Source organism: Sorex fumeus, unplaced genomic scaffold, assembly GCF_029834395.1.
Source record: "Sorex fumeus unplaced genomic scaffold, SorFum_2.1 ptg000128l, whole genome shotgun sequence".
NCBI lineage: Eukaryota > Metazoa > Chordata > Mammalia > Eulipotyphla > Soricidae > Sorex > Sorex fumeus.
Genome location: NW_026606185.1, coordinates 12,848,814 through 12,992,992, shown reverse-complemented (window position 1 = coordinate 12,992,992; position 144,179 = coordinate 12,848,814). Strand labels below are relative to the sequence as shown.

Sequence of the window (144,179 nt, the reverse complement as noted above, 5' to 3'; positions counted from 1 at the left end):
GTATTCATAATCTGCTCTCTGCTCAAAAGCTGTTGTTCTCATTGTAATTCTTCCTGGAGATTGAGAGGAAAAAGGCTTTGGGTTGCTGCCTGGGTATCCACATTCATGAGTACTTAGAAATGCAAAGGGACCAAATACCATGTGTGACCTAGACAGATCCAGGTCAGCCAGTCATTGCTTTCCTGTCTCTCCCTTTTGTTCCCTATGCCTCCAGCCTTCTGGCTGCTGTGTTTGTGCTACAGATGTTTTACACTAATTTTAATAATGCTAATGTGCCCCCAAAGAAGCGCAGGTCCCATCTGGTAGATAAGAACTATGCAGTACCAAACTTCAAAGTATCTTTTCAGTAACAGTTGGACCAAGTACATGAATATCTTTCACATTGTTCCTTTCACATTCTTTTTGAAATTATCTAAACAGAAGCTGAAAGTGACCATAGTTTAGAGACACTAACCTTTCATTTTATGGACTAAAATGAATTACAAGATTGCAAAGATATTTGTGCTTAAGTTACAAGTGTACAATGTTCCAGTGCCAATCTGAATGTAGTTTTTAAAAAAGCTACCTTTAGAGATGATAAAGCTCGGGTCAGATTAATATTTTCATGCCTCCTATTTTAACAGAGCTCTTTCTCATGTAAATATATTTTGTCTTTTTGTATTGAAAAGCTTTGCCACTGATCCAACTTTCAATCCTATGGCCCTTCCACTTCCTGACTATGATATGGGAGGTGTTATTTAACTCTGTACTACTTTCTTATCCTTAAAATAATCCTAATAATAGTACATGCTTTATCTTTTTTTACTAGTATTATCTGAGGCAATAATTGTAAAGCACTCAGCAGATTCTGGCACATAACACTTGCTCACTAAATGTTGGCTATCATTATTAGAATAGGGAAGTTAAAATAAACCTAAATATCCATAATTTTATGTGATTTAATTTATAGACCTGTCCTTGAAATGTTTGTTTCTAATTCTCTTTCAGTTTTAATCTGTTTTGTGAAAGCAAAGACCTCTACTTACTTACCTTATCACTCAGTCTCTCAAATTTTTTGTGAATAGTAGATGCTAATATTTAGTGAGTTAATAAATTCTCCTAGGGAAATGTCCTCTGAATCACACCCAGTTTTAGACATTTCAGTGACTTAAATCCTTTTTTTATTTGCGTTGTGAATTTGCACTTGTCTTTGTAGTCTTTATGTTGTGTGCTCATCTCCTTGGATGTCTTTGCTTCCATCTATGTTGTAAATCTTCAAGAGTGGGAGATTGTAAACTCTGGGAATTTCCCTACAACTGAACATAAAAATTACATGTATTCCACATTAATTTCTTGAGGAAAATCCAGCATGTACTGTGGAACCATTGCTAACTTTGAGAAATTATGAATTCATAGGCAGTTTCAGTGCATCTTAGTAACCTTATTGTGTGTGTAGATTTTTTTCCTTGTAATTTATTTATCTCTATCAGATAAACTATGAGTTACAAAATTGCAAAGATATTTGTGCTTGAGTTTCAAGTGCACAATGTTCCAATACCAATCTGAATGTCGTTCTTAACCCTACATGTGCTCTTCTCCTTCTTCCTTGTCTGGCAGATGTCTTTCTTTTCAGGGCTCATTCTTTTCTGTCAAGTTGATTTTCTTCCCTTCCCTTGTGATTAACTCCTCTGTATGTAAATGTTCAAGGAGGAAGATGGTGAGTTTTATAAAAGGGGGGACTTTGAGAAAGGATATTTCATACTGAGGGGACAGTTGATGCAAGACAAAGAGAGGACAGGGTCAGGTGTTACAGGAATCTAATAGTAATATTATTTTATCCTTAGCGCAGATTAGTTTATTGGCGAGGGTTCTTATTAATATAATCATGCAACAGAATCTACTTTAGACAATTCAAGGATAAAGGATTTACCAAAGGGTACAAGATTAAAAAGTTGTTGGGAAAGTAAGAAATGGAAGTGTGGTTAAGATTTCAGAAACAGACTCCCCAAACTAAGTGAAGAGTTGCACTCTCAATCTCCCAGTCCAGATGCTGGGAATTTGAAGCTGGTGCTTCAAGTGCTAGATCTAGAATGGTGCTGCCTAGCCTGCTGCCTGGGAAAATGGGGTCATCTGGGTATGTTTCCTCACTTCCCTTTCAAATCATTGTCTAGTATGAGAGAACCTATACCACATTTGGATATATTGGGAAATAATTGCTTTGCTTTTTTTTTTTTTTGCCTTACAATCTCTGCTAGCAGTGTGTTGGAACTGATATTTAAAGATTCCGCCATCAGAACTGTTAACATGGCTTGTGCCCTTTCTTAGTCTCAAATTCTATTTCTTGAAACTCTGTAAGCAGAACTTCTTACTCTATCCTGAATTACATTTAAATGATTATCAAATTTGTGGTACTTTTGTCCTTAACCCAGTAGCTTCAACATCATAATAGATTTGTTGGTATGAGTAGATAATTTTTTAGGGGGAGGAGAATGGAAAAAGACAGAAGAGAAAAAGAGAGAAAGATTGATACTGATTTCATCTCCTAAAATGAAATAAAAACAATCTCTTTAGCTCAGTTGGATCAGTGAAACCATTTTTCTATCTCTGAACTACAACAGTTTTTAGAGAAAATGCCAATTGGGAGGGACCAGCCTGGGTAAGTACAGTATGTACGTCATTTGATTCTGAGCACCATATATGGTCTCCTGTGCCCAGCCAGGAGTGATCTCTGAGCACAGAGGCAGGAATAAGCCCTAAGCACCATTCAAAAACAAAACAAAATGAAAAAGAAATAAAAATGTGCTAATTGTCTAAGATTGAAGTCTTGAACTGATGACAGGTGAGGCTAATCAAACCACCATATTTGGTTTGAATATATATAATTAAGACCTAGGACTGGGCTAGATTTTTACCATCAGCTTTCCTTTAGGGCAGTGGTTTTCAGAAGATGGTCTCTTGGGAACTTGTTAAAAAATCCAGATTCCCACGGCATGTCCCAGACCAAAATCTCTGAATACAGGTGTTAGAATCTGTTTTAACAATTTCTCCAGGTGATGATGACTTGAGAGCATGCTACAATTTGAGAATTGCTTTAGTAACTTATGCTATTGAAAGATGAATATTGAATAAAAACTTATTATAAGTAGGAAGAGGCGATGGGTATTGGATGGACAGTCAACAGTATTCATTTCAGAACTTTTTTTTTTATTAGTGAGACACCATGAGGTACAGTTGTAGACTTACAAATTTTGTGCTTGGATTTTACTTAAACAATGATCAAATACCCGTTTCTCCACCAGTGCTCATTTCCCACCACCACGGATCCCAGTATCCTTCCCACCCCCGTTCCCCCATCCCACCCTGCCTCTGTGGCAGGGCATTCCCCTCTGTTCTCTCTCTCCTTTTGGGTGTTGTGGTTTGCAAAAGAGGCATTGAGTGTCAATCATGTTTGGTCTATAGTCTACTTTCAGCATGCATCTCCCATCCTGGGAGGATCCTCCCATCACCCTTTATTTGGTGCTCCCTTCTCTATCTGAGCTGCCTTGAGTGTTCACCTCATGAGGGGCTGGAGTGATAGCACAGCGGGTAGGGCGTTTGCCTTACAAGCAGCCACATGGCCAACCCGAGTTCGATTCCTTTGCCCCTCTCGGAGAGCCCGGCAAGCTACGGAGAGTATCTTGCCCGAAAGGTAAAGCCTGCCAAGCTCCCCGTGGTGTATTTGATATGCTGAACACAGTAACAATTGTCACAATGGAGACGTTACTGGGCCCGCTTGAGCAAATCGATGAACAACCGGAGGACAGTGACAGTGACAGTGACACCTCATGAGACTGTGAGATGTAAAAATGTATAGGTGGGAGACCTGTGTAATAAAGTGTGTAGTTTGTAATAGGGTTGAGGTAGAGCATGTACTGTTCCTGGAGTCAGAAATTGGGTTTTCTCTTTTTTTTGAAGGATAGTTTTTATTGGATGAAACTTATTTAGAAAGATGTGAAGAGAGAGAAAGAGAGAACTTGAGCTTCTCTGAAGTGCAAGCAGGGAAAGATACATAGAGACAATCAAGAAGGAGAACATTGGCTTGAAGAGCAAGATGGAGGACACCAGGTTCTTATCCTATTTTCTCTCTCTGAAATTCATCCTCTTCAACAAAATAGGTACCATAGCTTTTAGAGTGTTGGAAGAATTAAATGACTAAATGTATATGGATGTACTTAATTTATCCTTAAGCATATTAATTATATATGCTGAAATTATGGTGCTTGACTAAAGTAGTGTTGATTTGATTTGGAGGATGAGGGAAGGCAGAGTCACTTCGGGTTCTTTCTTCTTAAGATAATTACCTGACTTTTAGTAATGTTTTTGAGTCGCAGGTCCTTGATCATGTTCAGATTAGCTTTGGTTTGATTGCATGAATAATCTCTTTTTGTTTTAAATTACTTTTTCACCTTTTCTTTTTTTATCACTTTAATTTTTTCAGTACTTTAAACACTATGGTTTACAAAGTTATTCATAACACAATTGTTATGGGCTTTTGATGTTCCAGCACCAATCCTACCAATCTCTGAGTGTTCTGCCTATATTTTCTTTGATGTGTTACAGACTCTGGTCTGATTTCAAGGTCTTTGATCCACTTTGAATTGACTTTTGTGTAAACTATGAGATACGGTTCCAGCTTTAAATTTTTACACGTTGTTATTAATTTTTTTTACACGTCCTTATCCAGTTTTGCAAGCACCATTTGTTGAAGAGTCTGTCTATACCCCGTTTCATGCTTTCAGCTCCTTTGTCAAAGATAGATGTGAGAGTTTGTCCTTGGATATTCTATTCTGACTCTTTGGTCAGAGAGCCTATCCTTATTCCAATACCGTGCTGTTTGGTCACTGTGGTTTTATAGTATAGTTTTAAGTTTTAAGTTAGGTAATGCATTACTACCCCCCCCCCCCCCCAGTTTCTTATTTTTCAGTATGATTTTGGCTATTTGGTGTCTTTTATGATTCCACTTTATTATGGGCTGTTCTAAGTCCTTGAAGAATGGCATCTGAATTTGTATAAGTATTGCATTAAATCTATATCGTAGATTAGATGGTCAGTTTATTTTTTTAATTGAATCACCATGAGGTATACAGTTACAAAGTTGTTCATGATTAAGTTTCAGTCATACAATGTTCCAACATCTAAACCTATACCAGGGCACATTTCCTGACACCAATGTTCCTAGTTTCCGTCCTGCCTGCCCCCACCCCACTCTGGCAGCCTACCTCTATGGCAGATACTTTGCTTCTCTCTCTCTTTCTTTCTTTTATTTTAGGGCGATTGTTTTGGCAGTTTGATTCTTCCAGTCCAAGAGCATGGTAAATTTTTCCATTTCTAAGGTCTTTGTTTCTGAAGTGTTTTGAAGTTTTCATTGTACACATATTCTACCCCCTTTGTTAATTTGATTTTTAGGTACTTGATGTTCTTGGACATTATTTTGAATGGGGTAGATGCTTTGATTTCTTTCTCCTCTGATTCGTTACTTGCAGCGACTGTGATTTTTGTGTATTGGCTTTGTAGTCAGCCACTTTGTTAGATTGTTTTTTCATTGATGGGATTTAAAGTTAAAAGTCTGGTCTGCTGTCAAAGAGAAATTACTTAGTGAATTGTGAACATGGAAGCATCCTGAACCTGAAGTCTGGACTCTGTTTCTTTAGATGTTTAGACTCTGTTTCTTTAGATCTTCAATGCCAGTTTTTAGCGTTGTCTTATTAGCTGGCTTGAGGCCTTTTCCATCTAGGGTATTTCAGATAGGAAGGAATGAATGAAATTGAATCAGTCAATTCTCTGCTGCTTGTCATTTTCAGCCTTACTTGTACTGTAAACAGCAATTCTTCCCCTCCCCCCCACCACACACACTTGATTTAAACACTGTGGTTTAAAACGTTATTCATGATGATTTGTTATAGACATTCAATATTCTGACACTAATCTCAACCCCATTGTCTCCATTTCCCAACTACCCTCAAGCCTGCCCCCATAGCAAGCCCACAATAATTTATTTTATATTGCTTGTCACCACTAAATGGCTAAGGGAATGATGAAAAATATATTCGTAGAGGAAAATTTATGAAAATTGTTGTATCTCGCCATAGTTAAATTAAGCCCTTGTCTGAGAATTTACTAAGCTGCTGTTGCAAGCTAAGCCTTCTGTGTTAATGTTTTTGATAGTTGCTAGTGATTGGATTCTGCGTTACATCTCATCCAATCTGGTGTGCTACTACTGGGATGCCAGTGTTGTAGACTCTGGAGGTGTTGCTCCAGAAAATCCAGAAAATTGAAATGGGCAGTCTGGAAGGAGGCATGGCAGCAGCTTTGGGATGCGGGAGTGGCTTCCAGGGCTTGCTTTGAGCAGGAGCTGACTGGTCCCTCTTGGAGATGGCCCCAGAGGTTTCAGCCAAGAAGTGCTGGTGTCTGAGAAAGTTTTGTGGCTGCTTGATCTCTTTTGAGATTCATTCATGAGTCTCTGGAATAATGCCGATAGATGAGCTTACATGGCAGTGGTGGTGGGATGTGGGCCAATTCATTGATTTTTAATTTTTTTGGTTTTTAGAGAGTTAGTGTTAGATGACAGAGATTCTGGAGAAACTGTTACTCATAGACATGTTGCAATAATTAAAACTTGTACTGCCAGCTGAAGGGCAACCTAGTTTTGCCCAATTTACCATCCTTTATAGTTATTTATTATTTTTTTGTAATAATAAATTATTACTATTTGTGTGCTGAATCACTGTGAATTACCAAGTTATTTATGATTGAATTTCAGTAATACAGTATTCCAGCACAATCTCTTTCACCAGTGTCCATTTCTGTCTACCAATGTCTTCAGTTTTCTTCCTGGCCTCCAGCCTGCTTCTGTGACAGGCACTGTTTTCTTTAGGAACTGTGGTTACAATATCATTGCTGATACAGTATCTTGCTGTCTTGCATATCACTTTGCCTCCTTTCAGCACTCATCTTCTCCAGAGTGTCCATTTCCTTCCATAATTGTCATAATGCTTCCTTCTCTGACATAACTCCCCTCCCCCACACCCCGCCTGCCAACCTCAGTGGCAAGCTTCCTACTAGTTCTCATGCTCTTTTGCCTTTGGACGTTTGTTATTTTCTTATTATGTTTCTTTATATTCTGGGTAAGAGAGATCATTCTGCGTCTGTCCTCTCCCTTTGACTAACTTCACTCAGTATGACACTCTCCAGATCTATCCATGTAGCACTTGGCTTGTTTCTAGATTTTGGCTCTTGTGAACAGTGCTAAAATGAAACATTGGACTGCACATATTTTTTCTGTGTGTGATTCTGGGGATTTATTCCCATGAGTGGAATTGCTGGGTCATATAGAAGCTCAATTCCAAGTTTTTTAATGAATGTCTATGTTGTTTTCCAAAAAGGCTGGACCAGTCATCATTCCCAGCAACAGTGAATGAGGGTCGCTTTCCTCCTGCATCCATGCCAGCACTGGTTGTTGTTCTTGGTTTTTTTTCCCCCAAATGTGTGACAGTTTCTCTGGTGTGAGGTGATCTCATTGTTAGTGGTATAGAGCATTTTTAAAAAATATTCCTTTCAGTTATTTGTATTTCTTCTGTGAGGAAGTTTCTGTTCATCTCCTCCCCTTTATCAAGTAAGTCACGACCCTTATTTTGCAAGGGAGGACAGTAAGTACAGTTTATTTACAGAAGCAGGACTCCATCTCTGCATTTATGACAATGTTCTAATGGATTATCATGTCTGTTTCTGCTACCAAGATGGACAGTCATTGATGCAGAGTTCCTGTCTCATTCTATCTGTGCTTTCTATTCTGAACACAGAACTGAAAGAGAGGGATATTTTTTTAAGTGAGGTAAATTAATTTTCACTGAACAAAACTTAGAAAAATATGAGGAGAAAGAAAAGAACTACATATTCAAGAGAGAACATGCTTCTCCAGTGTGGAAAAAGCCTCAAGCAATGAGACATAGAGATAAACATGAGATATGTGTTCAAGGAAGAACACGGGCTTGAAGAGACAACACAGGGCTTTGTTGTTGTTGCTGTTGTTTGGTTTGGGGCTGTTTTCGGCTGTGCTTAGGGGTTACTCTGGGCTCTGCACTTAGGAATTGCTCCTGATGGTGCTCAGGGGACCATAGGGGACATTGAAGATCAAACCTGGGTCAGCCGTGTTGAAGACAAACATCCTACCTGCTGTGCCCCTACTGAGGGCCTGGAAAAAAAAAATGCATGGAAAAGTGATAGCTGTGGAGAGTAGGAAAGTTGAAAGATGTTAAGAATTTGTTTTCTACAAGGCAAAATTTATATTCATTGCAAAAATTTCATAGAGAGCGATTAACACAAACATTAAAATTTTAATGCTTTATATATTATAATTCTCATTGGGAAAAATAGTTCTTCATTTCCTGTGTTAAATAGTGGGAAATTAAGGTTACACAATTAAAACATCCCAGACTATAAAATGTATATTAACATGTTGGTGCCAGTACTATAATTTATGCTAATTAAACCACATTTTAAGTGTGAGCCAATGGTGGTATGTGCCAGCACCAATGGTTTGAGTTATTTTTAGATCTAGATCTTCCTGCTTCTTGCCTGCTCTGGGCTTCATTTTCTTTTCTTTTTTTTTAAAGAACTTCAAACATCATTCACTATTCTAACACCAATCCCCCCACCAGAATGACCTTCCTTCCACCATCATCCCTGGTTTCTCCTCCTCCTGCGCCCCCCAAGCCTGCCTCCTTGGCATGCACAAAATAACTTATTTTATATTGCTTGTTACAACAAAATGGTAAGTGGAATTATCAAAAAATAGTTCAGTAAAAGAAAGTTTGTGAAAATTGTTATATCTTACATCAGGGTTATTAAAGTCATTGTCTGAGGATATGCTGAGCTGTTTGTTGCTAGTGAAGTGTTCTGTGGTATTGTTTTTTGCTTATTGAACTTAGTTGGCTTCTACTTTACCGTTTAGTTTGCTGTGCTCTTACTGGACTGTTAGTTTGGTGGTCTTTGGAGGTTGGTGGCCTCATACTCCAGGAGATAAGGATCATTAGAACTGGAATGGTTCTAGGTCCATCCTGCTCCCAAGAGTCCACACCCCTCCCAGTCTTTAGCCCAGAGACTGGTGTAGCTATACGTTTTATCATTTTGGCTTGACATCCCTTCTGAGATTAGTTGTGAAGCTGTGCGCTGGGCCATTTACATGGCAGAAGCTGTGGGTTGTGGGTTTGGCTGTGGAACTTCAGGCAGTATGAGGTACGGTGGGCTGATAGGGAACGGCCCATCCCCACTCTGAGAAGATGCCCAGTGTTTTCATCCAGAAAACCGGTGTACCTGGGAGTTTCTTCAACTGGAGTTTCTTCAGAAATTCATCATGAAGCAATGAAGCTGGACTGTTTGGGTGGCGGCAGCTGTGGGGTGTGAGTGTGGCTGCTGTGGTTCTGCGGGGGGGTGGGGGGACGGGACTCAGCCAACCCACCCTCCCGAGGGCACTTCCGAGTTTTTATGGACTTCAGATTTTTTTGTCTGCACAGGTGTTAGACTAGGTAAACTTCAACATCATTTACGTAATGATCTTGTAGCTGTTCCGTTGCTTCTTTCCAACATTGATGTGCTATAGATAATTGATAGTTGATCACTCTGTGGTCCTATTGTGTCTTTCTCTTTTGACCACTGCTTAGTTTCCTTTCATGACTGTCAGTTGCTTCAGGAATGCCCAGGGTTTACTTCTAGTCTGTGCTCAGGAATCACCCCTGATGGGCTTGGGAAACCGTATGTAGTTCTGGGATCCAGTCGAGGTTCCCTGTGTGTAAGCCAAGCACTCTCCCTGCTGTACCATTGCTCTGGCTCCCTTTTATTTTTTATTTTTTTAAATGCTAAGGCAGTTTCTGTGTGGGCTAGTGTCTCCCTTTTGAGGCTGAAATGAATTATGTAAGATCTTGGGAAGTGAAAACGTCTTCCTCAGCCTGGTCGTACAAACCCTATCAAGTCAAACTGAACCCCCAAAGAGGAAGAGAAAACTTGGGCTCCTTAGCCAGTATATGAGAGTATATTCCCTGAGCTCTCTGATGTCTCCCTTACCTGCTTATACTTTCTCTGGTATAAGATGTTTTCTTTGCTTGCTGTGTTTCTGCTCAACAGCCTTCAAAGTCCAGTTCAAATAGCTCAGTCCCTGATGCCTTCTGTGACATTCTCCTGATCTGGACAGAATCAGTATTTCCCTTTTCAGATTTCTTGATACTTTATTTCAATGGCTATCACAGCATTTATTGTATTTTTTATAATTGTTCATCTACCGTTTCTCCCTAAACACTTCCTAATCTATTAGCCCTTCTAATATGGGAGATAGCAGGTGATTGATAAAAGAGAAAACTAATATTTATTGAGTTCACTATGACTCTACCCTTTACTCTTAACCCTTGTAACAGGCTTCTCATTTATGCATTATTTCTGATTTACATACTAAGTCATCAAAACCAGAATGTTATCATATCTGGTGTTCCCCCTTTTTTCCTTATAGGCACAGTGGTTTGCAGTACTGTTACTGAAAGGGTATCATGCATATCACTTTTCCTCCTTTCATCACTCAGTTCTTGTCCAGAGGGATCATTTCCAACTATCATTTCATTGTGACAGTGATCCCTTCTCTGATTTAACTGCATTTTCCACACCTCCTTGCCACAAGCTTCTTGCTGTGGACCTTCTCACCTTCGTTTCTGTAGTCTTTGGGTATTATTCTCATATTATTATTATTATTATTATTATTATTGTTACATCCCCAAAATGAGAGCAGTCATTCTATAACTGTTTGTCTCCCTCTTGACTCATTTCACTCACCATGATATTCTTCATGTCTATCCATTTATAAGCCAATTTCATGACTTCATTTTTCCTATTAGCTGTGTAGTGTTCCATGGTGTAGATGTACCATAGTTTCTTTTTTAGTTTAATTTTATTTTTTGAACTTTTAAAAAAAACATCACTGTGAGATACACAGTTACAAACTTGTTCATACATACATACATATGTTCATACATATGTTCATACATACATACATACATACGTACTAGTCACTTCACTATTGTACGTTTCCCACCACTAACATCCCCACAGTTCCTACCATCAATGTCCCCAGTTTTCCTCCTACCAACTCTCTCTCTCTCTCCCTCCCTCTCTCTCCATAGTTTCTTTATCCATACATCTATTCTTGGGCACTTGGACTGTGTACTGATTCTGATTCTGGCTATTGTGATCAGTGCTGAACAGAACTTGGGAGTGCAGATGGCTTTTCTGCATCGCATTTTTTGGTCACTAAGGTATGTTCCCAGGAGCAGTATTGCTGGGAATCTCATATGGAAGCTCAATTTCTAGTTTTCTGAGGAATGTCCATATTGATTTCCAAAGAGGCTGTACCAGTCAGCATTCCCGCTGGCAATGATTCAGAGTACTTTTTTCTCCACCTCTGCGCCCAGTACTGAGTGTTCTTGGATTCTTTCTTTTTTTAATTTTTTTCTTTTCCTTTTTTTTGTACCAATGTCCATGGCATGAGATCACATTTCATTATTGTTTTGATTTGTATCTCCCTGATGATTAGTGATGTAGAGCCTTTCATGTGCTATTAGTTATTTGTATTTCTTCTTTGAAGAAGTTTTTATTCATCTCTTCTCCCATATTCGACGAGGTTGGATGTTTTTTCTTGTAAAGTTATACCCAGTGTCTTACTTAGCACCTTACCAGGTGAATGTTGGGTCAATAATTTTTACCATTTTCATCTATGGGCTATCTTTGTATCCTGGTCATTGTTTCCTTTGAGGTGCAGAAGGTTCTTAGTTTGATGTAGTCTTGTTTATCTTTGCTCCCACTTTCTTGATCAGTGGTGTTTCATCTTTAGCTTTAGTGCCTCGGCAAGTTCTACCTAAGTTTTCTTCCTTGTAACTTATGTATTTAGATCTTTAAAATCTTTTTTGATTTGACTTCTGTGTGTGATGTTAGAAAGAGATCTGAGTTCTGATGATAAGTGATGGTGAGCATTTTTCCATGTGCCTACTGGCCGTCCAGCTGTCTTCCTGTGAGGTGTGTCAGTTCATTTTCTCTCCTATTTTTTGATAGGGTTTTTGAATTTTTGGGGTTGTTGTTGATCTTTGTGACTACTTTATATATTCTGGGTATCAAATCTTTATCTGATGTTTGAATGCAAATATTTTTTTCTCATTTATTTTAGTTTTATTTTATTTTTGAAATTTGATTTTTTAAAATTTTTTTTAATTTATTTTTTTATTAGTGAAACACCACGAGGTACAGTTATAGACTTACAATTTTTTTTTTTTTTGCTTTTTGGGTCACACCCGGCGATGCACAGGGGTTGCTCCTGGCTCATGCACTCAGGAATTACTCCTGGCGGTGCTCAGGGAACCATATGGGATGCTGGGAATCGAACCTGGGTTGGCTGCATGCAAGGCAAACGCCCTACCCACTGTGCTATCGCTCCAGCCTGACTTACAAATTTTTGTGCTTGGGTTTCAGTTATACAATGATCAAGTACCCATTCCTCCACCAGTGCCCATCCTCCGGTATTTCTTTTCTTCTTCTTCTTTTTTTTTTTTTTGCTTTTTGGGTTACACGCAGTGATACACAGGGGTTACTCCTGGCTCTTCACTCAGAAATTACCCCTGACAGTGCTCAGGGGACCACATGGAATGCTGGGAATCATACCCGGGTTGGCCACGTGCAAGGCAAATGCCCTTCCTGCTGTGCTATCACTCCAGCCCTAACCTGTGTTTCTTTTGTCATACAGAAGATCTTTAATTTTATTAGTCCTGTTTATTTTTTATTGTGGTGCCTTTGCCAGTGGTGTCAAATCATTGAAGACATGTTTGAAGATTTATTTGGTTGTTGATCTTTGTGAATATACATTCTGGATATCAAACCTTTATCTGATGTATCGAGTGCAATTTTTTTCTCATTTATTTTAGTTTTAGCATATATTTCTTTGGCCATACGGAAGATCTTTAATTTTATGTAGTTTTGTTTGTTTATTTTTTATTGTGTTGCCTTTGCCAGTGGTATCAGATCATTGAAGACATGGTGAGGTCTAAATCTTGAAGTGTTATGCCTATATTTTCCTTGGTGTACTTTATACTTTCAGGTCAAATCTCAAGGTCTTTGATTCACTTTGAATTGACTTTTGTATGAAGTGTAATATATAGATCCAGGTTTAATTTCTTACATGCAGTTAATTAGTTAATCCAGTTTCCCAGCATCATTTGTTGAAAGGCTGTCTTTACTGCATTTCGTATTCTCAGCTTCCTTATCGAAAACTTAACTGTACATATATCTATATATTATCAAATACCCTATGACAAAACCCTATATCTTCTTTTTTAATATAGGCCTGCATTGCTATGAATTTACCCATAGTGCAGCTTTTGCTGTATCCCATAGATCTGGTAGCTTGTGTCTTCATTCTCATAAATTTTAGGAATCTTTTGATTTATTCCTTGATTTCCTTTTTGATCCAGTTTTAGGTTAGCAGTGCTCTGTTCAGCTTTCAAATATTGAAAAATTTCCTATTTTCTTCCTGTGATTAATTTCTAACTTCATGGCATTGTGATCTGAGAAGGTAGTTTGTCCAATTTTTATTTTTGTAAATGTATGTACAAGTTGTGCCTTAATATGTGCTCTATCCTGGAGAATATTCCATGAGCATTCGTGAAGAATGTTCTTGATTTTGATGATGCAGAGCCCTGTGTACATCCAGTGTACATCCATCAGTCCCAGTTCTTTCAGTTCCTCATTTAGGTTCTTTATTTCTTCACAGATATTCTTTCTTTCTTTAAAAAAATTTTTTTTTATTGAATCACTGTGAGATAGACCCATACAAAGCTGTTCATGCAGTGTTCCAGTACCCATCCCTCCATAAGTGTATACTTTACTGATACTGTGTCTAATTGATCTGTTTAGTGGGGAAAGTGGTGTGCTGAAGTCTCCCACTCCCACTGCGCAGAAGCTTTGTGAACTTTGCTGAGTCTTCATTTGGTGCATAAATGCTAATGATAATACTTCTTGATTTATTGCTCCCTTGGACAATAAGTAATGTCCATCATTGTCTCTGATTACTTTTTTTCATATTCAGTGGAATTTGGTCTGAGATAAGTATAGCTGTCCTTTTTTTTGTTTCACTCTAAGTCTGTCTGTATGTATCCTGATAGCTGTTTATTTCCTGTAGGCAGCATGTAGATGGATTTTCTTTCCTCATCCCAGCACTCAGCCTTTTATAGGGGAGTGTAGTCCATTTACATTCAGAGAAATTATTGACACAAAGTGCTGTGTTGCCGTGTGTGTGTGTGTGTGTGTGTGTGTGTGTGTGTATGATCCTTTTGTTTTTGCAAGAGTCTATCGCCATGCAATAATTCTACTCCCAGTGCGGGGTTCCCCAAGGACTACTGGGGAACCATATATGGCCCATATATTCCCTCCTATCTCCCAAAAACCTAAAAGTCAAAATATGCCAGAGAAAAAATACATTTCTTGTATATTATTATATGTAATATATTTCCTATGCATTGTGTATTGTGATATATAATATATAGGAAAAAGCAAGAATTGTTTTGTGATACATTTTTTTATAGTCCAGGAGTCTTTATTTTTAAGCAAACACTTCTCATGCCATGAATTCATAGTGAATGGGCTCCAGCAGCTCAGGCTCCTTTCCATTGGTTCTTACAAAATGTGCTTCTCTGGGTGGAGCAGGCTGGCGCTTCAGTTGAACCCAAGTTCCTTTCTCTTTGGTTTCCTTTTTTTTTTAATTTTTATTAGTGAAACACCATGAGGTACAGTTGTAGACTTACAAATTTTTGTGCTTGGGTTTCAGTTATACAATGATCAAGTACCCATCCCTCCACCAGTGCCCATCCTCCACCACCGCGGGTCCCAGTATCCCTCCCACCCCCATCCCCCATCCCACCCTCCCTCTGTGGAAGGGCATTCCCTTTTGTTCTCTCTCTCCTTTTGGGTGTTGTGGTCTGCAAAAGAGGCATTGAGTGGCTTCCTTCTTTTTTTGATCGTTTTCTTTCACTCATTTCAGGAAGCTGTCTCGACTTTTAGAGTGCTTAATATGCTCAATGCGGACATTAATTCTCTTGGCAAGAATCTTGCCCTTGACTTGTTTCTTAACAACAATGCCAACAGCATGCTGGGTAACATTGTAAACCCTTCCAGTTTTGCCATGATAATATTTGTGGGGCATTCCATTTTTGGACAGTGCCCATTCCCTTTATGTCTATGATATCACCTTTCTTGTATATACACATGTATGTGGCCAAAGGAACAACTCCATGTTTTCTGAAAAGTCTGGAGAACATACAGCGGGTGTCCCTCCGCTTTAATTTGTGTTGGTCATTTTTGCGATTTACTGGGCGCTGGCGGTTCCGGCCGAAAGGCGTGATACTTTTCTTGGAGTTTTACATTTATGTGTTCTTGTGTATACACTTACATCTGCGTGGTCTCTGTATGAAGTGTGTTCTTACTGTAGCTTTAGGCAAAACAGTTTGAGAAATGCCTCTTTAGGGAAGAGACTACTTGCTGTTTGTGTACTTATTCGTAGGAGCCAGCACAGGACCTGGAACCAGTATTCTGGTGCATATGTAATGAAGACAAATCACTTTAAAATGAGTTGTGTATGATACAGAAATTTAATATAGGTTTAAAGAAGGGGAGGGAATAATCTTGAGAAACAAACTGATGAATGCTTAGTTGTCTGCTGTCTAAACAATCTGAGACTAAATTATAACTTATTGGCTGTGGCAGTGAGGCAAGTTCCTTTTGCCCTCATTTTCTTTATCTCAAAATGGTAATAATCTCAGGTTGTGAAGATTAAGTGAAACAAATTTACTGCTGAGGTTGGCTCATAAAGAACACTGCTTAGTATTTTCCTACGTTGACAGGTATTTAAGAGGAGACAAGCATTGGGTATCCAAGCAGTAAGAATTAGCTTTGGAAATGTTTGAGATGTACTGAATAAGGACGAGCACTCTCTTCAAGCTCTCTGTCTTCTCATAGGTATCTTGTCTCTGTGTTTTTTTTTCATAAGTATGCAAAGTCTTTCTTTCCCTCTGCAAAACCACCTCCTGGGGAGAAAGTCCAATCTAAGTTGTTACAATTTGCCTTTGACCCCTCCAAGAGGCTAGTTTATTTCCATAGATAGGGAAAGTGAAGTACATTCTGATTGTCTACCTTTTAGGCAGAGGCTCCTGCTTCAAGTTCAAACTGTGTAGCGGAAAAGGCTCCAAGCAGAAGCAGCTCAGATTGCCCCCCCCCCAAAAAAAACAACCTTGGGTAAGGTTAAGAGAAGGTTAGTGACTTTTTATCATAGCCTGTATGCAGCTCAGGCCTGTATGGGCAGATCCTTAGTGAAGGTCGACAACTGGACGGTAGAGCAGAAAGTATGGCCTTGACTTTGACATCTCATGATTGGGGGGGAGGTAATTAAAAGAGGGAGGGGAATATAAGAGAGGGAGAAGTTAAAGGAACTAGGAAGGGCAAGAAATATGCTTGTAAGGACGCTCAGGAAAGGAGTCAGGTGACCCAGTTGCAGTCCTGGAGTTCCCACAAAATAGCTGTATTTTGTAGACTACTTGCCCATTTTAGCTCTTCACAAAGTAAGACCTCCCTTAAGCCCATTCAAGTTTAAAATTTTCTGCTTCTTAATTGAATCAAGAGGTGAGATCCAAATCAAAGACTAACAAATTCAGAAGAGGAGGAAGATTGATTTGTTTAGTCCATGGTAGTATTGTTTAACCTTGAAACTTAGTATTTATAAAATATGGAACAGTTTATAAATTTGAGTGTCATTCTTGCCCAGAAGACTGAGATATGGCTCAAAGGGTTAGAGCACATGCTTTGCACGCTGTAGCCCTAGGTTTGATCCTTGGCACTACATGTTCCCCTGAGCACCTCTGGGGGAAAGCCTGTGAGCACTGAACCAGGAGTAGAACCACTGAGTACCACAGGGTGTGACCCCCAAACCAAAGAAATTATGATAATAATAGCACATCCTAATTGCATAGTACTTACTGTGTACCTCTAAAATACATTAACTGCATCTAGAAGTATTAACTCATTTAGTCCTCTTCATAATCCTGTAAGTCCCTGTTTCACAGATGGGGTGGGTGGCAGGGGATGATAACTGAACAATAGCCGCTTATGTTTTATGCATTGCTAGATGTCAAGAGACTTTCTTCGTATATATATTATTAATTTCATTCTTACAGTCCCTCTGTGAAGTGGGAGTAGTAGTTATTGCTGTTTTGCAGATGGGGACTGTGTAGTGACCCTTTACTGAGCATTGGAGCATGCTGGAATAGCTTTGTTTGTATAATACTTGATCCTATCTTTAGAGTAGAGCTGTCCAAGGTAGTTTTACCCCCTTTTTGGAGCTTACTACACTCACTACACTCACTGGGCTGGAGCGATAGCACAGTGGTAGGGCGTTCGCCTTACAAGCGGCCAACGTGGCCGACCCGAGTTCGATTCCTCCGCCCCTCTCGGAGAGCCCGGCAAGCTACTGAGAGTATTCAATATGCCAAACACAGTAACAACAAAGTCTCCAATGGAGACGTTACTGGGCCCGCTCGAGCAAATCGACGATCAACGGGGGGGCCTTTACCTTACCTTACCTTACTACACTCACAGAAAGGGGCTGAAACTAGTGGAACTGCCTGGCGTTTATTGTATGTATTTCATGTATTTTTGTAGTTAATCATGTTGCTTCTACCACATAAATCAGCAGTTAACCAGTTGATAGCATTTGCCAAAGGAATACTGGGCCCCTGTTTGTGAGGGAGAGCTAAGAGGAGCTTTGCTTTGTAATCAAAGTTTATCAGTGAGGTTTTCTGCTTATGTGCTCTCTCCACCTCATTTCCGATAAGCATTGGCTATGTGTCACAAGGTGTGATTATGTGATGACTCGCTTGCTTTAAAAAAAGATCTTGAGGTGGGAGAAATAATATAGGGGTTAAGGCACTTGTCTTGCATCCAGCTGACCCTGGTTCAAGCCCTGGCACCACCTCTGATCCCTGAGCTGACCAGGAGTGATGTCTGAGGTTAGAGCGGTGGTGAGAGTTTTGTGGAGACCTGGTGCGTGGTCAAGGTGCATGTCCAGCATGTACCTGATTCAGGTTTGATTTCCAGCCCCACATGGTCTATGAGCTTCTCCAGGACCAGGCTCGGAGGACCCTGGCTTGCTGGGTTTGCCTTGGAGGTCCCCGTTACTGCACAGGTAATTCCCAGCACTTCAGGGACTGAGCATGCTGCATCCTAGAGCTGTGCACTGACCCTTTGCCAGAGTCACCAGTGGGACTTCCCAGACCCCCTTTCTGCCACTTGGGACCCCACTCCCAACCCCACCCAGAGATCTGACTTTTGCAGCATTTTATCTTGTAACTTCCACAAGTGTACACTTAGGTTTAAACAGACATTTTTTTTCACAATATCTCAGATCAGTGTCTAGTGTCTATTAGCTTCCTTTATTTGTAAAATTTCTGAACCTATAGGCATATGGAAAGGAAAGTGGTAGCCACTCAGTAGCAATATGGTAGCAATTTTGGGACTAGATATGACTTTTCTTGTCCTCAGGTCCAGAATTCTTTGTATAATATATTGCTTCTTATCATATATCATATATCTGTTACATTTATTGATGTATGTGATTTTGCTATGTGACTTTGAATAAATCTGTTTCCATTTTTGTAAATGGGAGTACTAAATGGTGGGTCTTTCCATCTTTGGATGCCCAGTGACATAATGGTCTGCCCCCTAGCCACAAGTGCCTGCTGAGAAACAGGGAGAGCTGCTTCTTGACAGTCCAGAAGTGCATATAATATCCAATCTCCTGAACAGCATCATTTTGTTTCAGAGGTGAGAGGTTGGTCATGGTTTACCTACCAAAACCGAAAATAAATTTGGATTTTAGGAGAAGGCAACACTTGTACCTCTTTTTAATTCAAGATTGCATTCTGGTTCCTGTATATATAGACGTGAAACATTTGTTCAATATTTATATATTTTCACAGCTGACACATTTTTCTTTTAGTTAGTGGAAAAAACACATAAATTGTTACTTAAAAGTTACTCAAATTACCTAAAACAATTGTTTATATTGTTATTTAATTTAAAATTATTTAAAAAGTTACTTAAGGGGCCTGAGCAGTAAGTAGTCCAGTGGGTAGGGCATTTGTCTTGCATACAGCTCACTCGGGTTTGATCCCTGGCATCCCATATGGTCTCCCAAGCACCACCAGGAGTAATTCCTGAGTGCAGAACCAGGAGTAACCCGTGAGCACTGCTGGGTGTGAATCCCCTCTTTCCTTAAAAAAATTTGTTTAAAAAGCTACTTAAATTGTATGAGAAAAACTTCTTTCCTTGTTTTAATTATTTTAGTCAGTAAGATTAGAGGAAGTAAGTGTTCTATCAAGAACAAATAAGTGTCTTAGGAAATCAGTTGTAGGCAAAGTACTTTTATGGCAATTTTCTTACCTTACTTTCCAGCCATCTTGCAAAAATGGTACTGCACTGTACTGCACTATCCTCCCGTTGTTCATTGATTTGCTTGAGCGGGCCCAGTAACATCTCCATTGTGAGACTTGTTGTTACTGTGTTTGGCATATTGAATACGTCATGGGTAGCTTGCCAGACTTTGCCGTGCGGGTGAGATACTTTTGGTAGCTTGCTGGGCTCTCTGAGAGGGGCAAAGGAATCGAGCCCAGCTTGGCCGGGTCAGCTGCGCGCAAGGCAAACACCCTACTGCTGTGGCTATTGCTGTTATCCTAGATTTACAAAAGGAAAATAAGGTTCAGTGAGAGGTCACTCTAAGTACTATCAAAGGTCACTGGCAGTGTGTAATACAGAGATTTGAACCCAGATCATATGCTTAAAAGCACTTAACCTCTGTGTGTATATGTAGAAGGAATGCTTTTTGGGGCTTTTTTTTTTTTTTTTTACCACACTCAGAAGTACTCAGGCCTTGCTCGTAGTTCTGTGCTCAGGGATCACTCATGGTAATCCACATGAGGGGCTAGGGATTGAACCTGCGTTTGCCACGTGCAAGGCAAGAACCCTACCTGATGTTCTATTTCTCCAGCTCCTATATAAGGAATTTTCTTATTGCGATATAATTCACATACTGGAGCGATAGCACAGCAGGTAGGGCGTTTGCCTTACAAGCGGCCAACATGGCCGACCCGAGTTCGATTCCTCCGCCCCTTTCAGAGAGCCTGGCAAGCTACCGAGAGTATTCGATATGCCAAACACAGTAACAACAAAGTCTCCAATGGAGACGTTACTGGGCCCGCTCGAGCAAATCGACGATCAACGGGAGGGCCTTTACCTTTACCTTTACCTTAAGATGTGCGATTCAGTGTTTTTCAGTTTATTCTTAGAATCACCAACTTTTACCATGGTCTTAGTTTTAGGACATTTGTTCTAAAAGAAAGCCTGTTCCCATTAGCAGGGCTCAACATTCTCCATCCCTCCCTTACTCTAGATCTAAGAAACTATTTATTTACTTTTGGTTTTTATATATTTGATTTATCTGTTTTGGACATTGATATAAGTAGAGTCATACAAGTGTGGTCACTTAGATCTTGTTTCTTTTACAAAGTATGTTTATAAGATTCTTTCAAATAGTAACATAATTAAATTTTATTGATGAGTAATATCTGATGTTTTTGCTGAATAAACAGCATTGTATATAGTTAAATTTGTTCTATTTATATAATTGTACTCTTGCTGAGACCCATTATTGTTACTGTTTTTGACATATCGAATACACCACGGGGAGCTTGCCGGGCTCTCTGAGAGACACACACACACACACACACACACACACACATATATATATACATATATATATATATATAATTTCCCTCTATGATATGTTGTCTACTGTCTGAACCCCATAAAATATGGTGTGATAATTATGGAAAATGGGTAGGGAGTGTCTTATGATGTGTCCTTTAAAATCAGTCCTGTAAAATTCTTTTTAAATAGTTTTTGGGAATAGTAATTTTATATAATAAAGAATAAACAAATTATTTAAAAATTAGATAGCACGAAGGTATTTTGTTACCTAAACAGATAAAATGCTAATTGACCCTACAGGAAATTTTAGAGTTTATTCTGGAATAGACTTTTAAATTTTTAAAAGGGTTTTTATTCTGGATGGGTGGAAGTGGGGAATTCTCACTATTAGCTCAGAAGTAAAATTACTTATTTTGTAGGTATTAGGCACTGAATTTGATACCTGGCGATTAAAAATGTTTGCTTTTTGGTTTTTGCTCTAAGGACAGTTGAAAATAAGCAGGTTTGAAATATGCTGTGAGGTAGTGGTTGAGCTGATTCATGAAAATTGTGACCTACAAAGTGAAGAGAGTTGAACTGATTTGCTTTGACAGATTCACAGTGAAAGTTATTAAAGCAGAGAGTAATTCCACAAATATCTTACCTAAGAGGAGAATTAAAACTCTTTAAGGTCTAACGTTGCATCTCTGGGCTGGAGCGATAGCACAGCAGGTAGGGTGTTTGCCTTGCACGTAGCCTACCCAGGTTTGATTCCTCCGCCCCTCTCGGGGAGTCCGACAAGCTACCGAGAGTATCTCGCCTGCATGGCAAAGCCTGGCAAGCTACCTGTGACTTCATTTGATATGCCAAAAACAGTAACAACAAGTCTCACAATTTGTTGTGACACATTACTGGTGCCCGCTCGAGCAAATCGATGAACAACGTGAGGAGAGTGCTACAGTGCTACTCTTGCTGAATAATATTCTATTATAGACCACATTTTACTTATAGATCACGAGTTGTTTTCCCTTTTTTTTTGTGCTATTAAGAACACTGCTGTGAACATTTGTATACAATTTTTGTGTGAACGTATAGATTACTTTATTTTGGGTATCTATGTAATAGTGGAATTGCTGGATCATAGGTTGTTTAATTTTGCCAGGACATGCCAGACTTCCTTTTCAAATGTTGTGTTCTTTCAAATGCTGTGTACTGTTTCCCCCACAGTATTATAAGAGGGATCCAATTTCTCCATATTCTTACCAACACTTGTTATTATCTCTTTTTCTATCATAATCATTTCGTGATGTGAAATGTTACATATCTCATTGTGATTATGATTGAAATTTTATAAGTAATGATGTTGAGTATCTTTTCATGCCCTTTGTATATAAAGACCATTTGTATCACTTTGGACAAATGTCTGTTCAGAACTTTTGTTCATTTTAAAATTGCATTATTTGTTTTTTTACTATTATGAGAACTATATGCTAGGAATATGCCATTTTTCAGATTATGATTGACAGATCTTTTCTCCTATTTGTTGGATTGATTTTCATTTTCTTGATTTTATGGGCAGGAAATGTTTGGGCTACTCTTATCAGAAGTGTCTATTAGGAGCAGTCTCGGGGGCTACCTTTGCTTCAGTGCATGGGGATCTGCCCCAGTGGCATTCAGGGGACCATGTTATGCCAGGGATGGAACCCAGATTAGCCACATGCAGGGCAAGAGCTTCTAACACTGTAATATCTCTCTGACCTTGACCCAACTTTCTTGCTACTTTCACTTGCCACACATTTTTTAAATTTTATTTTTTTTAGTCACCATGAGATACGCAGTTACAAAGCTGTTCATTGATTGGGTTTCAGTCATACAATGATCTAATACGCATACTTCTACCAGTGTCCATTTCCCACCACCAGTGATCCCAGTTTCCCTTCCCCAGGCACCCCTCCTCCCCCAGCCTGTATCTATGTCTTTATGGCAGCAACTTCCTCTTTCTATTTGTCTGTCTGTTTTACTCTCTCTCTGTCTCTCTGTCTCTCTCTCTCTTTCCCCTTTTGGGCATTATGGTTTGCACTACAAGATACTGAGAGGTTATTGTGTTTGTTCCTTTACTTTCATTCTTATCCAGAATGATGATTTGCAACTATCTTTGTCATAATGGGCCCTTCTCTATCCCAGTTGCCTTCTTTCCCAGCACTTGAGGAAGGCTTTCAACCATGGGCCAATCCTCCTTACCCTTTTTTTCTACTGTCCTTGAGTATTAGTCTCATATTATGTTTTTTCATATTCCACTAAATGATTGAAGTCATTCTGTGTCTGTTCTTCCTCTTCTGATTTATCTCACTTAGTATGATACTCTCTATGTCCGTCCATTAAAAGTGAATTTCATGACTTCATTTTTCCTAACTGCTGCGTAGTATTCCACTTTGTAATTGTACAATAGTTTCTTTAACCAGTGGTCTATTCTCTGGCATATAGATTATTTCCAGATCCTGGCTATTGTGAATAGTACTGTGATAAACCTAGAAGTGCAGATGGCATTTCTGCAGTGTGTATTTGGGCCCTTGAGGTATATTCCCAGAAGTGGTATTGAGGAATTGTATGGAAGCTCAACTTCTAGCTTTTTGAGGGATGCCCATATTATTTTTCAGAAAGGTTGGACCAATTGGCATTCCCACCAACAATGGAAGAGACTCCCTGTCTCCCCACATCCATGCCAGTACTGGATGCTCATGTTTTTTTTTATGGCCACACAACATTTTAAAGTTTAATTGTAGTTAAATTCATTTGTAGTTTTCCTTTTGTTCTTTGTCCTTTTTGTGCGATTCTTACAAAACAATTGTCTTGTTCAGAGTCATGATTACTTATACCTATTATTTTCTTCTAAAGTTTTGTAGTTTTAACTCTAGATTTAACATTTTGATCCATGATTTGCGTTACTTTCTTATATAGACTGTAAAAGATACCCAACTTCATACTTTTACATGTAGATATTCAGTTATTTTGGCACTACTGGTTGATGAGATTACTAATACTACTAGTACAGCTACTATTATCATTATTTTGGTGGTCCTGGACCTCACACATGCAAAGCAATTGATCTACCTGACCTTGAAAAGGTTATTCTTTTTCCACTGGATGGCCTTGGCACTTTTGTCAAAATAATTTGATAGTAAATATGAGTTAATTATCTGATTCATTTCATTAATTTGTCTCTTTATGCTGTACTTCTTTAATAACTGCAGCTTTATAATATTGCAATAGGAAACTGTGTCTTCCAAAGAAGTTCTTCCTTTTCAAAACTGTAGACACCTCTCACACACAGTTGCCCATCTTTTCTTAGGGATACAGCTTACCTGTCCTCCACAGTGATGTGTGACCCAACCTGAGGGCAGGTATCAGACCCACAGTTTAATACATAGTAAATACTTGGTAACTCTTTGCTGAATAGACTCAATACACTTGAGAATAAATACACTCAAGCAAAGGAGGTAGAACTAGCAGCATTTTTTGTTAAATAAATTTAAATCTAAAATAACGTTCCATAATTCTCCTGGATGAGACTATTCTCAGGGTATTTTCCACATTGTCCTCTCCTGTGACTGAGTACAGAGGAGTTCTGGAGTAGGACTCAGAAGTCCCACATCCCGCCTGGGAACAACAGCTTTATTTCTTGGAGGTCAATGTCCTCCTATGCAAATGTAAAGTCACTCTATTTTTCCCTCTCTGAGAACACTGAAGATTGCAAAAGATCATGTGAATTAAAAGGACTCGAGAAATGGGAAATGAAATGCTCTACCAGAGACTTAGATTTTAGTGACTTTTTCTGTGATAAAGTCAACATAACAGTCTTCCAAGGAAATTATATTTATATTGAGAGCTCTAAAAATAACTTTATTATCTCCAGTTTTTCAGTTGAGAAAAATAAGGCACAGAGAGATCCACACTGGCTGACACTTGTTAACCTTGTAAATATTAAACCTACAGTTTGAATTCAGATCCATTATTTCCTAAACATTTTCTCATACTTCACCATATAAAAAAAGAAAGTTTCATTGTTCATTGATTGCTGTCACCACTATGTATATGGAACATATAATCTTGAGTTGAAAACATCTCAAAGTCTTTTTGACCAAATTAAGAGTTAGTCTGACAAGTGAGTATGAATTCATTGCAATCCTGAGCAAATCACCTCAAGATGATGAGCTGAAATTTACACATACATATTAGAAAGTGTTCTGACTTCAACTTTGAAATTATAACAAAACTGAAAATCTCATAGGTAAAACAAAAGTGAACAATATTTTTAAAGACTTATTCATTGTGATAATTATAAAACATGGAAGAGAGTCGAGACTTTGAAATCAGATAATTTGAGCTTAAAATAGAAAAATAAAGTTGTAGACAATGACCTAAGAAAGAAGATAAGAAGGTAAGAAAAATAAGGGAGAAATGCTGATAACTGACTGAACTCAGCATGCCATTCTGCTCCCCTGTAGGACTGAACCCTGCCCCGAGGAGGGGAGGGCTGCTAGCCAACCTGGCTTGGTACCGCACAGCCCCCATCCCTGAAAACTAAAGAAAGGCAGGCATTCACTCAACAGCTGTGCATTTCTTCACCTCTCCATAACTCACTGTAAACATACGAAGACATCCTTACTGTAAATTCTTAATCGAACAATAATACACAAGAAACAGCTTCAAACTGCAAAGGTCATTGCTCTAAAGTAAACTATGCTTTGGACCTTACAAGTCACCAGGTCCAATTTGGGGATAAAGGTGATTAACAGATAGGGGACGCAGAGCACAGAGAAGAAGTTAAAGATAAACACAGAGGAATGGGAGTGCCTTGGGAGCACTATGATGGGTGTAACCCAATAAACCTAAGCTCCATGTTGTAAGGGAGAAAGGACAAACCAGTGTTATCTTACAGTTTTTCACGGGTTGAACCAGACAACTTTCCCACCAGTTGACCAGATCCCTGCCAACACATTATTCTAGTATTTTTAATATGTGCTGTTCTCACTGTTGTGAGATGATAGCTCATTGTCATTTTGATTTTGATATCCCTAATTACAAGTGATGATGTAGCATTCTTAATGTGCCTATTGGCCGTCCATAGAGAAGTGCCTGTTCATTTCCTCTCCCAATTTCTTACAGGGTTTTGGATTTTTTTTTGGTTGACCTTATTGAGAATTTTATATATTCCGGATATCAAGCTTTTGATGTGTTGAGTGCAAATATTTTTCCCCATTCATTTTGTCTTTAGTTTTAACTAGTGTTTCTTTTGCCATGCAAAAACTCTTTAATTTGATGTAGGGCCATTTGTTTATTTAAAAAATTATTTTAATAAAGCACCATATTTTTAACAATTTTTATTAGTGAAACACCATGAGGTACAGTTGTAGATTTACAAATTTTTGTGCTTGGGTTTCGATTATACAGTGATCAAATACCCATCCCTCCGCCAGTGCCCATTTTCCACCACCATGGATCCCATTATCCCTCCCACACCCATCCCCCCCATCCCACCCTGTCTCTGTGGCAGGGAATTACCTTTTGTTCTCTCTCTCCTTTTGGGTGTTGTAGTCTGCGAAAGAGGCATTGAGTGGCAGTCATGTTCAGTCCATAGTCTACTTTCAACATGCATCTCCCCTCCTGGGAGGATCCTCCAAACACCCTTTATTTGGTGCTCCCTTCTCTATTTGAGCTGCCCTTTCCCCTAGAATGCCCAGCTGGCCTCTAAGCCATGAAGTAATCCTCCTGGTACTGATCTCGGCTATTCCTGGGTATTAATGTCCTATTTTGTTACTTTATGTCCCCCAGATGAATGCAATCTTTTTATGTCTATCCCTCTCTTTCTGTCTCATTTCGCTTAGCATGATACTTTCCATGTAGTACCACTTGTATGTAAATTTCATGACTTCATCTTTTCTAACAGCTACATAGTACTCCATTGTGTAGATATACCAAAGTTTCTTTAACCAGCCATCTGTTCTCGGGCACTCAGGTTTTTTCCAGATTCTGGCTATTGTAAAGAGTGCTGCAATGAACAAACAAGTGCAGATGTCACTTCGACTATACATTTTTGCCTCTCTGGGATAATATTCCCAGGAGTGGTATTGCTGGGTCAAATGGGAACTCAATTTCTAATTTTTTGAGAATCCTCCATACTATTTTTCAAAAAGGCTGAAGCAGTTGGCATTCCCACCAACAGTGAAGGAGTGTCCCTTTCTAGCCACATCTGTGCCAGCATCGGTTGCTTTTGTTCTTTTGGATGTGGGCCAGTCTCTGAGGTGTGAGATGGTATCTCATTGTGGTTCTGATCTGCATCTCCCTGATGATTAATGATGTAGAGCATTTTCTCATGTAAAACACCATATTTTAAAAATTATTCATAGTTGAGTTTTAAGTGTGGGGTGTTATATAACCAGTCCCACCACCAGTGTCAACTTCCCTCCATCAATGTTTCCAGGTTCTCTCCTCTGCATCCCATCCCAGCCTGCTATCTTAACAGGCAATTCTTCAAGTGCAGTTAAGATGAGGTCAATCTAAGTGAATGATGCTTGGAGGAGGGCTTGCTGGGTTGGGATGGTGCTGAAAGTAGACTATAGACCAAACAGGATGGCCACTTACTACCTGTATTGCAAACCATAACACCCAAAAGGAGAGAGAGAGAGTAAAAGGGAATGTGCCTGCCACAGAGGTAGGGGGGGTGGTCGGGGGGTGGGAGTGGGTTGGGGATGGGGAGGTGGTGGGAGAGATACTGTGGACATTGGTGGTGGAGAATGAGCACTGGTAGAGGGATGGGTACTTGATCATTGTATAACTGAAATATAATCATGAAAGTTTGTGAGTCTGTAACTGTATCTCACAGTGATTCGTTAAAAAATTAAAAAAAAAAGAGACCAATTGCTGGTCTAGGGTATGACCAGCACACGACAGGTAGGTAGGGTCTCGACGCTTGCTGGTATGGTGTAGCACTGGGTTTCAGAGTAGGAACCCATTTGTTATTTTTGATTCTGTTGTTTTTACCAATGGCGTTGTATCATTGAAGGCACATCAGATACAAATCTTTGAGCATTCTTTCTGTATTTCCCTCTTTTTACCTTAAAGTTTCCTGTCTGATCTGTAGAGCTTTAATCCACTGGATCCCAAAATAGATTTTTTTGTAAGGTGAGATATGGATTCAGTTTTTAATTTTTAATTTTTAAATTTTTATTATTTCCTTACTAAAAACTGTGATCTACAAAGTTATTGATAGTTGCATTTTAGGCATATAATATTTCAATACCAATCCTGCCACCAGGGTCAATTTCCCTCCATCAGTGTTCCCATATTCCCTCTCCATCCCCCACTCTGTCCCCACCTGTCAACTTGACAGGCACATCACAAAGTTTCAGTGGTCGCAGATCTCATGTTTTTAGTTTTGTTGAGTCTTGTGTTTTGGATATATGACTATACCACTTATTTATGTCACTGGTATAACTGAAGCTGTATTGGTTTATTGTTTTTAGTAGCTTTTTTTGTAGACTTTAGGGTCTTCTATGTATATCATCATATCATCAGCAAATAGTGATAATTTGAGTTTTTCTTTTCACGTCGAATCCCTTTGTTTTTCTTCCTGATTGCTGTAACCAGGAATTTTAATACTATGACGAATAAAAGTGAATAGAGTGTGGACATCCTTGCCTTGTACCTGGTCTCAGAGGGAAATATTTTAGCTTCCACTCTTAAGGAAGATACTGACTATGGACTTGTCATAGATGGCCATTATTACCTTGAGGAAGGTTCCTTCCACCACTATTTTCCTGAGGGTTTATATCATGAATGAATGTTGGATCCTGTCAAAGGCTTTCTCTGAATCAAATGATATGATCGTAAGATTTTTATCTTTTCTTTTATTAATGTGGTCTCTAAGTAATTGATTTGCCTACATTGAATCATTTTTATATCCCTAGGATGGATCCAACTTAATCAGGGTGCATGATTTTTTTGTTGTTGTCGTTGGATTTGTTTAGCTAAGATTTTGTTAAGGAGTTTTTGTATTGATATTCATCAGGAAGATTGGTCTGAAATTGTCTTTTCTGGAAGTATCTCTGTCTGCTTTTGGTATCAGTGTAATGTTAGCTTCATAGGAGATGTTAGGAAGAATTTCTCTTCCAAAATTTTGTTGAGTCTTGTGTTTTGGATATATGACTATACCACTTATTTATGTTGCTGGTATATTTTGGAAGAGCTTAAGGGGTATAGGGAGTAAACGTTCTTTGAAAGTTTGATAGAACTTACCAGTGAATCCTTTTGGTACAGGATTTTTGTTCTTGGGGAGATTCTTAATTAGTGTTTCAGTTTCCTTACCTGTGAGTGGCCTGTTTAGGCTCTCTACTTCCTTCTCGTTCAGCTTTGGAAGATTATATGAATAAGGTTCTAAGTTCTCTAGCTTATGAGCAAGAAGCTGTTCATGGTAACCTCTCATTCTATTTCAAATTTCTGAAGGATCTGTTGTAATTATTTTCCTTTTATGTCTGGTCTGATTTATTTGAACATAATCTCTTATTTTTCTTGTGAGTATAGCTAAATGTTTATTTATTTTTTTCTAAATGTTTTTTGAAGAACCAGCTGCTGGTTTCTTTGATTCTTTGAATTGCTTTCTTGGTTTATGTATTGTTGATTTCTGCTCTAGTTTTTATTATTTCCATCTTCTGCTACTCTTTGAATATTTTGGTTTTTCCTTTCTCCAGATTTTTGAGATGTGTATTTAAAGTGTTGATTTGGGCGTTTTCTTCTTTCTTAATATAGGTCTGCATTGCCATGAATTTCCCCCTTAGTACAGCTAAGAAACCAGAGATCTTGGCTTGGTAGCGACCAGGTCTTCCCGGAATAACTCAGCTGCCAGATTCTCATTGAGATCAGTCCTGAAAGTGGCCTTTTCTCTGGCAGTGGTGGGAGCTGGCTGTCAGTGGGTGGAGTGGTGGCCTTGGCAGGGCAGGAACTCAGTCTGTCTTCATTCCATCAAAGGTCCAGAGATTTAAAAACTTCTTTTTTTTTTATTTTGTAAAGTAGTTCACAATATTTGATTACATTTAATATTCAAACACAAATTCCACCACACTTACACCTTCCCACCACCATATTTCGGGTGTTTCCACCGAGAAACCCAATCCCTGCCCAATGCAGAACTGAAATAATGTAATATTTCTTAGGTTGGTTGCCTCCTACTATGAATCCCATCAAATGTGGTGCAGTACTGTTGCAGTATGGGTAGGGTATGAAGTGTCTGCGTGGTCCAGGAAAAAGCTCACTTGTGGGTGAGATTTGGCCCGAGCCTGTGGAGAGCGGCCGTGAGTGTGGCAGCGATTGAGTTCTGGAGGTTTTCAGCTGCCAGGACTGGCTGGGTCCCTTGGGATGGGGACGGGTCCCCCCCCCCCATCCGCCTAGGTCCAGAGATTTTTGGCCTGATGATGGCTAGACCTTTCTGGGATTATTCAGCTTCAAATATCACCCAGTCTCTGTCAGTCAAGTTTAATTTTTATTTATTTATTTTGTAGTTGGTCATGGCACATACACATTATAACTAATTTATCACAAACAACTTGAATTTCTTTCCATTTTAAATTATCTTGGAACCACATTAGGAATGTTTCTAAGTATCAGAACAAAAGTTTAAACTACGTTTATGAGCAGGGACCAGAGCTGCTGAATTCCCGTCAGTATTGCTCAGACGGAGCATCTCAAAAGAAATATCTATGCATATTTCCCCAAATGATAGACATTTTAAATTTTGAATTTTTGTGGTTTGTTACTTAAGTGATTTTTCTTTCTTAAAAGCAAATTTGAAGTGTCTCTTATAGAGGTAAGATGTCCTAGTATGTAATTTAGGAATATGTAGGACTTTAGAAAAATTTTTTGCTTTGAACATGGGCGCCACCTTGTGGATGGAAAATCCTAATTGTGATGGTTTTGTAACAAGAACTATCTGTTGGCAATTTTTGTATTGCAGATTTTATGGTTCATATTCTGTCTGTAGGAAGTGTCTTGAGCTCTATGGAAAGAGTTTTATGTGTCTTTAATAAATTATCATTTAAAATCTATTTATGTTGTTTACTCAGTTTTCTTGGTTAATTTGCAAGTTTAAGATTGTGGTAATTTGTTGTTTCATCATATTATTCAGAAAAATATCCTAAAGAAACAGTTTAAAAAAGGTAAGTGTATTCATTCATTTTTATCAATATGACATAGCCCATGAGATATGCAGTTGGCAAAAACTACCTTATAAGATATAAAAATTATAAAACAATTGCAACAAATTCATTTCAAATACTGACTTTTCTTCATTTTTATTATTATTTTTTAGAATTCAGTTAAGTATCAATAAAACTTTTTACTCTGATCTTTACATTATTTAATAGCTCTTTCACTGTTTTATTCTCTCTGTTGTGCTGCATTTTTTAATACTTTTTTGATATAATCTTCTAGTTTGCTTATTCTTTGTCTTGCTGTGCCAAATATGCCATTAAAAGATTTTTTTTCCTATTTCTTACATTTTGTCTGGCTTTTTTCAAAGTTAGTGGTTCTTTGTTTCCATTTCTTTGCTTATTTATTTATTTTTACTTTTTGGGTCATACTCACCAATGCTCAGGAATTGCTCCTGGATCTGCACTCAGGAATTACTCCTAGCGGTGCTTTGGGGACCATATGGGGATGCCGGGGATCGAACCTGGGTCAGTCACATGCAAGACAAACGCCCTCCCCACTGTACTATCTACTTTCAAGCATTTTTATTTGTCTGCTATTAATAAATGTAATTTTATAAACTAGTAATATCAGTGTCTAAAACTTGTAAAAACAACTGTTATTTTTTTTTAGCGCCTTGTTATTTTTACAAGGTTTTACTGTGAACTGAATCTCAGTTTTTTGAAGTCAGTATTCTTTTAAAAATGTGAATTAGAAAATGAGTTTTTTTAAATTTATTTTTTTATTAGTGAAACACCATGAGGTACAGTTATAGACTTACAAATTTTTGTGCTTGGGTTTCAGTTATACAGTGATCAAGTACCCATCCCTCCACCAGCGCCCATCCTCCACCACCATGTATCCCAGTATCCCTCCCACCCCTCATCTCCCCATCCCACCCTGCCTCTGTGGCAGGGCATTTCCTTTTGTTCTCTCTCTCTTCTTTTGGGTCCTGTGTTTTGCAAGAGAGGCATTGAGTGGCAGTCATGTTTGGTCTATAGTCTACTTTCAGCATGCTTCTTCCACCCTGGGAGGATCCTCCCAACACCCTTTTTTGGGTGCTCTCTTCTCTATCTGAGCTTCCTTTTCCCCTAGCACGTGTGACTGGCCTCCAAGTCATGGAATAAAATTCCTGGTACTAATCTCGGCCACTCCTGGGTGTTAGTCTCCCAGAAAATGAGAGTTTTTGTTGTTGTGCTCGGGCACCTTTTCCTTTGTCTATCTCTCCAGCTCCCTGAATACTGTTGTTCTTGAACCTTCCACAGCCTTCTTTGTTAAAAGTCAGAGTATACCCAGATTGGAGATGGAGTTGACCTAGGAACATTTGGAGATGATGCTTGTTTTCAAAGTCCTGTCACTGAGGGTGTGACTGAGGTGCAGCTGTGTTAGTGGAGGCTTTTGGGGTTGGTGAGAGTCTGTAGTGTGTAGTTCTGCTCTGGATGCTTTCCAGGGACTGATTCACAGAGAAAGTAGGGGGGAAACCCCTTTGGAATGCACCTTCTTGCTGGATTTCAGTTTCTTGTAGGTGCTTCACTTCACAGGGTTGCCATGCAAACTTTCACCAAGACCAAGGTAAGCAGTTGCTATAGGTGATGACTGCATTTTTGGGTTTCAGCATATCAGCCAGGCCCGCAGCCCTCTCCCCGGGGCTGGCTGTAGGATGAAAGCATCACACCATTGGCACAGCTGGCAGGGAGAGCCTAGGCCTCATCCCCCTGCCATGTCCTGGCTACCTCTGCTGCAGACCTGGCTCTTCTTAGGGATTAGGGACCGGATGCCACTTGGCTCTGCCCTTGCAACCAAAATCCTCCAGAACCGAATTGCTGCCATGCCCAAGGCTGACCTTCACAGGCTCGGAATGAGCCTCATCCTTGAGTGAATCTGTTGAAAAACAGGTTTGCGGATTTTTTTTTCTTTTTGGTCACACCTGGCGATGCACAGGGGTTAATTCTGGCTCTGCACTCAGGAGTTACTCCTGGCGGTGCTCAGGGGACCATATGGGATGCTGGGAATCGAACCTGGGTCGGTTGCGTGCAAGGCAAACGCCCTACCCGCTGTGCTACTCTCCAGCCCCAGGTTTGCGGTTTTGTGATCGAAATCTCCTAGGTCTCACAGTTAGGAATTGGCGACCTCTCCTCATCCCATTGTTGTTCTTCTGGGAGCCTGGCAGTCACACCCACAAACTGCCTCTGGCACCATATAAGCTCATTAACAGCCATGATCCAGAGACTCACAAATAAATGTTGACAGAGAGCAGCAAGCTGCAGAGATGCCTCTGGACCCTAAAGTCATGATCCAGTTAAAAATTTAACTCCAGCTGTATTGCCCTATTTAAAATTTTAGAATTTCTGGAGCACGTGACGTCACATACTCTGCGCCACCATGTACCAGGAGTAGCACACCACATTGGATGGATGTATAGTAGAAGGCAACCGATCTTGATTTAAAAAAATTTTTTATTTAGCACACAAGGTTCAACTTGCAACAACATGTTAGTAATCTCTTGTACAGGGGCTTAATGGCTTCATGGTGAGATGCAACAATCTTCATACACTTTCCTCTAAGAAAACTTTTTTGATCACTTTTAGTGGAGTATTCATAATGCAATACAAAATACATTATTTAGGGCCTGCTATTGGGGCAGGTTGAGTGGGGGTTAGGAAAATTCAGAATAATAGTGGTGGAATTGGTGTTGGAATATTGAATGTAATAAATTATTGTGAACAATTTTATAAAGATAAAATTAAAAGAAAAAGAAAGAAAATGCTCGTGACTTTGATCTACATTGTCCAGTTTTTAGACACTTGCTGTATATAAAGCTGCCTTCAACTAGGATGCCTTTTCTGGAGCTGCTTCCATATTCTGCATAGACCTGGGGTGTGCGCTGTCATAATAACTATAATTTTTCTTTCTTGATTATCTAAGAAACTCATGTCATGCTGGGTCTGCTCACTTCTTGATTTCTCTGACTCGGCCTTCTCCACTCTCATTCCCCCTCTCCTAGCCTAGATCATGATAAAGAGAATTGGTGAGTGAAGAGTCTATACAGGACGCAGAGGCAGGCAGGAGGGGAAAGGAAAGGCAGGTGACTGTGCGTCCCTGGAAGCTAAGGAAACTAGGACAGAAAGCAAAGGGAGGTAGGTAAGTGGAGCTGCAGAGAGATTGAGTAAAATGAGGACAAAAAGAAACAGTTTGATTTGACAAACCTGTTAAAACTGGATTTAGTGAAGTAGTCCCATGACATCGGGCAGACGAAAGGGGAGGAAATGTAGGTTTTGTGGATATTTATGTTAATTGATTTGATTTAACATTGGTTAGTGATATTACAGACTTCAGACGTATAGCCTCATAACTCCATATGTGTTTAAGATTCACTGTATGCACTCTGCCACTTCTGTGGGAGCCCACCCTCTAAAGACCCCTCTGCCTGTCCCTCCCACCCCTCTTCTCATTCTCTTTGGAAATGTCATAAATTCTACTGAGAGGAGATAATTCTTTTGAATAACTTTACTTATGAAGAGGCTTAAGAAGTAAATGGTGTTCAGAGAAAGAAGTGTGGGTGACGAGGGAGATTGGGGCATATGTGTGAAAGTGTATGAGTGGGTATGAGTGTGTGTGTGTGTGTGTGTTTGTGAGTGTGTGAATGTGAGTGTGTGCGAGTGTGTGTGTGTGTGAGTGAGTGAGTGTGTGAGTGTGTGTGAGAGAGAGTACCTTTGGGTAGGAGACACCACAGCCATGTTTAAATTCAACTGATATCTTCAGGTCAGGCCAAAAAAAATAGAGACGATCTTAAGTTTTCTTTTCTTTCCTCTCATATCTAGTCTCTAAAGGAGCAGCTTGCCTTTCAAAGTGTATCTCCTTTTAATCCCTTTGCCGAATGCTCTTTAGTTAAGCTGTTTATGTTTCTCATCTGGATTAATGTGATCATTTTTTTTTTTTGTATGTTTGTTCTTGGGCCATACCCAGTGATGCTCGGGGCTTATTTCTATGTCTGTGCTCAGGCGACCATATGAAGTGCTGGGATCAAACATCTTACCTGCTGTGCTCTGTGTTGTGTTTGGGGGGCACACCTGGATGTGCTCAGGGCTTACTCCTGGCTCTGCACTCAGGGATCACTGCTGGCAAGGTCCAGGTGACCATATACTTTTTCCTGGCCTAATTTCTTAATGGTTCCTGTGTCTCAGTTTTTTTCTCTGTTTCCCTACATTCTGTTCTCTGCAAGTAGAGTGGTTCACACCTTATTATCGTCTCACTTTTGCTAGAAAATCTAAATTTCTTATTGCTGTCTATAAGTGAAACTTGATCTTGGATTCCTTTAGCCTTGTCCCATACTTTTGTTCAGTCAACATTTGTCTTTCTGGCTTTTTGGCTATCTGTTCTTCAGACCAAAATTTTCTTACCTAGGACATTTTATTACCTAGGATAATAATGTTTGCCTTGCACGCGGCCAACCCTGGTTCGATTCCTCCGTCCCTCTTGAAGAGACCAGCAAGCTACCAAGAGTATCTCGCCCACACGGCAAAGCCTGGCAAGCGACTCATGACGTATTCAGTATGCCAAAAACAGTAACAACAAGTCTTACAATGTATATATTACTGGTGCCCTCTTGAGCAAATTGAAGAACAATGGGAGGACAGTGCTACAGGACATTTTATTGGGTTTCTTTCTTGTGATTAAAATTCTCTCATTTATTACTATTATTTGTTCTTCCACTTCACTCAGGTCTTAAGTGTCTCTCACAGAGAAATCTGCTCTGATTATCCCCCCCTCCCCCATTCACACTGTAGACTTGACATATATTTGCTTATTTCTTTGTCTACACTTACTATTCACAAACTCTTTGTGCATAGACATTTTGATTCACTTAGCTAGGTTAATACCGTTACATTCAACATGCGTGATCCAAGTTTTGGAATAGCTGAACACTTTTTCCAACTCCCTGCATTTGAATGTCCTAGGATATATTATGGGATTGACAGCAAAGGAGGAGTGGAGGAGGGAATGCCTTTTTATTGTAACAGGGTAGTGCAAGTTAGTGTGGAGATTTGGGGGTAGGAGAATGGAGGCACTGTGAAGATTTCCCAGTTGTCTTTCTGCTGCCCTGAGCAGTTAAGTTTTTATCATTAAGTCACAACAAGTGGCTGGAGTTAGCAGCATTGAAGTATCTTTGACATATCGGAAGAACACCCCTCAGCAAATTAAGCCTTCTAAGGATCCTGCCAAAGAAAGTCTCCTGGCACAATTTAATCAAAGATCATATTCCCATAATGAGGTGTCAAGGGTATGTAGTACTCTTCAGTAATGATTGAGGGTTGCTTATGCCAATCTCAGTTGCTCAGAATTGTTGACCCCTGGAAACATTATTAATATGTGGAAGAGATTTTAGCATTTCTTCCCCCTTCATTTTATATTCTGACATGAGGGGTTATTGGAGGTCATCTACTCCCTGTAGAGTGAGCCATACTTTCTAGAGCGTAGTAGAAAGATAGAGGTTCCTGCCCCACCTCTTTGATAGACACACTTAAAGCTTGGCTATTGTAGTGTGGGTCTCTGCATACAGTGTTGTTAGACTTCTTAGATTTGTGGCTTAGATACGTACATATACCTTATCTCTACACCATTGTGTATCTGAGGCCCTAACCTGGAACCTAAATTATAGAAATGAGAACAGGGAAGGAAAAAAATTGAGGGGGGAGGCAAGAAGAGTGGATGGGAGGTAACAGGAAATTTCCTAAATCCTAAATCCCAAATGTGGGAGCTCAAGGTACTGCAGAGTCTTAATATGGACAGACAGCAGCTGGTCCCCTCCTCCAGGAAACACATCTTTTCTCACTGTCCTCTTGCCAGTCTTTTTAAAGCAGCAGCGTCATCTTTTATTTTTAACACGGACTTTCATTACCCAGAGCTAGAACACTTAGAGGGGACCATTATTTCCCCCCAGAAGTTTTATGTTGCATAGCATTAGAAGTTTTCTGTAATCATTGCGTCCCTTTTCTATCTTTTTGTGTATTCTTTCATACTGTATTTTTATACCGGTGTCATTCCTGTGGTCTCAAGTGCATTTTTATTAGCATTTTCCATCAAAATCATTATTCTCTGCTTTTTTTTTTTTTGGTCCAGTTACAGTGCCTAGGATTGACCTGTTAAAATGAAATCTACTGGGGGGTATGTTGCCGCAGGTCAATCTGTACCTGTGAGGTGAGAGCTTCAGCAGCCTGATGGCACCTTCAGACTTCCAGATACCCCCAAATTACTGCTGTGCCTTTGGCCAGATCCCAAAAACTTGGGGCAAAGTTTACCAAGAAAGTAAACAGCCAAAAGTTAGGTATGTGGGAGATACACACACAAACCACCTCCGGCTCAGCTATATAATTGGAGGCATGGCCAATTTCGTGCCTTGGCCTGTTCACCTTGGCGGCCAGGTGGCCATCATCCTCCAGAGGCCACTAGACAGTCAGATTTGGGCCCGCAGTGACAAGACAAGTGATGATCCCAGAGACTCAGAAACAAATCTCGAAACCCAGTGGCTTTTGGCCGAAATGCATCTGGACCATGCAGTAGTTTACTGTCGCCGGGCCACCCCAGGGGGGAAAGGGTGCTGTCCCTCCACCTGCTCCCTCTTGGCAACTCAGTGGCTGCCATCTGCCAGAGACCATTGGACAGTCAGGTTTGGGCCCGCAGTGACGAGACATACAGGGCCTCACCAGATGGAGCCGGCCCTTTCCTCCCCACTCTGAGACCCCGAGTCGCCACCAACGAATGGCCTCTCTGGCTCCTGATCAAGCTGTTTAATGGCCATGATCCCAGAGACTCAGAAAAAAAATCGTGGAACCCAGCGGCTTTTGGCAGAACTGTGTCCAGTTCCTGCAGTAGGTTACCGGCACTGGGCCACTCCAGGTGGGAATAGGTTTCGTGCCTTGGCCTGTTCCCTCTGGCGGCCCAGTGACCGCCATCCTCTAGAGGCCACTGGACAGTCAGGTTTGGGCCCGTAGTGATGAGACACGCGAGGCCTCACGGGATGGGGGTGGAGCCAGCCCTTTCCTCCTGTCCCAACAAGATCCCGAGTCGCTGCCCATGAATTGGCCTCTCTGGCTCCTAATCAAGCTGCTTAACGGCCATGAACCAGAGACTCAGGAACAAATCTTGGAACCCAGCAGATTTTGGCAGAAATCCCTCCAGATTTAATTGTTAAAATTTCGGAATTTCAATATTGTGCAGCCACTACTGTAGCCATGCGACATCATATGTTATTCATAACCAGCAATAGAAAACAAATTGTCTACTGTTGCCTTTTCAGCATATCTGAGTGTTGCTGTAAAATCACAAATAAAAATGGTGGATATGGTGTCAAAATATTGAATGTAATCAAAGTAGAGAGAGAGAGAGTAATATGGAAATCATCTGCCCCACAGGTAGGGGGAGGGTTTAGGATGGGGGTATTCTGGGGTTTTTGGGGGTGGAGAATGGGCACTGGTGAAGGTATGACTGTTTCATTGTTAGACTGAGACTTAAACCCGAAAGCTTTGCAACTGCTTTCGCAGTGATTCAATAAATAAAATATAAACAATGAAAAAAATAAAAGTAAGGTGGAGTTCATGCCCAATTCAATCAGCTAATCAGTGGCTGAATATATCGCAGTACTCCTACATAAAAAAAATAAATAAAATGAAATCTACTTATTTGTAACCACAGTAATTTAAGATTTTAAAAAGTATATTAAAGCATGATGATACACAGAATTAATCATAGTTGAATTTTGGACCTATAGAAAGAAATTACAAAACACTACTTCAAGAACTTAAAGATGGGGAGGGGTGGGATGGGGGTATATTGGGGTTCTTGGTGTTGGAAAATGTGCACTGGTGAAGAGATGGGTGTTTGATCATTGTATGACCAGGACTTAAACCTGAAAGCTTTGTAACTGTTCTCACAGTGATTCAATAAATAAATTAAAAAAAAAAAAGACCTGAAAGAGGATACAAGGAAATAGAAACTACATCCCCTGCTCATAGATTGGGAAAACCAATATCATTAAGTGGAGTTCATTCCAAATTCAATCAGCCTAATCAATGGCTGAATAAATAGCAGCATTCCAACATTAAAAAAATTAATATCATTAATATGGCAATACTCCTCAAACCATTGTACAGATTCAATACAGTCCCTATAAGGATACCATGACATTTTTCAAAGAAATAGATAAAACACCGCTGAAACCCATATGGTAACAATAAGCATCTCCAAATAGCTAAAGCAGTTCTTAAGGAAAAGAAGATGGGAGGCATCACGTTTCCCAACTTCAAACTGTACTATAAAGTGATAGTAATTAAAAGTGCATGGTATTGGAATAAAGACAGACCCTCAGATCCATGGAATGTAGTTGAATATTCTGAGGCAGACTCTCAGGCAAATGATCAGTTAATATTCAATTTAGGAGCAAAAAATAAAAAGTGGAGTAAAGAAAGCCTCTTCAAATAGTACTGGAAATTTGTCAGCTATATGCAAAAAAAAAATGTAAATAAATAAACTCAAATCTCCTAATGCCGTGAACGAAGGTCAAATCAAAACATCAGACCTGAATCCATAGGGTACATTGAGGAAAATTAGGCAAAACTCTCTATGACATGGAAGCTGAAGGCATATTAAAGAATGAAACACTATTTCCTTTACATTTAAGGTTTTCTTCTCTCTTGCCACTTTAAGAAGTTTGGCTTGCTCTTTAGTTTTTGCCATTTTGATTAGTATGTATCTTGGTGTTGTTCTGTTTTGGTTTATTTTGTTTGGTATTCTTTTTTGCCTTGAATTTGTGCAGCTCCCTCTACAATGGGGGAAGCTCTCAGCTATTGTCTCTTCCACTGCTGGTTCTTTCTCTTTCCCTTTTTCCTCATCTTCTGGTATTCCTCTGATTTGAGAATATTCTTGTTGCTTATTGATTTCCTTACATTTTCTTCCATTCTTTTGTTTCTCTTTTCATCTTCTTTTTCAATGTTGGCTGGTACTTTGTCTTCAGGTTCATTTATGTGGTTCTCATCCTGTGAGATTCTGCTTCTCTGACTTGGTAAAGTGTTAATTAGTTCCTTCTATTCCATTTGAGCAGTATTTTTTTGTTATATTTATTTATTTATTGAATCACTGTGGGAAAAGTTAGAAATCTTTCAGGTTTAAGTCTTGGTTATACAATGATCAAACACCTTTCCCTTCGCCACTACTAATTTTTCATCACCTAGAACCCCAATATACCCCCTCTCCCACCCCTCCCAATGCCTGTGAGGCAGATGATTTCTACTTAAAACTCTCTCTCTACTTTGATTACATTTATAATTTCCACAAAAGATGCACCGTTATTGTTTAGAATTTCCATCCAACAATCAGAACTGCTGAAAAGGTATTGTGAAATAACTTGTTTTCTATAACTGGTTATGAGAACCATATTGATGTCGTGTGGCCATGATAGTGGTCACACAATTTTGGATTTCTGATATTTTACTAATTAAGTCTGGAGGGATTTCTGTCAAGAGCCAGATAATTACAAGATTGGTTTCTGTGCCTCTGGAGCCATGGCCGTGCCAGAGAGTCGCTTGTGGGGGGCAACTCGTGGCCTTGGTAGGGCGTGAAGGATGAGCCGGTACCGCCACCCCTCCCATGAGGCTGCAGTTGCCCTTTCACCACCGGCTTATACCTGGCTTTCCAATAAGTTGAGTAGTAATTTCTTAATTTTGCTGGCAAGTGCTTGTTTTATTTCAGTTGTAGTTGCAGTGAATGCTGATTTTAGTTCCTCATTGACCAGGCTCAAACATTTTGATGGGCTTGCAGACTTCTCACCTGGGTTTCTGTCCCATCTGTGACTGCAGCTGAGTTCTTTTATTTTTCCATTGCATTCTAGTTTTGTGAATGTTCATAGTGGAGTTTTATAGTCCTAGTACTTGAAAACTGTTAAAATAATTGAGTTTTTTGGGATATATATATACACCAGACAACTACTAACAATATAGTTGCCCTTCAGGTCATTTTCCTTACCATGCAGTATTGAGTATGTCCAGAAAGTTGTCAACTAGTTATTCACTTGAGTTAAGTGAGATTTAAGGCTGGGAAATAGGAGTGTTACATCCCATCTGCCTCCAATATGTGATTTTTGTTGCAGTGTTTTCTCATGGACTCACCAGCATTTGTGTTGTTTTGGGTTTAGAGGATAGACTGGTGTAAAAAAAGGCCAATTTTTGGCTCATGGGTAAAATATGACATGCAGAACATAAGGATTGGGCCCCCAGGCTTGCAGGCATGTGACTGGATGGGGTTTCAGTGAGGGGAGGGGCAGGTTCAGCTCTGAGGGGCATGCACCTGGATTTGGAGGCTAGACTGATGTAAGAAGGGGCCAATTCCTGGCCTCCAGGTACTATTTGATGGTGCAGGACAGAAACATGGGGCCCCTAGGCTCACAGGCATGCTGTTGTGCCATTTCAGGAAGGAAGGGCAGATCTGGCCTGACACTATTTTAATGATAAAGATTCTTTGATCTCTTTCTTCTCTGATTCATTATTTGTATATAGACATGCAACCAACTTTTGTAAATTGACTTTGTAGCTAGCCACTTTGCTGCATTGGTTTGTTGTTTCTAGGAGCTTTTTTGTGGGAACTTTTTTTTTGGTCTTCAACTTATATCGTTATGTTACCTTCGAATTGAGATCAATTTACTTCCTCTTTTCAATTTGAATCCCTTTGATTTCCATTTCATGCCTGATTGCTATTGCCAGAACTTTGAATACAATGTTGAAAGAACCTATGCAAAGAAAACTATAAAACACTAGTTCAAGAAGTAAGAGATGAGACAAGAACATGGTGACACATCCCCTGCTCGTGGATCAGAGGATTAACGTCACCAAAGTAGCAATACTCCCAAAGCATTAGACAGATTTAGTGCAGCCCTTATAAGGATACCTGCAACATTTTTCTTAGAAATATATCAAACACTCCTGAAATTCATTTGTAGCAACAAAACCCCACAAATAGCTAAAGCAGTCCTTGGAAAAAGAAGATGGGAGGCATCAACTTCCCCAACCTCAAACTGTACTACAAAGCGGTAGAAATTAAAACGCCTCCATTTCCATGTGTCCTCTCTTATTTTTTAAGTAGTGTTCTGTAGATTTCTTTGGATAGATTCTTTATCTCTTTAGTTTAACTGAATCCAAGGTACTTGATTTTCTGAGACACAATTGTTTTTTTAACATCTCTTTCATTATTTGTATACAGGAAACCCATGGACTTTTGGGTATTGGCTTTGGGGAGGGAGGACATCTAGATCACCCTTGGCGCCTGTGTACCAGGAGGAGAAGGAAAGATGTAGAGTAGAGGGGAGGGGAGAAGAGACAGATGAGAAGCATTGGGTGCAGCATCAAGGAGAGTCAGTTATATCGGTGGTGTTAGTGAATGACCAAGCTAATATCCAAACCTTGGTGTTACTGAAGTCATGAGACCCAAAGTTTGACAGCTGAATTTAAAAAGGTGCCACTCAAAATTGAAGGCTGGGGCAGGGTTTGGGGGAGGGAACCTGGGAACATTGGTGAAGGTAAGTTGACACTGGTGGGGAATATTTGTAAAGGGAAGTTGCCACTGGTGGTGGGGTTGGTGCTGGAACGTAGTATGTCTAAAACTCAACTATGAATACCTTTGTAAATCATGGTGCTTTAATAAAATAATTTTTTTAAAAGATACTTTTTTTAGAATTGTTCCAAAAATTTTATATTTGAATACAAAAAGCATAATCCGTAGAGGAAAATAAATGATAAATAACTTTACAAAAATCACAAGTTTCAGCTTTATACAAGACCACGTTAATATGAAAATACAAACTACAGTCTGAGATGACATATTTGTAGCATCATATAAGCAACAATGGACTACCATATAGAATAGGCAAAGAATTTTCAAAACATAAACAGAAAACCAGGCACTCTGCTAGAAAATGAGCTAAAATCTTATGCAGACATTACCAAGGAAGATATATTCACAGACATAAGTATAGCAAAGGATGTCTCTTGGACCAGAAATATAGTACAAAATTAAGCACTTGCCTAGTATGTGGCTGTAGCTGGGACACTCATTCAAATTCAAACTTTGGTGCAAGGCCAGGGCACCAGAGGCACATGGACCTAATTCGGAACCCAGCAGCTTTTGGCAGAAATGTGCATGGACTACGCATTAAGCTACAGTGCCGTGCCCTCCGGGAGGGAAAGGGTATCTGTCTCTTCCACCTTCCCCTCCTCCCCGCTGCTGCCTCAGAGCTTATTGGACAGCCAGGTATGAGCCGGCAGTGGCGGGGCAACTGTGACCTCATGGGATAGGGGACGGAACTGGCACATCCTTCCTGCCCCATCGAGACTACGAGTTGCCCCCCATGAGTGGCTCTCCAGCATGGCCATGGCTCCAGAAACACACAAACCAATTTCAGAACTATGTGGCTTTGGGCAGAAATCCCTCTAGACTTAATTAGTAAAATATCAGAAATCCAAAATTGCGTGACCACAATAGTGGCCGTGTGACATAAAAGATACTTTTTTTTTTTAACTGCCGTATGAAATGAGAAACTTTTACTCTGGATACATTCATATCTGTCCATTGTTGAAGTTCTAAGTTTATGTTAATAGCATCCTTTTAGAACTATTACTGCACTGGCCCTGGGGACAAAGCTCAGGAGGGGGTCAGGGTGCATATAAGGCACAAGACAGCCACAGATTTGATCCAGGTCCCTGGTGAAGGCCCCTGAAAAATGCAGTGGTGGCCCTGATGGCTCACAGGACCACGAGACTCAAGCAGCACCATATGGCTACATCGTCTGGTGAACTGGTTGACAGAGGATCACCAGAATTGATCTTGGATTCCCTGAGCAATACTTAGCCTCCCCCACCCCCCACCAGTAATTACACAAATAAGTATTGACCCCATGTAATAGCTCTTTCCCCATTTCTTTTAGATTGTATTCCTTCTATTTTGTGAAAGCACTGGAGATAGGACAGGGTGGTTACTCAGAGACCGTCATATATTTAGAACAAGGTCACACTTAAAAGGAAGTAGATATTATAGAGATAATACAGGGGAGGGATCTACAAATGTTTCTTGTGAAGAAACTATAAATATTTTAGGTGGATACATAATCTCTATTGTAACTACTCATCTCTGCCTTTGCAATGTGAAAAAAGAAATAAGCAATTTAAAATGTAATGGTGTAACTGTGTTCTCATAAAACTATTTGCAAAATAGGCAACTTTAATTACCCTTCATACAGTGATATATCTGTTCCATAGAGAGAAACTAATTTCCCTGGGATTATAAAATTAGACATTGACAGATAATGCACTCTGAAATACTATTAGCTGCTTTATTTTATCTTCATGTGAATTAATAAATGGAAGTGAGGTCATTAAGGAATTTCTCTAAGTCTAGTAAGTGAAACTGAGATTGATCCCTAATTTATTTGCATCAGTTTCTGCCTTTTAAATTACATTATGGTATATTTTGACTCTCCAATACCTTCAAGGAATAGAGAAAACCTTGAGAACTTGTTTGTTTTGTTTGTTTGTTTGGGGTTTGGGGTTGGGACATACCTGTTGATGCTCAGAAGGTTATTCCTGATTCTATACTCAGGAATCACTTCTGGTGGTGCTAGGGGACCTTGGGTGGCAGGGGTTGAACCTTGGTCAGCTGCATACAAGGCAAGCACCCTACCCACTGTACTGCCTTTCCAGTCACAAACCTTGTGAATTTTTTTTGACACTGCATGGCGTTGAATAGAAATTACTTTTTTGGAATATTTTTGTCAATATAAGCTAGCAGTTGTGATGGTGTGTGGTAAAAGGGCTTGAGATAGGCCTTGGAGGAAGAATTGCGTATTTGTTTGTTTTTGGACACTCCCAGTGGTGTCCAGAGATCCCTCCTGGCAGTGCTCAGAAGACCAGTTGGGGTGTTGAGATCAAGCCTAGGTTGGCCATAATAAGACAAATGTCTTCCCCACTGTACTCTGGCCCCAGAATCGCGTAGTTTGAATCTTGAAACTTGAAATGTGTATTTCTTTTTGCTTAAAAGTAAAAGCTGTGTTCCTTCTGATTCCAGTAGCTGCTGCTGGTGGTGACCATGTCAAATAACGGCCTCGACATTCAAGACAAACCCCCAGCCCCTCCAATGAGAAACACTAGCACTATGATTGGAGCTGGCGGCAAAGAAGCTGGAGCTCTGAACCATGGCTCCAAACCCCTACCTCCAAACCCAGAGGAGAAGAAAAAGAAGGACAGATTTTACCGATCCATCTTAACTGGAGATAAAAGTACGGTGTTTTAATTTCTTTCTCATGTTTGTATACTTAATTTTTTAAAAAATTTTGTTTAGTAACCTGAAGAGCTGGCTGATCCTTCTTCAACTTTAGTACCCTTCCTGCATATATATCTACTTTGTATTTTCTACTGTCTTAATTACTGGAACGAAATTGTAAGAAAGTAACTATACTTTTGCCATATTTCTGTCAAGCAGAAATCCTTATATATTTCATTTCTTGGGTGGGTTGTAGCTCATCAGTGGAGCACTAATCTTGCATATGTGAAACCCTGGGTTGCCTTCCTGGCAACACTCACACGTGTGTGTCTGTGTGTGTCTGTGTGTGTGTGTGTGTGTGTGTGTGAATTTCCTTTTAAAATATTTGTGAACACAAAACACATAAGAAATACTAAAATGTCTTTTCCTTGATTTCTGCCCCCCAACCAAAACAAAAAAACTGGTTTCATTTGGAATGGCCTATTCTTTATTCAGAAATTCATTTCTGATACTTAATTTTGAGAATCAGTTAAAAAGCTTGTAATCGCCAAGAAAAGGATGCTTAGTTATGGAATGAGAATGCAGTTTCTAGTATGAATAGCTCATAATAGAAAATCATTTCCTATTTATTGATAAAACTTCTAGAAGCTAAATAACAATTTTAACAGTATAATTGATAGAATCACTGAGATCCTTGTAGACAAGGTGGGGGTGGTATATTTTAATTTATTTTATTTATTTATTTTTTTTGGCTACACCTGGTTATAGACTTAGTCCTGACTCTGCACTCAGGGATCTCTCCTGGTGGAATTCGGTGTCTCTTTAGCCCAAAAATGAAATTCTTTTACGTGTCCACTTGATCGATGATTTTTTACTATAGGGAACTTGCCAAGCCGCCCTCAGAGGCCTTGGTGTCACCTGTGACAGTATTCAGTGTAGGGCCCAAGAATGAGGTCCTGCTTGGGCCTGCCTGCAGTGGTCAGGTGCTGCTGGGCAGTGCTTAGGCCTCCAGGTTACACCTGGCAATACTCTAGGCTATGCTGTTTTCACAATCAGACTGAGGTTGAGTGTGTGCAACACCCCTGAACTCAGCTGCCTCCTCGTCCCCTAAAGGGTGACTTTTTTTTTATAGAGGTCAATTTAAATGACTGTTGATTTGAAGTTAAGTATTCAGTCATCCTGTTCTTGTGGCACGCTGAAGAAACCACCTATCTGTAAGTAGTGGCTATGAACTTCTGATTTAGGTTGTCCAGGTTCAGATATTGAACTCTTCACTTAGCAGCTCTCTAATCTTGGGAATAAGGGAACTCTTGGTCTTTCTCTTTCTTGTCTCTAAGGGAAGATTTTTTTTTACATTTTTTTTAGAGAATAAAATAGTTTTTTTGAAAGAAATTTACTTAGAGAAGTATGAGGGGTGTTATAGAGACAGAGAAAGACAGACAGAAAAATAGTATCAGCAATAAAAATAGCAAAGTAAAAGAAATAAATGTAATGATCAAAAGTTCATTGTGGGAATAGATAGACCCCATTCTTATTAGTTATATGACATTAGGGAATGATTTAATTGCTCTAAGCCTTATATTGTTCTTGGATGAGATGCTAATAATAGGTTTCTTGTAAGGTTGATGTGTCATATGTCAACTTGATTACTGCTACAAAGTAAGAGGTGTACACATGACATCCAGTTTTCTTAGATTAGAAACTCTTTTAAGAAGATTGGTATTTTTAATCTCTAAAATTGAGGGATTATCTTACAGTGATGTTTTGTGAAGATTTCACACAAAGATCCTGATATTGTGCCTTTTGAAGATAACCTGTTAGTGCCCTTTTATTACTATTACAGTTTTATTTTTTTTTTGTTTGTTTTTTGCTTTTTGGGTCACACCTGGCGATGCGCAGAATATACTCCTGGCACTGCACTCAGGAATTACCCCTGGCGATGCTCAGTGAACCCTATGGGATGCTGGGAATTGAACCTGGGTTGGCTGAATGCAAGGCAAAGGCCCTACCTGCTGTGCTATTGCTCCAGCTCCTACTATTTCTCTTTTAAACCTCAAAATCATCGTAGCAAAACAGATGGTGAAAAATTGGAAGTAGGATTCTGAAACAATAGGCCAAATATTGTGTCACAGATAAATTTGACTGTATGATTCCATGAAAGGTAGTAGATGAGCACATCATTGACCCAATAGGGAACAACACACGAAGAACAAATCAGAATGGTTGGTGATTAGGAAACAGGGAACATGGTGATTTTAAATTTAATTTTAAATTTTATCATTTAAGGTAAAAAGATCATTTTAGACACTTTGCATTTGAGTTGCCTTGACATATAGATGTCTAATAGGCAATACTCATATATTGGAAATTATTATTCAGTTACTGAAATGAGAACTATAGAGGACAATTATTAAGTGCTTATAGATTTACATGTGTATGTTTATTCATTTCCCCACTTCACCTTGCTCTTTGGGATCTAGATAGAAGAGATGTGGGTAAGTTACTTAATTTTGATGTTTTTAGCTAATTTATTTATTTAGGTTGCTCCTAATTTCCTAGATACAGGGTTTATAACTAGGTGGTGTTACCTTATTTTGGAACCTTCTCCCACATACTTTACTGCTTTATTTATCTCTCAATTTAGATGATTTGGGGGAGGATTGGGGCAGTACTTGGTGGTGCTCAGGGGTTTTTCCCCCAGCCCTATGCACAGGAGTGATCCATGGTGGTACTTGGGGGACCATACATAGTGTCAGGATTAAAACCAGGGTTGTCTACATACAAGGCAAGCTTTCTCTCCTGTATCTATAGCCTTGTGTGCTTATTTTTACTATTGTATTCTATCAACCAAATTTTATCTCTATAAATAAATAGAGCTTTTGTATAAGTTTCTATATGTAGTAAATAAGACTTATAAAATTTAAATGTTGGGATTGTTCTTGTCTCAGGGTTAGTATTCCTGCCTGAAGAGCATTAGAAACATTAAAAAAAATTTGGGACACATCAGTGGTGCCTAGGACTTATTCCTGTATCTGAGCTCAGGGATCACTGATAGTGTACTTGGGACCAGATGGGATGCTAGAGATCAAAGTGGGTCAGCAGCATGCAAGGGTAAGCACTCTGCCTATTGCACTGCTTCTCTGACTTGGAAGTGGAAGGATTTTATGCTTCAAAGGATACCATCAAGGAAGAAGAAGGGTAATCTACAGAATGAAAATATTTTCAGATCATCTATCCTTTGAGAGACTTGTAACAAAAATATTTGAAGGACTATTACAGTTCAACAATAAAAAGCCAATCCAGTTTTTAAAAAGAGGAAAGGATCTGAATGACATCTCTTTAAAGAAGATATATTAAATGGCAATTGAAAGTGTCCTAAAATCTTTAGTCATCAGAAAAATGCAAGTTAGCAATGCAATGAGAGACCTCTTCACAGCTTGAAGTTTATAGTACAAAAGACCCATGATAAAAAGCTTTATCAAGGATGTGGCAATACTGGAATATGCATGCATGTCAGTGGGAAGGGAAAATGGTATAGCCACTGTGAAAGTGTGAAAGTTCCTTAAAAGCTTAAGAAGACAACCCATATGGACATAAACATGTGTCCATACAAAAGCAATTAAAATATTCTGGCAACATTATACTCAACTCAAATATCCATCAGCTAGTGTTTAGATAAATAAATTGTGGTATAATCATATAGCAAATATTATTTGGTAAAAAGAAATTAAGTCCTGAGCCATTCTACAGCATTGGTAAATTTAAAAACATTTTAAGTGAAAGAGATGAGTCAAAAAGACTGACACATAATTTATTTATATGAGAAGTCCAAAATAACAGATCTATGGACAAAGTAGGGCTGTGGGTGGATGTTTAGGTGGTTAAAGAGTTGTGAATAACGTATGTGGTTTCTTTTTTGGAGTGATGAAAGTGTTATAAAATTGATAATGGGAACGGTTGCCTAACTCTGAATATATGTAATTACATACCAATAAAAATTGTTCCCCCTCGGGGCTGGAGCGATAGCACAGCAGGTAGGGCGGTTGCCTTGCATTCAACCAACTTGGGTTCAATTCCCAGCATCCCATATGGTTCCCTGAGCACTGCCAAGAGTAATTCCTGAGTGCAGAGCCAGGAGTAACCCCTGTGCATAGTCAGGTGTGACCCAAAAAGCAAAAAAAAAGTAGTTCCCACCAAGAGTCTCACCTAAAACAGCTAATGATGAAAGCATAAATTTCAGTCCTCTTTGAGGACTGAAGGGGTGATCTCTAATATGTTGAGTTGGGAAATGGGACTCTGATTGTATGGATTGTAGTCTTGGTTCTTACATGCAGTCATAAGTTGGTTGCATGATTTGGAGCAGTTACTTCTCTATTGACTGAAGTCAATAGAGGATCTATTTAATCTAAAATTAAATCTAATCTATTTAATCTTTAAAAAATTAGAGTTAACCAGTTGGCATTATCCTCAAGTACATATAGTCTCATTGCTTTGAAATTCTGTAAGTATAAACGATATTATAAATATGGAACTTGGAACTTTCATATTTATATAAATATATTTGAAAAAACTGTGCCACACACATTATACATATAAAAATACTTTAATCTGGTTAGATTTGGAGGGATTCTTCTGGAAATCCTAACTGAATAAACCAAGGTAAATCTGTTCTAGAAATAGATCTTGGGGCTGGAGCAATAGGTACAGCAGGTAGGGCGTTTGCCTTGCATGCGACGACCCGGGTTCAATTCCCAGCATCCCATATGGTCCCCCTAGCACTGACAGGAGTATTTTCTGAGTGCAGAGCCAGGAGTAACCCCTGTGCATCGCCGGGTGTGACCCAAAAAACATAAAACAAACAAACAAAAATAGATCTCATAGTCCCAAGATTAAAGCTGCATCTCTATAAATTGAAAGAATAGACTTAAAAAAAAAGAATAGACTTGTAAGAAATTTTTATTAAATGACCTAATAACTTCTCTTTTGTGTCCTAGTTATAGATTTTTTTTCTTGATTTGGAGCCAAACCCAGTGGTGTGTAGGGAATACTTCTGATTCTGTGCTCAAGGATCATTCCTGGCAATGCTCAGGAGTGCCAGGGATCAAATCTGGGTCAGAAGCATTCAAGGCATGCTCCATCTTTGCTGTCCCATCTCTCTATTCCATAGTTTTAGTTTCTTCTTTTATTTTTGTCTCCCACCTGACCACCAAAGGGCATTTGGCTTGCACGCAGCCGGCCCAGCCGACCCGGGTTCAATTCTTCTGCCCCTCTCGGAGAGCTGATAAGCTACCGAGAGTATCTTGCCCACACGGCAAAGCCTGGCAAGCTACCTGTGACGTATTTGATATGACAAATGCAGTAACAACAAGTCTCATGATGGAGACGTTACTGGGCCTGCTTGAGCAAATCGATGAACAACGGGAGGACAGTGCTACAGTGCTACCTGACCACTCAGTTATCAGGTTTTGTTTACCTTGTTTTTTGAGTCACACCTAGCTCTCCTCAGGGCTTAATCCTGGCGCTGTACTCAGAATCACTGCTGGTGGACTCAGGGGACCATGTGGGATGCCAGGGATCAAATCTGGGTCAGCTGCGTGCAAGGCAAGCACCCTGCCTGCTGTATTATTGCTCTGAACCCTACGGCTTTTTTTTTTAAATATACATACTTCAAAGACATAGTTTTCACTCTTTTTAACTTTAAGACCAATGAATACAATTAATGCATTATGCTTGGGTCAAATTGGAGTCTTTTTTTTAAATCAGTTATGCAAGAACAGAGATGAAATAAATGATGAGGGTTTCTCTCCGCTTCTTTTTTTTCCTGGAGACTCTTTTTCAGTTTGTGCTTATTGATGCTACCATTCAACCATAAAGCATTTGTTAACTTGTTCTTTTGCACTTAATTTTATTTTTTTTTTTAACTGAAGTGTTTTTTAATAATTTTACTAGCCCTTCAGTGGTGGCAAGCAATATAAAATAAAATATTGTGGGCCTGCTGTAGGGGCAGACTTGAGGAATGGTTAGAAAAATGGAGACAATGGTGGAGGGAAGGTCACAGTGATGGTGGGATTGGAGTTGGAATATTGAATGCCTATAACAAACGCATCATGAACAACTTTGTAAAACACAGTGTTTAAATCAAGTGGGGGAGGGGGAAGAAAGTGGTATATATGCGCAATGGAATACTAGGTAGGATGTAGTCATGCAATTCTCTGTTAAGTGTATGGAACTAGAGGGAATCATGCTGATTAAAGTCAGTCAGAAGCAAAGGGACAGATAGAGAATCATCTGTCTCATATGTGGATTAAAAAGAGACATACAAGAGAATAACAAAAGGCTAAAGTAAATAATGGCTAATGTAACAGAATCTGGGAGTAGAGAACTAAGTTTGCCAAGGAGGTTGGAAGGCACCTTTAGGCACTGGTGGAGGGACAGTGACAAAAGTGGGAGGTGTGGTGTTAGAACATTCTATGCTGCAAAATTTATTATTAGTAAATTTTGATCTGGGGGCCGTAGCTGGTAGTGCTCAGTGCTTATTCTGGCTCTGCACTTAAGGATCACTCCTGGTGGGACTTGGGAGACCATAGAGAGTGCTGTGGATCGAAACCAGGACTTAACCACTGTAACATCTCTCTATGGCCTCTCAAACTTTATTACTAACAGCATCATAAATCATTGGTGCACTTAATTTTAGCAGGATACACAGCAATTTTTGCAGTCTTTGAAGTGGGGTTCCCTTCAAAAAGTATTTGCAATTTATAAGTTGCATAGAGAAATTATCTAGAATTGGACTTAGAGAATGTAGATTGAGTCTTATCTCAGACATTTGTTAACTGTGATTTTTTTCTCTTATTTTACTTCCAATATCCTTATCTGTAGAGTGGCATTAATCAGTAATAGTGACAATATCGTTAGTAGGATTTTGTAACTTAACATAGATGATGTTAAATTGTTTTGTAAATTATAAAATGACTATAATCACTTAAAAATCACTTAACTTCCCGTTAGTCGTCGATTTGCTCGAGCGGGCGCCAGTAACGTATCCATTTGTCCCTGTCGCGTGCTAGTGTAGCCCAATGACATCTGTTCGCTCTGGGAACATGAAGAGCCTCAAACCGATCGTTCATGATCTTGATAAAGAAGTCTGACCGTCTGGTAGATGGGCGGCTACGCGGTCTCTTGACATCCCGTGGAATCCAGTCGGTTAAAAAAAATGACTATAAATATGATGTTTTTGAATATTAGTGCAAACAAACTTTATTTTGTGTTTTATTTTGTTTTTGAGCCACACCCAGACCAGGGATCACTACTGATGGGTGTGGGGTTCCAGGGGTCGAGCCAGGTCAGTGTCATGCAATGCAGGCACCTTACCCACTATGCAGTCTATTTATCTCCTTATTTTGTGGTTTATCAGATATCCACAACAATACATTTTCATTTGTGTAAGCAGAGGCTTAGAGAAAAGTAGATTGGTCATTTTCTCAGCTGGGAAGTGGTAGCTATGAAGAGTTGTCTTCCTGAAGTAGCTATTTTGTTAAAACAGTACCATCTCTGCTGATTCTCAGTATGGGTTACACATTTGGTTTTTTCATGGTGTTTTTAGTAAAGTTAAATGCCTGGGTTTTAGGCATATTTTTGGAAACAGAATTTTTTGGGTGGTGGTATGGGGGCTTCAAGGGGTTTGGGGAGCTGAGAAAGAAGTTCTTTATGGGCTATGGTTGTGTTGAAATTTTATTTTTTAATTTTTAAATTTGAGAGGAGGTGGGGTCATACCCAGTGATGCTCAGGGATTACTCCTCACTCTGCACTCAGAAATTACTCTTAGTGATGCTTGGGGGGCCATTTAGGATGCTGGGTATTGAACCCAGGTGGGCTGCATGCAAAGCAAATGCCCTCCCTGCTGAATTATCTCTCTGAATTACTGAAATTTTAGTTGGCCAAACTACTCCTTGTGGTGTACCTAATATGCCAAATACCAGTAACAGTGATGGGTCTTATTCTCCTAACCCTGAAAGAGCCTTGAATATGGTACTTTTTAAAATCTCAGGGCTAGGACGAAGGAGATGTTACTGGGGCCTGCTCGAGGCAGTCAATGAACAACAGGACGATCTTGATTGTGATTAGTTGGCAAATGGGTATAGGATTATATAATGCTTACCTCCAGTTTAGCTTCATTGTGTACTTGGGGGGAATGTGTAAATGATGGAAAGAAGTTATAACTGAGAGTCTATAAATGGCAGTTGCTGAATTCCATGTAGAAAAGCTTGTTTCCTGTGGTTAGGATCTGGAGCCTTTTGTTTATTCTAAGAAGTGCTACAGCGTTTAGTTAGGAATCCTTTTCTGGATGTGTTTCCACAGCCAGAAGTGTGTGTTCAATAAAAGTGTGTGGGCACTTACCCACCGGGTTTGTTCTGTGGCATGAGCCGCTTCCCCAACATGACCTGCCCATGCTGAAGGAGGCAGCACCTGAAGGCTGAAATAGGGCTGCCAGGCTGGTTGGTGATCAGTTGCTGTTTATTCCATTCTCCCTACGTGCCTGTTCCTGTCTCATTGTGCACCCCATTCAGCTTTCCCCCTGCCCCTCATTCCCCTCTCCTCCTGTCCCTCGCATTAGTTAAGAGCCCAACCTCCAAACCTACGTCAGATAGCACAATCAACATGTGTAAAGGACCTCCTTGCTAGAAAGCTCTTCTAAGATAAAGATCTCCATGTGCTAGGAGATAGATCAAGGGTAGAATTTCATCTAAGGTCGTATTTCTCCTCTTAAGTTTACTTCTTAATAATATTTCTAGTCATTTTGTATGGACACAGTAAGAGATATATTAAGCTTAAAGGGTGGCTTTCTTGGGAGCATCTCGCTAGAGAGCCCAGATTACAGTCCTCAGGACAGATTAGTCCTTCCTAACCCCAGCAGGGTCCTTGTTCAGTCACTTTTCTCTGGGTCATGACAGAAACTGACATAACCATGCTCTTATAAGTTTTATGGTGCTTGGCCTATCTCGTTTGGATGCCAGGGTAGCTGACAGCTTGCCCTGGGTCAATCCAAGTTCCTTCGTCGGGACCCTCCTTTGGGGGGTGTTAGGAACTAAGGGCAACTGAGGCTTAAGTCGAGTAAAAATGACAGATGCCCAGGAATAAATATTATTCAGAGTCAATTAATTTCCAAATTATAAAAGCATAGTTTTAACTGCCTTCCTATGTCTGTACAAAAAGGACATTGCTCTAAAGTAAACTTCAAAGGACATAAAGAAAAGAGAAAAGCAATATTTCATTTAAAAATACAAAATCCAGAAATCACTGAAGAATCTGACCTAATGAGTTACAAGGTCTGATTTGGGGATGTAAGTGATTAACAGAAAGAGGAAGCAGAGCACAAGGAGAGGTTAAATATAAACACAGAGGAATGGGAGTGCCTCATGAGCACTGTGATGGGTGTAACCCAATAAACGTAAGCTCCCTGTGTGCAAGGGAGAAAGGATGGGGGAGAAAGGATGAACCAATGTTATTCTACACAGAAGCAAAGTGGACTTATCTCACTTGGGTAGAGCTTAGCAAAATTAATTATTATATGAGATCATGTCAGTGTTTATATCTTCAAGTTTGAAGTCTTTTATCCCCTTGAGCTCAAATTAGTTTAACTCAACCAATGAGACATGATGCTTCTATTTTTTTGAGAGATGCTTCTTAAAATAAATCTTTAAAGTAACAAATAAGACCAGTGATAGGTGCTAAAATTTAGTTGATTGTACTACAACATGGGATTTGTAGTATTTTATTACATATTTTCAGAGATATGTTAAAAAAACAAAATGGATGGGGGGATGGGGGGATGGGAGGGATACTGGGATCTTTGGTGGTGGAGGGATGGGTACTTAATCATTGTATAACTGAAACCCAAGCACAAAAATTTATAAGTCTACAAGTGTACCTCATGGTGTTTCACTAATAAAAATTTAAAAAAAAAAAAGAAAGAAAGAAAAAAGAAAATCAATTGAAAAGAAATGCACTTAAACACTAAAAAAAATGGATTAGGACAAATATAGACTTAAAGTTAGATAGGGCATCAAAGTTTATCATCTCTACTTACATGAAATAAAGATGATTCTTTCTTCTTTTCTTCAAGCAGTTTCCCCTCCCTCACTTTGTCTCTCTCTCTTCCTCTCTCCCTCCCTTCTCTCTCTCTCTTTCTTTCTTTCTTTCTTTCTTTCTTTCTTTCTTTCTTTCTTTCTTTCTTTCCTTCTTTTTTCTCCTTCCTTCCTTCCTTCCTTCCTTCCTTTCTTTCTTTCTTTCTTTCTTTCTTTCTTTCTTTCTTTCTTTCTTTCTTTCTTTCTCCATACCTTGTGGTGCTCAGGACTGACTCTGCCTCTGCACTTAGGGATCCCTCCTGGAGGAGCTTGTGGGATCCTGTGTGTGATGCCAGGGATTGAACTGGGGTCAGCCAAGTACAAGGTAGTTACCCTACCCACTGTATTACTGCTCCAGCCTCTTCACCCATTGGTTCTTGGTTGTAAATGGATAAGAGAAATTGTCTTAGGTTGGGAAATATTTTGACATTTGTTTAGTTAACAGTAACTCATGCTTATAAAGCTCTTTGTCTTACAGAGACATATATTCTCTTCACTTTAGTTGCTCCTCAGAATAAGAACAGTGGTAATCTAGCTATTCTTCACTGACTACTTATTAGTTAGCACACACTGTGTTGGAAGCTTAATGGTTCCGGTGTGACACACCTGGAATCAGAGCTGTATCTAATGGCATGAACCTTTCCCTGTACAGCACTGATATGCATTTTTTTCTTGCCTATTTTATTTTATTATTTATGAGTCATCATGAGATACACAGTTACAAAGCTGTTCATGATCAGGTTTCTTTTTTATTTTTGGCTTTTTGGGTCACATCCGGTGATGCTCAGGAGTTATATCTAGCTCTCTGCTCAGGAATCACACTTGGTGGTGCTCAGAGGACCATATGGGATGCCTTTTTATCCTTTAATTCTTTTCTCTGTCTCCATTGAGAAGTTCCCTTTGTTAGATATTCATGCCTTTTATAGTATATCTTTAAAATAAAGAAACAATATGTAAAAATACAAGAATCTAAATATAAAACTAACAGTATTATTCTACATTTTTTAAAGTGACTAGATCAGAAGAAATTAGGGAATAGAGCAGTCCAAAAGTCCAGTGCATTCTAGCTATGAGTATGGACCATGGACTCGGGTCATAAATGATTGTTTAGGGTTTTTTTTTTTAATACAATGGATGAAACCAAGAACCTGATACCTGACAAGCATTCTCTCTACCATTTAGTTATATCCCAGACCATTTATTGCTTGGTCTGTTTCCTGGTAAATCATTGCTTTCCTTTTCTCAAAGCAGCTGCTTCTAAAATAAAAATTTTCAAGTACAAACAACCCAAGTGCCCGAGAACAAACGATTGGTTAAAGAAACGATGGTACATCCACATGATGGAATACTATGCAGCTGTTAGAAAAAAGAATGAAGTCATGAAATTCATTTATAAGTGAATGGACATGGAGAGGATCATGCTGAACGAAATGAGTCAGAAAAAGAGGGACAGATATAGAATGACTGCACTCTTTTGTGGGATATAGAATAACTTAGTATGAGACTATTATCCAAGGACAGCAGAAACAAGGGCCAGGAGGATTGGAAGCCTGCCTTAAGAGCTGGGAGGAGAGGGCATTCGGGATAGAGAAGGGGCCACTATGACAATGATGTTTGGAGTGATCATTTTGGATGGGAGATGTGTGCTGAGCATGGGTAAGGACCAAATATGATGTCCTCTCAGTATCTGTATTGCAAACCATTAATGCCCCAAAGTAGAGAGAGAGTAAGAAGAAAAGTGGAGGGCGGGGTGGCGTGGTAGGAGGGATACTGTGGAAATAGGTGTTGGGAAATGTACACTGGTGGAGGGATGAGGGTTGGAACATTACATGACTGAAAACCGATCATGAAAACTTTTTAACTTTGTATTTCATGGTGATTCAATTAAAAAAAATTAAAAATCTTTTCCAAGGCATATATAACATAAATACTCTAGAAATTGGCATGTAGGAAGCAATGAAATATAAGTGTATGCCTTTTAGAATGGCCAAATTCCAAAACTGACAACACCAAGTGCTGATGAGGAACCAAAGCCGTGTTTAAGTTTCCTAATCTGCAAGTAGAAATTGTGCTGATTATGTGAGTTGATGTATCTGTATGCTAAAAATTGAGTATGTCTGTCAGGAAGAAATCTAGTTACAGAGAATGACAGCTCATATTTCTATTTCTGTAGATTCATGGAATATAGAATCTGTAAGTATCATATGTACTATCTTATCCATTCTTGCCACTGTTCAGATGAAAAAAATGAGAATCTGGATTATGGCTCTAGACTAGTGATTTTTCAGTCCTTTCATACCTGTACACTGGTACCCCTTTAAGTGCCTCCATTCCTATATTGGGCAGTTTACTGAGTTCTCACAGAGCAGGGTTTTAAAACAGGATAGATGAGCCAGATAATAAAGATTATGAAAATAAAATCACTGTCACTGTCATCGTCTTGCCGTTGTTCATCGATTTGCTCTAGCAGGCCCAGTAACATTGTGAGACTTGTCGTTACTGTATTTGTCATATCGAATATGTCACGGGTAGCTTGCCAGGCTTTGCCATGGGGAAAAGATACTCTCGGTAGCTTGCCGGGCATTTATTTCTGCCCTAGAGAAAGTACATCTTAGGTAGATCTGTTAGAATCCTTGCGTGGTTGAATTAGTTTATATATAATGGGTCTCATTCCCCTGACCTGACCCTGAAAGAGCCTCCAATATGGCAGCAATGGGAAGGATGAGTAAGGAGAGGATACTAAAATCTCAGGACTGGGACGAATGGAGATGTTACTGGTGCCCACTCTAGCAAATCGATGGGCAACGGGATGACAGTGATACAGTGATACAGATATATACATATAATTCAATTTTCATAAGGTTGTTCACATTAATTGATTACATTCAGTATTTCAACACCAGTCTCACCACCATTACACCTTCCCACTGCCATTATTTTGAATTTTCCCATCACCATTCAAGCCTGCCTGCTAGGGACAGATGCTAGATAATTTATTTTCTGTTGTTAATTATGAATATCATGAGAGGTCACACAGACACAAAAGTGGCTGTGCACTTTTGGAATCCTAAAATTGTAAATGGTTGGGGCCTAGAGACATTTTTGTAGGGAGGTAATCCATTTTGAGGTTCATTTGTGAGTCTCCAGATCCAGACCGTTGATGTGCTGAGATGGCGCCCAGAGGGAATTTGTGGGTGTGACAGCCAGGACCCCAAGCCAGTAGGGATATGGGAAGGGCTGGCCTGTCTCTGCTGCTGCCATGTGGCCGCAAGTCTTAATTCAGGAACCTGTGTACCTAGATTTTGCTTCTGGAAGCTCATGGCTACTGGGGTTTCATCTGGAGTGGGCACACCCACTCCATCTGAGGTGCCCGGTGGAATTGGCTTGGTATGGGGTCCAGAGAGTTATCTGGTGAGCTGCTGTCTTCCAGGATTCACTGCTGTGTCCGAATTAGGTTTTTTGATTATTTGTTTCTTTTGTACTATCTGAGTGCCTGTTTTATGTCAGGAATTCAATAATTTCTGGAAGTTTATGAGGATTTGAACTTGGGACTCCATGTGTCTGGGAAGATAAATATGATAGGCAGAGGAGAGGGTTTAGAACTGGCCCACCAGCTAAGAGAAATCGTCACAGATGAGATGACCTGTACCATCCTGTGGTACTGGACCTGAGTGTGACGAGCCAGTTCCCACATGTTCTAAGACTAATATTTCATAGATACAGATGTGAACTACTGACTGATGATTACTAAACGTGGGCCATTGACTCATGGTCAGTAGGCAAGTCTATCTGGGGTTAGCAATGATTACACACAGACAGAGGAACATGTGCAGGGCGATGACATGTGGGAAGGGGGAGAAGAAAGGGAGATTAATGGTTGTGTGGCAACAAACAGATCCAGGGTCACAGACTCAGCACCTCTACCCCGTCTAAACAAAGCTTATTCTCCTTCAGGGTTTCTAGAGGCAACCTGCGACCCCACGCCCGGCCAATGGTAAATTATTAATTTAAACTGTTTTGGGGAGCATTATGTCCCCTGGCATCAGTTTGTTGCCATTGTCTGTACTACTACAGTGTTTGAAGTTTTTGCCTCTAGTACCCCCTACAGTGTTCTCACCAGGTAACCCATCCAGGTGGCTTGAGAGCTGCTCCAGCATAACTTCAACAATCACCTTTAAACTAAGACCTGAAAATAATAAATAAAAGAATCTGTCTGGTGAGGTGGCAAGGGAAGGGACCAGGGAAGACAAAAATTCACAGACAAAGGGAATAGCTTAAAAAAATGTGAAGGTTTGTGAAAGGATCCGTTGGTGAATTATAGCTGCTTCTGTGTAGTTGGTAGAGAATGGAGCTAGTGTAGAGCAGAGGCTCCTAAACTTCCAAGGCTTACCACCCCCCTTGCAGAAAAAAAATCACTCAGTGCCCACTGGAAATCCTCCTCCTTCAAAGGGTCAAGCAGGAAGTGTCTCCCAGTACCTAAAGCTATTACCCTTAACTGTTCCAGTGACACCCCCACCCCGGGATGGCATCACCCACTTTCAGAAACACTGGTGTGAGGAAAGACATATTAGGGAAACTCAGTTAAATATAGGAAGCCAAGGGCTGGCCTTTGAAGATCAGATACTCTGGTTTCTTCCTTTTATAAACGAGGAGGCCAGAATTCAGAAAAGGAGTGACTTTTTGGATTAATTCGGATTCGCTGACTCACTAGTGGTAGAACCAAGACTACTAACTCTGAGGAGTATTGTCTTGTGTTGATTGTCCATTTTGGATCTAAATGCTACTGTAAACTCCAGTGTAAGTTTAGTTTAATTAACGTATAAATTAGTATGTCAGTTGAGCAGTCCTTAGTCTCTAGAAACTTCAGCTCTAAAAATAACTAAATAAATCTTTAAAAATGAAGTAATATTCTCATTTTTAAAGTTATTTTTCTGTTTATCATGCAGCCAATAAGAAGAAGGAGAAGGAACGGCCAGAAATTTCTCTTCCTTCAGATTTTGAGCACACAATTCATGTTGGCTTTGATGCTATCACAGGGGAATTTACAGTAAGTCCTGTGTCACAGGAAGATATTGTGGATATGCACTATTACTTTTAATCTTGTCTAGTCTCCCTGATGCCTCTGTCTTTGCTGAAAATCTCATTACTGCTTCCTCATACTTATGTATAGAGATATTTTTCTCATCTCATCTCTGGTAAATTTCTCTTTATCAGAAAACCCTCTAAATTTCTATTTCTTAATTAGACCTCTGATAACTGGTCCTTTAACAGCAGGTTTAATCCTAGACACCGCTGATTCAGAGATAAATCAGACTTAGTTCTTGCTTTAAAGGAGTAAAATTGTGCCAGAGATGTGGCTCAGTGGTAGAACACATGCCTTACATGTGAGTCTCTGGGTTCAGTTCCCGGCACCACAAAAATCAAAAATGAGAACAGTGATCTACTGGAGGAATAAAGGAATTCTTTATTGAAGAATCAAAGAACTTAATGACTAATATAATAAGATAGGTATTATAGAAGAGGGTTGTGGAGAGCTTCAATGGTATAGAGAGAAAGGAATGACTAAGAGTCCTGACTTTACTTGCCAGCAGGTATCAGAATTAGCTCTTATTTTTCCTTAGGGACACCAGTGACTGTGTCTTTGTTTATCTCTCATATAGGGAATGCCGGAACAGTGGGCCCGCTTGCTTCAGACATCAAATATCACAAAGTCAGAGCAAAAGAAAAACCCACAGGCTGTTTTGGATGCATTGGAATTTTATAACTCGAAGAAGACCTCCAACAGCCAGAAGTATATGAGTTTTACAGGTATGAGGGTTGTATCTAAGTCTATGGAAGAGTTTTCACTGGGGTGGAAAAATCACTGGTGTGGAAAAATTTCACATGAGTTTTGGGTGGATGAGGGAAGAAAATTATTAGAGTAGGGATGGCACTTCGGCTAAGGTGTGATACTAGAATTTGAGAACCAAGTTTAATGAGCTCAAAGAAATGATGGCACAGGTTGTCAGCAAAGCACAAGAAAGTATGAGAGCTGAACAGAGACAACTACAAGTAGAAATGACAGAAATGGAGACTGTGGTAGGTAATATAGAAGACTCATAGGAAACCCTGTGCAGCATATTAACAACAGTTGAGGGAAAGAAGATCCAAGATGTGATGAAGGAAACCTTTAGAAAATAATAGAAGATAAAGTTTGCAATGAAATGAATAGTACACCGGAGAACTATGGGATGACTTCAGCAAGAATACCATAAAAATAGTCTGAGACCCTGAGAACCAATTCAGTGAAGTACTATTTGTTATTCAATGAAGAACTATTTGTTAAATAATAATTAAGAATTTCTCAGAGTTGGAGTCGCCACCCACGAACCGGCCCTCTGGCTACTAAACAAGTGGCTTAAGCCATGATCCCAGAGACTCAGAGACAAATCTCCGGTCCCAGCAGCTTTTGACAGAAATGCATCTGGACTCCATATTAGATTACCGGCCCCGGGCCTCCCCAGGTAGTAAAAGGTGCCGATCCACCGCCTGTTCCCCCTGGCGGCTTGGGGTCTGCCATCTTACAGGGGCCAATGTCCAGCCAGGTAGGGGCCCGCAGCGGCGAGACATGCGTGGCCTCATGGGATGGGAGTGTGGCCGATGACCCTTTCCTCCCTCGCTTCAACGAGACACCGAATTGCCTACCACAAATGGGCCCTCTGGCTACTCAACAAGCTGCTTAAGCCATGATCCCAGAGACTCAGAAACAAATCAAAACCACCGGCTTTTGGCAAAAATCCCTCCAGATTTAATTATTAAGATTTCAGAATTCCAGAATTGCCTAGCTGCAGTAGCAGCCACGTGACATCATATACTAATGATAATCAGCAATAGGAAACGAATTGTCCAATGTTACCTTTTTGGCAGATGTGAGTGTTGGGGTAAAATCCCAAATAATAATGGTGAGTGTGGTGTCGAAATACTGAATGTAATCAAAGTAGAGAGAGAGTAATGTGGAAATCATCTGCCACACAGGTGGGTGGAGGGGTGTGGGATGGGGGGTATACTGGGGTTTTTGGTGGTGAAAATGTGCACTGGTGAAGGGACGGGTGTTTCATTATTGTATGACCAAGACTTAAACCCAAAAGTTTTGAAATTGCTCTCACAGTGATTCAATAAATAAATTTATAGTAATAATAATAAAAAAAAGACATTTCCCAGAGTTGAAGAATACAAACACTGTGATCCAAGAACACGAAGAGACCCAGCAAAAGGAGAAAAAGGAACTTGCATAAAAGGGAAAGCCCATAAGACTCACAGTAATTCTATCAAATGAGCATTACATGGAGCCACTGCTTTTTGCAATGGTTTTCTGTCTTTGGTTTTTGTTGTTCTAAGCACAATGTATCTTGGAGGTTTTAGTTGGTTCTATTTTTGCTGGGACCCTTTGGGCTCTTGGATCTTGGATCATGGTGCCTGTATTCTTGTACTCTGGAAAAATCTTTTTTTTTTTTTTTTTTTTGCTTTTTGGGTCACACCCAGCAATGTTCAGGGGTTCCTCCTGGCTTTTCACTCAGGAATTACTCCTGAAGGTTCTTGGGGGACCATAAGGGATGCCGGGGATTAAACCCGGGTCGGCTGCATGCAAGGCAAATGCCCTACCAGCTGTATTATCGCTCCGGCCCCTGGAAAATTCTTACTGATGACTCAATTATTGTTTCTTCAGCAAACATGCCTTCCAGTTCTTCAGTGTCTCTGAAGGCTTTTATATTGTTTCTTTAAAACCCATGCCGTAGTCCTCTGGTGAGGCTGTCTATTTATTTTCAGATTATTTACCTCCTTTTGTTGTTTCCGAGTGGCTTCCTTCATCTCATCTTGGAATTCTTTGATCTTTTGCTTAGTCTTTGTTAGTCTGTTCAGAACCTGTGTTGATTTTTCAAAAATATCATCTACCTTACTTTTCATTTCTGCCTGTGGTTTTCTTATTTCAGCACTTATACTTTCTTCTGCTATGCTGGCTTTGATGATTAAATGGGCCATTGTATTTTTGAGTTAATTGACATTAAGTAACAAAAAACAGTTGATACAGTTTGTGAATCTGTATTCTTTTGAGCAGCAAAGTGATGGATGAATTGAAAAAATAAAATTCTCACTTAGTGGCCAATTAGACTGATGGTGCCTGATTGTAAGTATGTCTTTCCAAGGCATTTCAGTCGTTTAAATTTTTTCCAGGAAAAAAAATTTAAAAGTATCTCAATACAGGTGTTCCAGGGCTATCACCTTGAAGCAAAGAATTTCAGGAAGAGGTGAGGCAAAATAGTTTTACTGAAAGAATATTGTTGCAATGAACATAGAAGTGCAAATGTCTTTTTTGAATACAGTTTGTTTTCCTCAGAGGCTGGTCCAGTTGACATTCCCACTAACTGTGAAAAAGAGTTCCTTTTCCCCCAAATTCCCACCAGCACTGGCTTTATTTTATTTTATTTTATTTTTATTTTTTTACAGTGCTACATCATGTTTTATTTAATATCTTTTTAAAAAAATTTTTATTAGTGAAACACCATGAAGTACAGTTGCAGATTTACAAATTTTTGTGCTTGGGTTTCAATTATACAATGATCAAACACCCATCCCTCCACCAGTGCCCATTTTCTACCACCACGGACTGGCTTTATTTTAAACTTTGTGTGTTTCTCTCGCGTGAGGTGATTATATCGTTGTTTTGATTTGCGTTTTCCTGATGATGAGTGATGCTAAGCATTTTTTTCATATACCTTTTGGCCATTTCTATTCATTTTTGAAGAAGTTTTGGTCATCTTTCTCTCATTTTTGATGGGGTTCCTTGAGTTTTCTTGTTAAATTCTACCAAGGCTTTGTGTATCTTGCATATTAACTCTTTGTCAGATGAGTTGTGGAAAACATTTTCTTAGGAACACATTATCACAGTCTACCTTATTTCCTGTTTTGTGGGTTCATTTTCTTTAGGATAAAAGTATCTACCACTCTCTTAAGTAATGGAACTGGGATAATGGAAATTTCTTAGTCTTAGTTCTTTGTAAGATTTATTTTGGATTTGGTACAATATTTTCCCTCCATAACATCACTGGTGGTGACTAGTGAAACTATTTTCTTATTGGACTGTTAGAAATGAAGGGAAAGGAAAAACAATAAAATTGTATTTTATTTGCAAGTGTTTAGGAATGACATTGAGAGTATTTATCAGGGGAAGTGGCTCAGTGGCAGTGTGTCCCTTCATGCATAAGATTTGAGTTAGCTGCCTGGCACAGTAAATTTTACGAAAGGTTGGGTTCATCCACACGGCATTCTGCTAGGATCACCTGCATCCCAACTCTGGGTGCTTAATCTGTCTTTGATTTTTGACCTTTATTCCTTTTTCTCTGCTTAAGTTACTCATTATATTTTCCTTAGAATTAATATCTTCCCCTAATAAATCTATTTTATTTCACTAAAAACAATCCCTCCAAGAGAGCATTTAAATTTATTTTCTTTCTGAACTCTCCATCGGATCTTTGCTCCATATCCATCCCCGCAAAATTGTTGTCAGTTAAGCCATGAACTCTGTTTAATTGTAGGATACATATATTTCTTGGTGATTTTAGTGTGGAAAAATGTCTATTTCAGAATCAATGAAATATAATAATTGCTTCATTGAGAAAGCTGAATCTGTTCTTAGAAACAAGACCTTGTCCTTAATTAGACTTGACATGATTAATTCCTCTCTTTTCCTGAGCCTTATTCTTTCTTTCCCTTTGGGGAATAGGCTTGAATGTTGAAGAATTCTTTCTAAAAACTGAAGCTTTCAGTTTGGTCATGATTTATCATGGATGGCTTAGGACTATGCCAGTCATGAATTCTTTCTCATCCTCTTAGAATTAAGGAAATTTTCTGGTGATGATATAGCTGATATTTTGGATGAGGTTCCAATATAGCGTAACCTATATTAAATTTCACTGGGATTCACATCTTGACGTGTACTTAATTTGTGTATAGCCTGGGAAAATTTCTTTACTTTTCTGAACCTAGTTTACAAGTCTGTAAAAGTGGACTAAATAATAACTATTTGAAGATGAAGTGAGAACTTAAAGAACTAATGTTTTGATGTGCTTAAGGATGTTGTCAGGCCAACAGTGACAGACATTTTATTAATAATTGCTGTCCTCTGAGCTTGGTAAACATTTGAATAGATTCTCTTCGTTTTTGAGAATGAAGTGACTACAATTATTTACTGAGTCCCCTGTATCTTTTTTCCCTTTCCAGATAAATTAGCTGAGGACTATAATTCCACTAACAATTTGGTAAGTTTTTTTTAAAATCCTGTTCTGATAGTGTACAGATGTAGTGGTTAAGAATCAAAGTAATGTGATATGTCATGTTGATTTACTAACATTTATAATGTCCCTACTTTATGCAAGATCCTACATGGAGAACAGACAATATGGACATGAGTCAGGCATTGTCCCATTTCCTTAGAACCTTCCATAATGTGAGAGATAGGAAGACACAAAGACTGTCTTAACATAATTTTTCTATGTGTGGTACTGGGGCTGGAACCAACGTCTTCAACGTGCAGAACATATTCTCTACCAGTAAGTTGCAATTCCAGTCTGTGTCTGACATTGCTCTATCCATGGCTTTATACAAGTAATGATTTACTTTATGAAAGATTGGATATATGAGAGAAAACTTCTTGATGACTGTTGTCGAAGCTGAATATGTTAGTGCTCTAGGGTAAGAATTGAAGCACAGTATCTCAGATAGAGAATAAATAATATGTACAAAGTCATGGAGGCTTATGAAGTATTTTGTAGAGGGAACTACAAGAATGTTAGATTAGAATGTTAACTTAGAATGTTAAGTGTGAAGAGGTAGATAATGAAGAGTGACAGTCAGGTCAGGTTGGAGTTTTAACTTCATCTTAAAGGGCGTAAGAAGCGATTGAAAGATTTTAAAAAGAGAACAGAAGGAGGAGACATAATCCTGAATCACCATCACAATATTTTGAAGCATTCTTCCACCAATGTAGATTGATATACTGAGTCATTTATACTCCTAGTGTTTTAAAAAATATTAATTTTTTAATGCCTTATAATATACTGCATCCTTTTTTATTCCCTCTTTAATCTTCACAGGAGTTAAGTGAGATCGGTTATTATATTTGTCTTATAGATGATAAAACTGTACTAAAGAAGAGGTAATGCAATGGGAAGTACTGGTTTTCCCTGATTTATTCTACTTTTCATCAGATATAAAAGAAATGATTAAAGGATGGGGAAGAATTTGCAAATGATAAGATATATGTATTATTGAATTGTGAATTATTGAATAAGGTCCCTGAACAAATCTGAGCTACTGCTCAGATGTCATTATGCTTTTATTAGAGGAAGGGTGGCTGTTACTGAATAGCTAATTTGGGCTGAGAGCTTTATATATGTTAGTGTAATTAATCCTTAAAATTACCGTGTGAAGGAAAATCACCACCCCCAATTCACAGATATAAAAATAGACTTTTCTGAAGATTCATAATTATCTCTGCTGGTAGAACCAGATTAGGGTCTCCAGGGTCTTCTGACTCCAAGTCCAGGATTCTTTTCATCATGGCAGGGAACTGAGAAAGCCCTTATTCGAGAGATTTTGAAGGGACACTGCAGTAGAACTATAGCTTTACTGTTTGTTAGGGAAGAGGAGACGCCCTGGAGCTTGTGCCATATGGCAGACAGGATAACAGCTGCTTGGGCGAAACCTGTATTGGTCGAGTACACTTAGAACCTCTCAGGCTGCCAAGGACTTTTTTTTTTTGGTTGAATGACTGTGAATCACAAAGTTACCAAGGTATTTATAAGTGAGTTTTAGGTGTGTATTGTTCCAATACCCATCCCTTAACCAGTGTCCTCTGTCCTCCACCAGTGAGCCCCCAGCTTCTCTCCAAGTCCCCAGCCTGCTGCTGTGACAGACTCTTCCTCTCTCCCTTTGTCCTAGAGTTCCCTAATTTATCGCACACCTCCTCTGCCCCCCACCCCAGTGTCAGGCTTCCTACTGAAGACCAGTTCTTGCCAAGCACTTTTTTTTTTATCCCCAGTTTAGAACATTGCTCACTGTGCTTAGTGCACACTATTTCCTTACTTTTTTATGTGGAGGACTTGACTTATTTTGTGATGACATTCCATTGTTTCTCATCTTGGTTTCACATTGATCCTTCTGTATAAGTGGAAAGTAATTGGACAGGATTGTCATCCCTACAACCCAAGTTAAAAAATTGAGGTTGAAGGGGTTGGAGTGATAGTACAACTGATAAGTACTTGCCTTGCATGTGGCCAACCCAGGTTCAATTCCTGACTCTACATATGGTCCCCGGCACCCCACAAGTGATCCCTGAACACAGAGCTAGGTGTGGTCTGTGTTTATAAAGACAAAAAAAAGAAGATAAAAAAAAAGATTTAGGTCTGAGAAGACTCAAAGAAAGGGCTGGGGTGCTGCAGAAGCCCTGCGTCAAATCTGCTCTGGGTTGGATCTGCTGTACCACTGGATGTTGTTCTCCAAATGCTATGAATTGAGAGAGAAATCAGTAACTTGATCACTACCCTGGAGTGAACTGGTAACATAAACCAATTTTAAAAATTCAATTCTTGACTGGGGTTGTGGCTCAGTAGTAGAAATCAGGCCTGGCATGTGTGAGACCCTTGGTTTTATCTTCAGTACCACTTTTTTTTCTTTCAGTTATTGGTACTACAAGGTACAGGGGTTATGGTGCGTGCCTTCCATATAATCCATTCTGGTTCAGCTCCCAGCACCATGTAATTCATGAACAATACCAGGCATAGTCTTGGAGAACCTCCAGCCACTATTGGATGTGGCCTCGGAGAGGTCCCCTGATCACTGCCAAGGTGGCCCAGTTAATCCAGTTAACTGCAGAGTGTGAATAGCACCTCATCTCACAGGTGACTCTTAGGGTAACTGAGAATCACTGGGAGGGAGCTGTACTCCCTTGAGTACCACTTGAGAGGCCCCCAATATTTTTTTTTTCAATATTTTTTTTTTAATTTATTGAATCACTGTGGGAAAGGTTACAAAGCTTTCAGGTTTATGTCTCAGTCATGCAAATATCAAACACATTTCCCTTTACCAATACTTATTTTTTACCATGAAGAACCCCAATAAAAACCCAACCCCCACCCCTCCCCGTCCCTGTGAGGCAGATGAATTCTAGTTAACACTCTATCTGCTTTGATTAGATTCATTGTTTCAATAAAAGATTCACCACTATTATTTAGAGTTTACCCCCCCCCCCAAATCAGACATGCTGAAAAAGCATTGTGAAGTGATTTGCTTTCTACGGCTGGGTTCAAGAATTAAATGTTGGTTTTGGATTTCTGCTCTTTTACCTATTGACCCTGGAAGTATTTCTACTGAAAGTCAGATAGTTAAGAAATTGGTTTCTGTGTTCTGGAGTCCTGGCCGTGCTGGAGAGCCGCTCGCGGGGGGGGCAACCGGTGGCCTCGGTAGGGCGTGAAGGGCGGAGCGAAACGGCCCCCTTCCCATGAGGTTTTAGTCGCCCCCACACTCCCGGCTCATACCTGCTGTCCACAAGGCTCCCATGTGGCCGCCATCTTTCTTTCCAGAGAGGAGAGGGCGAATGGGGCAACACCCTTTCCCCTCCGGCAGACTTGATGGCCTGGATCAATGCATAGTCCGTTCACTTTTCTGCTCCAAGCTGCTGGGTTCTGCATTAAGTCCTTGTGCTTCTGGGGCCGTGGCCGTGCTGGAGAGCCGCTCGCGGGGGGCAACTGGTGACCTCGGTAGGGCGTGAAGGATGGACCAGAACGCCCCCCTTCCCATGAGGTTTTAGTCGCCCCCACACCCCCGGCTCATACCTGCTGTCCACAAGGCTCCCATGTGGCCGCCATCTTTCTTTCCAGAGGGAGGAGGGCGGAAGGGAGCAACACCCTTTTCCCTCTGGGCAGAAATGATTGCCTGGATTAACGCATAGTCCTTTCACTTTTCTGCTCCAAGCTGCTGGGTTCTGCATTAGGTCATTGTGCTTCTGGGGCTGTGGCCGTGCTGGAGAGCCGCTCGTGGGGGCAACTGGTGGCCTCGGTAGGGCGTGAAGGGCGGACCGAAACGCCCCCCTTCCCATGAGGTTTTAGTCGCCCCCACACTCCCGGCTCATACCTGCTGTCCACAAGGCTCCCATGTGGCCGCCATCTTTCTTTCCAGAGAGGAGAGGGCGAATGGGGCAACACCCTTTCCCCTCCGGCAGACTTGATAGGCCCCCAATATTTTTTCTTCAGTACATTACCATAGCTTTGCCTTGCACGTGGCCGACCCGGGTTCGATTCCTCCATCCCCTCAGAGAGCCCGGCAAGCTACTGAGAGTATCTTGCCCGCACAGCAAAGCCTGGCAAGCTACCCGTGATGTATTCAATATGCCAAAAATAGTAACAACAAGTCTCACAATTTGTTGTGAGACATTACTGGTGCCCGCTCGAGCAAATCGATGAACAACGGGAGGACAGTGCTACAGTGCTACCCTCCCACAGTAGGTAGGGCATTTGCTTTGTACGCGGCTGACCCGGGTTCAATTCCATCGCCCCTCTTGGAGAGCCTGGCCAGCTACCAAGAGTGTTCCACCCCATGGCAAAGCCTGGCAAGCTACCCGTGACATATTCGATATGCCAAAAACAGTAACAAGTCTCACAATGGAGACGTTATTGGTGCCCTCGAGCAAATCAGTGAACAGTGGGAGGACACTTACAGTGATGGTGACAAATATTTAACTTGTTACTTTTTTAAAAGTCTGGGTTAAATTTGAATATGTGCTTGCTCAGTCTTTGAGGAAAATATTAATGACAGATTAGAAGAAGCAATTTAAGAATAGAGATGTATGAATACTGTACAGCACAGCTTTATTTATATTTTATTTATTTTTAATTTTTTTTCTTTTTGGGTCACAGCTGGCCATGCACAGGGGTTACTTCTGGCTCCACATTCAGGAGTTACTCCCAGCGGTGCTCAAGGGACCATATGGGATGCTGGGAATTAAACCCGGGTCGGCCATGTGCAAGGCAAATGCCCTACCCACTGTGTTATCGCTCCAGCCCCTATATTTATATTTCAACATTAGTTTTTTATTTTATTGAGTCACTGTGAGGTAGAACATTACAAATCTGTTCATGATTGGGTTTCAGTCATACAGTGTTCTAGCACCCATCCCTCCACCAGTGTAATTTCCCAGCACCAGAATCCCCAGTTTCACTCCCACACCCCTCAAAGCACCACCCACCCCAGCCTGCCTCTATGGCAGTACATCAATATCTCAATCTCTAATTTGGTGAGGATTCAGTAGATACAAGGAGAATTTATGATATGTAAAGTTTATAATGTAAATTTAAACTAGGTAAATTATAGGTGTTGATAATTGATAATATTTAGGAAAAAAATGCTTTTTTGTCGGGGAAGCTTGAACAGAAGTCAGTTCAGGATTTATCACAACTGACCAAAGAATAAGATTTTTTTTTTTGCAGTAGGTAAGAAGTATTTTATTTTTTAAATTTAATTTAATTTTTTTTCTTTTTTGAGTCACACCCAGCAATGCTCAGGGGTTACTCCTGGCTCTGCACTCAGGAGTTACTCCTGGTGGTGCTGGGGGACCGTATGGGATGCCAGGGATCAAACCTGGGTCAGCCGCATGCAAGGCAAATGCCCTACCCGCTGGTACTATTGCTCCAGCCCCGATAAGAAATATTTTAAATCAGAAATTGATGTAGTTGGACATGCAATTTAGTCTAAATATTAGAATATTTTCAAAAGATTCTTCTAGTAATTGGGTAAGTGTAGTATAATCAACCCACTTGTCTATTTTTCTTCTTGAGCTATGTTCCCAGTCCTCAAATTTCTAATTTTTCAGAAAAGATCGCCTGGAAAAGAAAAATTAAAATAATACTCCAAAGCAAAATTGGTACATAAATGGATCAATGTTAGTAATTCATGGAAAATAGGATGCAAATAAGATTGAACAGAGCAGAAGAAATCAGGACTTAAAACATGTCAAAGAGAAGTCTCCCAGAAGGATTAGAGCAGCTGTAGAGAAAATGAATGGTTAGAAGATGCATGGGGAAAAGTCTTGGGTCATTTTTAAAAATAAATTAATTAGAATTCTACATTGGAAAATCAGGGCAACCTTCGTCTTGTAGTGAGAAAACAGCAGCATGATTTTATTTTAAATTTAAACCGGATATTCTAAATAAAGAAAAAGTAGACTGCCTACTTGAGAACTCCTGAGAAAGGAGATCAGGCCCTGAGTTAACTACAGATCTTTCTACATCAAGTCTAAGGAAGGGAGAAAAGCAAAAGTCTATGTTGGAAGAGAATACATTTCTTTGCCTCAAGGGTTAAATTCCATGCTATTGATTCTCTAGGAAGAGTGGAATCTTCACTCTGCATGCTTTTCCTTGTCGGTGTATCCCGAGGTAGTTCCTACCACCAAATATATATATATATATACATATATATATATATATATGACTCACATATATCATGTCCCTCATTCAGAGGAGGGGACAGTGGAGAAACAGTCTCATTATTTTTCTTTTGCAGGTGGATCACTCCTAGTGATGCTTGGGTTTAGTTGTCTTGAGGGTCACCAGGGTTTCACCTCGTACTGCTTAATGGGTTATGTAGTTTGGACATCTGACCATGCTAATTATGTCCTCTAGCATCTGAACAATGGTCCTACTCACTATCAGTTTTTAAGTTATGCCTTATACTGAAAGCATGGTAGAATTGATGCAGTTAACAGATGTCCTTACTTTAGTATGTCAAATGTGGCAAAGGCTAGTTTCCCACATGTTAGCCTAGTTTTCCCCTATCAGTCTGACTCCTGACTTTTCTTCTTTCTGGAGTCCATAAAAAAAGATATAAAGAAAATTCATTCTCTATCTTCTATATCAAATGGTAAGCTGCTTTAGGTCATGAGCTATCTTTTCCATCTTTGTACCTTTACATCGGTAGTATAAGTAAGTATAAGTAAGACCTTATTGGGAACAATGAAATTTCTCTGGAAATACTCCAAAACTATTGAATTATTAGCTAAGCATATATGGAATGATTTCTATTGCTTCTCTATGGTCCTATGTTATAATAACTTAACTTCTATTATAATAACAGTATGTTTGTCTCTTGAATATGTGTCGTAAACACAGATGTTTTGTGTTTTTGGAGCAACTTTTATCTCTTGAGTCTGTGTTGCAAATAGTAATAGTATCATGTTTTTGTTTGGACCTTCAAAAACCTGTGGATTTTGGACCCTCTAAATCTACAGCTCTTCACTTGATTACAGTTTGCATGGGAAAGTCAAATAGCAGAGATTATAGCAGATTCAATTAGTACGGCTATTAAGATTCATCTCAGGATAGGGCAAAAGCTTAGTGAAGTGGATGGCATTCTTTCTCAGAAGGTTCTCATTGTCCTTTGAAAAAGATATCCTGAGTATCTCTGGCTTCAGGTTGAAGTGAGGAGACCTGATGCATAGTAAGTTCAGTAGGTTTTGATAAAGAAAAGAAAATTTCTGTTTTTTTTTTTCTTTGTGGGTCACACCCAGCGATGCACAGGGTTTATTCCTGGCTCTGCACTCAGGAATTACTACTGGCAGTGCTCAGGGCCGTGTGCAAAGCAGACGCCCTATCCGCTGTGCTGTCACTCCAGCCCCAAAGAACAAAATATTCAAAGTCTGTCTTGTGGTGGAGGTATGGGGTTGGGAAGCCATGCAAGTAATGTGATGGCAGCAGAGAAGCAAAATCTCAATAGTGCTGGGGATTGAGCCATGTAAGTCACACATGCAAAGGCACATGTACCTATACATGTAGGTGCACGCACTACCTCTTTAGCCACATTTCTCATCCAGTGATATGAGAACTGTTTTAACTGTTTCTTTTTCTGTCATCCCTTTATTTTTATAATATTTAACTTGCATAAGATTTTTCTTTGACCTTTTAATTTTAAATTTGTATTGCTGTGTTGGTACTTTTTTAAACAACAAAGTTAAAAAAATTCCTAAATTTTAATTCCTTCCCTATATTAAATCTTTTTCAACGTAGAAAGTAAAATTCATAAAACCAGGATCTGTGAAATTTCTCTCAGGGATTGGATTGAGGGAAATCAAGTAGAGAGCTATTAGCTGATTTTTCATTCTGCAATGTGACTGTGGGTGGGAAGCTTTAAGGGACTGTGTGCATACGATTAGCTAAATGAAGAGGGAAACTGAGTTCATGGGAGTAAGCTTGGGGAGTTTCTGAAGAAGTGACAGTGACATTTCCTTGGGAGAAGCAGTGACCCTGGTAGCTAAAGCTAAAGTTCCATGTCACTGGACTCATGAATCCCTTTTCTCCCTTGGGCAGAATGTGAAAACAGTGTCTGAGACTCCTCAAGTGCCACCAGTTTCTGAAGATGAAGATGATGATGACGACGATGCTACCCCACCGCCAGTGATTGCTCCACGCCCAGAGCACACAAAATCTGTGAGTCTTTGGGAACAGGAATAACTTTTTTTTTTTAAAAAAAAAACTAGGTTTGGAGTGAAAAAGAGAGATTGAAACAGCCCTAGAGGTTTAATTTTCTGGTAGAGGTCCTAGATTTAGAGCTCTGAAGTAATTGGGCCAGGTTAATTAAAAGGTATTTCCTGTCAGATTGAGAAAAAGACATGGTATGTTTATTTATCATTGACTGGCAGATAGTTCCTAAGTATCCTGGATCGTTAATGTTTATACCAACCTAACCATCGTGTACTTAGCCTGTTACTCACATACAGGATAGGGAGAGATAGAGAAACGCTGTTACTTACAGCAGAACTAACATAAATTATTTCAATATCCTGGGAAACAAAAAATTGGCCAACACAGATCGTTTAGTCTCTGTTAAATGTGCATTATTCAGTCTCTTAAGACATTATTAATATTGAGAGACCTGGGAGAATATATAAATACATTAGTGCTATTAATATACTGGACATTAGCTGTCAATACATAAGGAGTATATTCTACTACCAAACACTGGCAATTAGTTTTATTCAACTTCTTTTGAAGTTCTTGCATCTCAGATCAGCCTGAGTCCCTCTGCCCTCCCTTTAGAGAATCTAGCCCTCACTCACTGACCTATCAGTTGATAATACTCAAATAGTGTTTCTTTCTTTGTTCCTTTGCAGTGACATTCTTAAATGAAGAATGGTATGGGTTTAAGTCTGTTTAAACTGTGATAAAACAAATTAAAAACTGCTTTAGGAGTGAGTGGAGAAATCAGGGAGGTATTCAAGCAGAAGTTTAATTGATTGTCAGAGATTCTATGGAGGAAATTCAGGGGTATTGGGTGACATTTTAGAATGATAATAAATAACCATTATCTGTGAAATTATCCTTTCTGTAGTTCACAAAGTCACCATAAGGGAAATGAGTTTCCAAATTGTAGAACTATTAAGCTCATATTGATAAGACCCTTTTCAACTTGCATCCATGTTCATTAAAAATAATTTCACAGGCTGGAAAGTTAGAAGAGGCGCATGTAACGGATCCTAGTTTGAAACTTGGCACTATGTTCCCCCGATCATTTCCAGGAGTTATCCCCCAGCATAGAGCTAGGAGTGATCTCTTAGTACATCCAGGCATGCCCCAAAAGCCAAAAGTAATTTTTTCCCAAAAAGAAATTTTCTTGATAAATCATAAATCATCCAAAGTTGAGGAAATGTACCTGTATATATTTTCTTTGCTTAATATAGTTCTTGGGCTCGAGCCATAGCACAGGAGGTAGGGCATTTGCCTTGCATGCAGCCAACATGGCCGACCTGAGTTCGATTTCTCCTCCCTTCTCGGAGAGCCCGGCAAGCTACCGAGAGGATCTTGCCCGCACGGCAAAGCGATCTGAGTTTGATGCCTCTGCCCCTCTCGGAGAGCCCAGCAAGTTACCAAGAGTATCTCGCCTGCATGACAAAGCCTGGCAAGCTACTCATGACGTATTCAATATGCCAAACACAGTAACAACAAGTCTCACGATGGAGACGTTACTGGGCCCGCTCGAGCAAATCGATGAACAACGGGAGGACCGTGACCCAATATAGTTCTTAGCAAGTTTCAGTAATATATTACATGCAGAATGAGCAAATGAATTGACAAATTTTGTTGTTAGAAAATCTTATCTAAAATAGGCATTGTTGATTCCTAATTTAGAGCAGAATTTGATATTTTAAAAAATATTGATCTACTGGGGCTGGAGAGATAGCACAGCGGGTAGAGCATTTGCCTTGCACGCAGCCAACCTGGATTCAATTCCCAGCATCCCATATAGTCCCCTGAGCATCGCCAGGAGTAACTCCTGAATGCAGAGCCAGGAGTAACCCTTATGCATCGCCGGGTGTGACCTAAAAAGCAAAAAAAATAAAAGATTGGTCTACTAAAAAAATCCAGTATTGATACGCAGGAGGGTGGGGCTGTTATGGCCAAAAACAAACATTTCTGTGAGAGTTCCTGTTGCAACAGCACCAAGAACCCATAAAAACTGAATGAAGCACAGCATCATAGGAAAGTTCTCTCTCTGAGAGAATTACTCGGAGAAAATGGCTATCACTGCAGAGAGACTCTACTCTAAGAATTCAGAGTTAAGTAGCACTTCCCCTGTGTCGGGGGATTGGAGAAGCAGAGTCTCTAAGAGATAAGGGACTACTAGTCTGTTACCTGATAGAAAACCCAACCTGGCGCAGGAGGTTGCCGAGCACACAGGATCATCAGTTTAAAGCAGGACTCACTAACGTAGCTCTCAGCAGCACATCATGGCAGACTGTCACTCCCAGCTCTTATTAGACCAAAGGGTGGGGCATTCCAAGGTTAGGCATGCCTGGTCAGTTGCAGTCTCAACTCTTCCCAAACCTGAGTGGACATAGCCCTGTCTGACACCATCCCCACCAACACATCCCCTGAACAGATTCCTGTAAATGATGAGATTTTTTTTCCACAGAATTATTTTCTGTATAATAGGACCTCCCTAGCTGCAGAGCCTTAGGATTTCTTAAGCCCAACAAAAGGTGGTAACAACCATATCAGGGCCCTTTAGGAGCTATCATCTTGGAGGGGAGCACCACCCAGCAGGAGGGTTGTAGCACAGCTCCACCCCTACAAGTTCACAGTCTTACCCACCCAGCTACTTCACAGTCTCAGCTCTGCCCGGATAGATCCCACCCTTCTTTACCGACCACAAGTAGCACAATCCACAAGATTGTAGTGGTAGCCAATTCAGAACCAAAGGGAGCTCTCTCAAAGTGGATGCACCAACATTCTGTTTCCTTCTGAGTTGGAGAATACTTAATGAAAAGGATTCAAACAGATTCAGTTTGGTCCCTATACCCACCCTGTCAGAAAGAGACTCAGAGTTGGCAGTATAGCATAGATAGGCTACAGCTGTCTCTAGACTATAGCAGGGAGAATCCATCCCTGAGGCACGATAGATCACTTGCTGAGCAGCTATGATTGTGTTCACGTGACCACAGTCTGCATTCACTGCCAAGTCATTTGGACGGCAATGCCACATTAGCTACAAGATGCCAGCACTGTGAAGGCTAGGCCAGAGTCTAGGCTAGCCAGTCCCTGATACTAAAGCAGACACAGTGCTTGGGTGCCACAGATCCCATTTCCAACCAGGTATATATATTTATAAATAAGAGCCACACACCAGATTGATCCTACAAGAATCTACTTGGAACTCAGATTTCACCCTTAATGCCCACAAAGCATCAAGAAAATTGATGAAAACAAAGGAACTGTGCTTTATCAATAGATTGTCATAGAGAAGCCCAAGGAAGTTATTAATTACATCATAACCTTTGACACTGCCCGGGGCTAGAGCAATAGCACATTGATTAGGACGTTTGCCTTGCACATGACTGACCCGGGTTAGATTCCCAGCATCCCATATGGTCCCCTGAACACCGCCAGGAGTAATTCCCGAGTGCATGAGCCATGCATCACTGGTTGTGACCCAAAATTTTAAAAAAATGAGAGCCTTTGACACTGCCCAAGGATGACAATAGATCAATTCCCCTCAATGTTCAGTAATCTGAGGGACACAAAGAAAAACCAAGAAACTAAGAGAATTTATGGAAATAATTCATTGAAACAATTGAAGGAACTGAAAACTCTAGTAGCAGAACCCAGTAGCAGAATAGAATAAGCTGAAATGAATTAGTGACCCTGAGGATTGGGTCCGCCACATCATCAATAAAAAACAGGTAATAAAAGACAAATTTTGCACTGGTGGAGGGATGGGTATCTGATTATTGTATAATCAAACCCAAGCACAAAAAATTGTAAATCTACAACTGTACCTCATGGTGTTTCACTAATAAAAAAAAAGACAAATTTTAAAAATGAACAAAATTTGAGATATTTAATGAACAATCTACAAATCTTAGGATTTCTTAGAGAATAGAAAGAGAAGAAGGGAAAAACAGCTGCTGGGAGGATAATAGATGAGAAATTCCCCAGCCTGAGAAGGGAGGTTTGTGCTCTAACTCTGGCCCAAATAGGGTCAAACAGGACCGCACCAGGATGTAATCAAAATGGCAAGAACTGAAGAGAGAAATAGATTGCTTATAGCAACAAGTAAGAAACAAAGCCTCAAATGCAAGGAAAGACATTAAAATTCACATCAGATTTCTCAAATGAACTATAAGCATAAGGAGAATTGAAATATATTCAAAGTACTGATTGGAAAGAATTAATTACCTTGTAAGGTAACCCTCAGACTTGAGTGATACAAACGTTTTCAGACAAACAGCTGCTGAAGACATTTGTTGTACATAAATCAGTTCTGCAAGAAACACTGAATGGCCTCCTATTAAAAATGTTTGATAAGGGGTTGGAGTGATAGTACAGCGAGCAAGGCATTTGCCTTGCATGCGACCGACCTGGGTTTAATTCCCAGCATCCCATATGGTTCCTTGAGTACTGCCAGGAGTAATTCCTGAGTGCAAAGCTAGGAGTAACCCTTGTATGTCACCGAGTGTGACCCAAAAAGCAAAAAACATAATAATAATAAAAATGTTTGATAGCAGAAATGACCAAAATCCTCTTAGAAAAATGGCAACAAATTCCTTAATACCAACAATTTCCCTAAATTTCAGTGGACTACATCCGCTACAAAAGGCACTGAATGGCTGGATGGGTCAGGGAACAAAACCCAATTTTCTACTGCTTGTCAAGAGACAAAGTCTCAGAGTGAAAGGTCGGGAAACAATCATGAAGGCAAATAATGAACAATAAATAAAGAAAACCCCATTTAAGATAGTTTTGAAAATTGAGAAAAATGCGACCTGGGGGCAAGAGTAAGGTATTTCCTGGGGGCCAGCATGCTGACAGAAGTTTCAAACACATACTCAGTAATGGAGGCTACGCAGCCCTAATGCCTGGTTATTCCCACAGGTGAACATGATTTTTCAGAGTGGGCGGATATACATTTGGCCACCAGTTAATCTCCTCTACCATATTCCGTAAGATCCATAAATTGATCTCTTACATGGAACTCTCAACAGGGCAGCCTGGCCACCCCCAACTACATTAGGGCAATAGTCATTAGTCTCTCCTTCAATCAACAGTTCCCCAAAACCACAAAAGAAACAGTGAGTGCAAAAAACAATACAACCCTAATCAAAAAGTAAGGTCAGGCAAAAGAAGACATTTCCTGAATCAGCGCAAGAGGCTCCACACAAATACACAGGAACACCAAATTGAAATGGAATGGCCTTAATGGGGAAAGACAAGGACCCCCCCCCCCACCAGGATCCCCAGAGTCCTTCCTGGAAGGCAGAGGGAGGGGAGCTCTGATAGTATACTAGAACCATCTCCAGACTGCCACAGTCACCATGCTGGCACAGAAGCCTTCCACGAGAAGTGGATGAAGATAAGAGTCCTGAAGCCTCAACAGGGAATTCCCATATACATACTCTCTCTGATAAAGAATTCGGAGATGTAATGGTGAGGATGTTTACTGAGCTCAAAGAAACAATATAACAGACAACCAATAAAATATCTGAGGATATAAGAGAAACAGTGGAACAGATCAACAATAAAATACAGGAGGAAATGAGAGCTGCAGAAAGTATTTAGGGAACAACAGAAGATGGAAAAATAGCTTAAACTAGCTCAGCAGCAGGCAAGAGAACGATGGGATGAATTCAAGAGGAGCATAAGAATCATTGGAGTCCCAGATGGACAGTGAGGCAACCCCAGTGAGGTAGGAATAATTAAAGACATCATTGCTGAAAAGTTCCCAGAGCTGGAGAACAGAGGCATCCAGATCAAAGAAGCCTGAAGGGAACCAGCTGAAAGAAAAAAAAAACCTCATAAAAAAAGACTCCAAGACATATCCTAATCATAATGACTAATACCATAGAGATACAATACTGCAAGCAGCAAGATCAAAAAAGGAAATTACATACAAAGGAGGGTCTCTTAGATAAACAGAAGACCTATCCAATGAAACCCTCCAGGCACAGGTCAGTGGCGGGATATAGTTTAAAAACTTAATGAAATGAAGGTCTCACCAAGAATACTTTACCCAATTAGCCTCTCATTTAGATTTGAAGGAATGGTACACAATTTCATGGATAAACAAAAGCTCAGAAACTTTATAGATTCAAAACAAACTTTTAAAGAAGGACTGAAGAGGCTACCTTAAGAAAAGTAAACCCAACAAGCAAAAGAAATTTAATGTCAATGGACTATATGCACCAATTAAGAGACACAGAGTGGCAAAATAGATTAAAAAATGGAATCCAATATTCTGCTGCCTACAAGAAACATATTTAAATTAGTCAGAACACACAGAGACTCAAAGTCAAAGGCTGGAAAAAAATTTTTCAAGCAAACAATGCCTTCAAAAAGGCTGGGGTAGCCAGACTAGTATGTGATAACATAGATGTCAGTATGAAAAATATTAAAAGGAACAGTGAAGTCCATGTCTTAATAATCAAGAGATAGGTACATCAGGAAGAAATCACACTTTTAAACATATAGACACCCAGAGGAACCAGCATATTTAAAACACCTGCTAATAGACTTCAGGGAGGACATAGAAACACAGTAATGGTCGGAGACTTCAGCACTGCCTGTTACCTCTTGATAGATCAGCAAGACTAAAACTCAACAAGGAAATACTGGCTTTGAAAGAAGAAATGAAAGAGAGGGGATTAGTAGATATATATACAGTGCTTTTCATCCCCTCAAACCTGAATTCACATTCCTCTCCAGTGTACATTCTCCAAAATAGACCAATGCTGGACACAAAAATACCTCCATAAAATAAAGAGAATAAAAATTGTATCGATTATCTTTTCATACCATAGTGAACTGAAAATTAAGTTAATCACACAAAAAACAGAGAATCAGATCAAACACTTGGAAATTGAACAGCTCACTACTGAAGAACCAATAGATTAGAGAAATAATCAAAGATGAAATGAAGATTCCTGGAAACAAATGAGAATGAGGACATGAGCTACCAGAAGTTGTGCAACACAGCAAAAGCTTTATATAGAGGAAAGTTTATAGCTCTGTAAACATTCATCAGGGAAGTAAAAAGGACACACATAAATAACTTGACTTCACAGCTTAGAAGCTTGGAAAATGACCAACAGAAAGAACTCAAACCAGGTAGGAGGAAGGAAATAAAACTCAGAGCAGAAATTAACAAGTTAGAATCCCCAAAAACAATTCAAAAGATTAATAAATCCAAGAGCTGATTCTTTGACCACTATAAAACTCTCTCATACACAGAGGGGGGGAGGGAGGGAGGAGGGAGAGGAGAAGGGAGGGGGGGGAGAGAGAGAGAGAGTGAGAGAGAGAGAGAGAGCCCTAATAAACCAAATCAGAAATGGAAGGGGAGGGGACATCACAACAGAAACTACAGAAATTCAAAAGATCATCAGAGATTACTTTGAGATTCTTTATGCCATGAAACAAGAGAACCTAGAAGAAATGGATAAATTTCTGGATTCCTTTTATAACCCCCTCAAGGCTGAACTAAGATTTGGAATATTTGAACTGACCTGTAAGTACTGAGGAAATTGAAATGGTAATAAAAAGTCTTCCCCAAAAGAAAAGCCAAGGCCCAGATGGATTTAGTAGTGAATTCTTCCAAACCTTTAAAGAGGACCTACTGCCTGTCATTTTCATGCTTTTCCAAGAAGTCGAAGAAACAGAAACACTCCCTATTTCTGTGTGGTAGACATCACCCTGATACCAAATGCAGACAGAGACACCACAAATCAAGAGATTTACAGGCTGATATCCCTGACGAGACAGATGCACAGATCTTCAACAAAAGTCTAGCAAAAAGAATCCAATGACTCATCAAAAAGATCACACATCAGGAAACAAGATGGATTCATCTCAGGGATGCAAGTATATTATTTTAGCCTGAGTTTGTGATACAAACTCAGTATGTAATACACCATATCAATAAAAGGAAAAATAGAAAACATATAATCATATCAGTAGATGCAGATAAAACGTTTGACAAGAACCAGCACCTATTCATGAGTAAAACTCTCAACAAAATGGGAGATGAAGGAACTTTCCTCAATATAGGCAAACCTACCCACCACAATCCCACTGAAAGTATTATTCTAAATGAGAAAAAGCTAAAAGCCTTTCCCCTAAGATCAGGCACAAGACAAGGTTGCCCACTCTCATCACTTCTATTTAATATACTACTGGAAGTATTGTCATAGCAGTTAGGAAAGAAAAAGGATCAAGGGTATTCAGATAGGAAAGAAAAAAGTTAAACTTTCACTATGTGCAGATGACATAATACTATTCTTAGAAAATCTTAAAGACTAAATCAAAAAGGCTCCTAGAAACAATAACTCTATAGTAAAGTGGCAGCTTACAAAATCAGTACTCAAAAGTGCATGGCTTTCTCTTATGCAAATAAAAAAAGAGAAGAAAGAGATATTAAAATGAAGGAAGCCCACTCAGAATTGTGTCTCAAAAAATCAGGTACCTTGAAATTAGCTTAACTGCGAGGTAAAGGACCTATACAAAGAAAACTACAAAACTGAAGTAGTACAAAACACAACTTCAAGAAATAAAAGAGTACACAAGGAAATGGAGGCACATCCCTGATCATTGATTGGGAGGATTAATATTGTCAAAGTGCCAGTACTCCCCAAAGCACTTTGCAGATTCAGTGCAGTCCCTATAAGGATACCCGTTTATGGCCATTCCACCCTGAATGCACACAGTCTTATGCTATAAGGATGCCCATGACATTTTTCAAAGAAATAGATCAAATGCACTGTAGCATTGTAGCACTGTCCTCCCATTGTTCATCAATTTACTCAAGCGGGCCCAGTAACATCTCCATTGTGAGACTTGTTACTGTGTTTGGCATATCGAATACGTCAAGGGTAGCTTGCCAGGCTTTGCCGTGCGGGCAAGAGACTCTTGATAGCTTGCCAGGCTCTCTGAGAGGGGCGGGGGAATTGAACCCAGGTCGGCTGCGTGCAAGGCAAACACCCTACCCGCTGCGCTATTGCTCCAGCCCTCTTTCAAGAGATCTCTTTTAAGAGATCAAATACTCTTGAAAATTTATATTAAACAGTTAACCCCCACAAATAGCTAAAGCAATTCTTGAGAAAAAGATGATAGAAGGCATCACCTTCCCCAACTTCAAATGGTATTACAAAGAGGTAGTAATGAAAAGAGCATGGTATTGTAATAAAGACAGACCCATAGACCATTGAAATAGAGTTGAATATCCTGACAAAGACCTCAAATATAGAATCACTTAATGTTTGATAAAGGAGCAAGAAATATGAATTAAGTACCTTGAAATCAGCTTACGGCAGAGCCTGGCAAGCTACCCGTGATGTATTCGATATGCCAAACACAGTAACAACAAAGTCTCCAATGGAGACGTTATTGGGCCTGCTCGAGCAAATCGATGAACAACGGGAGGACAGTGACAGTTAAAGAAAGAAATCAGATTAACTAAAGAGGTAAAGAATGGTGTTTCACTAATAAAAAGATAATAAAATAAAAATAAAAAGAGAAAAATAAATTTAAAAAAGATGTAAAGAGGAGCAAGGAAAGCCTCTTCAATAAGTGGTGCTGGGAAAACTGGGCAACTGCACGCAAAACTGAATAACTACATGGAAAAAAAATGAAACTAGAACTGTATCTCATAACATTGACAAAAGAGTTAATTCAAACAGTATGAAAAATCTCGAGATTAGTTTGGGGAGACAGTACCAATAAGGTGCTTAGCAAATTGCAGTGAAGAGCCAGGGCACTTAATTCATTGCAGGAGTAAGCCCTGAGCACAGTTGGCTGTGGCCCCCAAACAAAAACAAATAAAATCAAAAACAATAACTTTAATGTTAGACTAGAACCCATAAAATACATTTAGGAAGACAGAGGAAAAATTATCTAGGATATAAAACTCAGAGGTGCTTTCAGCGATTCGATTCCACTGCAAAGATAACCAAAAATGCCAACAAATGGAACTAAATAAAATTAAAATGCTTATTTTTACGGGAAAAGAAACTCAGGCTAAAATGAAAAGATACCTTTAATTTTAAGAAGAGAAAATATTTGTACACCATGCATGAGGTATACACGGCTATTTGTCAACTTAAATAAATCACTCAAGAAAGCAATAATCCCGTAATAAATGGGGAGAGTCTAACAGATACTTCTCTGAGGAAGACATACAATGACATATGAAAAAATGCTCATGATCACTTATTATCGGGTACACATTAAAAGCACACATTAAAACAACAGTGAGTTCATCTCACGCCAGTAAGAAATGGTATATATCAAAAAGTCTGTAAACAGATCAGATTAGGTGAGGATGTGGTTGAAATATTTGCTCTTGGTGAGAATGTCGTCTGATAAACCTCTGGGGAAAAAAACAGTTATGGGAATTCCTTAAAAAGTTAAGAATTGAACTCCCATATGACTCAGTCATTCCACTTTTTTGGCACCGAAGCCAAACCAAAAACATTCCTTTGGAAAGATATATACAGACTTATGTTCATTGTGGTGCTTCCTGCAATAGCCAGGATATGGAAGCAGCCCAAATATCTAATGACAGATGAATGGAATATTGTGACTGTAAGTAAGATGAAATCATGCAGCTCACTTCATTTGGATGGAACTGGAAGGTATCGTGTTAGTGAAACAAATCAAAGGAGAACAATACTAGATGCTCTCAATGATCTGTGGAATAGAGAGAAATAAAACAAGGGAATAGATAGTATCAAACCTTGGATTATAAAATGTATTGGCAAAGAGTGGGGGAAATGAAGAGTGAAGCAGAAGTGACTTAAAGACAGTGGTGGAAGTTAATGGGCAATTTGTTTGTGGTGGTGTGTATAATCATAATTTATAATTATAATGCTATAAACTTTATCACTGCTGTAGCCATATTAAACTATAATGAAAAATCAGGCAGTATTGGAAGCAGGGAGTCAGTGCCACATTCAGGGTGCTTTCCATTCTTGGTAGCATGTGCAAAGACATGTAAGGAACTAGAGATGTCCTCTGTTAAAAAGGAGAAAGTGAAGTTTATACCTCACAGAGCCGTAAGGAGAACCAAAGAGCTAGGACAAGAAATGAAAAGTAAGTATAAGACTAAGTAGCCAGAATAGAGTCTATATTTACAAGAATGGGAATTAAGAAATAATTATGCTAGTCAGGAAAGAAGTCTGATGTCATTTTCTTGACTTATTGCTGTTTCCACTATGTGCAAAGTTCTTTCCCATTTCTACATATTAAAATCAGAGAGAAGAAAAGCTCCTACCATAGAGGCAGGCACTGGACGGGGGTGGGGGGGTGATGGGAGGGAACTTGGGGACACTGGTGCTGGGAAATGTACACTGGTGGAATGATGGGCATTGGAATACTGTATGACTGAAATCTAATCATGAACAACTTTGTAAGAGATATTGATTTTATTGAATCACTTTCTCACAGTATAAATAAAAATAAATGAAAAAGTTAAAAAAATCTGTCCGTTCTTCAAGATCAAGCTGTAAAATTCCATTTATTGATTGGTTCATCCAATATTGATCTGGATGCTTGCTACATCTGCTTAGAAAAACTTGATATGAATGGCATACATTTCCGTTCCATAGAGCACATAGACCAGCTAAGAAATAACATTTTTTATGAAAAAAAATCTGATAAAAATCTTGAAGCATGTACTAGAAAAGTTGTAGTTTTAAATTACTTGTTTGAACTCAGTGATTAGTAATTTTTTCATTTCTTATCACTTTTACTCCTTTCTGCCTTGTAGTAATGATTTTCTATTAAATTCCTTCATAGAGAATAGGGCTAGCATTTTATAGAATGAAGTGAAGAAATTCTTAGAAAACATTACATAAATAGTAAATATAATAACACTAGTCAAAATTTGAAAGATTATTGTCTCTGGATGTGATTCTAATAATTTCACATATCAATTAATTACTCTTAAGTCCAGAAGTAGGTGTCATTAATATTACCATTTTAGAAATGAGAAAATCTCAAAGATATTAAGCAATCTGCCCAAGGTCAGAAAGGTGGTAAGAATAATGGAATTTTTAGTTCTCTGCAGCCAGGTTTCAGAGTATGTGGGGAAAATGACAATACCTTCCCACTTTCTTAAGAACTAGCACCCTGTGGTGCTTTGGGGGCTGCTCATGGCTTGGTGCTCAGGAACATGCAGTGCCCAGGGTCAAACCCAGCATGTGTTCCACCCGCTTTGAGCCCAGAAATAGTTCTTAACAAAGAACAATAGTAGCTTCTCAGTGAAGCTTTATATTCAGGATATAAAGAGAGTGACTCAATAGAAGATCAAATTAATGTTGTACTAGCAGTACAAATATGAATTTCAGCTTGGGAAAGAGTAGAAAGTTACCTAGTGATAGAATCTCTTATAAATTATTTCTGTCTAGAGTTGTGTGATGTATTGTTTCTTCAGTGCTTAGGCTTACAGTAACTGTGTGTGTACAGTGAGAGAAAGGAAGGGTGTCCCCATTCACAGAGGATGGATACAGAGGAAGAGGGACTGTATAAAATCTCCAGGCAGGGCCAGGGGGAGGCCCCGATGGCTCTTACCCTAGCCACCCATGTTCGGGGGCCTCAGACTGCTCCCCCAGCCGGGGCGGCCTGGGTCATGGGGCACACAGTGGGTGAAACGAGGGCCATTCTTCTCTCTTTGTTCCCCTTACTAGTCTCTCCACACTCCATCATGCTGCCCTGCACCCTCTCCTCTCTCTCTCTCTCCAGCTCCTCCAGCTCCTCCAGTTCTCTGCCTCTCCAACTCCCTTGTCTCTCCAACTCCTCCACACTCTGTGTTGACACTGCACCCAGATTTTGTTACCCAGGTAGCAAAATCAACATAAGAAAGCTCTTCCTGAGGGTCCACCAACTTCAAAGGGCCACCGTCTAAGAAGTATTCCAAAGCCCTTCCTGACTGCCTCAGGCAAAATACCTCTTACGGTGGTTTTCTCCTTTCCTCAGTCCAATAACTCTATCAACATCGTAATACTAGTTATTTTTGTATGGACACAGTAAGAGACACATTGAGGCTTGTAGGGAAGCTCTCCTGGGAACATCTTGCCACAGACTCAGACTACAGAGCACAGGCCAGATTAATCTTTCCTAACCATAGCAGGGTCTGAGTCTAGTTATTACTTTTTGGATCATGACAGCATTTGTCCATGACCAAGCTCTTAACTTAGTTAAACATTAAGCATTTTGGCAAGGCTCATCTTGATGCCAGGGTAGCATATAGCTTACCGCTTGCCCTGGTTCCACCCAGTCCCTTGTTGGAACCCTGCTTTTGGGGGGGTGCTAGGAAGTAAGGGCAGCTGAGGCTTAGGTGAGAGAACAGATGCCCAGGAGAAAAATATCACAAAGAGTCATGTTACAAAAGCATAGCATATACTGCTTCTTGTGTCCATACAAAAAGGACATTGCTGTGAATAAACTATGCAAAGGACTTAGGGAGAAGAGAAAAACAATATTTACAAGACAACAGAGCACAAAGTTTACAAATAAACACAGAGGAATGGGAGCACTGTGATGGGAGCATCCCAGTAAACCTAAGCAACCTGAGGCTATGCAAGAAGGACAAAACAATGTTATCCTACAAGGGACATAAATTTTTATCTCGAAATAATAGAATCAATTAAACATTTATAAAGTAAAATGAATTTATTCAAATATTTCTTGGTTTTGACCACATCTGTAAGAGAGGCTCCTGAGTGTCTCCTATACTAACAAAGAGCTGATCTTGCCAAATTTTTCTATCAACAATGCAGGTATATACACGGTCTGTGATTGAACCACTTCCTGTTACTCCAACTCGAGATGTGACTACATCTCCCATTTCACCTACTGAGACTAGTACCCCTCCATCAGACGCGCTGACCCGGAATACTGAAAAACAGAAGAAGAAGCCTAAAATGTCTGATGAGGAGATATTGGAGAAATTACGTAAGCACTTTGTAGCTTTTTGAACTTTCATCTATCAGAGGAAATTATAAAAGGAAGGGCTAAAGGAAGGAACTCAGTTCCTGAAGGTTCTGTGGTTCTTTCTAATCATCACGGGCGTCTTAGCCAGACAGTGCTTCTCCTGACCAAGTGCTTGAACTCGCCTTTTCTGCCTCACCTGCCCCACCTGCCCTGGTTAGGTACTAGCTTTCATCTAGTGACATAGGAGTATTGAGTTTTAAAAACAAACAAACAAACAAAAACAAAGCCTTGCTGATACCAGGTGGGAACTTTTGCTTTAATTGATTTTTGAAGCTTGCCATCGATGTGTAAGAGGACAGATTTGCCATCCTTGGTTGTTGGAAAAGAAGAAAGGGAAATTAACATTTTATGAGTGTGCTCTATGTACCAAATGACAAACCAGACATTTTCTTGCTTTTTTTTTTTTTTGGTTTATTCCTTACAAAAACCCTGTAAAGAGACAAATTAAAATAATTATTTTTGTAGTTAAGATTTTTAAGGCCTAGAGATCCAAATTATACTGGCTCCATGCTAAATATTATGCATAAAGATAGGACTGGGTTAAGAACAAAATCTGTGCTTCTGTAATGAGAGCATGCTGTATATTGCTTAGGTGATAACCTTCAGTTTTGTTTTCTTTAAAAATCAAAAAATGGGGTTTATTAGGGTAGTTTGTTTCTGTGTTTTAGTAAACTGTAAAAAATTCATATTAGAGGAAAGAACTGGGTTTTTGATTTGTTGGCTTCGCAAAATTGAACAAGGTTTTTGATTAAATTTTTATACCTATCTATTCTAGAGAATATTTGATGTGATTGATTTGGCCAAATCTCCCAACTGACTTTGCTTTCTAAAGCTGAAGTTTCTGTAATGAGAAACTTAGTAGTAGCTAGGAAGCCCTCAGTTTCTCCAGATAATTCTTGTTTGGAAAATGTTCATTCATTTAATTTGCTTTTGTCCAGAGCTACTTTGAATTGTTGAAGTGGGGTTTGAGAGATAGCACAGGGGTAAGGCACTTGCCTTGCATGTGGCCGATTGTGGCTTTTTTATTGTAGTTTGATCCCCAGCACTGCTTGTGGTCTCCCAGCATTTCTTCGAGTGGTTTCTGAGCACAGAACCAGGAATAAATTCTGAGTAATTTGTGTATGCTTCAAAACCCAAAGAAAAGAATGTTAAAGTTAAAACAACAACAACAAAGGCCACAAAACCCTTACCTAGCTATCTATTTATTTCTCTTTGTAGACTTTTTCTTTGCTTTGGGCGGGTGGGGGGGCTCTACTTTGTGGTGCTGAGGAGACCGTATAGTGCTAGGGAGCAGACCTGCAGCTCCCGCGTGTAATGCACATGCATTCATCCTCTGAGCATCTCCCCCACCTTGAACTAGTCTTTTTTTTTTTTTTTTGGCTTTTTGGCTTTTGAGTCACACAGGGGAAACTCAGGGATTACTCCTGGCTCTGTACTCAAGATTTACTCCTGGTGGTGCTTCGGGGACCACATAGAATGATGTCGGGATGGAACCTGGCTCAGCTGCAGACAAGGCAGATGCCCTACCCGCTGTGCTATCACTCTGGCCCTTGAATTAGTCTCAATGGCACTAATAGTGCCATGTAGAACGTAGAATTATGGAAACATGGGAAGGTAATACTTCCCTAATCGCTCAATGTCTTAGGCAATTACTATTCTGTGGCCCACTAACCACCTCTCTTACATCTTTTAAAAAATGATGGTGATATGTTTTCATTTTCAGAAAAATATTTTAAAATTTTATTTGAGCTACTGTGATTTACAGTTCTGTTCATAGTAGTGTTTCAAGCATACAATATTCCAGCACACTTTTGTAGTGTTCCGCTTCCTCCATTCTCTCACTGTTTCCATACTTCATCTCCGCTAAATCCCTCTGTTGTTCTTGCAGATATTTAGGGAAGAAGATTAATACCTATACATTTTTTAAACATTTTATTGAATCATTGTGAGAAAGGTACAAGCTTTCATGTTTGGGTTACAATCATACAATGATCAAACACCCATCCCTCCACCAGTGCACATTCCCCACCACCAATCTCCCCATTATAGCCCCCTTTCCCACCCTCCCCCTGCCTCCATGGCAGACAGTATTCCCCATACTCTCTCTCTTTCTGCTTTTGGGCATTATGGTTTGCAATACAGACACTGAGAGGTCATCATGTTTGGTCCATTATCTACGTTCGGCACACATCTCCTATCCCGAGTGATTCCTCCAGCCATCATTTTCTTAGTGATCCCTTCTCTGTTCCATCTGCCCTCTCCCCTCCACTCATGAGGCAGGCTTCCAGCTATGGGGCAATCCTCCTAGCCCTTGTATCTACTATCGTTGGGTGTCAGCCTCATGTTATGTTATTCTATACTTCACAAATGAGTGCAGTCTTTCTATGTCTGTCCTTCTCTTTCTGATTCATTCACTTAGAAATACCTCTACATTTAAGATTAAATGAGATCCTATAAATGAAAAGTATGAAAACTTAGTAAATTATATTTGACTGAACGCAAGGCAAATGTCCTACCTCTGTGCTATCACTCCAGCCCCAAATGATATTAGTATAAAACATATAGGACTGGGAGAATGAAAACAAACTCCTGGTCATAGCTTTGCTCTCTTACCTTGTGGGGAAAGAGGAATATCTTCCTTTCTCGGGGCCTCAGTTTCAGCCATTGAATAGTGAAATCCAGCAAACTCTCAATCCTTTGTATCATAGGCCTTTGCATTTCAAGTGCTTCCTGATGGAATGCCCTTTTCTATATCTTCTTACTATCTATCTCAGTAATTTTCCTTTTTTTTTTCTATTTCTGTTTTTTTGGGCCATACCCAAGCTGTGCTCTGTACTCTGTACTCTTGGTCATGCTCAGGGTACCTTTTGTGGTTCTAGGAATCAAACTGGGGCTGTTATGTGCAAAGCAAATGCCTTACCCGTTTACTATATCTCTGGCCCAGCAATTACTACATTGTCATGGAATGTTATGTGAAATTACCTGTCTCTTTTATGTAATTGAGCTTCTTGAAAGCAGAAATTGACCTAATTTCATCTCATCTTGTTGTCCCAAGCACTCATAATAGGGCTTTGCACATAGCAAAGAAGAGTGTAACATAAGTGAATGTTTGTTGATTGAATAAATTTAAAAAATGAATGAATAACTTAGAAGAGTTTGGAAATGGAATCGATTACTATGAATGAATAAAAGCTGACAAGGAAATGAAATCTTTAGTAAAAAAATTTTGGGGCGGGGAAGCTAAGGACGTGTTATTATTGGCGTTAGAGTCATTTTTTAAAAATCTATGTCAAATCTGGAGTTTGGGGGAATCAAGGGGCTTATTTTTGGATCTGGAAAAAAGTAATGCATGGTCTCTTGTTTCTTTCAAAGGGAGCATAGTGAGTGTGGGCGATCCTAAGAAGAAATATACACGGTTTGAGAAGATTGGACAAGGGTTAGTAGGGGCATTTTCTTTCTTTAGACAAATGACTAAATACTGTATGTGTTTTTGTTTTGCGTCTCAGAAGCCTTGTTTTTTCTCCACCTCACTCCTCACTTACCTGTAAGTGTTAAGTTAGGCTGACTTCAGGTTTGGCAGAATTGTGCTTATTTATGAGAGATGTGTCATTAGCTGGCCATGTCGCTAAAAACGTCCCCGCAGTGAGAATGAACACCCTGTTTATTTTTTTAGCACAAAATCTGGTTTCTTAGTTATAGCTGTGCTTTTCCAGATTTATCCAGTTTGCTTGGTAAGTACTAAGACCTACCAGCACTCATACAATATGCCAGAGCCAGAACTGCAGACCCACAGCTTATGTTTTAGAACCTGTTTCTTTCTGGTGGATGCCAGAATTCATATCTTCTCTTCTTTGGTTCTTTCTCTTATTTTTTATGCTGACCTCAGTGTACTGACCTTAATAAATTCTAGCTGGATTCCTAATGTCTGCTGGCACAATGAATATTGTTAGGCACAATCTCTGCTTTTAAAGACCTTATATCTTCAGGAGAAGATAATCACAGTATACTATACTAAGATCAGCCTTTAAAATGATTGACAATTATTTTGAGTAGAAGAAGCCAGATATCAATGAGCATATAGTGTATTATTCTTTTATATAAGTTTCACAAACAGACAAAAGTAACAGAATCTAACAGAATAATGGTTGCCTCTGAAAACGGGTGTTGTTTGGAAAGGAGTAGGAAGGAACTTTCAGAATCATCTTACTGATAAAAAAATAATCAAGAGCATTTAAGATTTGTACAGATTAGGTAAAGTATACTTCTATACAAAGGAAAATGAATGGTATTTCCAAAGAACTAACCAAGGTGATAAAAAATTTAATAAAACTATCTGTCTTGTAAAAATTTTTCAGTATTAGTTGAAAGTTTTGTTTCTAATAAGGCCAGTGAAAATTTCTGTCTTCATTTGCTTTCATATTCATCCATGAACTTCTGAAAAGAAGACAAAATGTTACAGTGATGTATTTTTATATGCCATTCTACCATTTATCTACTGTTGGTACCTATCACTTAAATCACTTAACTTCCCGTTAGTCGTCGATTTGTTCGAGCGGGCGCCAGTAATGTCTCCATTTGTCCCTGTCGCGTGCTAGTGTAGCCCAATGGCATCTGTTCGCTCCGGGAACATGAAGGGCCTCAAACCGATCGTTCATGATCTTCACGAAGAAGTCTGACCATCTGGAAGGTGGGCCGCCACGCGGTCTTTTGACATCCCGTGGAATCCAGTCGGTAACAGCTCTAGTCCAGCGATCATCTTTAAATCTCATTACGTGACCAGCCCATCTGATTTTCGACACCTTGGCAAATGAGACAGCGTCCCTGATTCTTGATCGTCGATGGATGTCAGAACTCCAGATTCTTTCTCTCATTTGAGTGAAACGTGATATTCCAAGCATAGCTCTTTCTATTCTTCTTTGGGAGACCTGAATAGCGTTCTCATCTTGTTTGCGTAGGGCCCAGGTCTCTGAGGCATATGTTAATGCAGGAAGAACAGTGGAATCAAAGAGATGTGCCCAGAGCCGGAGGTTCTTCGTCCTCTTAGCTATTTCTTCGACGTTCTTGAAGGCGTTCCAAGCCGCTCTCTTCCTCCTGCGCAGCTCGGGTGCCAGGTCATTTGTCATGTTGACCTCTCGACCTAGGTACACATAGCTGTTGCATTCGGAGATGGTCGTTCCATTGAGAGCGAATGGGGCGTCAGGAACAAGGCTGTTTCTCATAAACATTGTCTTCGTAAGATTCAGCTGTAGTCCTACCTTTCCACACTCACGGTCAAAGTTAGCCAGCATTTGTGCCGCTTGGCTGATGTTTGGTGTTATTAAAACACTGTCATCAGCAAAGCGGAGGTGGTGTAGTTGCCGACCATGTATCTTCACTCCCATTCCTTCCCATTCCAGTCGTCGCATGATGTTCTCAAGGGTGGCACTGAAGAGTTTTGGTGAAATGGTATCATCCTGCCGCACCCCTCTCTTGACATCAACGATCACTTCTTTGTAGAATGGTGAGATCCTGGTAGTGAATCCGCAATACAGTTCACGGAGGATCCTGATGTATTGGGCTTTAATGCCCTGATTGGCTAGGGCTTCAATGACCGCTTCTGTCTCAACAGAATCAAAGGCCTTCTTTAAATCAATGAACGTTAAACAGAGCGGCATCTTGAACTCCCGAGAAACCTCAATGAGCTTGGTTATCGTGTGGATATGGTCGATGGTGCTGAATCCTTTGCGGAACCCGGCTTGCTCGCATGGTTGTCCTTCATCTAATGTTCTGCCAATCCTATTTAGGATGACTCGAGTGAACAACTTGTAGATGACAGACAATAGGCAGATCGGGCGATAGTTGCCAATGTCATGGATGTCTCCCTTCTTGAACAGTAGTACAGTCCTGCTGGTTTTCCATTGGGAAGGAACCTTGCATTCAGACAGGTAGCTAGTGAAGAGCCGAGCCAGTGTATTGATGAGTACTGACGGCAGGTTCTTCAGGTGTTCAGGTCTGACCTTGTCTGGGCCGGGTGCTGTTTGTTTCTTTACCGACGAAATGGCGTGTCGGATTTCGGAAGGGAGAACGTTGGGAACGACATACCCATCCTGTGGAATTTGGTATGTTGGCAAGTGGACATGGCTATGGAAGAGATTTGAGTAGAAGTCATGGATAATCTTCACCATTGCCCTTCTGGAAGATGTGATGGATCCATCAGAATGTCAGAGGGCAGTCATCTTGGTCTTGTAGTTGGCAAAGGACAGGCAGGAGTTACGAATGCTTTTCCTGGCTTTTGCCGCATCTACCAGCACTACTGCTCTTCTCTCTTTGAGGTCTTCCTTTATCACATCTCTGCACTGCTTTGCGAACTCGGATGTTTGCTTGTAGTTGTCTGAGGCATGCGCCAAGCACCACATAAATATGGTACATTGGTGCTATTAATAATTGCTTTTTAAAAAAACACCTAAAGATTTTTTCCTTGATAAGGAGCTCATATATCTATCTAATCATATGCTTGTTCAATTTAGAAATAATTAATACTAACCAGTGAACCTGAGTAGCTTTCTAGATCTTGGTAACATATTCCCTATAGATGTATTCCCCAAGTGTGCAGTTGCATCGACTATTCATAATAGCTGGAATCTGGAAACAACAAAAGTGCCTTAGAAGGGATGAGTAAAGAAAGAATGATGTACCACAAGGGCAGACAGATAGGAAAGGAAGAGGTCAAGCTATCACTATTTGCAGATGACATGATACTAAGAAAATCCTAAAGATTAAAAAAACCTTCTAGAAACAATAGGTTTGTATAGTAGAGTGGCAAACTACAAAATAAACACCCAAAAGTCCATGGCTTTCCTATATAAAATAATGAAAAAGAAGAAAGATACTTTAAAAAAAATCCTATTGTGCTTCAGAAAATCAAGTACCTTGGAAGGACCTATACAAAGAAAATTACAAAACACTACTTCAGAAAATAAGAGAGGACAGTAGAAAATGGAGACACATCCCCTGCTCCTGGATAGGGAGGATTAAGATTATCAAAACGGCAGTCTCCCCAAAGCACTATACAGATTGAATATGGTTCCTATCAGGATACCCATGACATTTCTTCAATGAAATAGATCAAACACTCCTGAAATTCATATGGAACAGTAAATCTCCACGAATAGCTAAATCAATCCTTGGGAAAAAGAAGATGGAAGGTATCACCTTCCCCAACTTCAAACTGTACTACAAAGCAGTAGTATTTAAAACAGTATGGTATTTGGCTAGAAACAGACCTGCAGACTAATGGAACAGAGTTGAATTCTGTCACAGAATCTCAAATATATGATCACTTATTAGGGTGTTTGCCTTGTGCACGGCCAGGTTGGCCACGCCAGGTTTGATTCCTCCACCCCTCTTGGAGAGTCCGGCAAGCCACCAAGAGTATCTCTCCCACACGGCAAAGCCTGGCAAGCTACTCATGACGTTTTCGATATGCCAAACACAGTAACAACAAATCTCACAATGGAGATGTTACTGGGCCCGCTCGAGCAAATCAATGAACAACGGGAGGACAGTGCTACAGTGCTAATCTTTGATAAAGGAGCAAGAAATGTGAAGTGGAACAAGGAAAGTCTCTTCAACAAATGGTGCTGGGAAAATTGGACAGCTGCCTGCAAAAAAAATTAACTCTGAATTTCTGTCTAACACCATGCGCAAAAGTCAAAATGGATTAAGACCTCAATATCAGACCTGAATCCATAAGCTACCTGGAGAAAAATGTAGGCATAACCCTCCATGACACTGAAGCTAAAAGCATCTTTAAGAACGAAACACCATTGCTCAAGCAAATGGAAACAAAACAGACATAAACAAACTGGACTGCATTAAACTAAGAAGCTTCTGCACCTCAGAAGAAACAGTAACAGGGGCTGGAGCGGGGGCTGGCATGCTAATCAATGTACTATCTCCTGGTCCCCAGAGGTAACAAAAAAAAGTTTTTATTGATTCACTGGGACATACATAATTACAATGCTCCAATGGGGCTGGAGTGATAGCACAGTGGGTAGGGCGTTTGGCTTGCATGCAGCCGACCCAGGTTCGATTCCTCCATCCCTCTTGGAGAGCCTGGCAAGCTGCAGAGAGTATCTCTCCCTCACGGCAGAGCCTGGCAAGCTCCTCGTTGATGTATTCGATATGCCAAAAACAGTCTCACAATGGAGACATTACTGGTGCCTACTCAAGCAAATCGATGACCGGGGGGACAGTGCCAGTGTACATTTTCTGCCACCAATGTTCCCAGTTTCCCTCCCAAAACCACACCCACCCCTAGTCAGTCTCTATGGAAGACATTTTTCTTCCCTTTTTTCTGCCCCCCCCCCTTCTATTTAGGCACTGAGGTTTGCAATACTGTTACTGAAGGGGTATCATGTGTATCACTTTACCTCTTTTGAGCACCCAGGTCTCATCCAGAATGATCATTTCCAACTATCACTACCATAGTGGTCCCTTTTCTGTCCTAACTGCACACTCCCCACTCCCCATGCCTCTTGTGTGACCGAGACTTAATCTTGAAAGCTTTGTGACTTTTCCCACAGTGGTTCAATAAATAAATATAAGAAAAGGGGGGAAAAAGCTAAAAAAAAATTATAAAAGCTTCTTAAAATGTGTCAGTCATGTATTTGTGGATTTATTTTTGTGATGGTAAAAAATTAATTTGTTGAAAAATGAGTGTGGGTAATAAATCAATTTGTTCACATATTTTGTAAAGATTACAGTTTATTGCTGATTTATATACTGTTGATTGAATACACTAGAAGATGGTTAAACTAGGATCCTAATGTGCTTGACCAATAAAATTATAGCCTTGATCTCTACAAAAAAATAAAAATAAAAAAAAGAATGCCCATATTGTTTTCCAAAAAGGCTGAACCAATCAGCATTCCCACCAACAATGAAAGAGAATCCCTTTCTCCCCTCATCCACGCCAGCACTTGTTGTTCTTGTTCTTTTTGAAGTGTGCCAGTCTCTGTGGTGTGAGATGATATCTCATTGTTGTTTTTATTTGCAACTCCCTGATGATCAGCGAAGTAGAGCAGGTTTTCATGTGATTTTTGGCCATTTGTATTTCTTTTTTGAGAAGATTCTGTTCATTTCTTTGCCCCATTTTTTAATGGCGTTGGAGGTTTTTTTCTTGCACAATTCTACTAGTGTCTTCTCTATCCTGGATATTAACCACTTATCAGATGGGTATTCTTCCACATTCCATGAATTCTCTCTGTATTTTGGTTACCTGTTTCTTTTTTTTTTCTTTTTTTTTTTTTGGTGGGGGGTCACACCCGGCGATGCACAGGGGTTACTCATGACTCAGGAATTACTCCTAGCAGTGTTCAGGAGACCATATGGGATGCTGGGAATTGAACCCAGGTTGGCTGCGTGCAAGGCAAATGCCCTACCCGCTGTGCAATCACTCCAGCCCCATTGGAGCATTGTAACTATGTATCTCCCAGTGAATCAATAAAAACTTTTGTTACCTATGGGAACCAGGAGATAGTACATTGATTGGCATGCCTAGCATGCCCCTGTGTCAGATTCAATTCCCAGCACAACATGGTCCCTTGAACATCACCAGAAGCAGCCCTGGAGTTGCCCAGGTACCACCGGGTGTGACCCTTGTGGCCCCCAGCACTGCCAGAGTAGCCGCAGTATATTGGCACCATAGAGCACAGGAAGTACCTACATCCCCATGTCTTTGCAGTGAGCTACCAGCCTGATTGGCTGAGATGCTTGTGTCCCCCTCATCATCTCCCCAGCACTGCTTGAGGTGCCTCCTCTCAAATTGATGCATCTAGTAGTGTCGGAGAGAAAACTAGGGATAGAAATACAGACTTAAACATCATGACAGAAGATGGTCACAGTTAAGATGATCAAGTGCACACACACCACAATTCCTGACTTGTGGCACGTTCAGCTACAAATATTGCTCATATCTCTTATACATCTATTCAGGATTCATGCTTATAGGAATAAATGATGTTTTAATAAATTTTAAAGGACACGGTTACTTTCCAAGAATTATCCCCAGCTTCTCTCTGTCTTTCTTCCTTATTTTCCTTCTCTCCTGTTGTTTTGTTCAGTGTGTGGATAGATGTGTTTGTGTAGTGAGGTTGCTTTAGCCTTGGGGGCAGGGAAGGTACTACCACATTTTCTGGGAGTCTGTGTTTGAATAGTATGTTTAATGTAATTTTGTTTGAAATGATAATGGAAGCCCATATTACAAACTGCTAAATAAAATAAACATAAATATTTTAATCTTCAAAACACTGTTTTGGAAACACTGATTGGAAAACACTATTTTAAAGGGCTTAGTATCAAAGTGAGAAAAGTCAACTAGAGTTTGTCTTAGTGTGGTTCTTAAAATAGCTTTTAAAAAATAGTTTTTAATAATTATTGTTTTCAGTGTAAACTTAGACAGTATAAATGAATACACATACACAACTGAATGAATTTTCAAACAGTAAGCATGTTATGTAATTTAATACCAAGATTAAGAAACAGATCATTATTGGCATCACAGAGGCTTACATTCTTTTTTGATAAGCTATAAACCACTCCCAGATCATTTTGAAATTCGTGAATTTTTACTCACTTCTCTTGGCTCCAGTCATTACTGTTTGCAGAATCTGAGGCCACAAGAGGTTAAAACAACTTGTGAAAAGGAGGAAGTAGGAATAGAAAACTAGTATGTATTGAAGAGTTATTATTTTCTAGCTACTTGGCTAGGTGCTTTCTGAGCTAATAGATTTAAGTTTCCTATAGACACATCTTCACTTTGCAAACAAGGAAAGTGATGCCTAGAGAGAAGTTTAACTTATTTAAGATCTCAGTGGAAGCCATAGATTGGAACTCAGGTCTACTGACCTTTAGGGCCTTTCACTTTTCATTGCCTTTTGTTGCCTCTCAAATGGGATGAGGGAGGTGGAGGCTGTGGGGGGTATTATTTTCACTGATCTTGTTATTAATAATTGTATTGCCAGATTGTCTGTAGAACTTCATTTGTTAATATTTCAAATGTCACTACTTAATTGAACACCGGTTTGTGTTTTCTTCCCTGCTTCACCTGTTCAGTGCTTCGGGCACCGTGTACACTGCAGTGGATGTGGCCACAGGACAGGAGGTGAGTACTCACTGTCCCAGATCAGAATACAGCATAAAAGTGACATGAGGAGGTTTACAGATTTTGAGAAAAGTGTGAGCAGGACACAGATTAGAGGAAGTAAGAGTGAGCTAAATGAGTTGGGAGGTTATTTTGTAAATCCAGGCAAGAGAGATGGTTTGGACTAAGGTAGCAGAGTAGAAAGGAATTAAGTGGATTTGAGAGATACCTAGTAAGGAGGTACCATTCACAAAATTTGATGACTTATGAGCATAGTAGTCAAGAAAAGAGATGAAGATATAACTGTGAAGAAGTTTCTATTACCTCTGAGACATCCTGGAACGCCTTAGCAGGTAGTTATATAAACTTGGTACTTGAAAGAGAAATCTGATACAGAAGAGATTTAAACAGATTTCTTTGGTCTCTTAATCTCATGGTTCTTCCATGACTCCGTGCACAGGGTATCGTTAGCCATTGAAGTCCTTATTCGGAGGACCTCTGTCCTCGTTTACTTAGGCTGGGAGAATTCTGACCTGCTGACCTTGTCTACATAGATGAATCCATGAAGGGAATATTGAGTACTTGGAGTTTCCTAGTATTCTCTCTTTTGGTTTTAAAGTGGAATTGTTAGCAGACTGTGGATGGGAGGTTCAGGGCAAGTTTTTGTTATTATTTTGTAAAGTGTAGTCAATTTTATTCTCCTTTAACCACAAAAGGGAGTCTTTGGTTGTACAAACATTACTAGTTACAGTCTTGCCAAAAACTTCTTGCTGGGAAGGGGCAGGTAGCCCCAGAGCTTTTGAGGGGTCTTTATTTAAAATTCTAACACCCAGTCAGAAGACTTGCGGGGGGGGGGTAGAAGACTTGGGGGTCACCTGGAGTCTGGGAAGGTGCCAGGTCTAGGAGAGAAGGCTGCTTAGAGCCTTAGAGCTGCCTCCTCAGAGGGCTTAGGGCAAGTTTTTTGTTTGTTTGGGGCTGTACCCAGTGATGTTCAAGGGATACTTCTGGTTCTATACTCACGAATCCCTCCTGGCAGGGCTCAGAGAACCCTATGGGATGCCAAGGGTCAAACCCTGGTGGGCCAAGGGCAAGGCAAGCGCTCTGCCTGCTGTATCATTACTCCAACCCCCCAGCAAGTTTTTAGTTTGAATAATTCTGGGCTTCGAAGGATGAGAAAGGGCCCTCCTTTCTAATGAGAATAGCCAGGCTCCCGAAAGAAGCTACTAGGCCTTGCTTGGTTGGGGTTTTGTTTGGCAATTGAAAGCCCTAGGTATACTGGATAATTCCCCTATAATGATCAACAGATATTTTTCTGTTCTCTTGTGAGTTTAACAAGCATCTAAGTCAGATATTGAGGTTATGTAAAGGGCAAATAAACTTCAAAAAATTATTTTTATTAAGGATTGTATCATCAAGCGTTTACTAATATTCTTTAAGGTGAGAATCCAGTGACCTAAAATTCTTATCTTAAAGTTATTTGGCCTTAGTTTGGACTTTGTACTTCCCATTATGTTCTTAGAAATATCGTGGAGAATTGGTAGGAGCCTGGGTTAAAATACTGCTGCATGGGGAAGATTAATATCATTTTTGCATTAGAGGCAGAGACAGAAGGTAGGAAGTCGCAACAAACATAAGGCAAACCCTATGAGGTAAATAATATTATCTCCTCTTTACTGATGAGTAATTTGAGGCTCAGGTAATTTGAATAACTTTTGTAAAATTCTGCTACCAGTAATTAGTGACAAATGGGTCAGATTTTTTTTTTTTACTTTTTAATTTAATCACTGTGAGATAGACCATTACAAAGCTGTTCATGATTGGATTTCAGCCATACAGTAGTCCAACTCCCATCTTTCATTAGTATACATTTCCCAGCACCAGTGACCAGTGTCCCCAGGTTCCCTCCCATTCCCCCCCCCCCCCGCCTGCCTCTATGGCAAGTGCTTTTCTTCTCTCTCTCTCTCTCTCCCTCTTGCTTTCTCTCTCTCTCTCTCCCTCTCGCTTTCTCTCTCTCTCTCTCTCTCTCTCTTTCTCTCTCCTTTTGGGTATTGTGGTTTGCAGTATAGATACTGGAAGGTTATCAAGAATATCCCTTACCTACTTTTAACTCAGATCATGTCCAGCATGATCATTTCCAGCTATTATTGTCATACTGGTCTCTTCTCTGTCTTACCTACCCTCAGCCTTACACACACCCTCAAATATATCATCTAATCGTTGATAAGGGGGCAGGAAATATAAAGTAGAGCAAGGAAAGCCTCTTTAACAAATGGTGCTGGCAAAACTGGACAGCTACATGCAAAAAAACAGACTCAGACCTCTACTAACACCATGCACAAAAGTCAGATGAAAATGGATTAAAGACCTCAACATCAGACCAGAATCCATAAGATACATTGAAGAACAAGGTTGGAAAAACCCTCCACAACCTTGAAGCTACAGGTATCTTCAAAGATGACACGCCACTGACCAAGTAATTGAAAGCAAAGATAAACAAATGGGACTGTCTTAAATTAAGATTTTTTTCCCTTCTTTTTTTAAAAAAAAGTCAAAATATGTGCATTCTGAACTGCATGGCTACAGAAAAGCTTGGTTTAGGCACTTTGGCTCTTTGTCTTGTTTTTAGTGTCTGGAACCTTGCAATCTTTGATGGAAGACTGGCTGGTAAGAGTTTCTGAAAAACCGTAAAGGGCAGGTGAGAGAAAGACTCCATGGTGTGCTTTGCCTCCCTGATGGTCAGAGACTAAGAATGGAAGCAAGCCCATGGGTGGCTAATGCAGTGTGGTCGGGAAGGCTGCAGTTCCTGTCTTGTGACTAGAGATGGAGAGGGGTTGGGAAATGCCTTGCCGCCTTGTGAAAGTTTATTGGCACCTGTCCTGCTATGAAGAGAAGAGCTGTTGTCTGACACTACTTGGAAGAGTAACTTGTGCTAGGAAGTTTTCCAGTTATAGACCCAACAGTTATTTTTCCAGCCCTTTTTAAAATTTATTTAATTGAATCTCATCAGGAGATACAGTTACAAAGTTGTTCCTGATTATGTTTCAGTCATACAGTGTTTCTACACCCTTCCCGCCTCCAGTGTACATTTCCTACCACCAATGTCCCCAGTTTCCCTGCCACACCCCAACCCCCCAGCCTGTCTCCCCCCACCACTTGTGGCAAGCTTCCAACTGTGGACTAGTACTCCTGGCCCTTGATTCTACTGCCCTTGGATATTAGTCTCAGACTACATTTTTTTTTAATATCCCATAAATGGCTATAGTCATTCTGTCCCTCTCCCTCCGACTCATTTCACTCAGCATAATACTCTCCATGTCCATTCATTCATTTTTTTCTGGTGGCTGGATAGTATTTCGTTGTGTAGATGTACCATAGTTTCTTTATCCAGTCAATCATCTGTTCTCAGGCACTCGGGTTGTTTCCGGGTTCTAGCTGAATAGTGCTGCAGTGAACAATGAGATGCAGATGGCTTTTCTGCAGTATGTTTTTTGGGCCCCTGGGGTATATTCCCAGAAGTGGCATTGCTGGGTCTAATGGAAGCTCAATTTCTAGTTTTTTGAGGAATGCCCATACTGTTTTCCAGCCCATTTTTAAGCCTCTGTTAACAGACTGTTGGAGATTTTGAGTTATAAGAGCCTGTGGGCAGTGATGACTTTTTTCTTTGGTATTTATCTTATGAATCTTGATCTCAATTATATTATCTAAAATTGCAGGTAATGATTTTTATTTGGCACAGTGTGGTTAGGGTTTTTTTCTGAAATGATGTAACTTGTATATCTAACGGAGCACTGTGTATACACTAGTGTTTTCTAGTGCGTAATGGTAGGCAATTGTTTGTTCCTCTCATTCCTTGTGGCTTTATTGTCACTCTTTCTGCCTCATCCCAGATACCTTCAAATGCAGAATTGCATTTATTATTGTTTTCACTGTTTTCTTAATTTATAATGTGAATTCCATACTTATATGTGAATTATACAAAAGCTGCTCATTTAGTTCTCAGAACTAAATGTGAAAAATGAACTCAGGGCTGGGAATATGAGCCTTAGTGTACTGATGAAGAAACTGAGGCTCAAAGAGGTTATGGTTGGTCAGGACCAGTAAATAATATTTTCAGGTCCAGAGCTTAGTGGACCTGAGAACTTAAGTTTTCAGAACTTAAGTTCATTGTTTTTTCTGTTGCTGTTTTATGAAAGACCAACTGAGTGGTTTTATTTGGTTTTGGTGTTCTTATCTGTTAAGCAAGAAAAGGAAATACCTGTAAGGAATAAAACATCAACAGATAGTTTGAGTTCTATTCTTGTGAGTATACATGGCTGCTTGCTGTTGCTTTTTTGTGTTTTAATAATTTAAAAATATCAATATATAAATTCTCTTTTCCTCCTCACTTCCACAAATATTGTTGAACACCAACTGTGTGTCAGGCCCTTTGTTTGGCAAGAGGGATTCTGAAGTTTCAAATGAGCTCTCCCATTTCTTAAGATATGTACTTAGCTAGTCATTAGGCAAGGTAGCATGTGAAGTATTAACAACATCTGGGACCTTAAAGAAGGGGAAAAGCCAACCTGGTTGACCCACATAAAGCTTAAGTTATTTCTAAGCACATGGAAATGATGCAAAATACTTCAGATGGGAGGAGATCATGGACTACAGGTGTAAATACAGAGTAAGGAAGAGGTTACCAGATTACGAGAACTTTAAATATTGAGCTAAGGATCATCTCTTGGCACCCAGAAATCATTTAAGATTTTGCACAGGGAGAATATTATCAAATATGCATTTTTGGGAAAATCTGACTCTATGTTTAGGATTCATTGGTATCACTTTGAGAATTCTAATTTTGACTTTCCACAACTGAATGACTATGTTAAGTCACATGTCATATCTGAACTATAATTTCTTTACCTTTCAAAAGGGGTTAATAGTTATACTTAACTCAGAAGGTGTCTCTGAGGATCAAATGAAATAAACTTAAAAGCAAGTTATATCAAACCTGACATATAGATGAAAAGTACCTTGAAATATAAAGTATATAATATTTAGTTTATTTCCTTTTTTGTGAGGTTGGGAAGGAGGTCATGCCACACCTAGCAGTGCTCAGGACTTAGTCCTAGCTCTGTGCTCACTTTGATGATGCTTGGAGTATCACGTACCAGGGATTGAACTGGATTTTGCTTCACACCAAGCAAACATCTTAACCCCTGTCTACCTCAAGTTCCTATAAATTAAACTCTGTCATGCATAAACAATAGGGATCTTATCACCTGTCTCTCTTCTCAATGTGATTAGCTGAATTTATTTTTAAAACCAAATTCAGCGTCCATTTATGAAGCCTCTCTTATATTGCCATATAGAAATTCCCTATTTTGTGTTTCTTTAGAACTTAGAATAGATTTTTGTTTTATTTTCTGTATATTATGATTTTTGTTTGTATGTTTTTGTGATCATATCTGATGGTGCTCATGGCTAACTCTTGGCTCTGTTCTCTGCTGGCAGTGCTTGGGGGACCATATGTGATGCCAGGTAAAATACCTGGGTAGTATGCAAGGGAAGCACCTTATCCTCTGAACTATCACCCTAGTCACTGTATTATGATTATTTAAAGTATTTTTCTAATATAAGTACTTTGATTCCCAAGCTTAGGTGCACATCAGAATTCCCTGAAGGTCTTTTTAACACTCCAATTTACTAGATCTTCCTGCATGGATCCTAAATACTTCCATTTCCAACAAACTCCCAGTGATATTGTGGCTTCCAATCCAGGGGCCTTACATTGACAGCCACTGATCTATATTAATTCATTGTGAATTTTTCAATGATTCATTTCCAACACCATACTCGGAGGAGGTGCTCAGCAAATGCTTAACAACTTTGGTTATTGCATGTACTCTGATTTCAGGTGGCCATTAAACAGATGAATCTTCAACAGCAGCCAAAGAAAGAGTTGATTATTAATGAGATCCTGGTCATGAGGGAAAACAAAAACCCAAATATTGTGAACTACTTGGACAGGTAAGAAATGATAGTTATGTTAGAGAGATGGAGCCTTTGGAAGTGATGGTGGTTGAGTGGTTAGAAGAGAAGACACTACAACTCAGAGCGACTTCCCTTTAAGAATATTCTGTAATGCTTTCCTTTTTGCTTCTGATCTTGTGTAATGCTGGACACCTTTAAAAAAATTTTTTTTAATATTTTTATTTTAGGGGCTGGAGCAATAGTACAGCAGGTAGGCATTTGCCTTGCACGTGGCCGATCTGGGTTCGATTCCCAGCATCCCATATGGTCCCCTGAGCACAGCCAGGAGTAATTCCTGAGTGTAAAACCAGGAGTGACCTCTGTGCATTGCTGGGTGTGACTCAAAAAGCAAAATAATAATAATAATAATAATAATAATTTTCTTTTATTGAATCACCATGAGATAGTTACAAAGCTTTCATATTTGAGTTTCAGTCATACAATGATCAAACAACCCATCCCTCCACCAGTGTACATTTTCCACCACCAATATCCCCAGTATTCCTCCTTCCATCCGAACCCTACCCCTGCCTTTATGGCAGACAGTTTTCCCCATGCTTTCTCTCTACTTTTGGACAATATGGTTTGCAATATAGATACTGAGAGGATATGACATTTGGTCCTTTATCTACTTTCAGTACACATCTCCCATCCCGAACGATGCCTCCAACCATCATTGATTTAGTGATCCCTTCTCTAATCTATCTGCCTTCTGCCCCAGCTCATGAGGCAGGTTTAATGCTGGACACCCTTGATGGCTGCACAATCTTCCTGTCTTAGGTGGAACCCTACCACCTTGTAACTTTAATAATGATCGTAGAACTCTTCATTCTGTCTCAGGAAATCCCTGTAACTTATATGTCTAACTTAAATATATAGCTCTTTAAATCATTCTCTTCCATTTCTTTATCCTGCCCACTCTATTTTGTCCATATTTTCTTAAAATATGATCAATAGTTTCGTTTGAGATTTGATCAGTATGGAAAAAATGATTTTCCTCATTGTAATAGGAATTCAACCTAAGAATTTTACTCATTTTTTAAAAACTTACTGGCTTCTAGTAAGTTTGTAGTCAATTCAAATCAAATTTTAATGTGAAGTTTCCTTTAACTGCTATTTCACTATCTTCATTAAATCCAATTTTGAACATTAGTGTTGTACTTAATTTTGTACCTAACACTTTCATGTAAGATAGGGTTTATTATCTTTTACAGTTGAGGAGATAGTAAGACAGAGTTTTGAATATTTCTAGCATATTAATATGCATAACGATCTTACTCTTTCTATAATCCCATGTTCTTTTCTGAAATTCTTTTCAGAAGACAGTGTAATTTTATTTCAGCCAGATTCCTTGTTCTTCTAAAACATAGGTAATTTTCAGTTCCCTCAAAGAAGAAGGAAGTTTGAGCTTTGCAACACATAATGTTGATAGCTCTTGAAAATAAAGCCTTTTCCTAACTGAGAATGGTTTTCTCTTTATGATGTGGGTCTTGAGTAACTCTGAAGAATTTCCTGAAAGTTATTCATTCTTTAGTTTTAATCTCTTTTAAGAACTATCTAGAGAAAAACTGTTGAAGGCTTTCATAGTATTGGATTATATCCATGTTGTGGAAGAAAGTAGTTTCCAGGGAATTGTTTTAGAAGTTATATAGTTTTTAAAATAGATCATACCTTTGTTCAAATTTCTAGAGGCATTTACTAGGGTCTCTGTAGTAAATAAGGCTGTGTTCCTGGTGCTACTAGTTCCTATTATGGTTCAGAAAAGAAAGAAAGACCTAGAAACTCCTGAGGGAGCACAGAACATTTACTTGAATGTGAAGATGTTGTAGTTGGTCTGTGGTTTTGTGAATATTATGAAGAAAATTCTATCCACATTTATTCATCTCTAAATATGTGATACTCTGAGGTCTTACCTTGAATTTTTTAAGGCAAAATTGCACAATGTGGAGCCACAAAATATAAAAATCCACTACATTGTTTGAACTCAGCTTTAATAATAACATGTCAGGCCCAGGTTAAAGGGCTCTGCTTTGTCAGAAGGTCTCTTGGTTCCTCATTTTACTTGCCACAATAAGTCCAAGTAGAGAGAGATGCCTTCTTAATGTGCTTCGTGAGTGGTCTTACATAAATCTTTTGTGAAAGGTTTTTCCCAGTGCTGAATTCTCCTTTGGTCCAAGTTCCCATATGCTTCTCTCACACAAGAGACAGTAGAAGTCCTAAAGATGGGGTGAGGAGAAGATAACTTCATGTTCAGCTTCAGGTCATGGCATTCCAATATGGCTACTTTATCCTAAGCGAGCCAAATAGCCTGTGAACTTCTGGGCTGCCTGTGGTTTATGTGCCTAATTTGCAGCTGAAAAAAACTGATTTGACAGAATAAGTGATTCTTTGATTTATCACATAAACGTGGAGGAACACAGTCTCAAGTATAACTATAGATTCTAATTTTAGAAAGAATTCTTTTGTGCTATGAATTATAATTTTATTTTTATATTCAGCTAGTGATGTTATTTCTACCTTTTGGAGCTTCACATTATGTTCTGCTTTGTTTTATCCAAGTAAATTCTTACTATTTTTTAAGTTTTGTGATTCTTTCCCTTAGTTTCTGCTTTTCCCCAGTGAGGGGAAAGAACTAGCCGAGACTCTTCTGGAGCTAAGAGAAATGCAGGCCACAGAGCCTGAATTTTAAAAAAATCAAAAAGAGGAAATGCTTATCACTGTATATAGGCTTAGCTTTTGAAACCCAACAATACAGTTCAGTGTTGTCTGTTCCTTGTTTTTGTATGCTTGCAGTTACCTGGTGGGAGATGAGCTCTGGGTTGTTATGGAATACTTGGCTGGAGGCTCTTTGACAGATGTGGTTACAGAAACCTGCATGGACGAAGGCCAGATTGCTGCCGTTTGCCGAGAGGTAAGGCCAAATGCCCAGCTCTCCTTGAGTAGACTCTACCCTGTAGGGTCTCACCTGGGTACTCTGGGTGTGGAAAAGTTAGTCGGACTCTCATATCATTCTCTTATTAGTTGTCTTTTAAAACTTAATTACTATGGTTATTCTTCAGACTGAAATTATATACCATTCTAGAAAATAGAAAATTATATACAGCCAATCACTCATTGATTTCAGATTTCAGCTCTTAAAGGTAAAGTGCTTGGGCCAGAAAGATTATACCACCAATGAGGGATGGGGTAGGGGTAGTGGGAGGGATGCTGGGAACATTGATGGGGGAGAATGGGCGCTGGTGGAGGGATAGGTAAATGGTCATTTTATGACTGCAATGCAAACATGAAAGTTCGTAAGTTTGTAACTATACCTCACGTTGATTCACTAATAAAAGTAAATAAATAAATAAATAAAAATTTAAAAAAATATATTATACCACCAAGTGCCACCAGGAGTGATCCTTGAGCACAGGGATTTACTCTGATTTCGTGCTTTCTTCAATATGCTATAAAGAAAATAAAGCGGAGTATAAAGAAACAAAAGAGATATGCTGTTTTATACAGAGGAAGTTTTTCCACAGTTTTATATGAATAAATATTCAAATAATTTGAAAATGCAAGGTAAAAACTAGGGTAAAATCCTTTTGGGTGAAAGATATAGAAAACAAAGCATAAGTAAGTCTTATTTTCTGCTGTTTGCTATTAAATTTCTAAGAATATTAGAGATATCTAAGTATATAAACAGGTCGATATAAGAAGGGGAAACCCACTATACACTCTCTCTCTTATACACACACACACACACACACACACACACACACACACAAAGCCTCTACAAGAAGTAGTGTCCTCATAAGAGAACCATGTTTTTAATAGAGCAAGCAACAGAGAGTATGGGGGAAACTGTCTGCCATGGAGGTAGGGGGAGAGTGGGAAAGGAGAAGGGGTGTACTGGGGAGATTGGTTGTAGGGAATGTGCACTGGTGGAGGGATGGCTGTTCAATCATTGTATGATTGAAACTCAAATGTGAAAACTTGTAACTGTATCTCACGGTGTTTCAATAAAAATAATAATAAAATCACGGTCACGGTCCTCCCGTTGTTCATCGATTTCCTCGAGCGGGCCCAGTAACGTCTCCATCATGAGACTTGTTGTTACTGTGTTTGGCATATCGAATACGTCACCGGTAGCTTGCCAGGCTCTGCCGTGAGGGCGAGATATTCTCAGTAGCTTGCCAGGCTCTCCGAGAGGGATAATAAAATAGAAAAAAGAAAAATAAAACTACTATAGAACATATTAGCATAAGGCAGTACAGAATGTTAAAAGAATTCTCAAGCTAAGAGACAGGACAAGGTTCTGCCAGTGACTTAGAACAAGTCTTTTTATTCGTTGGGAACGTACTTTCTTTATCTTGAAATCAGGAGGCTGGATTAATTTATTTTTCTGTAAATCTGTATATTAAATGTCCTTTCACCCCTCCCCCCCTCGGCTCATACCTTTTCAATAGTGCCTGCAGGCTTTGGAGTTTCTCCACTCAAACCAGGTTATTCACAGAGACATCAAGAGTGACAACATCCTATTGGGAATGGATGGATCTGTCAAGCTGAGTGAGTAGGAGTTATACTTTTCCCTCTCTGAGATTGTTACTGAGATAATAGCTAACTTCTTGGTTCTTGTAGATAGCGAGTAAGACTAGCATGCCAACCACCAAATGTCTTCTGTGTTACAGCTCATTACTTAAAGTACCTACATTTCTACAAGTAATGAGCATATGCAGTGACCCCAGCAACTGCTCAACTAATGACCTGTATATATATATATTTTATGTATGCCTGCCCCTTAGTTGTTTTTGTTGTCTGATATATTATGCCATATGTAAATGGAGGGTAAGAAACCAGTCTGTTGGGGCAGAGTGATGGTACAGTGAATAGGGTACTCACCTTGTACACAGGTGGCCCAGGTTTGATTTTTGGCACCCTATATGGTCCCCCAAGTCCTGGCAGGAGTGAAGAGCCAAGAAGTAAACTCTGAGCACTGCCAGGTGTGGCCAAAAGCAAAAAAAAAATGCCAATGTCAATTCCTCTTTTGCAAACCACAGCACCCAAAAGGAGAGAGAGAACAAAAGGGAGTGCCCTGCCACAGAGGCAGGATGGGATGGAGGGGGTTGGAGGGTGGGAGGGATACTGGGATTAGTGGTGGTTGAGAATGGGCACTGGTGGAGGGATGGGTACTCGATCATTGTATAACTGAAACACAAGCACAAAAATTTGTAAGTCTACAACTGTACCTCATGGTGTTTCACTAATAAAAATTAAAAAAAATAACAAAAGCAGAAACAGAAAATAAAAAAGGAAACCAATCAATCTTGATTGAATACAAAATGACTAGTCAGATTAACTGTAAAATAAGCAATATGATTGGATCTACAGTGACCGATTGATCAATTGATCGATTGATCGTCTCTATAACATCCATGAAGATTATAGCTATAGAGGTGTCCACCTACCTCATTTACACTTTAACAGGACTTGTCTCTTTGGGAATGGAAATCATATAACAGTACCTATAAGATTTACCAAAAGTTTTTGTTTTCCTGAAATATTCAGGCTCTCTATATTTCTCAGTATACATAAAGTTGAACTAGTTGTATTAGATTTTTATTCCTCACTTACTTAAACATTCAGTTTTTTAAAAAGTATTTACTGGTTTCCTATCTAAAAATGCAGAGACATGCATTAGGAAACAAAATCCAACCCTCTGCTCTCAAGATAAGTACAGGCCCAAAGTGGAAGGTTGGAAAGCAGTCGCAGAGGCTAATTGAGAGACCATAAAAGCAGCAGCAACCACTAGACTCTTGTCAATCCAAAGAGCATTCAGGCTGACGATGGCAGTAAAAAGTAGGATGGGCACTGCAAACTTGTTAAGGGGTTAAGAGGACTTGACTCTTACCAACATGCACCAAGATAATGGGGCAGCAAAGTTTATAAATCAACTATAAATGTAATTGAAAAGATTAATTGATAGTAACACTATAATAGCGGGAGATTCTAATACACCACTCTTGATATAGCATAGATCAACTGGACACAACATCAGTTAGGAAACAAGAGCTCTAAATGTGGAATTGAAAAATTGGAGATTAATTGACAAATACAGGATCTTCTATTCCCCTAAATCTAAATACACAGTCTTCTCAGTGTACATGAAATATTCTCCAGGAGAGACCACATGCTGGAGCTCAATTTGCATGTCATAAAGTTAAGGAATATAAATCATATCTATATTGTTTTCAGACCACAGTGTCATTAAAGTAGAAATTACCCATAAGAAGAATAGTTAGGAAAAACTCAAACACCTGAAAAAACTATTAGGTTATGGAGGCTACCAAAAGAAGTAAAAAGATTCCTCAAAATGAAAGAGAATGAAGACATGTATGGTCACCTGTGTTAATTGCGGTGCTTACTACAGTGGACAGGATATGGGAACAACCCATATTCCCTTTGAAAAACGAATGGGTAAAACATTGTGATGGGTGTTCATAGTGGAATATTGTACAGCATAAGGAAAGATGAAATCTTGTAGTTTGTTGCAACTTGAATGGAACTGGAGGACATCGTACTAAGTAAAATAATTTATATGTAGGTCAAATACTGGATGGACTATGTTCATCTGTGGTGTATAGAAAAATAGAACAAGTGACTACATAAGATAGGACAACTACAAGCCCTATGTCTTAGATCACAAAACTGATATTGCCAAGTAGCTGGGGGAGGGACAGAAAGGAAGAGGGAGAGTAGAGGAAGGCTGAGCACAGTGGTGGAGTGTCCTGGTCACTTGATGGTGGTGAGGTGCAGTAATTGTATCAAAATCATAAATGTTAACACTGTTATAGCTATGTTACTAAGTATAATAATAAAAGGGTTTTTTTTTTTTTTGCTTTTTGGGTCACACCTGGCGATGCACAGGGGTTACTCCTGGCTCTGCACTCAGGAGTTACTCCTGGCGGTGCTCAGGGGACCACATGGGATGCTGGGAATCGAACCCGGGTCGGCCGCGTGCAAGGCAAGCGCCCTACCCGCTGTGCTATCTCTCCAGCCCCCGATAATAAAAGTTTTTAATAAAAAATGTAAAAATATTTATTTCATGCCCACAGCATTAAAAGCATTAAAAGCATCAAGGATACTTTTGCCCATTTTTAAGTAGCTCTCAGTCAAGTATGGAAGGCATGACATAAATATTTAACAAATATTTTATGTAATTTAATTTATTCAGCAAACTTCTACTCAGTGTATATTATACTGCTGGACAGTCCAGCAATAAAAAGTAAGAAGAAAGTCCTTATCAAAGATTTTATAACTTGCTTATTTTTGGGGGAGTTGTTAATTATTTCTAATTTTTTTTAGTGCTCTCTGACTTTTCCCATATTTTCTCTTATTTATTTATCATCATGTTAAAAGGTTATAATATTTTAATTAAATCACTGTGAATTACTGAGCTACAAAGTTACTCTTTATTAAGTTTCAGGCATACAATGTTCCAACACCAATCCCTTCCCTCCATAAATGTCCCCGGTTCCCTTCCCACCTTTTCCTTCCACCATTGTCCCTGACCTGTTTTCCCCACTCTCCACACACACACTCCAGTGGCTGTCTTCCTACTTCATTTCTACTGCATTTGGGCATTTGTTACTCTCCGATAAAGCTTCTTTATACCTCACAAATGAGAGAGATATTCTGTCTCCCTACCCCACTGATTAACTTCACTCAGTATGAAACTCTCCAGAACCCAGAACCATAGAAGCACTGAAGAATTGCATACTTTCATCTTTTGTTATGGCCAGGTAGTATATGGCCCATTGTGTATATGTACTATAGTTTCTTTATCCAGTTTTCTGTCCTTGGGCACATGGGTTTTCAGAGTTTGGCTACTGTGGATAGTGCTACAATGAAAATAGGAATGCAGATGTCTTTTCTACATGATGCTTGGGGACAATAGAGTATATTCAAGGAGTTAAGTTGTCTGGTTGAATGGAAGCTCAAGTCCTAGTTTTTGAAGAATGCCCATATTATCTTTCAAAAAAGCCTGGACTAGTCGACATTCCCACCAACAGTGAATGAGGGGCCCTTTTTTCTTGCATCCACACCAACATTGGTTGTTTTTTTGATGAGTACCAGCTCTATAGTTGAGGTGATAACTTATTGTTGTTTTATTTACATTTTCCTGATGATTAATGATATTAAGAATTTTTCATATGTCCATTGTCCATTATATTTCTTCTTTGAGGAAGTTTCTGTTCATCTCTTCTCCCTATGTTTTGCTAGGATGAGATTTTGTTGTTGTTGTAAAGTTCTACCAGTGCTTTGTATATTTTGGATATTAACCCTTTATCAGATGAGTGGTGAGCAAGTAAATTCTCTCAGTTTGTTCTTTGTATTCTGGTCATCATTCCTTTGAGGCACAGAAGCTTCTTAATTTAGTGTAGTCCCATTTGTTTATTGTTGTTTCTACTTGTTTGGTCAGTGGCTTTTTAATCCCTGTAGATGTGTCTAGCTTCAATGTCAAAGAGACTTCTGCTTATGTTTTCTTCTATGTACCTTATGTATTCAGATCTGATATTGAAATACCAGACTAGTTTTTGAAAAACTTTGATCCATTTTGACTTGACTTTTGTGCATAGCATTAAAAAGAGGTCTGAGTTCTTTTTATTTTTGCATGTTTCTGACCAGGGGGATGAAAAAACCCTGTATTTGTCAACTTGTCGACTAAGCCTCTGTCTTCCATTTCTTCTTTCAAATCTAGTATTTTCTTCCTTATTTTCTTCTTTAGTGTGTTGATCAGGAGGTGATAGGGCTGGTATTGAAGTCTCCAACTATTATTATGTTGCTCTTAGTGTTTTCCTTGAAGTCTGTTAAAGGTTATTCTAAGTATTTTCTTATCCCTCATTTCATTTATATATGTTTAGAAGTGTGAATTCTTCCTGATATACATATACCTTGATCATTACAAAATGACCCTTCAGTCTCTTATCACTTTATTAAGCCTGAAATCAATGTTTTCTTATACAAGTATGACCACTCTGACCTCTCTATGGGATTTGTTTTCTTAAAATATTGTCTTGCAACCTTCAACTTTCAGTTTGTTTGCCTTACTCTTCAAGTATGTTTCTGTTTGGAAACAGAGGGTTGGATTCAAGTTTTTAATCCATTTTGCCACTCTGTCTTTTAAATGATTCATTTAGGCCATTGACATTGAGTGAGATTATTATCATGGAGTTCTGTAGAAGTTTGGCATGTTTATGAAATTTGTCTTGATTCAAAACAGCCCCTTTAGTTTTTCTTGAAAAGTTGCTTTCAAGTCTGTGAAGTTCCTGAATGCTCGCTTATTCATGAAGCTCTGTTTCATTACTTCACATATGAATGAAAGTCTGGTAGGGGAAAGTATACTTTGAGGCCTTCATTTCATTGAGTTTTTTTTTTAACTATATCCCGCCATTGTCTTCAACTCACAGGGTCTCCTTTGATAAATCTGCTGTAAATCTTAAGGACTCTCCTTTGTATGTAACTTTTTTCTGTGATCCTGCTACTTTCAGTATTCTGTATCTTTGGCTTTTCTTCATTCTTTTTCATGTGTCCTGGAGTGTTTTTATTTGAGTCTTGTTTAGCTGGTACCTTTCAGGACTCTTGTATCTGGGAGCATGTTTGACTATTGCTTTTTCATCAAAAATGCCTTCCTGGGCCTCTGAACCCTCAAGAGTTTTATGTCGTTCCCATCGAATTCATCCTAGTGTTCACTTGTTTGCTATTCCTTAATGTTGAAGCTTTTTTATCTCTCTTTCTATCTTTTGTTTTTGTCTGGAGGTTTTCTTCATTTTATCTTGAAGCTCACTGCTTTTGTCCTCAGCTACTATTACTCTGATGCTGAGGCCTTCCAGTGAGTTTTTCATTTAATCTACCAAATTCTTTAGTTCTGTCATTTTTGCTTATTGTTTTCTCATTTCTGTTCTCATATCCTCTTGGCCGTATGTTTCATTGTTTCTTTCAGCTCATTCAACATCCTTCACATTTCCTCCTTAAAGTGCTTCTCTGAAAGTTTATATATCTGGTTAGTACTTAGTGAGTCTTTGGGGCCACTCTCTTTGCTCACTGAACATGGTGGGTTCCGTGCTGCTTCTTATTGTGCCTATTGTAGACTTAGAGTGAATCTCTACAGTTAACTGTTGTACCCCTTCACATTACAGAGTTGTCTGGTTAGATGAGCTGGTTGTTGCTTTGTCCCCTGTCAAATCTATCCAATGTCAATATTCGTTACTCATTCTGGGTTTCTTGCGTTAGTCCCAGGAGATGTTTTGTTCTGTGTGATGGGTATAATTTTACAAATGTGTTAGTAGTTGGTCTATGATTTCCAGATTTTATAGATCTGGTTGATATAAGTCTGAGTGATTCCACCTACCTGGGTACACAGTGAGGCTAATTATTTTTGCAGCCCTGGGTGTATGGCTACTCTATTACAGGATTTCAGGACAGTTTAATACCTCTGTATCTATATAGAACACATCCGCTATCTTCATTTGGTATTATGATCTCAGTATCAAAAAGATTTCTTTACCTACTTCCTCACCTTGCTCAAGAATTCATAATTTATATATGTAATGTGAATGACTGATGGCAGAACATTTTGTTAAAATGTTACAGAAACCAGTAGTCCAGCCAAACATGATGTGTCACAGATGGATGGACAGCTTATTGAAAGAGTTTTTTTTTCCTGTTTGGGTCAACCTGATGATGCACAGGGGTCACTCCTGGCTCTGCACTCAGAAATTACCCCTGGCGGTGCTCAGGGGACCATATGGGATGCTGGGAATCGAACCCGGGTTGGCCGCATGCAAGGCAAACGCCCTACCTGCTGTGCTATCGCTCCAGCCCCTTATTGAGAGAGTTTTAACAATTTTCCATAGGACACAAGCTAAGAAACTAATGAAAAGAAAGCCTGTTTGACAGTTATTTGGGTTTGGCTGACTCCCAGCTTTAGAGAGACCAGGGATTTCAATATGATAGAGCTATAGGCAAAGCAGGACATTAAGGGATATAATACTTATAGAAGAGTATATAATATAAATCTTTTTTCCTTTTCTAGCTGACTTTGGATTTTGTGCCCAAATCACTCCAGAGCAGAGCAAACGGAGCACCATGGTGGGAACCCCATACTGGATGGCGCCTGAGGTTGTGACAAGGAAGGCCTATGGGCCCAAGGTTGACATCTGGTCCTTGGGCATTATGGCAATTGAAATGATTGAAGGGGAACCCCCATACCTCAATGAAAATCCTCTGAGAGTGAGTGTCTCATGTTAAGTCTCATATTAATATATTTGGACTGTACTTTAGTCTGAGGAAAAGGAAGTCGAGGTCTTTTCTTTGAATTTCAAGCAGAGTCTCTATTCTAGATGAAAGTAGGTATTGCTAAATTTAAAGTAATAATGCTCAAAGTAAAGGGGAATTAGCAGTTACTCATTGATTTATTCTGTGATTCCCATAATTAAGATATTTCTCCAAAGATAATAAATGAAGGAATATATTATAATAGGCATAAACAAATGTAATGGGACTAATGTAGTAGGGGTAGGGTGAAGTGTACTATTTTAGTTAGGATAGAGAAAGAAGTCCTCCTTTACAAGTTCTATGAGCTAAAACTTGAAGGAAGTAAAGGAGCATTCATGTGACTGATCATACACAAGAGTTTTCCATGAAGAAGTACACAGATGTCTTGATTTGAGGCCATTCCTATTTCTGGAAAACCACGATGGTATTTTTAGTGTCTAGAAGTGAGTGGATAGGGTGGAGAATGGTAAACATGGTGAAAGAAGTAGCTGATGGCCAGATCAGGTGGCCATGAAAGAATTTTGTTTTCATTCTGCATTCTGAAAGACATCGGTGGATTTTAAACCAAGCAGTAATGTGGCCAGATTTATTTTCAACAAATGATTTTGTCAGCTTATTTAGAAAATAGAAGAGTCACTTTAGATATAATTTAGATAATAATGGTGACTTGATCTCTGTCAGTAGGAGTAGAACTCAAAAGTGGTTGGACTTAGTGTTTTGAAGTTTAGCCATCAGAATGAATTTGGGTGTTAGAGAAAGAAGACTGAATAATAGCTGAAAGATTCTTGACCTTCATTGCTGAAAAAAACTCATTATCAACCAAGGTAGCAATGTGGGGTAGTAAAGAGTTGATTTGAGTATATCATTTTGAAATATCTACTAGACATTCAAGTGGAGATATTCAGTAGAGTTGAACATGAGTGTAGAGTTCGGTATTCAAGGGTAATTTATAGTTGACTTATTTAAAAATTCCCAGTAGGGGCTAGGGATAGGGCTGGAGCAATAGCACAGCGGGTAGGGCATTTGCCTTGCACACAGCCGACCTGGGTTTGATTCCTCCGTCCCTCTCGGAGAGCCTGGCAAGCTACCGAGATTATCCCGCCTACATAGTAGAGCCTGGCAAGATGCCTGTGGTGTATTCGATATGCCAAAAACAGTAACAACAAGTCTCATAATGGAGACACTACTGGTGCCCGCTTGAGCAAATTGATGAACAACAGGAGGACAGTGCTACAGATAGAGGCTAGAAATATAGTTCAAGTGGTAGAGCACATATATGGGAGAGGCTCCAATTTTGAATGAGATACTAGATGAGTAACTGTGCCTGCAATTGAGGTTTGAGTACTGAGTTCTGGGATATTCTACAGTGTTTACAGTTCAGAGGAAATATTAAAAGTGTGACCTTCCTAGTAGGAGAACTTAAAGATGCAAGTTCTGGAAGCCAACAGAATAAAATATTTCAAAATTGGTTCCCATATAAAATGTGACTAATAGGTATATAAGTTAAAACTGAAAAGTAAAAACTGTTCTCATATTACAGTGGTGACTAATGGCCTTGAACATTAGTTTTTGTAGAGTGATAAGAATAAAGCATAATGTGAGATAATTGAGCCAAGTTAGAGAAGTTGTGAAGGAATATATGAACAGAGGAATGGATCAATATTTTGATCAGGACATATTTTCATTAAATTGGAGGGAGGGGGGAGATTTTTCCTTTAAACTATTTTCATTGAGCTACCAGGATTTGAGGCACTGAAATTTACAATGCTGTTGCTCATTTCTTTAAAGATGAAATTTATCTGGCTGGAGCGATAGCACAGTGGGTAGGGCGTTTGCCTTGCACGCAGCCAACATGGCCGACACAGGTTCGATTCCCAGCACCCCATATGGTCCCCTGAGCACCTCCAGGAGCAATTCCTGAGTGCATGAGCCAGGAGTAACCCCTGAGCATCGCCGGGTGTGACCCAAAAAGCAAAAAAAAAAAAAGATGAAATTTATCATGCTTTTATGCTGATGAGAATGATTCAGTGGCGGGGGTGGGGGGGGCAAATGATCCTGTAGAGATCTGAAAATTATAAGAGAACTGAAAATTATAGGAGTGATTTTATTATGTAGAAAAAATAGGATATGTCAGGTTGTGAAGTCAAGAAACATAATTGAGACAGTTTATCTTTTGTAATAGGAGACAAAATAGAATGAATATATGGATACAGACAAAAAGGAGTTTGATAATTTTTGGCAAATGAAAGGGTGATTCTGATTGCTTTTATTTTCTTCCAGTGTTGAAGTTCCTATATATTGCTGATAGACCATCATCTAAACTGAATGCTTCTTACATAGCTGATTATTGAAAGTTTTCAGTGTGTCAATGGAAACTGTTCTGTTGCTTTTAACCTTCAGTCCCAGCTTTTGCATTACATGTACAACAGATTTCCCCCAACTTTAGAATTGATCAGTGGGGTGTAATGGAAATAAACCCTGGGATTAGAGCCAGAGAATTTGCTTTTTTTTCTTTGTTTTTTGGGTCACACTTAGCGATGCTCAGGGATTACTCCTGGCTCTACACTCAGCAGTTACTCCTCGTGGGTGTGGGGGACTGAATGGAATACTGAAGACCAACCCAGGTTGGCCTTGTGAAAGGCAAACACCCTACCTGCTGTGCTGTCGCTCCAGCCCTGGGTTGGGTAATTCTTTCTCCATGTCAAAACCCAGAGCTATTGTTATCATTAAATAAAATAGGGTTTGCATAGCTACTTTTTGAACTAAAGTGTTGCATGCTTGCAAAGGTGTGATATTGCTGTTTTCCTGAGTCTTTCCCAAAAGATGCTTCCTTTTAAGGACCCAGAGAGACAAACAGTGAAGTGAGGTGCTGTTTTACAGAACACTCCCCCTTTTGGGGGGTGGAGAGAGGATAACAGGTGGTGCTCAGGGATTATTCCTGGCTCTGCATTTAGGGATCATTTCTTGCGCGGATAAGGGGAGCATATGTGATACTGGAGATCCAGTCCAGCTTTGCTGCATATAGCCAAGTGCCCTACCTGCTATACTGTTGTGCTGGCCCAGAACAGTTTTATCTAGCTCTTCATTGCCTTGAGGTGAAGGCAACAATTAATTTCTTGTAATACATGGACAGTAGATGTGTAACTTTTCAGGAGGAATGAATAATAAACCTTTAGATTTGTAATCTGTAATAATAATAAACCCTTGGGTCTGGCACATTATTGTAGATCTGGAAACCAAGAGAAACTCCAATTGGATACCAAGGTGATTCTCCATTTGTTTTTCAGGCATTGTACCTCATTGCCACCAATGGGACCCCAGAACTTCAGAACCCAGAAAAACTGTCAGCTATTTTCCGGGACTTTCTTAACCGCTGTCTTGAGATGGACGTGGAGAGGAGAGGTTCAGCTAAAGAGCTGCTGCAGGTAACCGTCTCTGCAGCAGGGGTTTTTAAGCTTGTTTGGCCACCACCATCTCAGATGCCCTCTAGATCTGTACCTTCTTTAAGTTGAGCAGCAGTGCCCTCCATGAGCTCCTGGAACTACTGCTGCTCCCCTGGATCTTTCTAGCACCCCCATTTTCAAGATGATGTTCCTCCTTTGAGAGTCACACAACCTATTTCTTTCCTAGTCCCTAAAGTGAGCCTTGCTTTAAATCATTCTTTAGACTACTTACAATGTGAATGCTGTGTAAATATTGTTAGACTGTATTTTTTAGGAACTGATGACAAGGAAAAAGTGTGCAAGTGTTCAGGGCAGATAAAGCTGTAGATATTATTAGTACATATTTCCACTATGGTGGATGCAAAAACCGGGTAGAGAACAGTTGAAGGCATGACTGGGTAAGGCAAGATCTCTCACATAATCCTTATCAATGTTAGTTACGAACAACATTTACCTCTATCTTATTAATCTGTGGGTCTCCTCTGATTCCTAATCAGAGTATATATTTTTAAAAGGTTTATTTAATTGAATGGAACAACATCAATACTTATCTTCATTAAACTGTTACACTCCGGAACATACTTAGCATTTCTATGCTTGGGGTGACCAGCCACAAACATACAGTGCACACTTGAGGTCTTGGTTCTATCAAGTATAAATCATTAGTCTCATGATCATTTAGGCCTAAAAACCCCTTATAACAGACAGTTCAATATAAGATCCCTTTGCCTTTTATGTGCCATTTGTCCTCGAAACCCTAAGTATTTGCAGACATGCCAATACTATGCTTGGTTTGTGAATGGTGAATGTTAAGTAGATACCACTTATAATAGCTGAAAGTTTAGTGTTTTCTAGAGTTTTTCTTCCTGATATAATATACCCATTCAAAAAGCCCTAGGTTCTTTATATGTGTTTTCACCTATTCTTTATAAAAAAATACTGTGAATTATAGGTTTTCATATTCCCATTTTCACTTGTGAGTGGTGAGGTTTCAAGCATTCAGTAACTTTTCCCTGATTCTATAGACACTAAGTAGTTGATTGTGGATTTTAACCTTTGTCTATTTGGCTCTCAAGTATGTATGCTCTTGTTCTCTTTTGATTCAGAATCTGTTCTTTCTCAATCACTATACAGAAAAGGAAGCTGAGGCCTCCCAGTTGGGTGTTGGATTATGCTTTTTATTCAGTTCCAAGGGGGAGTTGTAAAAACATGTGATCTGAGAAGATTGACTTTTTAACTTACGTTGTAAATATTTAAAACCCCAACTTTCGTAATCTTAAATCAAGAGAGTTTTACAACTATTTATCCTGAGAGAATACATATGTGGACAGGAATGCATGTTGTAATTTCATCAATATCTTTTATTCCTTTCATAATATTTGTACATTGCTATTCACAGTAGTTCTCTGTATCCAATCTGTCAAAAAGAAGTCAAAACATCCTCCAGCAAAGTATATACGTGTGTATGCCTATGTATACATGCATAACTTTGTATCATGAAATAGTTTTGTTACTAAATGTCAAATTTGGTTTCCAATTTCTTATTGTTAGGACAATAAAGGAAATGTATTACTTCCTTTTTCCTTATCAATTAGGAGAAACTCCCCACTTTATCATGACAAAAGGCTTTTCCATTACCAAATATAAGAAAAGTTACTGTTAAGAGGCTCTTGGGTCAAATATAGTACAAGGATTAATGTGCTTGTCTTGTACACAGGTGATCCAGGTTTGATCCCAAGCACTGCATATAGCCATTTCCCCAAGCACTAGCCAGGAGTGACCTCTGAATACAGAGTAAGGAGTCAACCCTAACCAGGTGTGGCACTCCCCCAGAAAAGCTCTTATGTCATAAATGTTTTCTATAAGTGTTACTGATAATGTAGGTGTGGTTTCCATATGATGTTATTTCTCAAGTGTTATTTTGTTTGCTTGTTTTTGATTTTGGGCCACATGCAGCAATACTCAAGGGTTACTCCTTGTTCTGCACTCAGGAATTATCTGACACTGTTTAGAGAACATCTTGTATAAATAGTCACAAGTCTTTTGCTCTTTTTCTCTTTTTAGCATCAGTTCCTGAAGATTGCCAAGCCCCTCTCTAGCCTCACTCCACTGATTGCTGCAGCAAAGGAGGCAACCAAGAACAGTCACTGAAACAATGCCCAGCCTCGCCGCTCTGTGCCAAGACGTCTGTGAAATGCTCATTTCAGAAACCTCAATCCCTGATGCTCTCCCTTCTTTGTCTTGCTCCTCTCATTTTCTGATAGTTCTCTCAAGACTATCCCTAAAAATCAAGAGATCCCTAAAAATCACATGTCCAGAAGAGAACTGCATCTGGAATGACTAATTAGATAATGGCCATTTCCAAATAGGAGATATCCTTCCCATTTGTATGTGTGAAGGTGGTTTATGATCAAGAACTTATATATGAATGAACCCTTAGACTTCTATTTTTGCATAGAAGAAATCCCCCTCCAATCAGTTAGTTCTTTACTATATAAATATATGGTATCATGACATTTCCAATATATAATCAGTTGCAATTTCTTTAGTATATTTTTTTCCTGTTATTGAAATGCCCAGATAGCTCATGTACTTGAAAATTGGAAAAACTGGCTGGGTGTGATCCTACCCCCCACCCTCCACCACCCCACCCCACCCACACACAAAAAAAAGGAAAGAAAAGGAAATATGGAAGAATGCCATAAATTTTAATAATTTGCAAGGGACTTGACATGGTTCATCTTCTGGACTATGACTGGCCCTGCTGCTCTTGATCTGGGAGAAAGCTAGCACCTTTTTCTTTGTCTCAGCTTCTAGCAGCTGTTTTGGAGGATTGGACCCAATAATGCTCCCATGTTGTTTCTTTTGAAATGGTCTTGGCTATGTTCAGCTTTTTATTTCCTACATGCCTGAGGCTTCTGTCCTCTATCCATCTTTGTTTATAACGTTAAGATATTTCCAAGGGTGAGAGCTAGGTGAGAGTAATGTTAGAAATCAGGGAAATTGAACAATTTTCAGAACAAGACTGGGCAGCAGGACCTCTGTATCCATGTGCTCTGTGAAGAACTCCGCCTCTTTCTTCATCTGGAATAAGAAGCTGAAAGAGTAATTCATGCCATCTGATGACTTGAATCAAAGGGAAAGATCTCCAAACCTGGAGTTAGTGTCAGATGGATTTGGTGACCTGAGATGACACTGCCGGCTGGGAGGGGACTCTGTGACCAAGCTGCATGACCAAGCTCTCTGTGGATATAAACGCTTGCACTGAGTATTGGTAATGTTTGCTCCCTTCTTACTATCATTGTGGTTTGGGTCCTCCCACTGTGGTAGGGCCCCTGGCCAGTATTGTGGCTTTTGATGTCAGCTCCTTACCACCTTGTCATGCTTGGGAATACCCCTGCCTTGCAGCACCAATTTTATTTCCTTCAATAAAAGGAGATGAGGATATGACTTGGAGTTTTACTTTCTGTTTTTTCATTCCTTTTCTATTTTTAAAACAACTTCAAACTCAAAATGTGTGTGTATATTTCCTTCCCATTTGTGTGTGTGAGGATGGTTTATATCTCTGTGTGTATATGTATATATACACCCACACACATATGTATATTTACTATGAATCATTTGTCATTATGTTGCATCTACAATGCCCTTCTAATACTTTTATTTTAAATATATACTAATCTATGCTAAAATTGATTATTTTTAGATAGTAACTCAGGCATAATGGAGATTGAGAAGTCAAGTGGTCTGTGTCTGCAAGTAAGAGATCCACAAAAGTTTGTGTCATCTGAAATGCTCAGGACAGAGAGCCAGTCGTATACATTCCTAAGACTGAGGCCTCACAAACAGTAGTGTTCAGGGCAGGAAGGTAGGCCTAGGGGATTGTTAGAGTCTCTTTTAAAGACCTTGGATCAAAAATAAATAAGTAAAGACCACAGGTCCCATTCATGAGGGATGTATTCTCATCTCCAGGAGTGAATTGACATCAACCCAAAGGCAGTGCTGATTCCATTAAACTAACGAGTGATGGCTCATTTAAACTAAGGTCACTGATACCTTTATTCCATATTTGATTCTACACACCTTCTCATATGCTAAGTATTAGGTGTCTTCATCCTTGGAAATAGATAAATGAAGTCCAACTATCTTGTAACTCTGAAGGAGGCTGATGTTGAGGTCACTCTGAGTTCCTGTAAAAGAGTTTGTACTGTGCTAGATGTTATTTCCGGAAGCTGCTAACAGATGAAAGAACACTTAAGCCATAGGAAGAAATCTTATACTTGAATTCTATCAGAATTGTCACCTAGCCAATACCAAGTACTTCAGGCTTCGCTTATTGACAGTGGTCCCTTTGCTACCTGTTAGAGCATGAAGTCAACTTTAAGTTACTAGAAGGAATGAAGGAAAGCTGGAAGCAGCCCAGCCCTTTCTAAAATACCATAGAATTTCTGCTATCCACTAGCCACTCATGAACCTATCAACAATGGGTATTTAGGTTCCAGTATCTAATTATTTCTCTACTTTCTGGGTTGACACTGTATTCTTTTTTTTTAATTGAGTCACCGTGAGATATAGTTACAAAGCTTCCGTGTTTGAGTTTCAGTCAACAGACACTGTTTTCTTGGTTGTTGAAAATACCTGGGAGCAACCCTGCAGCCCTTGGCTTCTCTTTGTTCTCTGAGCATGTGCCAGTGAGAAGTGCTGCCTTTCCATTATCTGGCTGAGGTGAGAGGAGAGACTTCCCTCGGTCCAGGTCAAAGAGAAGATTAAGATGAAGTTATGTGTCCTGTGTCCCCTGAATGTTGTGCTTTTGTCCTCTAAGCTATTTCCATAATCTCTAGCAGATGTGATTGGCATATTTGTTTTTTAAACCATTTTTATTGAGTTACTAAAATTTCAATACTGTTCATCACATTTTTCATGCTGGAGTGATAGCATAGCAGGTAAGGCGTTTGCCTTGCATGCCGCCGACCTGGGTTCAATTCCTCCGCCCCTCTCAGAGAGCCCGGCAAGCTACCAAGAGTACTGTGCCTGCACAGCAAAGCCTGGCAACCTGCCCATGACGTATTCGATATGCCAAAAACAGTAACAACAGGTCTCACAATGGAGACGTTACTGGTGTCCGCTCCAGCAAATCAATGAACAATGGGAGGATAGTGCTACAGTGCTACATCATCCAAACAGCAGACCATCACCAGAGATTCCACTTCCCCCCACCATTGTTCCAAGGACCCCACACAATCCTCTCTTCCTTCATGTAAGCTTAGTTTGATACAGACCTTCAGTTATGATTACTTTGACCATTAGTTATTCTTTATTATTCTATTCAGTGTTTCTTTATAGTATGCATACAAGAGATCTCTCTTTTTATCTTTTTTTTTTTCTTTTTGGGTCACACCCAGCGATGCACAGGGGTTACTCCTGGTTCATACACTCAGTAATCACTCCTGACGGTGCTTGGGGGACCATATGGGATGCTGGGAATCGAACCTGGGTCGGCCGCTTGCAAGGCAAACACCCTACCCGCTGTGCTATTGCTCCAGCCCCTCTCTTTTTATCTTTTTTTTTTTGTGAAGGTGGTGACACCTACACATCTACAGAAAAATAGAGCAGATCACCTGAAATTTCACAAAATTGTAAATAATTTTTAAAAAACCTAAATCTTTTTGACAGACAACCCTGAGCCTCCTCCTCATTGATCCCAGCCCTAAGATCAGGCTGTCACACCATTTGATGTTAGCTCTGGGTCTCTAACCCAGATGTGTGCTACCAGGCACTGGGACCCTGTCCACCCTCACCCGCTCACCATAACTGGGCTCACAGCATTGTCCACTAATGCGTCCATGTGAAATTATTACACATCAGGTTGAAGCTGGTGGGATGCAACAGTCACACTTTACTGAACTTAATACAGTCATCAGTCTCAGTTAAGTAATGGAGTGATGAGTTGAAGACACCTTGTCACACTCAAAGGCACTGCAGTTGAGTCCATCGAAACTCAAACCTGGTTAATGAGGATGTGAAATCAACTCACTACATTGACAATGGAAATTAAGCAAGCACTGGCCAGTGAAATTAAGCAATCTCTAGATAAGAAATTCAACCAGTTCATAGAAAAACTGATTGATAGATTCTATAATCTGTCTAAAACTGAATTTTTTAGTTCAGTTTAAAAACTGAACTAATTTTTAGTTCTATAAGAAACGAACTGAAAGGGAGTACAGTGGGTAGGGCATTTGCCCTTGCCTTGTATGTGGCTGACCTGGGTTTGATCACCGGCATCCCATATGGTCCCTGAGCATGGCTTGAGTCAGAGCCAGGAGTAACCCCTAAACATTGCCAAGTGTGGCCCAAAAACAATAACAAATTGAACTGAAGGAACTAGAGAACATAATAGCTAGCCACAGTAGCAGAATTGCACGAGGAGAGAACAATTTAAACAAACTTAAAGATGAAATTGATAAAGTATCAAAAGAAAAGAGAAGCAAAAGAATTGAAGAGAATGGAAGGTACTTAATGGATAACAGCAAGAGGAATAATCTCCAAATTACAGGCATACCTGGAGGAGAGGAAAAGGGGGAGGGAGAAGCACAAGTGGTGGGAGAGATTATAGCTGAGAACTTCCTCATTCTCTGAAGGACGTTGCTCTACATATTCAAAATTCCCAAAGAGTACCAAGCAAAATTAGACTCAAGCAGAACAATGCCAAGACACATAGTAATCAAAATGACAAAATTCAAAGAAACAGATTTCGAAAAGCATCAAGAGAGAAGAGAAACCTTAAGTATAAGGGAAATAAGATAAGAATCACAGCTGATCTTACATGAAATGGTACAGGAAAGAAAGAAGTGAAATATTTAAATCACTGACTGAAAAAAATTTTAACCTAGAGTTTACTATCGTACAAAGCTCTTATTTAAATAAAGCCTATTAGAATACAAGTATTCAATCACCTTTGTAGACTAGAATCTGATTTTTATAAAATCTAAGTACAGAATCATAATTTTCTCTTCACCTTTACTTTAAATCGTCCAGATGACTTAATAAACCTGAATTATTCTTTTACATAAACACAGCAAGATTGGAGAATTCTCCATTTGAGTTCTCCCATTGTTTATTGAGAGGTCTTGAGAATTGGCGTAGACAGAGCAGGAGACACACCAATAACAGCATTAATATTTTACCTTGTTATGTATATATATAACATATTATGTCAGATTATAATATCTTACATCAGATTTACCCGACTTGGCCACTGTGAGGATGAAACTGGGTTTACTGACTGTTGGTAAGGAGCCTAGTCTATAAAGGAATTCAAAGCTGTACATGCTGTCACTATTCTGACCAGGATAGTAGAAGCCAGAGGTTTACCAGGGAGAACTTCAGGTGAAAAGGCATCACATTCTTTACTGGGCCTGCTGAGGGACTTCCAAGTAAAAGTTCTATGAGCACATACAGTCAGATGGAGAAACAAGGATTTTAACAGCTAAAATAGTCCAAAGTCATGGGCAAAGAAATATTCCTTTTTATTTTTATAATCTTAGGAATAGGTATGGAATTATATTTCTCTGTTTCTTTTGCTTTGACATTTGACTTATTACCTCAAAGAGTGTTTTCTAAAGCAGCAAACCACTCTGCCCTTACTATGTCACATAGGGCCTTTATCTCCTCCAAGGTCTAATCATTTCAAAGATGCATTCCTCCATCTAACTGATCTTGATCTTTTTCTTTCAAAAGTTGATAGCTTCAGCTCATTGCCTGGGACCCATTACAACTAAGGTAGCATGAGATTCCACCCATTTTTTCTCTTTTAAGACTTAAGGTGGTAAAATGTCTAGTGGGGAATGAGACAAGCAGGTAGATAGGAAGAGCCTTCACAGCAATGGAATGAATTCCTAGAAAGTAATAAAACAGCCTCAAGGCTGCAAAAAGCCCACCTTTCAGACACAGGAACTTGCCTGATAAGACCCTTACCTGGTGCCAATAGACACAGAGAAAGCTGAACCCCCTTCCTCCCCTCCCCACCCCCAAGAGAAGCTCCAGAAATATCAAAGCCCAAGGAAAGGAATTTCAAAGAAGACCATCAACCACTCCCAACTCTGCCCCCACTTGACAACCACTCTAGCACTGAACTCTTACCTAGTTAGAAAGCCCTACTTGGGGCAACTTGGGAAAAAAAACTATAAAAGCCAACTTGAACAAGGAAATGTGTGCGCACATGTTACCTGAGCCCTTGTGCTGCTTATGTTCATGTGACCGAGCACATGTGGTGCCCAGGTACATGTGTCACCATCATCCTGCCGCCCCCCCCCCTTGAGATGTGTACTGGAGTTCTCTACCTTTAGAGAATTAGAGAATCCCACATTCTCTCTCTCTCTCTCTCTCTCTCTCTCTCTCTCTCTCTCTCCTTCCCTTCCACAGACAAGAGTTGACAGCATTTGCTATAACTAAACTGGTACTGAATGAAATGCTGAAAGAACATTTAAATAAATCACACAGCCAGTTGTAGAACAACCCCACACAGCAAAATGGCAACACAGCCCTTTATATCAATAATTTATCTGAATGTCAATAGACTGAACTCTCTCAAAAGGTACAGAGTGGTGGGATAGATCAGGAAATAAAACCTATCCATTTGCAGGGCTGGAGCAATAGCACAGTGGGTAGGGCATTTGCCTTGCACACGGCCAACCCGGGTTTGATTCCCAGCATCCCACGTGATCCTCCCAGCACCGCCAGGAATAATTTCTGAGTGCAGAGCCATGAGTAACCCCTGTGCATCTCCGGGTGTGACTCAAAAAGAAAAAAACAACCCTATCTACTTGCTACTTATAGGAAATACGTCTAAAATCATGGGATAGACACAGGCTCAAAGTGAAAGAATGGGAAACAATTATGCTAGTCAATGGGAAACAGAAAAAAGCTGAAATAGTCAAACTTAATATCAGACCAAATAGCATTCAATTTAAGAAAGTAGAGATAGACACCAGCTAATTGGCTAAGGGAGCAATATATCAAGAAGTGCTAACTCTAATTCACATATATACTCCAAATGTAGGATCAGAAAAGTTTATAAGACTTTTGTTCCCAAACTAAAGGAGTATATGATGCAAACAGTAGAGGACTTCAACACTCTATTTTCACCACTGAATAGATAATCTATACATCAGTAAAGACATAAAGCACTAAATGAAGAACTGGAAGAGCTGGGACTTGAAGATATATACTGAGCCTTAATATCATTAAAAATCCAAATACATGCTCTTTTCTAGTACACATGAAACATACTTCAAAATAGGTCACATATTAGGACATAAGAAAAGCCTACCTAAATTCACAAACATAAAAATCATGCCAACCATCCTATCAGACCACAATGCCACAAATATGGAAAGTAATCATTAAAACAAGATGTGGGAGCATATGCTGCCCAAGCCCCTGTTCTGCTTGAGCCCATGTGGCTGAGCACAGGTTCCCGAGCACATGTGTCACCCGCATTTCCCCTCTTGAGATATGTAGTTTCATACTTTCATGCCTAATGTTGGGATGTGTGTAGGGGCTCTTTCTGCCCTTGGAGAAGCTCGGGTTCTCTCTTGAACACATTACTCACTTTCTCTTCCTCCTTTTCTTCAAAACCTCCAAAATATCTGTTTTACTTCACAAGAAAAAGAAGATGTGGATAAATTCTAACACCTAGAGACTGAACAACATCTTACTAAATAACAGCTAGATCTAAAAGAAAAGGGAAAAAAATGAAAACTTTCTTAATGCTAATGATAATAAAGAAACCAGTTATCAAAGTCTGTGGAACACAGATTATCAGAGTTTATCACAGATAATCAAGTTTTCAAAATCCGTGGCGCACAGTCATACTGAGAAACTTAGCAATACAGGCCCACATTAGGAGAGAAGAAAAAGATAAAATCAACAATCTAAATGCACATCTCAAATATCTGGAAAACCAAAAACAACTCCAAATATTAGCTGAAGGAAGAGAATAATAAAAACTAGAAAATAGATCAACAATATAGAAACCAATAAAGCAATACAAAATATCAATGAAACTAGAAGCTAGTCTTTCAAAAAGACTAAATAAGATAGTCATTTTCATTTTCGCCATTTCCCCCACCCCAGGGAGGTCGGTGGCGATGGGCAGGCGAAGGAAGGAAACAAGGGCCAGGCTGGTTGATGTCAGTTGCAGTTTATTCCAATCCTCTCTCCATCCACTCCTCTCTCTGTCCTCTGGCTCCCCTCCTGCTTCTTCCTCCCGCATGCTACTTCATTATCCTCCTCGATCCCCCTTCATCCTCCTCTGGAGTCTTGATTTTGATCCCCCAGCCCACTCTTACAGTGCAGTTAAATCCCAAAGCATGAAGGTTTGGGGTAACAAATACACATAGGTGTGATCACAATCAGTAGGGGTAGAATTCTTTCCCTCAGGGAAAGCCGCCCCTAGGACAGATCCTCATTATCAGATCAGTCCACCCTAAAGTGGATTCCCCTGGGTGTGTTTCTCCTCTCCTTGTCTAACAAACATATAGGCATATATAATATAAATAATTTTGTATGGATACAGTAAAAAATACCTTAAACTTATAGAATTGCCCTCCTATGGCCATCTCGATCTCAGACTACAGTGCTCAGGCCAGATAGTCTTTCCTACCCCTAGCAGGGTCCTACTCTTGTCGTTACTTTTGGATCATGACAGCATTTGTCTATGATCAAACTCTTAACTTATAGTTAAGAATCGTGGCACTTTGGCCTGGCCCATTTCGCTGCCAGGGTAGCTCACCGCTTGCCCTGGGTCCATTCAGTCGCTCGTCAGGACCCTGCTTCTGGGATGTTGGGAACTAAGGGCAACTGAGGCTTAAGTCGAGAAAGCAGATGCCCAGAAGTAAATAATATTCAAAGCCAATTAAATCCTAAATTACAAAGCATAATGTTAACAGTCTTCCTGTATCTATACAAAAAGGGCATTGCTTTAAAGTAAACATTCAAAAGACATAAGGAGAGGAGAAAGGCAATATTAACTTACAATACAATTTCAGTGTCCTAGAAGGATCTGACCTTACAAATGAACAGATACTGATTGGGAGTTGGGAGAAGCTGATTAACTAGTCGGGGAGGAGAGCATAGGGAAGAATTTACAGATGAACACAATGGAATGGAAGTGCCTCAGGAGCACTGTAATAAACCTGAGTTCATCGTGGCAAGGAGGAAAGGGCAAACCAATGTTAAGACTAAAATATTTGGAGTTCTATTCCACCATCACACAATGAAATACTATGCAGCTTGAAGGAATGATGCAATCATGTAATTTTCTGCAACCTGGGTGGAACTGAAAGTTATCGTGTTGAGTGAAGTAAGCTAGAAAGACCATCACAGGTAATTGCATATCTGTGGTTTGTGGAATAACTGGGTGAGTAAATGTAATGTAGTTAAAAGCAGATGCCTCTATCAGTCTTGACCCCATAGTCTGGGAAAAAGAGAAGTACGGAGAAGGAAAATAAATCAAGAGGGAGGAATATAAGAATAGTAGTGGGGGAACAGGTATCAGAGCTCCTATAAAACCAGCGATACGAAAGAGTATGTATCAAGCTATATAACCAAAGCATAGACTCAACAGGAGTGAAAACATGAGATCTAAGCTGCAGCCATTGAAATTTGAAATGTTTCTGTCAAGGTGGCAGGTAGAAGGTGGAAAAGAGACCGTGGGAAATCTGGTGGAGAAAAGTAGAAGTAGACACTGGTGGTGGGATTGGTGATGAAATACTGTATGCCTAAAACTCAAGTAACTATTGTAAATCGTGGTTCTTTAATTTTCAAAGAAGTTTTAAACCAAGTTATTTTAGCAAAGTGCATTTTCTAATAAATGTAAATTGAAATGTAAATAAACTTTGCTGGAAGTTATAAGTGTGTTTAAGTCTGTTGTGGTAAAACTTGGATAGTCTGTCTCCTAGAAAATCTTAGGTTGCAAAACTCTGAGAAAAAAGCTTTTCTAGAACGGAAGTTTCAATGGATTTCTATGGAAAGTTTAGGTGAATCTTGTTCCTCAGCCTTTGGAGTCAGAAGGCTCATATTATAGGTTTTTTTTTGTTTTATATTATAGTTTTAAAACTATATATCCTCAGCAAGGTAGCCACTACAGATGCAGACTGCAGGCTGATGGCACTGTAGACAGTTTTACTTAGGATGAACAGTGATTATACAGGGGCAAACGGAATGCAATCCATGTGGGACAAGGGCAGGTGATAAGTGGGAGGTGAAAGGTTAGATTAATGGCTATATGGGAGGAGGTTGGTATAGGCAGGAACAAAGTTATTTGTCTAGATTCTATAGGTGTTGACATCCCACATTCCACTATTGCCAATCAGTCATTTGGTTAGATTCCATAGATGTCAATATCCTACATTCCAAACCCAGCCACCGGGAATTGCCAATCATTAATCTATACTAATCTCTGGGAAATGAGAGCCCCCACTGGCAACACTCTGTCTGGGTCCCGGGGTTGTTCTTGCAGTTCTGGGTTCAGTTGATTTCAGAAATTTGCCAGCAGGAACTAAACACCCTAGGTTTGTCCCAAGCCCCACCTCTCTTGCTGTGTGCCAAATTTTAATTGTACAACTGTAACCTGTGCGACCCCCCCCCCCATACAGAATGCTGAGCTGAAGAGCACCCAGAGCCCCGTCTTCCTCTCCTGGTTTCTCTAGTAGGCTCCCAAGCGCATCTTTCCTTTCTAGTGAGGGCTGAGCTGAGGAGCCGACCAGAGCTCCGCCTTCACACCTTGATTTCCCTGCATCCCAAGCCCTCTCCCCACACCCCACCCTGTATCATCCAACTCTAATCCTAGGAACCATAGGCCTCCCTCTGGTGAGCACTGAGCTAAGGGACAGAGCAGAGTATTCTGCCTTCTTGCCCCTCTTGTCAGCCCTCACTCCCAGCTCACCAACATTCACCTGTACCCCTGACCTGTAGAATTCCTCCTGGTGAGTGGGGTGTTGTGGAACAGTGCTCAGGTTTTGTACTGTGCTTTCCCTAGGAGCATCCCAATCCAGCCACCACCCTCCCCTAGTCCCATTAACCATTCAGTTGGGCCCCTGGACCCTGTGGAAAGCTCCAAGTGCTGTTCTTCCCCTTCATGCTGACTTTCTTTAGGCAAGCTCTGTCTCTGCTGTTCTCAATGCCATAATTCAAGTGGACCCCTGGGACCCCTTGAAACTTCCCATGGCAAAGCCTGAAGCTGAAGGACCATCCTCAGAGCTCAACCTTTGGGCTGTGCTTTCTCTGGGTCCATCCCAAACCCAGTGTCTTCCATTCCACCATTATTCAACCGAACCCATAGACCGTATGGGAACCATTCTGTAGAGCTGAGCTCAGACCTTCTTGCTGCACTTTTTCTGATTGGTCCCAAACCCAGCTTCCCCTGCATTATCCTTCCACTCCCTTTTCTTCTTCCCCCTTCCCCTTCTGTTTGCCCCCTCTCCTACATCTTTTCTTCTTCCCCTTCCTTCCTTATCCTGCCCTTACTCTGTCCTTCCTTCTCTTTCCTTCCTCTCTTCTCCTGCTCTCCCTTCCTTCTTTTCTTCCTTTCCTTTACCTCCTCTGCCATTCTCTCCCCTTCCTTGTCTTCTCTTCCTTCCCCCTGGCCTCTCTCTCCTTCCTAGCCTTTCGTCTGCTCCATTGCTTTGCCCTTATGTTGCTGCTGTTGCTATATTACACTTAGTTGTGGCATGAAGAATTTTAACAATAGAGCCAGAAATCACAGACTCATGCAGATAGACTAAACTCCCTACAATTGAGCCACAGCCCTCAGGGGTCACAAACTTTGAACATTTTTATTATCTAACACAATGGGAAGGTACCAAGTGAAGCTTCTGGAGTACCACCCTATGATCCTCTGACCACTAGGAGATAATACCCCACACAGAGTGACGGGAGCACCCACCACCCAGTGTAGGGGGGAGGATAAGTACCTCCCCAGAGCATAAGTGCCTGCAAGAGTGAAGGTCACTAACAATGCAATAAAGGCAAGGAGGTAGATTAAATGGAGCCTAAACTCACAGACACAAAAGAACTTTGCTCAGGACCTACTTGGGTCCTAAGGTTGCACCGTGGAGATGATAGACAGGGCAGCAGGAAGCTGTGGTGAGGAACGTCAGTGGGATGTGACTCCCAGCAGTGTTGGTCAGGAGACTGGGGAATGATAAGCCCTACAGTCTGGGGGAGCATGTACGAAGCATTTAATCATCGCAGCGTCAGAATCAGAGGTGGTGGGGGCAGAAGCATCATCTCAGCCCCTGCAAGTGTCCTGTGAATGTCTAGGTTGGAAAACCCAAAAGATGCAAATCAAAGCTATAGGATAGGCATGCCACAGGTGGCAATTTGAGAGGCCATGTGGAAGGACACTCACCCAGAACCTACTCTTTCCAGCTTCTCAGCCAGACCCTAGGAGGGGCTCACTGTGGAAGCTAGCTGGGGGAGGGAACCATTTTGTGGAGCAGCCCTTGCTTTCTCTGAATTATCTGATCTTGGGTGAGATGCTCCACTTCCTTTCCAACACAGGCTGTCACTGTGCATTCTGGGTCAGACTCCCACGTGGTGAATGCGGGAAAGCCACATTTTAAGAAATAAAATATTTATTAAATAAATATTAAGCACTTATCCTAACCTTCCCAATACTTGACCAACATTGCATAGGGCTGACATCGTCTGTCCCTGGGACATTTCCTCCAATGTTCCATGTGACCCAGCTCCACTTCATGCTTTAAGTTCTGTGACAGTTGAGCAGAAGCACATCTTGTGTCTTTTTAAAAGCATTTTTAAAGGACTGGAACTGACTTCTGGTTTTGTGGTGGTTGTTATAGTCTTTCACACCTCATAGATCGCTTGCCCCAAATGGCTTCTCATCAGAAACAGCAATAACAAACAAGCCAGAGACCTGTGGGAGGAATTAATGTCTTACTCCTGAGATGTCCCATGTAATTTTTATAAAGAGAACAATAGTTTCCATAGGAACCCAGGGAGGGGAAGGCCCCCACAATACACAAGACTGACTCCTGCCACTGCTCACTCTTTGCTTTTGAGACAGACAGAAATATGTATATATTGTTTAACCCAAAAAGCTACCATTTCCTTTGTCCACAGCGGAGGGACCAGAGCCCAGCCCTGTTACGTAGAGACTCTCCACTGCTGATCTGAGCAAGTGAGCTGGAGAGGTGACCCGACCCTTCCAGCCTGGGGGAGTTTTGCTGTTTCTGTCTTCAGAGGCCTTTGGCCAGTGAGGGTGGTGGTGGTTAATCATCTCAGAGAACCCCGAGCTTGTGGAGGACCAGCTGGCCCGTGCAGGTAGTGCCTGTCAGGAAGGGCATGAAGGATGCATTTGTCACAGTGGCCAGAGAACCTGTCCCCTCCCTTCTCCCAGGGACTCTGCCAGGGTGGGGCTGGGGGGTCTTGGCTCAACCGTGCTAGTTCCCCTGTCCTGCCAGGTGCAGACTGACTTGCTCGCTGTCCAGGTGGAGTCCAGCCCAGCCAGCCCAGAGTCCAGAGTCCCACCATGGAGAAGGTCAAAGCTAGTTCTCTTCATTTCCTGGATGAGCGGGGGCTACCCCAGTGGGATATTGCTATTAGTCAGCTAAATCCATGGCTCCCCTTTCTGACATTTAGATCTTTCAGCTCATGAAAGCCAGTGTCCCATGCCCCTGGAATCTACTGGTACTTCAGAGATTACCACAGATCGACCTGTGGGGTTCAGTCTCTGATCATTTGTCAGATCTGGGGACTGGAGTGATAGTACAGCAGGTAGGGCATTTGCCTTGCAAATGTCCAACCCGAGTTCAATCCATGGCATCCCAGATGGTCTTCCAAGCACTGCCAGGAGTAATCCCTGAGTGCATGAGCCAGGAGCAACCCCTGAGCATCCCTGGGCGTGACCCAACCCCAAGAGCAAAAACAAACAATTTGTCAGTCTTGGAGGACACTAGATGGGGCGGTCTCTCAGACTCACATGGATTTCTGTCCTCCCACCCCACCCTGACCAGAAATGGGTGGAAATCATGCTGTTTCTTCCCACACACCAAGTACCCACTTCCTGCTGCTCACGGCACTCCGTCCACCCATGAGTCCTGCAGAGAAGCCCACTCCACCGAGACATGGCAGGCTCCATGGATGAGTTGCTCACACCATGTGACAGGCGAGTGGCTGAGCCCAGACTGCCAGGCTATCCCTCCTGTGCAGAGCTTCTTTCCTGGGGCAGGGTGATGTGCATGTGTGATGTGGGCACATATGGGACAGAGTCCCCTCTTTGCCTCCTTCTTCCTTCCTGGATGCCCCCATCTCGAGGGGTGCAGCACATGCCTCACAGTCCTGAGCCTTGGCAGTGAGCCAGCCCCCGACTGCTGGGGAAACAGCTGTGAGGAGGAACCTTGCTGGTTCCAGGTCTGCCCAGGGGATAGCATCTCAGAGCTGGGGAGGGGACGATGCAGGGATACTCTTGTCCCTGCTTGGGGGAAAGGGCACCGAGCAGGAAAGAGCCGTCATTCCCTCCCTGGTCTCTGGGTCCCAGCACTGAGACCATGACAGGGACCTCAGCCCTGCCCTGGGTCCCAGCCCTGTCCTTCCCAGGTTGAGTCCAGTATGAGGGTGCCTGAGCTGAACCCGAGTAAGATGCACGATAGAGTCAGGGATGTGAGGACCTTGCCTGGACCTGCCCGCTCCCTGTGTGAGGTGAAGCCAGGTCTGTGCCAGAGTGCTAGCACAAGGGGGAGGCACGCGCCTTGCACACGGCCAAGTCAGGCTCGATTCCCAGCACTGCGCAAGGTCCCTGATGCTCGGCCAGGAGTGAGCCCTGAGCACTGGCGCCTGTGGCCCAAACACTGAAACAAAAAATGACAGAGAGTCAAGCCAGTCACTCACATCCTGACGGCAGGAGACCTCAGCTGTGGCCCAGGCTCGCCTCCTCCCCTCCCCTGCAGAGCCACCCCCCGGAAACTCTCCTAACGGAAGCTGGTGGTTTTCAGAGCCCTACAGACACAGAACTGCTCAGACCACTTGAAAAGGAACTCCGCATCTCTGGCTGCACCCCTGCCCCACTCAGGCTGCTCCTGGGACTCCCCAGCAGGGTTCAGGCTCCAGACTCAGCCACTACCTTTCGGCAGGAGTCAGGCTTTGGGGGTGCTCCCTCTGCTCCTATTGGGGAGCCCCCGGACCGTCCACCTGCCCCCTCCTCCTGCATCACCATGCTGCGGTCCTGGGAGCTGCTCGCCTGCTACTGCCTCATCCTGGGCACCTTAGGGTGCCCCTCCCCAGGTAAGACAAGGGGCCTCCTTCTGTGCTATGGGAGCAGTGACCACTCTTGGTGTTCCAGGGGCTCTTCCCCAAGTTCCCCTGAGCACTCTCTGGGTGAATTGTGAGTAGCAATGAACTTTGCTGAACGCAGAAAGAGGGGGCGGACTGGGCGACTCTCCCTGGTGCTTCCTCCCTGCTGCCTTCTACTGCCCAGTGACTTTTCCTGGGGACCCACACAGACTCCTTCATCCTTCCCCGCCCCCCAGGGGACTGCCTACCTTCCCTGGCTCTGGCTCACACCTGACCTCCGGGGCTGTCCAGGGCTATGGGGACACCGTCTTTGCCTGATGTCTGCTGCTTGGCCACCAGGAAGGGATTTAGGTAGGACAGTGACACTGGACAATCTCCTGGTCTGTGCAAAGGTTAGACTTGGGGCTCCAGGGGTGACACTGCTGGGGTTAGGGGCAGGGGAGCCGACTCTCTAGACCCCTCTCTCTGCCCCCAGACAGGGGCATTCCTGAAAACCTTGGAGAGAGAGCCCAGAACACATGAGGGGTCCACCTCTCCCACCATGAGGATAGAGGGCTTTCCCACTGCAGTGCTCAGGGCAGGAGAAGCAGAACGAGTGGTCTCAGATGCAGGGTCAGCACCCCTCTAAGACTTGGTGGATCTCTGGGAATGAGGCTCTGAGACAGAGCCTTAGGGAAGGCCTCCCATGGCTGGTCACAAGTGGAGATGTGGGGGGCCCTGAATGTCCCCAAAGATGACCTTGTTAAACTGGGCCGAGATATCCCCAGAGAAATCACATGAAGACAAACTGCGATGTAATAAGCAAAGGGCCCTCGTTGGGCTCACCAACACAGCTGCAGCCTTCTAGGAACGAGTGGCCCCGAGTCTCAAAAGTGAGTGACTTTTACACCATAGCATTATATCACAGGGACTTTCGCAGACCACCCTTTTGGCTGCAGTCTGAAGGGCTTTTCACTACTTGTACTTAGCTGATCGGTAGTAAGTCAGAATTCCATAGGGTTACGTAAGGGTTACAGAGCTGGGGCTTTCCTATCTACATCTGATTGGTAACCCTTAGTTGATTTGACCGTGGCTATCTCACTTTGGGGAAATCATGACTCAATTCCAGGAATCTGTGCTCAATTGCAGGAATTCTCGAACTGAAACCTAGGCCTAGTTTCTTCTGGCCTCCTTATGAGCCTATCACGTCACTTCCTTTGCTTCTCTATCTCTCAACTTCAGCACCCACCAACTGCCCTGGCCTCCTCTGAGAACAGGTTCCGGAAGCTTCTTGTGTGAAGTGGGGTGTGAGGTGAGGTGGGCAATCCCCAAAACTGGAGCATCTCAGCAGCTGGATTCTCAGTCTGGGGGACTGAGGGTCGCCTGGCTCCTCAGCACTTAGGAAATTGCCATGTGGGGGAAAACCTTCCTTTCCCTACCTTTCTGGGCTCTCCTGGAAAGGTAGATGTGTCTCCCTGCATCCCGGGCTGACCAGGACTGTCTCACCACAGGATCGCTTGGGCTGCTGCTCCCAGCCCACAGCCTCTGGACTCCCCGAAGGCTGGAGAGCGGCCGGGCCTCACTGACCCTTCTCTGACATGTGGCGATTTCTCTTGTACTGGAGGTGCCCTTCTGCCCTCCTGGATGTCTGCGGTAGCCAGCACCTACTTGAGGACACACAGGTCCTAACCTCCTTCCCTACCACTCAAGCATCGAGTTTCATGGCTATTGTGTGATCTGACTGTCTCACTGCCCCCATCCAGATGGCGAAACAGAGGATCCAGGAAGTTGGGCCCTCGGTGAGCCAGGCAGGCGAGAGGCAGAGAGGGAAGCCTGCCCGGGGCAGCTCTGTCTTCTGCATCTCTGCATACCGGCATTTTGTGGAAATCTGGGAGGGCATACTTTGTAAAAAGGCAGTCAAACTAAAAACCCTCTTTCCCCCTCACCTCCCCCTGCAATTTAATTTTATATCCCAATCATAAAATTTTCTGATTTTAATAGCCAAGTCGTCCATGCCTGCCTTAGAAAAATGAGATTTTTAAAACCAAGTATCCCTCGAACGAGATCGCCCGTCATTAGACCCCAAGCTGTTAGGTACTGCAGTAATAATGAGTTGGTAAAGCAACCTTCAGCCACATACTCTTGGGCCAAGTAAGAATTGAAAGTTAGTCCTGAGATCTACGGGCACCCGTCTGTGCTTATGCTAACCCCTGCAAGCTCCTGGACTGAGTCAGCAAACATTTGGACTGGCTCTCCAGGAAGTTGTGGGAAAGTTGTCTCTGACCCTAAACAGTGAAACCATGTCATGTTCCCCTCATCTCCTCAGCATGTGGGGCAATGCTTTGCATGAATACAGGTGGCAGTTAACCTTGCCTGCTCCTGGCACACTGGAATGTAGTTTTAGGATGTAAATGATTGTGTTCTTTGAGTCATTTGTCAAGGGTTCGAGGCTCAGTGTACAGGGAGGGTGACTGAAGCTTCTAGTTTACCTCTCCTATATGGCTTTAGTAGATCTCACTGTACTCACAGTACTCAGATGCGACACTATCTGCCCAAACCCAGGATTCATCACTTGAGTGCTGACTCTAAGTACTGACCTGAGGTGCCCTCACCTCCTGAGCCCTCAACCCTCTCTGTAGCCTCTGTTCATTCTTCTCCCCACATAGGTTCCTGCAGAGCGGGCACCTGACCTGCTCTCGCCACCATACAGACCTCAGCACAGCACCTTCCTTGTCCCCAGAGGCTCTGATACTGGGGGGCTGGTCTCATCTGGTAGTGCTCTTGGATTACTTCTGGCAGTGCTCGTGACTTTACTCCTATGCTCAAGAATCACTTCTGGCAGGATTCAGGGGAGATCAAACTGGTCAGCTGTGTGGGGCCAGTGCCTTTCCCACTGTGCCATCTCTCTGACCCGCTGATATTTTTCATGCCGATTTCTCTGCAGGATATGCACTCCCGCAAGCAGAGCTCCTGCACCCTGAGCCTGCAGGAAGAGGAAGGTTTGGGAAGGGCTTGGGGAGTTGAGGGAATGAAGGAGGGGTGTCAGGCCCCAGTTCCATCCAAGAGGCTCTTCGTGTGAATTTTCCCAGCTTTGATCCAAGTTAAGTACAGGAAGCTTGCAGATGAGGTCAGTCACAGTGACCTTCCCCCGCCCTGCGGGCATCAGCTCCATGATATCCTTGTGATGGAGTCCACTCAGGGCTGGCCTGCCCTGAGTCCATCACCCAGGAGACCCAGTGTTTTGAATCACACAGAAGTCAAGATGAGGGGAGTGTAGCCCAAGCATGAGCCCTGAGTCCTTTGCACAGCCCTGACTGATCCTCGCTGTGGGTGGGCAAAGGTCCCGGACAAGGAGGCAGTATGATAGCCTGGGTGAGCCTAGGGTGGGAAGTTTTGTCATATGTGTCAGAAGGGACCGTGGCTTCTGATACGGCCTTATGCACAGGGCTGGGGGACAGGGCCTCCATCTGACCCATCCCTGTGCTTTCCCTGGCCCTGTTAAGAACAGAGCTTTAAGCATAACCTGCCACTGAGTTTAACCACAGATCACTGTGGGCAAACGGCCAAGGGTGGGGCTGCAACTTAAACATGCTTAGGGTCATGTTTATCGTGGAGAGATGAGTGTCAAAGTCTGTGCTGTGGCTGAAGGACCCAGCAGCCCACCACCCAGTCATAAAGTGCATGTTCTCTTTCTCCCTCCAGATTTCTGTCAGCAGATCTTTGATGTGAAGCCAGGATTTCCCAAAGCAATAAAAACCAATGACCCTAAAGTGCTCCAAGCAGCTAGACTCAGTGCGGAGAGGTTCAACAACTGCACCAATGATGTTTTCTTGTTCAAGGAATCCCGCGTCGAGAGCGCCATGGTCCAGGTGAAGGTCTGGGTCCTCACCAGCAGATATCTTGGGGGTGACTGGAGGCTGGGCCCCTTCAAGGACAGATTCACCAAGTATCCTAGCCTGGACCACAGATCAATGTCACCCAGAGCTGGGCATCTCCTAGGAAAACTAGTCTCTCCTGGTGGGTGCATCAGGCCTGTGGTGCAGGAAGGGCCCAGCAGCTAGGGGGTTCCTCTCCAGGGGTGGGTCTGGGACTTCCTTTTAGGCGGCCCTTGTGCCTGAACCCCAGCATCACCTGCACAGTGGCCCCAAAGGCTTCTCGCTTACTCTTACCTGATGGCTGACCCTGGTACATGGTCCCTCCACCCCCAGTTCTTCACTCTGGGCAGAATTAGGCCTGCCCATGAGAACCCACCAGTTCTCTGTGTTCAGAACAGAGGCAGGAGCGTGATGAAGCGGGAAGGAATCATCCCCATGCCCTGAATGGGGCCCAGCAGTGGGGCCCAGCCACTCCCAAGCAGGACCAGTATGCACCAACACCCACACGCAGGTCTGAAGAGCATCCCTGCAGGCACGTGAGCCTGGCAGACCATGGGGGGCCGTCATCACCGCTATTCAGTTTGGGCAGTCACAGCTTTCAGAGGTTCCTCTCTCTGCGATAGAAAGCGGGTGTCAGACAAGAGGTCTAGGGTGGGCTTCACAGCTCAGCACATGGAGGTCTGACCTGGAGGGGCTGATGTTGGGGGGGACTCAGTCCCGCGGGGGACTCAGGCACAGTTTGTGCCCAGTCACCCTGGGGGAGAGCAGGAACTCTGTCCATGGGGGACACTGGAGACATGTCACTCCATTTGAGGGGTGGGGGTACTTTCCTCTGGGCCATGAGACCACAAAGGAGTGAGACCAGGTGGGTGCCATGGACGGGCTGAGGAGCCACAGCCACACATAGCACTGTCACATTGGGGGCTGGCACAGTGGTCAACAGGCACCCAGACCTGGACGGTCCAGGGCTAGACAAGGCACGGACCTACAGCAGCCTGCAGCGCAGAGCTCAGGGCACCAACAGGATAGGCAAGTGCAGAGAAGGCCCAGGCAGGGGCCGGGTGTCCAAGTGCTCTGCAGATGCCCCTGCCAGGCCTCCAGTGGGATCTCATTCCTGGGCCAGCAGGCACAGCTAGAACCTTTCCTGCCTCCAGATCACCTGCAGGCCCAAGCAGCAGCCCAGTCCCTGAGCCTGCCTGGGTTTAAGCAAGCCGACTCCTCTGTTCTTCACAGGTGGTGAAGGGCCTGAAGTACATGCTTGGCGTGCTCATCAGCAGGACCACCTGCAAGAAAACCCAAAGGCCGCACCTGGACAGCTGCAACTTCCAGACCAACAAAACCTTAGAGCAGGTGGGGGTTGTGGGCCCGTTCACCTTCCCAACCCCATCTCTGCTGGCTTTGGGATAAAACCCTCTATCTAACCCAGGCACCAGAAGGCAGGAAACCAAGGCTGGGGGTGTTAGAAAAATAAGGAGCTTCAATTAATTCAGAGATTAGGCATAAATGCTCGGAGAGCAAATGGGTGGTAAATGTAAGAATTTGTAAATACGGGGGGTGGAGGTGGAATGTGTGTGTGTGTGTGTGTGTGTGTGTGTGTATGTTCTCTTCATCATTATATTTTTTCATAGGTTTGGAAATTTTCAAAATAAAAACCCAAAGCAGGGGAGGGCTTGGTAAACAAAACTTGCACGCACATGCACAAACATATGCACACTTGAACTTCACACGCATGAATGTGCGCACACATGCTTGTACACACAAATGTTTACGTACACGTGCATGTACACAAATGCAGACATACACAAGCACAATGCCTGTGGACATACATGCACAGATGCGTGTGCATGCACACACACATGCCAGGGACCTAGGGACGCCCACTGTGTGCGTGCTCTACGAGGGGGACTGCCCTGCAGGTGCAGGTGGCACCCGAACTGGGACGACTCTCTCTTTCAGACTCTCTCCTGCTACTCTGAAGTCTGGACCATCCCCTGGCTCCAAAAGTTCCAAGTAACTGTTCTCCACTGTCACCAACTTGCTCCTGGTGCTCCAACGACCCTATGACAGGCGCATTCTGGCATCACAACCCTGGCTCTTGTGACGCAGCATCTCGCAGGGTGGTGTCCATGGGTGCAGCTCAGAGCATGGAAAATAAGTTGCCCCAGGGCCCAGCGAAACCTGACGCATTTTCTTCCCTGTCTGTTCTGTTCTATTGCTACGTCTGGGGTCTGAGAGCCCAGGACTGAGTCTCCTTGTGGGACTCCCTGGCAAAGGAGATGGGTGCCTTCTGCCGTGTTATCTGGTAGTCCCAGGTTTCCCTGAGAGCCCCCAGATACCATGTTCCATGATGATCATGACTGCATGCGGGCTCAGGGGGAGGACAATGGAGTCTCAGCTGGCTACAGAGAATTTCAAAGCCTTTGCAGATCAATAAATGATGTATTCATGTCTTTCAAGACTGGCTGACTCAAAATAATGGCTGTCCCTTCACCTGCTAAAGAGGGAGTCAGAGAAGTGTGGTATCTTGAGGAGGTCAGAGTGGCCTTTGAAGCCTAAATTCCTTCCAGAAGGGCAGCGGTGCCTCGGGTGCTGTAAGAACTGGCAGCCCCAGGGCTCCAGGTCCACCCCCATGAGGGTCTTGCCTGGCCGCCTGCTCCGCTTTCATGGAGTCTACATAAAAGGGAGCTGGCACTGTCTACAGCCTTGCCCAGGGTGAGGCCAAGCTTGGGTAAGGAGATGGTGGGGGAGGGAGAGTCAACTGGGAGCTCTCTGCCCACCATCCCGCTTAGGGCAGCTCTGCGCCCATGTGGCCTGATGACCCTGCAACCCCTCCAGTTCACCTGTGCCTTGCTCCTCTCTGGCCTTCCTTGGACTGTGAGTCTTTATGCAACCCGAGGGCAGCATCAAGGAGAGACCATACTCTGCAAGAAACAAGAAAAATCAAGCAGTCATGAGGGCATCACGCTACATCACCCATTCGGATTGTTGCAAATAATCCCAACGAATTACCTTTGGCCTTCTTCCAGGAGGAAGGTTGAGATGACTCCAAGTCCATGTTTGTCCTGCTGTCCTGA

General features: G+C 40.7%; 2 protein-coding genes across 2 annotated transcripts; both read left to right on the top strand.

Annotated features, from left to right (window-relative positions):
* The first annotated feature begins 45,189 nt into the window (after positions 1–45,189).
* PAK1 (p21 (RAC1) activated kinase 1) lies at positions 45,190–122,209 on the top strand. The gene is made up of 14 exons (XM_056137997.1): positions 45,190–45,382; positions 60,437–60,537; positions 61,151–61,298; positions 65,748–65,785; positions 73,880–73,999; positions 87,832–88,006; positions 91,418–91,481; positions 99,140–99,188; positions 105,064–105,176; positions 107,973–108,090; positions 109,628–109,727; positions 116,254–116,450; positions 119,783–119,920; positions 122,003–122,209. The coding sequence occupies exons 1-14, from the start codon at positions 45,193–45,195 to the stop codon at positions 122,087–122,089; spliced, it is 1,638 nt and encodes a 545-aa protein (XP_055993972.1). The 5' UTR covers positions 45,190–45,192; the 3' UTR covers positions 122,090–122,209.
* Positions 122,210–137,109: 14,900 nt separating this feature from the next.
* Positions 137,110–143,192, top strand: CST7 (cystatin F). The gene is made up of 4 exons (XM_056138392.1): positions 137,110–137,242; positions 140,933–141,099; positions 142,339–142,455; positions 143,062–143,192. The coding sequence occupies exons 1-4, from the start codon at positions 137,173–137,175 to the stop codon at positions 143,167–143,169; spliced, it is 462 nt and encodes a 153-aa protein (XP_055994367.1). The 5' UTR covers positions 137,110–137,172; the 3' UTR covers positions 143,170–143,192.
* The last annotated feature ends 987 nt before the right edge of the window (positions 143,193–144,179 follow it).

Bases quoted from the DNA above. Each gene is read 5' to 3' on its own strand.
- CST7 (XM_056138392.1), top strand. From the start codon at position 137,173: ATGCTGCGGTCCTGGGAGCTGCTCGCCTGCTACTGCCTCATCCTGGGC. The intron at 137,243-140,932 runs GTAAGACAAGGG...TTCTCCCTCCAG, and splicing joins CTTAGGGTGCCCCTCCCCAG to ATTTCTGTCAGCAGATCTTT. The intron at 141,100-142,338 runs GTGAAGGTCTGG...TGTTCTTCACAG, and splicing joins TCGAGAGCGCCATGGTCCAG to GTGGTGAAGGGCCTGAAGTA.
- PAK1 (XM_056137997.1), top strand. From the start codon at position 45,193: ATGTCAAATAACGGCCTCGACATTCAAGACAAACCCCCAGCCCCTCCA. The intron at 45,383-60,436 runs GTACGGTGTTTT...TTTATCATGCAG, and splicing joins CATCTTAACTGGAGATAAAA to CCAATAAGAAGAAGGAGAAG. The intron at 105,177-107,972 runs GTAAGAAATGAT...GTATGCTTGCAG, and splicing joins ATTGTGAACTACTTGGACAG to TTACCTGGTGGGAGATGAGC.